The sequence below is a fragment of the Elaeis guineensis genome, chromosome 5, assembly GCF_000442705.2.
Source record: "Elaeis guineensis isolate ETL-2024a chromosome 5, EG11, whole genome shotgun sequence".
Lineage (NCBI taxonomy): Eukaryota > Viridiplantae > Streptophyta > Magnoliopsida > Arecales > Arecaceae > Elaeis > Elaeis guineensis.
In genome coordinates, this window is record NC_025997.2 from 15894263 (window position 1) to 16028150 (window position 133888).

Consider the following 133888-nt stretch of genomic DNA (forward strand, 5'->3'; position numbering starts at 1 on the left):
GTAAGATTTAAAAATCTCTCTTAACTTTATTAACTATGGCCACGATCAGTCCCGTGACAAGATCCAGGAGAAACTAGCCCTCCGATCTATCGATGAGTATCAGTGATCAGTCCCACTGGTTAGGCCCAAGAAAAAACTAGCTCTTATTCACACGACTATGATTTACCTCGTGACAAGACAAAGAGATTAGTCCTAAAGTAAAAAACATACGATGCATCAACATATGCCAGCTATCAATCTCGATTGGCTAGATCTAAGAAGACTAACACTGCAGCGATCAGCTCCGACTGGCTAGGCCCAAGATAAATGCGTTTCTGACGTGTGGCCAACGATCAGTCCCGTTGGCTAGACTCAGATCATAGTCTAACTAGAGAGTTTTTTCTCATAATTTTACCACAACCAATTTTTTATAAATAATCATACTTATTTTTGTAATAGTATCAACTCAAATTTTCATATCTTCTAAAAGAGCAATAAAATAATTTTTATTCAAAATTTCATGCATGGATATTAACATATATAATTTTCTTTCCAGAAATCATATAATATTAATACAAGAATATCATTTTTTTCAAAAATTTGTACCATACAAGGTGACATCATGCTTGTTCCAACTTTTTAAATTATTTTTCATACATAAATACATACTTTTAAACTTTAATAATTTTTAATATTTTTTGCATAAAATCTATTTTTAAAGATATGAATATGTACAAAAATAAATCTAGAGATAAGAGGAAACTTACAGTTGATCAGATCCAAAACTCTGTAATTTTCTTAGTCCGATCCATAGATCTAGTGTTCTTCTGGTGAAGAAGGCTCTATTATAAACAGATTGCAAGTTTAATTAGCCCTTAATTTGAGAAAAATTAAGACAAATAGGAAGAGACTCTTAATTTGGCCTGAGTTTGGATCGACATTTGGGTTAATTGCCAAGTCAGATCTATATGATTTGGATTGATCTAAACTCAATCAAATTGGGTCTAATCAATGGGTTAGATTTAAAATAAAAGAATTAGATCAAATTACTAGGCTAGGTTCACCAAAAATTGAGTCCCTCCCTCTCTCTCTCTCTTATCTTCTTTCCCGATCGAACCCATGGCTAGTTGGGGGTTCTTTAAGGACAATCAGAGATGGAGGGTTCGGTTGAATTGGCCAAAGCGACCTGCAGTGGTGGCATGACAATGGCTAGAGGTTGTCTGGCAAATGACGATAGAGAAATCGAAAGAAAGAAAAAAGAGATCTACCCCTATTCGTGGCAGTGACACCTAGGGTCAGAAAAAAAGGATAGAAAAGAAAAAAATTTACCGGAGATGGCAGCAGTAGCGATGGCAACAGTCGATGATGGAAATCGATTGTATCTCACTCAAAGATCCCCCGGAACATGTATATTGGATTTTAGGGATGAGGGTTAGGATTTTTAGAGGGTTGACGGTGTTTGGCATGGTGCACAATGACCGTTGGAGATAGGGAAGGAGGAGGAGGATGAAAAATTTGGTGAGGATTTCGACCGAGAGGTGAGGCATTTAAATAGAAGAGGAATGGGGTGAGATAGTTCCGATCCTCCTTGGATAAAACTAGACCTTGCCGGCGTGTCCCATCTAAACTCCTCCCCCACTGGCCATGGATCAACTCGGAATAGGGTTCTCCGATTTCATTCAAATTCATTTTCTCTCCCCCCCTCCCGATGAGTCTCTCTTCTCTTTTTTTGTTTTTTCTTTTTTATCTTGGTGAAGTCGGCAAGGGATGCTGGCTTCAAGGTGAACCGAGTCTAAAAGGACCGGTTCTCACGTAATGGAGAGAGTTGCATGATATAAATGGATATCTTTCGTGCATAATTAAACTTGCTGTATATTTGGGCAATAGAATAGTAAGTTGAGAATGGCCTGCTATGAAATAGATTTGATTTAGATGCTTTAGACAAGATTTCCATCCCTTGAACCGTTTTCTTCATTGATCATAACTTTATTTTCAATTCATGACCATTTTTATTCCTTCAAAAAAAAAAAAAGTCCATTTATGATTAACAAGTTCACCATAGTGCAAATATTCTTGTTTACTACCCTGAATTGTATGGGAACCTTGTCGATCAAAATGGACCCTTCTTTATCTTGTGATGGTGATCATTCCTTTAGCACCATGGTTGATGCAAATTAAGATGCTACCCACAGATCGAATTACCAGTCTCATTGGCAACAGCATACGATTGTTCCGCGCTCAAGCCTGCAATAGAGGTTCGATGTAAGCATGGGATCATTATCGTAATGTACTGCCAAATTCATGGCTTTATGTCCATTGGGGACCTTAATTAGTTACTTCAATTTATTTTGATGATACTCTTTTTTTCTGGCTGACGGACTCCATTTTTGATAATAACCACACTTCATTCACCTAGATGGTGACATTAATACAATGCATCTAGGATGCCAATGGACCCACCGAGCTCCCAAAGCAAACCAAGCTCAATTCTCGTCATCTAGTAATTAATTAAAACAGTTTCAACCAGTCGATAATAAAATATGGTTCCCCTCCAGCTAATTGCATGTCAAAATATGAGTCCGGAGGGTTATTCAGCAGATCGAACGAGTATTGCTCGAAAGAGTGAGTGATGATGAAAAATTCGTGGGTGAGAAGCCCCTCCTCTTTAATTAACGATGCAACCTTCCAGCATCCTAAAATCCGGATGCAAACAACATAGTTATATAGTTTTTGACAGTTATTCGGAGAATTAATACATTTTTTTTTATTTATTCAGCAAATGCATGGCAATACAAAAAAAAAAATCTTTCACCAAAGCAGTAGAAAACGTTCACTTCTTCATTGAAAAAGGAAAAAGAATTGTCTAAAAAGCTATAATTTGAAGAAAAACAGATTGATATTGACGGAAAATAAATAAATAAGCATGCAGATTATGAATATAAGATTTTTTCTTTGGATGCAACTGTAAACTAATATGAGAATTTGATCAACGCAAAAATCATCTCCCAGAATATTATGATAAAATACTATGGGTTGAGCAAAATGATAGAAGATATGTGCCAGCACAAAATTCACGATACATGCGATGAGGAACTACGTACCTTCGGTTACGATGATACGTGTACTTTAAAGTGCGTGACACGAATGACCACTCGATGATAAGGATATAGAAAGCTTGTGTACAGGGGGACATCACATTAATCGCATCACATGCTATGTGCCAATTGATGGTGACCGGCAGACAGGTACTTTGGCATGTATCCATTCTCTGACCCTAATCATCTTTTGCAAACAAAAGAAAAGCCCAGGAATCCTTGCCCAAGAACGGCTAAGGATGGTCATCCACATCTAATGTAGCTATGATAGGTCAAGGCTTGCTTTAGTTCCACCCCCAACCTCTGATTGTCGGTACGATGCACCACATGAGAAACTACAACCAGAATCCTCTGCGGTGCAGTTGTGTACTGTAGAATACTGTACATCTTTGGATGGCCGCCATCAAAAGATGGATGACGGTCAAATAACATATCTTGTATGTGATATGGCAAGCACTCTACTATCTTGTTTGATGGCCATCTATGTTAATGATAGTCATGTACCACTATATAGCACACTGCAATGCTACACATATACCGTAGACGATCCATGCCCGAGAAACCATATTTCTTGTATGTTCAAGATGGTGATGTAGCTGATCAGCCTAGCTCAAGCTTAAGCCGTGACAATGATCGATCTCTATATCTTGATTTGTTAAGGGGACAAGATTCGTGCACTTCTACTGCCACCTGTGGAATGGATGCAAGATAGTGTGCATATTCTACTTCTTATTGTCATGCCATGTCTCATTGCCAGTATTAATGGATATCTTTCAGTTCTAAGGATGAAAGAAAAGTAGAACTGATGTTATTCAACAAAAGGAAAAATGTGGATCTAATGTTATTCAACAAAAAGAAAAATGTGGATCTGATGTTGACTGGACCATTTCATGGGCCCATGCATAGTGCCTTAACATGTTTGCCCATGTGATGCATGAGCATTGGATTTAACTCTTGGAATCAACCCCTTTCCCATTAACACAATTCATCAAATGGAGAAGTTGGAGACACTCACGAGGAGGTTCTCCCACATAAGAAGGGGTTATAATTTTCCTTCTTTACCTCCATCAGGACAGGTAGCTTTTTGATCCCATTGTAACCATCCGCATAACTTAATTTACACATTACTTACAAAATATGATCACCATCTAATTTTACTCCAATGTTGCACCATAACAGCTAAGCCATGAACACTTGTTTATTTGTTCAAAATAGAAGGACGAGGAGAAAAAGGCAAGAACGTGAGAAGTAAAATAGCAAAATTTTAATGCAAGTGATAGAATTAGAATGTCAAATTAGATTATGTGTCCGTGAACTATATAAACAGTGTTGGTATTTGTATTTATTAAAGTGGTTGGGACTATATGCCGGTGTTGACTTTTGATGTTTGAAGAAATTGCGAAAGTGAAATGTACAAGCATAGGTTATCTTGAGTCATAGCATTAATATTTGCCAAATTATTGAAAAAAATTATATAAACATCCTTGCAATATAGCTTATTATATATTCTTCTTTTGAAAATTATTATTTACATATATACCCTCTGATCAAATCATCATATTTTTGCATGCATACTCCTTCTATTATATGTTGGCCGATGATGTTGATAAATAAGTATTTAACGATCAAATGACTTTATTATCTTCTTTTTATGTTATAGCTTTGACAAATCTAAATAAAAATATAGAAATTTCCAACACAATTGGGAATCAAATTTAGATATTTTAATATAAAAAGCTAAATGAATGTTTGGAGGTGCATTTGTAATCGTCAAAAGTAATTTTAGATATAAAAATAGAATTTTAAGTATTTAACTATAACTTAAAAATAATTTTGGATCATTTTTAAGATCCCTTAAAAAATAGTTTACATAAAGTTAACCTCCCCCTACTTTTTCTAAATACAGAACTGCAAGCTAAATATCGAGTTTGTAGGAAATTAATTTTTTTCAGAAAAATTATATACTACTATCTCAATACCCCTCCTACATCTTTTTTTCTATTTTCTTGTCTATCATGATTTTTTTTTTTAGATTAATCTCATCTCATCTCTATCCATATCTCCGATTAATTTTCTCTCATTTTTATTTATATTTTTTTTATTTTTAAAATTATTAATCTTCTCTCATCTCTATCTGCATCTCTTCAGAATTATGAATCTCCTCTCATCTCTATCTATGTCCTTTTTGTAGGACTTTCTTGTAATTCTTTCTTTCTTCAACATTAATCTTCTCTTATCTTCATTCACGTCCCTATTAATCTCCTCTCATCTATGTCTACATCTCTTTTCCTAACTTTTAGGATTATTAATCTCCTTTCATCTCTTTCTTTTTTTTTTTTTTTTTTGTCAAACTTCTTTATCTATTAAGATTTTTTCTTTCATCACATTAATTTCCTATAAAATAGTAAAATCTTATATCCAAAAAATTTAAGAATCATTTTAGACATTTATCTTTTTTTGACTATTTTATTATTCAAAAATAACTTTTGGGTATGTTCACCAAATATACAGTAAATTTTTTCCATAGCTTCAAAACAGTTTTAGGATATTGACAGCCAAACAAAAAATTATTTTATCCTAAAATATCTTTTGACATCAAAGTGCAGTTTTTACTTAAAAATTATTTTTTAGCTAAAAGTTACAATATCCCCAAACCATCCCTAATAGTGTTATATAATACTCAAAAAAGTTATTTGTTAAGTATCAACCAAGATTATGACAAAAGGGGTATTCATGCAAATGATGATTTGAGAGGGCTTTGGGTGGGTGGGAGAGGGTGTGTTTTTGTTCATCGCAATTTTCAGAAGCTAAATATATAATAAGTCATATTTTCAAGGCTATACAAATAGAAAACCACTGAAAAATTTTCTAACAAATGTCAATGATCCTTTTTGTCAAATAATTTTTCAATTTTTAATATATAAATAGATTAAGAATCCTTAATATATAGGTGGAATATATAATTTCACAAATTATTTTAACTATAAATAATAAATTATTGTTGTTGGTGTCGTTGTTGATCAGATCGTGAGAAATCGGACAACAGTATAAGGATGTATCTAGATGGTGCCCGATCCATTGAACCATGGTCATAAGAGTCACCATGGTCATAAGAGTCACCCTCAAGCCAGCATTACGTGTTGCCGTTGGCGGCATGGTTTTTTAGCAATTCTTTTGTTGTTGATATTACTCACATGCCTTTTTTGTGGTACAAAATATCAAGTAGATAATGCTCAATCCAATATTACATGTTGCTGTTGATATCATCATTTTGACTATTTTTCTTGTTCTTATCATTCACAAGCTTTTTTTTTTTTTTTTTTAACACTGTGAAATATATAAACTTGTTGATAATCTTACATTTTTTTTGTTGTTTCAATTTTCTACTATGCAGACTCATTTGAAAACTTTCACAAGACAATCTTATTTTCTCAATTCTAGTTGAACTCGGTTGGGTCCAATTAGATATTTAGTTATCCTGGAGATATCTTGGTGATGGGCTTATGAAAATTGAACCTTCATGAAGAGAAGAAAAAGACGGAGAGAGAGAGATGGTGAAAGGAGACAAAGGGTTTGTTGGACTCGGACTAACAACAGCAGAGCAAAGTCGTCGACAAGCTCACCGACCGCATCGAAGGCCACCAGCTCCGGGCCACCCACGTCCAAATGGTTCGCGTTGCTCCCATAAAAGTAATCTATTTTCAATTATTGTTAATTTTAGATCTTTTTCATCTAAGTCAACAAAGAGAAAGGTTAATGACTGAATGTTTGTTTTTTTTTTTTTTTTTTTGTCACACTCCGAGCCCAACATCCGAATCGGATACGTGATGGCCGCACACTCCTTAGAGCAAACCCTAAAGAATATCAAGGCCAAATTAAATCATTACAATCTTATCAACTATAATATTTAATTTCAATAATAATTCATAAAATTTGTATAATTACAATTAACATTCTTTCAATCCTCTGATCAGGTATCAACGGTACTCTATCTATGCATCCGCTCACTCACAAATCCATACCATAGCCAACCATGGACATCTTGTAACTCTAAGAAGAAAAGAAAGATGAAAGGTGTGAGCTTTACAGCCCAGTAAGAATTTTCATATCACATCAATATAATAATATAATCTGAAAATAAAGATAAGCAATAATACATAAAAGCCAATGTTCACTATCCAAAATACTGCAAACATTTATAGATTATCTGTTTTATCAAAAGAGATGCATTATCATATGTTAATAAGTGAAACAATTTTATTCAACGATTATTTCATGTCTTATCTTTCTATTTTCTTCTATTATCATATCATCTTTAATCTTTTTCTTTTTGACTTTGGCTTTGGACTACCAGGATCATGCGACGATCTTTTATTCGGATCGATTTCTGTGATCTTCCTCGATCGAAATATTCATGATCTTTCTCGGATCAAAGTGGCCATGATCTTTCTCGAATCAAATCATTTATGATCTTTCTCGGATCAGATTCTTCCACACATAAGCTTGAGGGGGCTGTCCCAGGCATAAGCTCCTGGCAGGCTATTCCACATGACAAGACCAGTCCAAACCATTTTTTTTTTTTTTTTCATAAATTATAATATTTGACTTCATTAATCAATTTAAATTTTGCAGTGTAATAAATGTGTCATACCCATATAATCATGCTATCAATCACTGATACATATGTATTGATATAACATACTCATGCTTAAAATCACATAAATAGATAATAATGTCTCAGGTATAACAAATTCATCGATCTCAAATCCAACGATGCAAAATCAATGAGATAAAATCAACAGTAAAATAATATATATAATGATGATCATGTACAGAGATTTTACCTTTACCGGTAATGATCCAAGCACAGAAATCAATGTTCTTCTTTGATTTATGAATTTTTTAACAAAATATTCCACTCGATATCATATGTAGACAATCATCTCTTTATAACCTGATCAAATATAAAAATCATAGATGAAGAAAATTATGATAATTGATCTAATAACACAAATCGAGGACCTCTCTTAGGATTAATCAAAATTAGGATTTATCTAAGTATCTGGATCCTCCACTGATCCATAAGACTTCTAGAGAGAGAAAATTCATGAAAGAGAGAAAATTCTAGAGAGAGAAAGTAGAGAGAGAAAGTGGAGAGAGAATCTTCGTATCCTTTAGATGAGGCAATCATGGTCGAGATCATCAAGGTCCTATCAGGATGACTTAATATGAATCAAATGTTATAAATTTCGAATAGGATCAGATTGGATCAGATTTACTGCACGAATTTTGGAGCAATCTCAAATCATCATATTTTTATTTTAAATTTATTCTAGGGTCTGTGATGCAATCAGAGAGAGAGTAGAAAGACCTTAGAGAGATAAAATTCATAAAGAGAGAGAAAAAAGTTTAGAGAGAGAATTTAGAAGAGAAACTGGAGAGAGAAGGTAGAGAGAGGAGAGAGGAAAGAAGGTAAATTCTCTCTTTTTTTTTTTTTCTTTTTCTCTTTCTCTTTTTCTTTTTCTTTTTCTTTTCTTTTTCTTTTTTTTTTCCTTCTTTTTTTTTTCTTTTCCTTCTCCCACAGCTTCCTTTGGGCCAAACAGGGGACCTCACGATCCCCTCGATTTAGTCGGCCAGCCGGCAGTCGATCGGCATGAGACTGGCCGGCGACAAAAGGGTGACGACGGGCGGCTCGGAGGGATCCAAACCGGTGGTCGGCGGTGACCACCGGCGTCGGAAAATCGAAGAAAAATGGGTAAAATAGATGTTTCTTCCGCAACAAAAATCTGATGACTCCGGTCGCCGGCGAGCATGCACATCGGCACAGGAAAGAAAGGGAGAAGAGAGGAAGGAGGAGGAGGCTCACCTTCGACGTCGGTGAGGCTTTCCAATGAAAAATTGGACGGCACAGGTCGGGTCTTCGCGGTGGTTTTCCGGCGATTGCCGCCGACTGGGCTTAGATCTTCGGTGAGAGGGAGAGAGGAGGGTTCTCCTCCTTAAATAGAGCCGGAGGGGGCTCTTTTCGACTCCGATTGGAGCCGGTAATGGAGAAAGAAGATTCCCGTCGGGAGTCTTCTCTCCTTTTTTTTTTTTGTGTTTGGGCTGTGGCTGATTCTGGGCCCAATTGGGCCGGGATATTACATTTTTTAAATCTTTTATTCTCTTATTATTGATATTCCCACTATTTTATTTGATGAACTCTTTGGATACTTGGTGGAGTGCCAAAGTTCTCCTTTATATATATATTATATATATATATATATTATATATATATATATAAAAAAAAAAAAATATATAAGAAAATAGTTGTTGTTGAATTGAACTCAACTGATGTTTATTATTGATACATCCGGGCGCTGGCAACCCAACAATAGCCCCGCATGTGTCACGATGAAAAGTGCCAGCACAGTCACTAAATGGCTACCACTTTTACGACTGTACTGAAGGAGTTTCAAAATTTTCTACTCACTAGATGATGAAAGACTGGCAGCTCCTCCACTCATTGAGATCTATAATCTCAACAAACTCTAGGACGTACAAATCGTTATCCCCTAACAACTTGAGCGCACCTCCATAGCCCTCAAGGGGAAAAATTGGCATGTGTTCTCCTAGGCTACAGGTATCTATCCTCGCCTATAAAATCCAAACTACCCAAGACTCTCCAGGTAAGTGGAGACTTGCTCTTGCATGCCCTTTTCTGGAGACTTGCTCCACATGAATTGGATCCATCTCTTTCACAGAACTCCGAACACTTTCGATTCCATCAGAACATTCTCCTCCCCCATATGGCATCTGCTAGACTTTCACACTCCATCTCAAACTTCACCACACCTCATACGTCACTCCAAATCATCATTAATTTCTTCTTAAGAGTTCAGATCTTTTCTATTTGCTTCCACGGAGAATTGACTTACGCATCAAAAGGTCCACTATCAAAAACCCTTTAATGTGAGGATTTCTTTGTTTTTGATAGTGTTGTAGGACCTAGCTTGCAGGATCGGTCATGAATCGGGCCCCGACATACGTGCCTCTCGAAGGTTTCATCCGGCCATCCGGAGACCACCACATCATCTTTTTGCGACTCCAACTCAACGCCTAGGCCAGATCATCCTCCCGGCAGCAACAATTATATATCTTGGTGTATTTTGTGGCATGGTGTTGTTTGTGTGTTGCAGGTCATGGCATCTCTATCTTCATCTGCTCAAGCTGATTGGAATGCAACGAGATATGAGGTACATTGTCTAACCCACTCAGTTTGTTCTGTTTTAGATTAAGAATAAGATGGATGTATATTAAATTGATCCTTTTTTTCCCACAAATGAAAGGTTTATGACTTAATCCCATCTTCAACAATATTTCTTTTAATTTGATGAACAATTTTTGAAATACAAGGTTTTGAGGGCTTCATGTCAGATGATCCATTTTCTCTTTCTATTTCCATTGAGTGCACAAGAGTTAGCCTGTTACGATTTTTAAGCGTCACTATTACTTTTTATTCCTTTTTCGATGTGGAAATGATGCTGTTTTTTGATATTTTGTTGCTATTTTTGTAAGTTTTTTTAAGATTTAGGAGAAGCTTAAGCTGCTAAGATGCAACAGATGTTTAAAGATATTCTGCTATTTTTCTGAAAGAATAATACCCTACAACCAATCGAATATGCGATACGATCAGATATTTTATGTAATTTATCTTTCAAACTCATGTAATTAACATTGTTATTTAATAAAATAGATATTTGATTCATTATATGCTGCATCTTATTATTATTTTTAAGATTATAATGAACCCCATAGGTTTGGACAATGATTTTAGAGCTGTGATGAGATCATGCCAGTGAGATCTAAATTTTTGATAGCCATGTTCTAAAATATTTTCAGTCATTAGTTCATTGAGTCGGAGAATAATGATACCGGTAAGACTAGCATGTCCTATGTATGCTCAGAGATGAGGATGATTGATCTCACAACCACTTGTGTGGTGACACTAATACAAGAATGTGGGTGCTCATTAGAGAATGAGTTCACTAAATAGACCTATGAGAGAAATCTGATGAAATCTTATTTACATGTCAGCTGATTGTCTGATGAGAGTTGTGTAAGTGATCATGTGATCTAGATCACCGTGGTACCTTGTATACGTGAATCCATGTTTTGGTTTACTTCCTAACTTAGATCTCTGTTCTTGTATGGAGTATTTTTGGATGTGGTGAAGTGTGTATGGAGGTTGTGAGTGATTAATAAGGGATCAGTCACTCCTAACAAGGAGAGCGAACATCCTATGTGATCTCAAAGGTCAATAATTCTGAAAGTCTTTGGCCGAAGCAGAATGATAATTAAAAAGAAATTTCTAATATATCATCAACTGAATCATCATCTTCTGATTGAGATATATATAGATAAGCAATTGGGTTTGACATGATTCCATGTCCACAGCTCATCTGGGATATTATTTGACTGAAAGATTGAATTACATGGTAACTTACCACTGAAGGATATTTTGATAATTTTTATCAAAATTTTAAATCTTTCGGGTAGTCATGACACGTTACTAGATGCCAATCTCACTTATGGGCTCATCAGAATTAAAAGAGTTTAATTCAAAAATTAATTAGAAAGAGTCCTAGTTGATTGGACTCTTGAGCTGACCTAATTTGATCGGATTAGGGTTACGTCAAGAGTCTGCCCACTGCTGACTAGATTTGGAACCCAATGAATCACACACTTTGAAATTTAATCTTGATCTAATTTAATTAGGATTTAATGTAAATATTAGGGGTTAATTTGATTTGCTAGCACATTGTGTTAACCTAAATTCTTAATTAGGTTCAGTTCAAAGTATTTGAGCTAAACTAGACCAGTTGCCTTGACCTAATGGGATTGGGTCTATTTTAATTTGATTCTTAACCAACTTGAAAGTGTTTCAAGTGTGGAAGGAGTCCTCTGCGCCTACCAGGTCTCACACCCAAAAATAATTGCCGCCCCCTCCTTTATCATGTTGAGAAATGGAAGAGTCCTTCTTAATGAAGGATCTTATCCAACTCATCGGTTTCCTTCAGATTTCTATTTATTTCATGCTGATTTTTTAAGATGGATTTATAGGGCGTAGAAGAGAAGGAGTCTTTCTGTGTGAAGGATCTTCTGCACCAAATTAAAGACACGGAAAATTTATTCTCTGCATGATAAGTTGGAGCGCTAAGAGTTGGCGCCCCTTGATCCATCTTCACGTCCCCTCTTAGCCTATTTATATGGGGCATCCTATATAGGCTAAGTACTAAATTTTGGATGAAAACTAGAGCTAATTGGCGTGTGATAAGGAAGAAAAATTTTGAAAAAAAATCTGAGAAAAAGGCAAAGAAAAAATTCATAGGAAAAGTGATAAGAAGGGTGGTGAGAAAATTAGCAAGTGTTGCTAATTTATTCTAGGGTTTGATTTTTCCATATAGTGGAGCCCAAAATCAAATCCTAAGTTATGAGACTTCTGAAGAGAGTTTCTTGGCGTGATTTTGGTGGCAAAATTAAAGGCAACTGAGCATTGGTGCGATCATTCTTCAAGTTCGAAGCTGACAGTGTTCTTATGAAGAAAAGACTGCAGGAGCGCACCGATTAGAAAGGACCTTGGCCAACTTTCGTATGGATCATCGTTGGAGGGCTTCTACTTTAAAGTCTCGTGGAGATCACCATCTTACCATACTGTCCGTTTGAGGAAGTATAAAATTCTAACTCTTTGCATGCTTGTTTTTGTTTTGTTCGACATCTACAAGATGATTCTAGAGTTGGAGATTCGGTTCGATGGTTTTAATTGTTAAAGCTCTCAATATGTATATTTAAAAAATTTTAAAATTCATTTTTTGCTGCGTGATCAGAACCCAACATTTCCACCATTGATTCAAATTGGGAACAATTCTGAGCTTGAACTGAGTGAAGAATTGTCAGAGCTGCCAAAACTAAAATTCTCGGTTGAACTCCAAACTTATGGATCAAATTGTAGGCTGATTTTAGCTAGAATTGAGCTTATATCTCTAGATCGGACCTACCAGAGCTCAGGATTTGAGTTACACTCTTGACTAGTTATTGAAGTTCCATAATCTTGTATTTTAGCAAGTGATAGCACTCACTGAAGTTCTACTACTAAATCCTGTACTTATGTTGTCATTTAACTCCTGGAAGTGTAAAAGGACATCTGCTTGGATGCTGAAGAAGCACTTTGTGCAATGACTACCATTATAATTGAGGTTTGCTTGATTTTGATGACTTCAGAATTCAAATCTCAATAAATTTATTTTCTCTCCACATCTACTCTGATTGCCAACAACTTTCTCTTTTATCTCCAACTAATTGTCAATCGACGTCAAAACCTTGCCACCTTACTTTCCCAAGCTCAAAGTATTCTTAAGTACTCCATCACATCTCTTTTACAAAGTTCTACAGTGGTCTAATCCACATATGCCAGTTACTAATTGGACCATTTTGTTACCACTTCACTCTTATTGTCATTTTAAAGGGGCTTGGGTGGTTGTTTCTGTAGTTTAAGTGTGCTATCCAGTTCTCCAACACTTGGCTATCTGAGGCAACAATTGCTTATGTGTATTCTACTTGTATATAAATCAAGGGTTAATAATGTGGATTGTGATTCATGATGCTTGGTAAGACCTATATTTGCATACTTATCTTGGTAGTTGAAGTATGCTTTTGAATGTACTGCTATCTCAAACTTTTCCTGTACATTTTCTTGGATTGTTGTTTTTGTAATTTAAGTGTAATATCCAGTTTTCTTGGCTGTCTGAAGCAACAATGTTTTATGTATATTCTGCTAGTGTATAAATGAAGGTTAATAATATCAATTGTGATTCAAGTATGCTTGGCAAGACCTATATTTGCATACTTATCTTTGTATTGGAATTATACTTTTGAGATTACTGCTATCCCGAACTTTTCCTGTACATTTTCTGAAGTTAGCTTGTTGGCTTAGGGGCGAAATCTTGTGCTTGTGTTGAGGAGGGTGCTTAAACCTAGGAAATATATAAATTGCTAATGTTTAGCACGGTATGAATTGGTCAGAGATTTGTTAGTTCTGATCTGGGTTATCATATTCCAGTGAGTGTTACATGCACACTCCACCATGTTTCGAAGCTGAGGTGAAGTAGTCCAATTTCTTATGGAGCCTATTGACAATTTTAGGCTGATCTAGCAGAGTGTCTCTCCGGAGACATCTGATAAAATTGGAACGATACAGAGAGATTAGCATGCCCTCTGTGCAAGGATGACATGCACAAATAGAGGATGATCTAGCAGAGGAATACTAAAAGTTTGAGATATTTATTACAACTTGGTTTAGGTAGGGCATAATTGAGAACAGTTGATACAAGAAACATTACCACTTGTGTGAACTTGATTTTTTGGTTGGAATAGAAGATTTGTTTACTAATATAGGTAGACATCACTACATGATCATAAGTTAATCCTAATCTATAGTGTGATCTTGCATCACCAGTCAACATTTTGAGGTCATGCTTGGAAACCATCATGCAAACTGTGATCCCCTGCTGAATTTGTATTTGAGAGTTAAAAATCATGTTCATCCGCAACAACCGAAATTTTTTGAGATGAAGTAGCACCTTTAACATACATCTGACTAGTGGGTCTTAAACAACGATTTCTAGGTTGAGAATGTACATCAAATTGAGATAGATATAAAAGAAAGGCGCTGCTGTGGTGCATTTGAGCCCATTTTTTGAAAATTTTGAAATTTTCATTGGAGGTGGTGGTCTTATGTTTATGCGCAAAATTTTCCAAGATCCTTAAGATGTACATGTATTGGATCTATTTCATGAAGAGTGTATTTTCTTTCATATACTTGATGTTCTCAAACTGATAGTTTGACCTGCTATCTGGGAGAGAGAATGGCCACTATTAAGGATCAATTCTACCATTTGGGAGAAAGAATGAGCATAACGTCAGGACCCCTTTGCTTTCCTATTCTTCTGAGTGGAACTTATAACCTCACTACAGTTCTTCCTGTTATATCCAGTTGGCAAGAAGGTGGCTGAAAGAATTCTGCATGAACACAAAGGCGATGCTGTTGCTGCTATGCGCTATTTAATTCGTCAGATAGCTCAAATCTATCTGTTCCTATCATTAAATTAATGCTGGGAAATTTGTGAAGTTTGGTATTTATTGCTGAAACAACTTGCAAATAACCTGCAAAGATTGCAATTTCACTTTGGTGGTTCACTTATGCCAAACTTTTGCAAGGAAAGCATAATTTTTATACTTCAATGAAAGAGTATATACCATTTAACATCTTAATGGGAGCTTACCAAGAACAGTTACATCATAGATATCTCTTAGCTCTATGGCAACAGGCTGTCTACTTCTTTATACAACTTGTAAGTGCTCCACAGTGCATCCCAATTATGTGCATAGTATGAAATGGAAAGTGATTGTTCTACTATGGACTTGTATTCCTGTAGAATCTACCATGGGATATTTGAAAAGACAGTTGGATCGTGATGGCAAGACTATTCACAAGAAGAATTAAATTGATTAATGATTACAATTGGTTGCGAAGTGCAACTGGTGAGAAACAATGTCTTATGAGCTTCAAGGGTTGCTATGAGGAGCAAGATTGTGTGTTGCAGAATACAAACCTGGGTTGATCATTTGGAGACTCCCAGAGGTGTTTTGATCTTACTAAGGTGGTAATTTGCAGGCACGTTTATTTTTCAGGTACAGGATGCCAAATTTCTCAATTCTTTGACAATCCATGCAGAAAATGAATTATGAGGAATAATTTAAAACATCTATTTTCAAATGGGTTCAGAGAAAAATTATTTTCATATGGTTATCTTGTTCCTTTTCCTTTAGAAATTTTAGTTCAAATTGTCAATGGTACCATCAGGGTTCATCTCTCTGGCTTCTGGCTTCGTGGTTTCTGTGATTTGAATACTTCAATCATGGCCATCTCTATGATCAAGTCTACATGAAGAACTAGGTAACTTGTATGTTATGGTTTTGAAAAATCTGTCTATTGTTGTACTTTCTTCCTTTTTGTTTCTATAACTGCTCTGCAGAAGTTTCCAATTCATTTAAAGGGATTAATGATGTTTTGCCTTCATTTTATTTAATGCTTTTCATCATTTTGTCATCCTTGTGTTTAACTGTTGATGGCCTTCTTTACTCAAAAAAAAAAACTGTTGATGGGCTTTTTGGACTGGTAGTAGGTGGTCCAGAAGAATACTCCTTTTCCATTTACGTTCTTTATGCTTTCAGCCGTCTCTTCAATGTTATCCATACATTGGCTCTGTAGTTGGATGCTGAAACAGAATCAGCTTGTTCGACTTCTACATGCTGTGTCCTCAAGATAATATTTGCTGCTGCTGGCAAGCTATTTAAGTTTCGTGTCTCCTGGATCATGCATTCAGGCATCTCCCTTTGCATTCCCATGCCACAAAAAGTTGAATTATTTGATGGGAACAGTGGGGTCAAAACATAGATCTTCATAGCAGATGTTCGTTATTTATCACTGATAGAGACAATCCATTGGGTGAAGGACACTGTTTTTCTTGTAACTAGATTCGGACATGCATGATGAGCGTCATTATGGACGGGGAAAACATAAAGATGGTAGGGGTTAGCTAGCTGGCGCATGGCATGCATATAGAGAGCAAGGGTAACAGTCCCTTTTTTTTTTAAATTCCAAGCAATAGTGAGATTCTAAAGATTTAATAAAAGGCAATTCAGCTCTACAGTCTACCTGCAGGTTAGCAATTTAGTTTTAAAAGCTGGGAAAAGAACAGTCCAGCAATAAAAGCTGAGCACCTTGTACTAAGCTGCAAGCATCTAACGGTATAATCCAGCTAAACTAAAGTGGAGAATGAATGCCAAATCCCTCTTGGAAGGACTTCAGGGTAACCATCTCATGAAATCTCGTTGCTTTGACAATAAGGTAATAATTGATTGCAAAATATCCAACTTATATCTGGAAGTGCACTTGCTTTTGTCCCATAATAATCCCCACAGAAGGCAACATAATTCGCCACAAAAAGCAGCAGAAGACACCATCATTTTTCTCTTTCATTTTTTTCTTACACATCCAGGCCTTTTTGCCGGAGCAACAGCAAATTGCAGCCTTGTATCTCCTGAATCCAAGATCTGCACCGTTTAAACAATGATAATTTATGCCATCAAAAAATGCTTTCAAATGGTTAATCAATATCTGGATACCATTCAAAAGATGGAGCACTTTCAAGAAATTATTTTATAGATCCATCAGTAATCAGTAATAATGATTATTTCATTTACTAATAATTCTTGCCATCTCGTTGACTCATAAGCAACATCAAAAGCTTTCTGTGGATCAAAATTTGACACCAATGTATATTCACCAACACCAGTTCTACGAGGTTCCCAAGTTCAAGCCACAATGACAGGCATGCTTCCTAGCTGAAAGCATCCTTATCAGGGAAAATTCTCTATTAAGACTATAAAGATAGAACCTTAAAAGCAATTGAAACTTTCCATAGCAATTCATTCATTTAGAGCGTCAGACTTACATACAATAGATGAAGCCATCGGAAGCTCCAATAGCATCAAGCAAACAACAACAGGGGACACATTTTCACGTTGCCATGGCCCCTATGTGCTTTATGAGGCTAACAAACAAGATCACGGGCATGCTCCTAATAAACTGGGGAAAAGCATGCACAAGATTAGGAAAATAATTTCTCATGCAACATCACTGACCATAAGTGTCCCAGTTGTCTAATGAAGTTCTCGATGTGACTTGAGAGTTTCCGAGCAGTAATTCAGATGTCCCTCAGTTTTGGGATAGCTAATCAAGTATAGAACCAGGGCACCAAGCACCATTTACTACAGCTGCAGCTTAGCATAATATCAGTTCGGTGAGAATTACATGTCTCTGACTGGATTAGTTCCCTCTGCTTTCACCTTTATGACAAATGGGAAGCTCCATGAAGATGAGGAAGTAACATCTCTCTGACTCCCTGATATACTGGACTTCCCCTTTCATCAGTTTTAGGATCTTCCGGCATATGCTCAGACCAAGGCCTTCCTGGGTCACCCACCTGGAGTTATGGAACATATCTTGCACAAGTTCTGGTGGAAGGCCATCACCAGGGCAAACAATCCTACATCATAAAAAACCAATGCTTGATCAGCAAATAGAAGAAAAAAAAAGCAAACAGCAGAAGACAAAATTATTGAAGTGAAAACAGGCTTAAATTTTAAGATATATAGGATATTACAGGACACGCAAAATAACTTATACTGGTATAGCTTCCTTCTGATGGGTGATAGGAAAGGACATAAAAGAACAGCTAGGGCAATACACATAATGATGTCTGACCGGAAATATGCAAAATTGCAGTGGAAATAATAGGATGGTTTCTACCCCAATTTCAGTTTATGTGAAAACATGTATAATATTAGAAAATGCAGAGATTATTTTTGAAAATTAGCTGTGTGTGTTAATTGTTTTGAGTTTTTTATAAGCTTTTAGTCTACAAGGTTTTCAAATTTTGATTGAACAGGTTATGCTTTATGTTCACTACTTAAAAAATATCAACATCATTAGAATAAGTTTGAAAATAAGTTTCGGTGCCATAAATCATTCTCCACAACAAGTAGAAATCCAGAGGAAATTTTCTGGAATACCTATCAATTTCTTAGTGACACATCACAAAATGTTCTCTATTTTCCAGCACAACTTTCTTTCAGTATTTTCTTTAAATCACTTTTATGTGACTAGAAGATGTATTGCTATTACATGCTCAATACACCAAGGACAGTTTGATCATGGAACCTCACAACAAACAAATAGGACTCAGAGATTTCATAATTGAGATGTTCTAGTGTATCGAATGAAAGTACAACAAAAATCAATAGCATGCATGGAAACCATGGATCATGGTCAGCTAAATTCAGCAATGGCTATTCAGATAAGTTGCTTAAATTCCAGCATTAGATCACAAAAAATAATAATAATAAGGATTGGAAGCACCTGTATGCACACACAAACTTGCCAGCATTTATAAAAAATATAAACAAATGTCATATCTATCATGATATCAATCCACCTAAAAGATAGGAAACAGAGAATTCAGGTTAACAAGAATTCAATTTTTTTTTAAAAAAAATCATGAGTACATAGAATAAGCAGAGAGCAAACAATTCCTTGATTCACCACACTTTTCTAACCTTTTTTGTCTGAAGGATCATTTGATCCATAGCTTCTGATACAATATATAATTAAAAAAACCTGGTTAAGAAAGCAATAGATGAAGTAGGACCTACATATGCTTGCTCTTAGAGTTTTAGTTCTAAAAGAGGAAAAGGAAAAGAAGTTTCATTGCTATGAGATTTATATTAGCTATCATTCTTGCTATAGGATAGGGGGAAGTTTGAAGATCATGTTCTTGGGATATGTATCAATGCATGAAATGATCACAGTAAAAGATTGTGAGTCTCACAACTATCAGATAAGCCATATGTGTCAATAAGCACGAAAGTATTCAGGATATCCCAATGCAAGCCTTATTGTCATATGCATGCTATTATACTGATTTTATGTTATACAAACAATTAAACATTTGGTCTTCTAAAGGTAACAAATAGCAATTCTACTTCTACAGTTCTACAAACTAAATAGCTAGCAGACCTGAATTGGAAAAGCACCACTTCTGTTCCATCAGAATTCTGCTTCAAACTTGGCTTCACTTGGATCTCCACCCACCCATCTGGAGATGGTGCATGCCGTACCATGTTCAGCAAAAAGTCGGCCAAGACTTGCTGAATTCTAACTTGGTCTCCACATACAGAAATTATTTTTACTTCTTCAGGAATATCCCGAATTAATTGTAAACCTCTTTCTCTCAGCAAAATCATCACTTGACTAACAACAGCATTTATAATGCTTCCAAGCAGAAATTCACCTTCATCGAGGATCAACAAGCTAGTATCATAAAGACAACATTAGTCCATGTATGCAAAATAGGAAGCTAGTAACAGTACAAAGCATGGATAAGGTGACGTAAAATCATGGCCATAACATAATCTATGCAAACATGAGATGTGGAAATAGAATTAAATATTAAAAATACCTATATAAGGAGAAAGAAATAACCAAAGATATATGATATAAAAGCTTATCATGATATGACCTATTATAATGTAATCTACATACACACTGAGTTATAATTTAAGTGTGGTGGAGCTTTCATCTCAGGACTTTCATGACATGCCTGCAATTCCAGGTATTTACATACATTTACATATAGACACTTGCATTCATAATTTCATATACATATATGAAACTGCAGATACTGTTTAGACACATGAATATGGTTACATAATGTGATGATGCTTAAATTGGTTGTAGAAATTGGTGCTTCACAAGGATAATTAATTATTGAGTAATAGATGTATGTAGTTGTCTAGGGGAAGCTTGGAGTGCAAACTCCCTAATTGCATTGGCTCAAAATACATAGCCCATAAAGTTGGCTCTTCTCTTGCCTGACAGTTGCCTCAGCTGGGAATCTTGCATTAATTCAGAGGGCTGATGTCAGGTTGAGAGTGAACTTAAACATCCTCTTGCATAAAGGTTGTGTTCACCAGGAAGTGGGCTCTAATTAAAGGTTGGCACCAAGTCAAGAAACAATTAAAATTTGCAAAACATCTAAAACTTACATGATACTCGGTTCAAGCATGCATCCTCTGTTTTTTGGCCCCCCAATTGGTTGGGGGAGGGGGCAAAGAAGAAGATCAAAGTTAAAAATGACATATTCTCTGCCTGATCTAATCACAATAGATTAGTCTATTAGATAAGAACACATGTAGTTTGCCTAAGTATTGAACTCCCACAAACTCTTGTCACAGACTTGATAACTCTTCCACCAACACTACACTGTATCCAAAAATTTAGAAAATGTTTTAGCCAAACCACATGCTGGGATGGTTCAGTAGTTTTGACTGGTTTCCACCAGAGATTTGGTACCAGGAGTGATGCCTTTGTATCGGCCACAAACCGCTATGTTGGGGTTTGGGTGGGGGAGGAGGGGTTTTGGGTTGAACACGAAGGCTTCTCCAAAATAGCTTCCAAAACACACCACTGTTGTTCAAAAAATGTTATACGCATTCTTTATTCACTTGTTAATTCAGTTATACAAGTAGGCTTTCTAATCTTGACAACCTTAAATATTATTATAAGTTCACAGATTTAAAAAAAGTTATATATTTGAATCAATAATGCACTGGTATAATTTTCCAATGTATTTTTATGATGCACTATGTGAAATTATGTATTACACGATAAATTTCATGTGAAATAGCAATGAACAAGCTTTGAATAGACATGGAAATGCAATCTTAATAATATCAAATTCATGTTGGTACAACTCATTACTTATTTTACTAAACTTCATTACTTATTTTAGTAACTTTGGACTTTCAATCCAAAGACAAATACTTAAATTTGGGGTAAGATCACCTTGTGAAAGTGAGACCAAGGCATATCAACAACTTTAGTGGTACTGCAAAAGATGCTTCAAGCATTCAAATCAACAAACTTACCAACTTTCACATAAAATCGACCTTAAATAATTTTTTATAAAAAAGGAAAAAATTTAAAAATGGAGCCCAAAATAGGCCATATTGGCCGTCACTACTTGTGCTGATCGATATATAGTGTTGGTAGGATACGTACCCTATCGGCAAGGGGACACTATGCCCCATATCACAATATTTTAATCCTTGATTTCAACTTAAACAAGTTGGATGCGGAGAGAAAATTGACTTGTCTATAACATATAAAAATAACATACACAATAGTATACAATATGGATAAGAATTTTAAAAAAATAATCTAGCACAACAAAGAAAACTTCAAAATTACATGAAGCATGTGGATTATGAAATTTGTTTACACTCTGAATTTTGACACAAATGGCTAGTTAATTGATTGTCTGATGATATGGACTTAGGGAGTTACCTTACCTATCAAATAATTATTAATAGGCAGTATTGATAGAATATCAATTTCATTTATAACCATGTTTAGTGAACAAAATCATACTGGTTAAGTTTACCAAGATATGATGTGAAACACAATTAGACAGGTAAATACCTGTTAAAAGCAATTGACATCCACAAAACTTCTCATCTTTAGCCACTACTTTACACTAACTCCTGAAAGCCAAGTTAAACATTAACCTTCCAAAGATCAAAGTGCAATGATCCTCTAGAAATGTCATTTCACTAAGCATACCGAAACTTTTCAGCATTGTACATGAACCTAATTTTCACTTGATCCTGCATCTGTAGGCCTTTAGCATCAATTTGATTGGCATGTACTTGGGCAACCCCTTAAGCCCCATATCTTAAGTTTTGACCAAGCTAATGTGATAGTATGCCATAGACCCATGGCAACTAATGCAAGTTTGAGATACTTAAAGAATAATGTAACTATAAGATAAAAAGGCATATACATTGTACTCTGTGCATATTTAAGAACACACAAATATTAATTACATGTTACATGACCATGAACACTAATTGTAATTACGTAAAGACCTGTGCATCCTTACAAACAACAAAACATTTTATGAAAAAATATTAAATTTAACAGCTAAGGAGACAGTGGCCACAACATTTGTTCTGCCTTGTAACTGTTCGAGGACCGTTTCTCATCAAGTGAATTTCCAAAATTGATGCTGGATTCAATAGTCAATGCGAGAAATGATTCCAACTAGCTTTTTTTAGTCTTTTTTTTTTTTTTGACAGTAGGTACAAGTGACCTTTTCCAAAGTCAATCACCTCCAAGTGATCATATGCAATGTCTTTGAGCTGTTTGTCAAAAGCAAATTAAATATTAAGCAGGCCATTGTTATTTGTCATTTTCCAACCTATTCGTTCTGTACCTAAGTTTTGCTGTGTATTTCCACTGCAAAATCTTGATGGTTTGCATGTTATCATTTCAGTTTTGATCAGCCTAGAGAGAATAATTCCACTTAGTTTTGATTATGTTTTCTCTTTATTAGATTTTTTTTTTTTTTTTTTTTTTTTTTTTTTTTTTTTTTTTTTTTTTTATGTATTTATTTTGATTATGTTTTGCCTCTCTTGACTTTCTTCCCAATGTTTTTCAGTCGGACTCTCTTTCCAATGTTCAGAGTTAACAACTGAGTTCTACTGGTTACTTTCAGACATAAAACTGAGCGCTGGGATAATGTGTGATGCTCATGGCTTTGAAGTAAGAAACATTTTTGAGCATTTCTATGAAGAATGGTATGAAACAAAATCAAGAAACATATCTGGTTTGCCTATCATAACTAACATCCCAACATCAATTGTTTAAACAAAATGAGTTTGCCATACTGTTTTCCAGATGGTCTTATTGAACTAATATGGAGGAAAATCAGCATGCCCAGGCTGTACTGAGAACAAAACAAATCAGTGCCCTCTTCAAGTTCTCTCGATGTCATTATATCAATATAGTTCTGTAATTTATCCATATCCGGTAGAATAAAAACATGGAAATAAAAAATTGTAAAATGGACAGAGTACAGCATACTTTCCAAATTGAAGTGGAAAAAAATACTTACCCATCTCAATACTTTGTAGGTTCACATCCTTTATGATCTTCATCATCTGTCTCTCACATGAAGCACTAGTTTCAAGGAACTGCTTCTGATCATCAGTTAAGTCGTCATCTCCAACAGTGAGTTTGTGAATTGAATACCACTAAGTGGATTTTTCATCTCTTGGCAAATGTAAACCAGTTCTTTCATTCTTGCATAGCATTTCTTTTCCTGCTGCCTCTGGATTTCAAGAGCTTGCTGCAGTTCAGGGCTAGCTATCTGCAAGAAGCAAAAGGCTCCAATTATCTGGCCGTCCATATTACTTCTTGTGTGTGCTGTCAGAAGCGCCTGTACAAATTTGCCATTCTTGTCAAAGAATGCAAAGGGAATTTGTCTGATTCATGTCCTCCAATGGCATTGTGAAGGACAATCATGAATTTTGTAAGAGCATTCGGACCCTTGAGTCGACAGCAGCTGCCAAAAGCTTCACCAACCACAAGCTTTCCAATCATTTCCCCTCTTGACCAACCAGTAAGCTTTTCCATTGCTGTGTTCCACTCTGAGCAACACGTGTTCTCGTCCGAAGCAAATATGGGGGGAATTAGAGGGTTAGGACTATGTATGATAGCCTTATAATCACCTTGTATGTGAATGAATTTATCCATGACCACTTTCTCTCCAGTAACATCCTGGCCAACAAAACACACACCTACAATATTATTTGTGTAGTCTCTACTAGAACAAGCATTTACTATGACATAAATAGCATTCTTTGATTGTTGCAAGCCAAAAGTCTTCAGCTTTAGCTCCACATTCTTATCTTCTTCACCTGCATGATTTGAATTTAGTGAATGATTATTCTCCAAATCAAATACATTTCCATCTTGGACCTGTCAAATCATGGTGTTGCATTCCATAATAGACTATATTATGGAATTACACCTAAATTCAGACTTATAGACTGTAGTTCCAGGCAAGCTTCCATTTACTTATTTTATCAGAGAGCACATATCTCCAACAAGAAGACAACAAACATCGCTGCTACAGCCCCCAACTATTAGTATAAATAATAAATAAATATGCATAAGGAGGAAAAAAAGGAACTGTACCTCTCAAGGCCCGGCAGAGAAGCTCATCGACAACATCCGCTGACTCCTTGAAGACAAGATCCTTAACCAGTGATTTACCCATAGCTTCCTCCACTGGGAGCCCTGTCAATTCAGCAATCTTCGCATTCCAACCATTGATACGTCCATCTGCGTCAACTGCAAAGATGGGAGCAGTTGCCGTCTCTATCAACCTTACCATCTCCCGTGCAACCGAGCTGAGCTCATCTATCCCTTGCAACTCCAGGTCCCCAAATTGACCATTGATGATTGCCTTTGAATTGCTGGTCCCCTCCGCTGCTTCCCGAAAAGAATCCCTCAGGATGAGCTGCAACGAATGTATGGCATCCATCTCCGCATTCTCCCATGGCAAGCTCCTGCTCTTAACCACTTCCAAGAATGCCTTAAACGATGACCGAGGGTGCATCCTCTGCCCATCATCCTTGTCCTCCGGGTGATGCTTCGCACCACCCCACTTGATCTCCTTCGCTGTATGTGACCTGAACCAAAACAAAAAGTCTCTTGGAGTGATATAGGCAACAGCCATCCCACAGACCGCGTCCCCGAGCGCCGCCGCGCCTGGATAGCCAGCATCCGCCAAACTGTCGGTGCTCAGCCCCGTCGAGTCCCCATGACAAGCCAACAGCCATTCCACTATATCCTTTATCTGAGCTTCCGTCGGAGTGACACCGACCGGCCAGTACTTCCCCCGGTAGTAGAGGGCAGCTCCGTCGCACTTCACCAAGTCCATTATGCTGGGGCTCTGGGTGACGATTCCGGTCGGCGATTCGCGGAGGAGCATATCGCAGAGCAGGGTCTGGGTCCTGAGGATGTGCTTCTCGGATAATTGCGCTGCCAATTGGAGCTCCATGTTCAGCTGGAGGCCGAAGGCCTGCATGAGGAACTCGCAGGCATAGCGGAGTGGAAAGGGGATGGAGCGAGGGGAGGTGTGGTGGCAGACGACGAGGCCCCAGAGCTTCATGGCGTTGCGGTTGATGCCGTCGTCGTCGCCGCTGCTGTTGATGACGACGGCCAAGGCAAGGGAGGCGACGGAGCCCATGTTGGCCATGTACTGAGAGTGGCAGCCGTGCGGCGCCCGGAGGGTGGAGCCCACGAGGCAGAGCGGCTGCATCAAGCTCTCGTCTTGAATCACCCGGACGGGGGTGGCGTTGCAGTCGACGATCATCCGGACGCGGTTCTGCTTGAAGAGGAAGCGGGAGGCCTGGGGGATGTCGGTGGCCGGGTAGTGGAGGCCGAGGTAGGGCTCGAGGTCGTCGCGGCGGCTCTCGGAGACGACCTCCCCGTGCTCGTCCTCGTGGAACTTGTACACCATGACGCGGTCGTATCCGGTGAGCTCGCGGACGTGGTCGACGACGGTGTCGCAGAGAAGTTTGATGTCGCCGCCGGGGAGCGACTGGAGGCGGGAAATTGCCCGGACGGCGAGCTTCTGGGACTGGACGGCGCCGGCGATGGAGAGAGCAGGGTCCTCGGTGCGCGCAGGTTCGAGATCGATGACGATTCCGACATCGATTCTGTGAAGGATGGCGTAGAAGGCTTGCCGGAGGCGCGGGAGTGGATCCATAGGGGGTTGAGGAGGGTGATCTCGCGTGCAGCGGCGGCGCGGTCGAGGAGAAGGGCGGAGGAGGGGGTGAAGAGGGAGCGGACGTCGGAGCCGAGGGCGAGGCGGCGGTGAGGGGAGGAGGTGTCGAGGGAGGGGACGGACTGGGGGAGGTCGAGGAGGTCGGGGGCGTTCTCGGAGAAAGCAAGGAGGCGGAAGGAGGGCTCGTCGACGGCAAGGGTAGCGCCGAAGGGCTGGATATTTCCGCCCGCTGGATCTTGGAGAGGTACGCCGTGATCTGCTGCTCCGGGACCGACTGCGACGGCGTCGCCGTGCGCACCGACTGGGAGTAATTGAAGGACTTGCCGGACTCCCCGGACTGCTCGAAGACCGCGTGGAGTCGGGCGTCCATGGTGTACTGGGCGATCGCCTTACTCACCGACTCCGACGGATGCGAAGAGCCGCCGCCGCCGGCCCGGATGTTGCTCGCGCCGGAAGACTGCGTCGGCCGGCTACCGGACGCCATCTTCTACTTGACTTTAGAATTATTTATTACTGATGGGGTTATTTTTTTTGTGGCCTTTAAGTTTCGATTGGAACAAAGAAAAAAGGGTTGGAGATACTTGAGATGCTACTGGGGCAGGTGGAGACTGGGAATTGGAGAAAATTGGGTATCAGCTTCTTTGACTTGGGCAGGCATAGAACAAGAGGGAGGGAGAAGAGAGGAACAGTGGCTTCGTCCGCCTTATATTACTTTCGTGCGAGGGGTTCTGCTGTGCTCTGCTACCGCCTTCTGCAGCAGCGGAATAGAAGGAAGAGAAGAAGGGACGAGAAGATCGGGAGGATGACCGCTGGCTATTGGCTTCATTTTGAGAAACTTTGAGTTGAGGAAGGAGGGCTTGGAGAGGGTTTGGGACGCGGGGATATGAGGCCTCAAAAATAAAGAAAAACAAACAAAACGGTACTTGTTGACAAATTATAGGTGGCGGTGGATGTGGCATGCGGGGGAATCTGGAACCTCCATCATCGCCACCATCCTTTACATCAACTCCTATGAATTAGAAGCATCGTCGTAAGTACTGTTTTTTTTTTTTCCCTTTTTTTTATGGAAAAATAAGAACCTTTTTAAACTTGAATTAGAAGTAGGTTAGTAATTTAATCAACAGATAGGTTTGCCAATAATGAGAACAAAATCTAGCAAGAGATGCCATGCTTCTGGATGCTGATATCGCCAAATTGCATAACTTTGCCTGTGTGGCACCAGGTCCTAAGACAGAATGATCTAAGCAGCTGGAACTAAATATGGTTTGACTGAATCCGGTTGACTTATAAGATTGACTATTTTATAGTTCTACTCGTCCACAAAGCATGAACGGGTTCCTTTTTTCAAAAAAGAAAAGAACAAACTTAATTCTTCTGTGCTCCCGAGGTTCGTAGGACGTTCCAAGCTAGCATAGTCGCATACCAACACTATTCTTTCTTGTGCACCACAGCTATTTTCTTTAAGGCCGTGTCGTAAGTAACGTATCGGTTAGCATTCCGGAATCCCTGGAACATTAAAATATGGATAAAATAGTGCATATTTTGTCCTTTCTTCCATTATATTATACTTTCTTTGAGGCTGTGTCTTAAGTAACGTATCGGATAGCATTCCGAAATCCCTGGAACATTAAAAAAATGGATAAAAGTAGTGTATGGTCAACATGAAAAGCAATCAGCATATATAAATTGCCAAGGATTCTGAGATATTTTAAATCAGTCAAAGCAAGAGACCATCTTGTGCGTGACAAACTTCGAAAACGTTATTCCTTGTATTATTAAAAACTACTCGAGTAAAATCCTTCTTGTTTGTTTATAATTTACCTACCTTGCAATCTTAACAATCTTTAGCCAGTGGAATGCAAGGAAAATATTTGAAACCTCCAAGTTTCTTAAAGAAATTTGGAGTGTTGGATATGTCACGTCCTCTCACCCGACTCACCATCGATCCGTCTGACCGCACTCGACCTACCGACGCACCGACGACTGCCGACGCTTCCACCTATCGTCGAGCAAACCCTCTTCTTCCCGACTGCCGACTGTGGAACCGATATCCGACTCCCGCAACGCCCCGACTATCCGTCGGAGGTCCCTGAGTTTCACCCGACATTCCACAACCAGACGCCGACGTACAGTCGGTCGCTTCTCCAAACGCGTACGACTCTGAAGCCGTCCGTCTGACAGGCGGCGGCATAGCCGCCTGGAACGTCTCCTATCCTAGACAGGGTAACCTAGTGATTTGACAGTCCACGGCGATTTGACGGCCCACGGTGCTCTGACAGTCTTCGTGATTGATAACTTCCATTGTCTGCGCATTATGACGTGCATACCGCGCTTACTATAAACGGGGAAGCAACAGTGCTGGGAGGCCTTTCGAACTTTGAGCTTATCTCCTTCTCTCTGCTCTTGATTTTTTTCTTTTCTAGTTCTTCTGACTTGACCGTCGGAGGTCCCCGGAGACACTCCGTCATGCGACTTCTTTGCAGCGTCGTCCGGATCAGACGACGAGGGATGACCTCAACAGGAGGCAATTATGTAACATATTTGAGATAGAATTGACCTTCAAATAACTACCAAGCTAGGCAGTAAATAAAAATCGTTAGGTATAGAACTATGGTTTGCCACACCCTTATCTTCACGATTTCAATAATTTGATAGCTACCATCGCAACTGGCTTATAAGAGGTTCACAAATATACGTCCATTGCACACTTAAATTTCTGCACCTGCCAGCACAGTGAAAGAGCAAGCTGGTCCCAAGCTTTTTCCCATTTCTTCTTCACTCTATTCTTTTCCGCTTCATCCATAATGCCGATAACCTTAAATGTTCCAGCAGTTCTAAGTAATGCTCAAATGGTCGAAAGAGATGGATGAATAGGTGATTGGCAATTTCAAGTATTGCATCACATATACTGCATGTTCTGATCTAGAGCAAATTCTTTGCTGAACAATAGATCTTTCATGTGAATTCTCTTATGGAGGGCAAGCCACATTAAAATTTTTGCCTTCAAGAGCTGCTTTCTTTCGAAGTTCCTCCTGATAAGACCGAAGTTGTTTGAGCCTTCTTCTCTATACAGGATGGAGAGAAGCATTCAAGGTCGGATGACTATGAGAGGTGAAAGCTCATGGATCCTACCACTTTGACTTTCAAGGATTTTCACTATTAAGACACCGGTAATAAGTGGTGGCTCTATATAAACTATAATCTAGGACTAAAGATAATTTTTTTAAAAAAAAGTAAAATAAATGAAAATAACTGGAGGACCAAATAAAGGAATTGATAATTTTTTAATTGGTGAAAGGTCTCTACTCTCCCTTACATTCTAATACATATCAAATTCCTTATTAATTAACTACCAAATAGCCGCATGCTTTCCATGTTGACATGCACCTATGCTGCATTCTCTTCTGCTTCCTTCTAGAGTTTTGTTGCGATCATTCATTCCACTTTTGATATCCTAATTCCTTGGTAATTGCCCATGTTTTGTATCCATGTTGTAGTCCTTTTACTAGGTCGATGATTTAAGCTATATCTGATCGGCCTCAAATTCTGGATTTAGCATCTCAAATAGGCCACATTCACTCAACCTATACTTTTCATCTTCTAAAACTTAATATGCTTTTCGAGCAATATCTCGGTCTTATTTAGCTGATGCTCTTCCAGATGTCACTCGGCGTATTCGACATGACACAAGAGTCCTATCATTTTCTTCAGTCGTTGAGCCTATACAAGCAGTATAGTTTGAACAAAACTCTGAACATAATGTTATTCTTATATTCCATTATCAGCCTTTGTGCTCACCTTGTTTATTGAATCTCAAATGCTCAATCCATCTTCTTCTATCATGATGAGAACTTTTAATCATTACTTCGCTGTAGTACCACCATATGGCTGTAAATATATTGGTATGTGGTTTTCATTATTGGTCAGAATGCCATATAATAATCCTCCATCTTTTAAAAATTTGTAATGAGAGGCTATAGAGAAGCAACTATTTTTGGTTGAGTTCCAAATTGGGTGATTTATTATCCTCACCGATTGAATCTCTAGTAGCACAGAATTATGTTCAAATATCTCCTTATCCTCTTGTTCAAATGCCTCGTGACCTTCAAATTTCACTTTAGTCCCCTCCAATTCTATTATGAAGCTACAAAATTATTTCTCTTATGAATTGACCCATACAAACCCAAAAATAAAGAGGGTAATGATATATTAGTCAACAATTTATCCTCCCATGAATGAATGGCATCACCGTTGATGATCTAAAAATGAAAAACCCGGTCAAAAAGCCTTGAGGCTTCGGTTGATATATCTTCAAGTGGGAGATAGTCCACTCAATCATCTAAATCTTTTGATGCCCCATGTTTTCATTCTATAATATGAGTATGCTAATTTCCTCCATGTTGCTTCTTCTATTGTTAAGAATTTCCAAGCCCATTTAGCAAGAAGAGGTACATTAAAATCCTCATGGTTCAGAATGCCAAGTTCCTCCTCTATATTTTGCATGCATTAAGTCAATCAACCAAATAGTTAAAATGACTCGATTTCCCTTTAAGTGTTCGGACTAAAGTTTTCTTCTTGCATCACTCTTGTTGATGTCCCATTTAGGGAGCTTGTAAATGGTCGTATAATATGAAGGTAGAGTTGTTGTCATTATGCTCAATGTTAGTCCACCTCCATAACAAAACATTTTGCCCTTCTAAGCTGCTAGTCCGAACTAGTAGTTCATTGACCTATCTAATTGGTTAGCTTCATCGTCATTGTATTGAGACAAATGATGTACATTTGTGTAGATCCTGCTTTAGCTTTGAACTTTCATTTGTGTAGGTTCTACTTTAGCTCCAAGACACTTTCAAATGAGATCAGTGACACCTTTAAAACTATTACATCCAAGGAATGCCATTGCAAAATAATATGGAATCGTCTGCAAATTGGAGGCTTTGAATGTTGACCATAGTTACATGGCTGTTAATGCTCTTAATTAATCCAACTTCCCTGGCTTGTTAAGGAGCTTGTATAGTATATCTACCATAAAAATAGGGAGGCATGGAGACAAGGGTTCTCCCTGCCTAACGTCTTGTTTATAGTGATCCAGTTATTTGGTATTCCACTCAAAGGCACTCCCACCAAAATGGTAGTTAACAAGTCTTTAATCCAACTAATCCATGCACTTGGAAAGCCTTTAACCTTGAGCATTTCAAAAAGAAGGACCACTGTATCCTGACAAAAGTTTCTTCAAAATCAAATTTATAATTATGACTTTATTCTTCGATCTCTTGCAATAAGCTATAATTTCTGAGTAACCAAAAAATTGTTAGGTATGGCCTTCTTTTTATAAAAGCTGTCTAAGGATTATCTATAAGCAAAGATAGAAATTTCATAGTTTAGAGGTTATTAGTTTAAAATTATCATATATAAATTGTTCAATTGGTAATTTGGTTGAAATCCTATCATCCCATTCTCCTTCGGAATAAGACTAATAAGAAATAAATTTTATTTTTTTAAATATTGAAATTATCTTTATGAATTTTTTAAAAAATTTAAAAAATTATGTTAAAGGAGACACCGATAGCACTATCAGAATAGTATCAAAAAGCCATCGGATCCTAATGCTTTTAATTTTCTTAAAGAAAAAATTTGCATCACTTGTTTCTTTCAAGCGAAAAAAATTATAAGATTACTTAATTATTTTTTAAAAATTCTACAATTTAACGAGATGCCAAGTATACAATTACCTATCCCTCAATTTCATTTCTCAAAAAAAAAAATTGTTAGAACAATTTAGTATTAATCAATAATTAAAAAAAAGCTAAAGTACTACTAAATAAGTTAATCCAAAAATTCGATCAATATTAAAAATTAATATTTTTTTTGCTATATTTTTTCTATATATTATCAGTGCAATGATCCGCGAAACAAAGTTGGTCCTTTCAATTTTTGATAATTTGTGTGGTTCTCTTTTTTTTTTTTTTTTTTTGGGCAAACCCAATGATAGTAATTGATTACACCATCTTAGGTCCTAAAATTGTTTCATTGTTTTTAAATAAAAAATGAAGGATATTTTTTGCCATCCATCTACTTCAAGAGCACGTGGGTGACAACCAACCGTACGTTGACAGTTCAGTGATCAAAGGACATCCTTTTTTGGACGACAATTTAGATAATGTAATCCGCACCCACAACGAACCCATTGGTTCGATGGTCTTATCAGCTTTCAGTCCCTCATTTTTCTTTTCACCTTTTTCTTAAGCTGCCATCTCTGGTGGGGCCTAGCCTGTCCCCCGATGAGGTCCAAGAGACATTGGATGAGCCCAGCCACGTCACCACCAATCGGCCAAGCTTTCTTTCTATCGAGAAATTATTAGATGGATAAGATCCGTGAATAAGTTTTTAAATTTTATCTCTTAATAAGCTGCAGCAATCATTTACAGGGGTCTACTAGCTTGCAAAAAACTTTCAATAGAAATTCATATCCCTCGATCCCTAATACAAATAGAATATCGGTGATAGACCTACAAAGATAAGAAATACATCAAACATACACAACCATAATATATCGAAAGGAATGATAATCAAAATAAACCACCAGTATAAGAATCTCCAGCTCCATCACCTACCTACTCTAGATGATAGAAAATCGAAACTATATGCCATTCCAACAGACTTTGAAATCAATAAAGAAGGATAAAAAAAAATTTCTATTCAGAATAAAATAAAAAAAAAGAAAAATAATTTTTCGAAACCTTGAAAAAACTATATGTAGACGCACACACCTACCATAGAATCAATTCAAATCATTGTTTTGATCCTGTGAATTGTTTAAATACAAGTGGATAATATGGCAAGTGGCCGTTGAACTGATCCATTAGGCCTGATCCGTATAATAATTTCTTTTATTGGTGTAATAATCCATGCAATCTATCATCCATATGGGTCTCATGTACCGCAGCAATCCCGAACTGCCACGTAAAGGTCATATTGTTAGTGAGAAATAGAGTGACGCAAAAACTTTTTTTTTTTTTTTTGTCGGATCTACTGGATTTTTATGCATTTCAAATCTTTAGCAGGTACTAAGAATGGCTCGTGGCATCACATGACCTCATGAATGCTGGTGGATAGATTGTGACGGTTATCACCATTGGAGTGGCATGCCACATGACCCAAAAAGTATGATGCTTTTTGTTCGAGCAGTACAATCAAAAACCATTTTTATTCTCAGGAAGGGGTTGGCCTTGGACATTTTGCCCTTCTGGCCTTCAGCTTGTCTTTGAAGGCTTTTTGGTTTGGTGGAACCGTTTATTGATAGGATTAACCGCATATAAGCAAACATGAGAAAAGATAAGTGGTGAGGAGGGTGGAAACTTCTGTTACTTGAAAAATTAAAGAATGGACAATGCTAGAGTACCATACTAGTGTAAATAATCTTTTGAAAGGTATCCGTAATTGCTTTTCTAAATTATATGATCAATAGCTTCTCTAGGCGTGGGAGTTACTTCTTTCCTAGCCACAACTCCTCTCTAAGTCTGTTGACAATAGGTTTGTCCACTGCAGAGCTAACACAGACGTACGAAGACCATTTCTAGCAGACTGGTTGGCTAAAGAGAAGTAGTTCATGCAATAAGACTAGAGCACAGTTGCTCACTGACGACAGTCCAAGGGCATGGATCCTGTTAATGGATAGCTGATAACAAATGAGAAGAAGGAGGAGAAGAAGAAGAAAGAAAAGAAAATGATGATATGCACTTGCATTGTATGTTCTGCGCAATTGAAGCAGGCACTATTCATTGGATCCATTTGAAGGATTGAGTACATAAATAGAATCTATATTTAGTTAGTTAGGATCTGACATTAATCAAGGGGGCCATATCGCAAGGTATTCCATTTATTGTTTACAAATAAAGAACAATTAAAAACCTAGTATTGATGTCACAGCTTAGTGCTTAAAATTAATGTTAGCCTCATGGGAGGTGATACCTGATGGTCCTGCTCTTGTTAACCGAATAAAAGAATAATGCAGTAACATCAAGCAACCACCTGAAAACCTAGCTCTCTAAATCTTCACATAGGAATGAACGTTGATGTTGTTTGGTGGGGGCCAATTTGCTGAACCGCTTCTTATGATGCTCAAAAATGAGAAGTCCAGCTGAGGGGACTAAACAGCCATGAACAGTGGCCTTCAACGATCAAGGACAGAAGGGATCATAGGCCCTGTTGAGGTCTACTGTCCAGTCGTACCGACCCCATCTCCTCCACCCAGCGTGAGATATTGTCCGCTCTGGAACGGGGCCCAGGCCTTTGACCCGGTTAACACCCCGCCCCGCATAGTTTTGCCCCGCAAAAGACGCCTCACGTGGAAGAGGAAGAGTGGTAGTACTTAAGCAGTAGAGTCCCTTGATTGTATCCGGTATGGGACTTTCGGGCTCGATGCCCCCGATGCCCATCCCACACAGAGCCCCCCAGCAAAGGAGTCTACTGCTGCAGGTAGGGGACGGATTTCCACAGACGGCGCCAATTGTTGAGGTCTACTGCACAGTCGTACCGACCCCATCTCCTCCACCCAGCATGAGGTATTGTCCGCTCTAGAATGGGGCCCAGGCCTTTGACCCGGTTAACACCCTGCCCCACACGGTTTTGCCCCGCAAAAGACGCCTCACGTGGGAGAGGGGAGTGGTAGTACTTAAGCAGTAGAGTCCCTTGATTGTATCTGGTATGGGACTTTCGGGCTCGATGCCCCCGATGCCCATCCCACAACAGGCCCAATCACCAAAACCTTAGATTTCCTTGGCATACATGATACCACAAAGAATAGAAAGGATCATAGGCTCAATGATCTCAAGATAACGAACAAATTGCTTGTCTTGAGCCTGTTTGATAGAAAACTAAGAATTAGCGGACAAAGTGCTCAACACACCAAATTAAGCAAATAAAATAAGACATCGCTTGGCTAACATTATGTTAATATAAAATGTTCATTAATTGAACCAAATTCAAGGACAAATATCAAGTGCTATAGTTATGATCCAAGCCTGAGTGTGGCTCCAGCAACAGCGGCAAATCCTGCTGTTGCGGCCAATCCCCTCATCGCCTGGTCGTCGGGAACGAACGCCTGCAAAAGAAGTCCACACTGATCGGAGGTGACTCCGGCGGAGACCCTCCGACGGTCAAGTCAGAGAGGAGACTAGGCAACAGTAGAAAAGAATCAAGGAGCTCAACGAGAGAGGGTGAAAGCGAGGGTTAGAGAGGAAGAGTTCAAGGGTTCCGAAAAGACCTCCTCAGCATTGTTGCCTTCCCCGATTTATAGTAGAGCGCGGCATGGCGCCGTCATTAATGGTGCAGACAATGGAAGAATTGTCAAATCACTGAGGACTGTCAGAGTCACCGTGAGGTTGTCAAATCGTCGTGGGACTGTCAAATCACTAGGGTTGACCCATGCCTTAGGTGGGATAATGCCCCAAGGCGGCTGTGCCGCATACCGTTGTCAGGATCGACAGTCTCCAACAGTCGTATGGCATTTGAAGGAGCCGACCGACTGTATGTCGGTGCCTGGTTGAGGAATGTCGGGCGAACCCCCAGGGATCCTCCGATGGTCAGTCGGACGGACACCTAGGGACCCTCCGACGGTCAGTCGGGCGCCTTACAAGAGTCGGATATTGGGCTCCCCAGTCCGACTAGTCGGGGGGAGAGAGAGTCGGCCCGGCCGACATAGATTCGGTCGGGCGGCGTCGGCAGTCGTCGGTCAGCAGAGTCGGGCGCTGGTCAGGCGGGTCCGACAGTGAGTCGGCGTGAGAGGACCGGTCGGTATATCCCAACACCTGCTATCAAAAGGTATAATTTATACTAATGTAGTTTGAGTGTCCAACGCTTAATTCACATACCACACTCGTATAGCATATCCGTATGGTACCCCAGATGGGGTGGGGAACAAGCCTGAATGGAGCCAAGTAATGAAGAACTGAGTTAGATAAGAGCAGGGGCATCGACCCTACAATCGTAGGTCTTCTGGGACACTGCGTTCCATCTAAAAGGTGATTCGCGTTATCCTAAATTCTGAAGGATTGCAGGGTCTACAGCCACCTCATCCCCTCTCTCTTTTCCAACTACCCTCTTCAGCAGGTTTCTGCACAATTCGGACAATTCATATTGACGTAGCGAGTGGACATTCACACGACGCAGTGCAGTGTTGTCTTTGAGATCCAAACCATCTCGGCTTCAGCTTCTCTCATGCAGTGTAAAAGATCGTGTTCGAGTAAACTACTCCGTAAAACATTGATCACAGCACAGTATGCGAAGGAATCGCCGTCCATGGAGATTCGTATGCTTGCAGAATTTAATAATTTTACTTTACATGCAGCGGAGTGAAAAATTTTAGATTTAAATTATTTAAATTTAATTAAATCTAATTTAACTAGCATATATAAATATCATATCTCATATCCAGGAATCATTATATATATAAGATTTAGATTTATTCTATTGAGATCTGAATTTTATCTTTACGCAGATAGATTTTTACTGCGATCCGAATTGAGATCTGAATTTTACCTTTGCGCAGATAGATTTTCACTGCGATCTGAAAATCGTAGATATCTTTTGAGATTTCTTAAAACCGCACACGCATCCAGTCTCACAGCTATCCACACAGGATTGATCTTGATCAGGAGAATCCAAAAATCACTAGGGTACTAACTCTCTTGCAGATTTTTCTTTCTTCAAATCAAATGCGATACCAAGAAGGAGAGGAGGAGGGTGGGCGGCAATAAAAGGAGAGGGGAAATAGATCTTATGATTAGTTAGAGCGTCCTCTCAACTTGGTCCTATTTATAGATCTCAATCCCTTATCCATCTATCCTATTTTAATTTGAATCAAGTTTAGATTTCAAAGATTTGAATCAAATTCAAACTTTGAGATAAATTAGGATAGAGAAATAAGAGAAAGAGAGGAGAGAGAACCTCAGAGGGGGCGCACCAACCCTTGGTCACGCCCTCTCTCTCTCTTTTTATTTTCACATATGCTAAATAAGAAAAGGGGCGTCGGCCCCTTGGTTCTCTTAGTCAGCGTTTTATTATATGGCATGTGAGAGGAGAGAGAGTCCCAACTGGAAACTCGTCTCCTAACCATATTCTATATTGGTTCTTAACCAAATTGAATTAGGATAGTCAAATCCTTATTCGACTAGGAATAGATCTAATTAGAACCAAATTAAATCTAATTTAATTTATATAAAGCCCAATCATTAATTAAATGATCAAGTCAAATAATTAATAATTAATTCAGCAACAATTACTTATTGTTCTTCCTCTAACTTACTAACCTTTAGTAAGTCCTCTCTTGTAACTTTTACAACTTAGTCCAATCATCAATCAAATTGATAATTGGGTTCATCTGTGAATCAAATTCACAATCTAATTTTTTGATCCAATCAAATCTTTTTTATGCGTGACTCCATAGATTTTATTCTGTCTGGTAGTAAGACATATCGTGATCTCCATTATGAATATCATTGAAACCCCTTTCAATGGATTGAAATATTTACAACTCACGCAATGAGAATTATTGACCGTCAATTAATTCTCGCAGGTCTCACAATCCATTAGTGACACCTAGCAGTATGTAGTAGCAATCCAGTAGAATGGAAGAGTCTGAATTTTTAGGTATAATTAACGTGTGATTCAGTTCTTCCATCGAAAGTCCCGACAAGATGGAGGTTATGAAAAACTCATCAAATCCCATCGTCCATCATATACAAGATTTAATTAGCTCGAGTTCAACTCGTGATTTCTCATAAAAAAAATTTTTTATTAATCACATTGCCGTGGCCACGATCTTAAAAACTGAACTTCATAAATCACAGAGGACTACTTCTCAACTACTAAGATCGATAGATCCTATTTAGATACTCATCTTACTTCTACAGCGAATCTACTATAGCCAACATACATCGCAAGAACCCACATGACTAGGAGACCAAGTAAATATGCAATCAAACTGCAACAACCTCACTATGAATAGTCGAGGCATCATAGGTGAAAGAACTATTCACACAACTACAGCCTCGAAAAAGTCACTGACGAGTGAATAAACATCTAAGTGACTTCTTGCTTTGGTCATGCTCAGTACCGTTGTTCTCTAACAATCACCTGTACTTCCATTCAGTATTCTCACACTATAGACTCAAGACTCATCTATCCTAAGGAAAGTGATCCATGCGCCCCAACCTCATCGGATGACTCACCACCTCTATGATGATCTATCGATTGAAAGTAATTTAGAAATTAACCATCAATGACACATGTCTTAACTCTTGAGAATATGTGTCATCATCTTATTAATTTTTTGCATGATTCAAGGACATATAACAAAAATGGTATAGAAAATTACTCAATTTTATAAATAAATAAATATATTAAGTATAAATTTATGTCCTAAAAAATATAATATATCAGTCAGATTGACTTTTAGGACATACATCTAACAGTATGAACATGTCATACAGACTGCAACCAGCAACCATTTTCCTATGAGTTATAGATACAAAGAACTACTGTGTATATAAACAAGATAGACAAGGGCCGTTGCGCGTCCAGTATTAGTACATAAAAATAGCTAAATGATATGCTTCTCCAGTATCTAATTTTGCCTCCTTTTTTTGTGTTTGATTTTCTCTAATTTCAAGCAAACAAAGAATGACAGAAACTCCATTTTTTTTATCTTCTTCAAGGCACTCTACTTTCTTCTATGGTTATAGCGTCACTGGTGATGGTAGCGGAGATGGAGGATAAGGGGATGTGGTAGTGATGGTGGGTGAGCGAGTTGAGATCTGGGATTTTCAAGATCACCTTTAGGAAAGGATGGCTGGATCAAGATCACTTTTAGGAAAGGATGGCTTAGTGTGGGTTCAAGGCAACCCAATGGGAGAGAGATGAAGAGAGGAAGGAAGGAGAAGGGGAGACTTGCCATCACCAACAGCATCCCTATCATTGTGGCGATGGAAGTTACCTCTGACACCGTCGCTTCTGAAAAATTTTGGATTTTTATTTCTAATGATCCAATTGGAGTGAGAATCTATACAATTACATTAAAGGAGAAGCCGAAGCTCTCCTACAGCGACAAGCATCACAGATCTGTAGTGCCATGTGTCTGGAATATGGAGTTTCATGTGTCCTACATCCAATAGCGTAGTTGATCTCCTTTGCAACTGGATCGCTCTCATATAAAAAATATATAAAAAATTATGATGGATTTTATCTTGGATTGGATTCATATTGCGGCTGCTCCAAGGACATCTAAAAAAAATAATTTAACAAAAAAGTGCGGGGGCCTTACCTCAGTTAACCTAGCATTAAACAATGAGAAAAGGAACACGTTCTTTGCATGTGCTTGCTAAGCTATAGCGCCTACCATCGGCATTAATTATATGAAGGGACTCGAAGGAATAGAGTAATCCCCAGATAACCTTTTGTCTATAGATTCAAAGGAAATGATGATTTGCAAATGTTAGATAAGATTTGGATAGAAGATCGATTAAGATGACTGCTCAATCGAATAGGCAGATCGATGGAAGGGACTGTTTGATCAGAGAGATAGAAGATAAGATACGATGGAGGATGGGGTTATAAATACCCCTCTCTAGGTATTGGGCAACATATGCGGGTGGAAGACAGGATATTCAAGTGAGGTCTTTCACTATAGGTAATTTTTTTTGTATTATTTTCTTTGTTTTGTTCTCATTAGACTGTATGGGGTGGTTGTTGCAGGTGTATTGCAGCCGTCTCTTCCCCGTACTACATCATCTGAGGAAGGATAAGCTTCGGTCCAAATTGTGGCATCATTCTTCAACCCTTTCTCCATCCGAGCTACAAAGGGTTACTGCATTCTTTGGCAACCTTCCTCCTCCCGTGCTGCATCACGTGTGAGATAAGGTTATTGTGATCAATGTGGTTGCAGGACCATCGCTGATCACGGTTTGGAAACTATTGCTGCATGCAACAGCCTCTGATTTTCTGAGATCACCATGCATGGTGGAAAGGTGGAATTGGGAAAAGGAGAAAAGAAAGTGAAGGATCGAAACAGTTGCTAAGCTCCAACACCCCCGAACTCTTTTTTCTTAATCTTTATTTTTTTGAGAAAAAAAAAGGTTCTTGGCTTTCGATCTGAAGAAATGAGCTTTGGATTTGGATCGGGACATACGGATTCCGGCTTTAATGAACGAACTAAAGGGTTGGATTCGAAAGATCTAGTCACTAAATTACAAACCAAACGGGTTAGGGCTATCGGGTGATAGGTTATTTGGGTTTTGAATTAGACTGAATCAAAATAGATTTTTTGTTCGATTTTTTTGAATTGGGTTAGCCTGGGTGGTTGGTTTCAGCCTAGGTTTCCCCATAGGGTTCATCCAGGGCTTAGGATCATTGTTAGATCCCAAAAGGGTTCGTCCAGGGCTTAGGATCGTAGTTGGGTCCTTGATCAGGGATAGCATCAGGCTTTCTAGGCTAAGCTTAATGGTCGGGCTTAGCCTGATTTTTCCAATAGGGTCCAGTCTGGACCTAGGGTCAGGGTAAGATCAGGGCATCTGGGTTGCATCAAGGAGTCTAGATTAGGGTTATGGCTGGGTTGAGTCAACTTTTTTCGATGAGACTCGGTCTGGGTTTAGGATCAGGGTTTGGTTTCTGATTGATGTCAGCATTAGGGAGTCTAGATTAGGTTTAAGGTTAGGGTTTAGCATACAGAGGTGGCATGATGGCGGAGGTAAGGGGCGGTGGGTGGTGAGGGCTGAGGTTAGGGGGATCGGAATGGTGGTTAGCAGCTTGGCCTCCAGTGTGGGTAGGGGTAAGGGTTTGTTCCATAAGAATGGGAGCGATAGTGGGTTAGGGCTAGGATTATATTTTGGTGCTAGGATTTCGATGATGGATGTCAAGTCACCGAAGGGTTAGGGTTGGCATTAGTAGGATCCAGATTAGGGTTAGGGTTCGGATGGCGATGGCATTTGGGAGGGGTAGGATTAGCATTGAGGTTTAGGTAGGGGCCAACATTGGGGTTATGGAGATGAAAATTGCGAAGGAGATGACCGGTAGAAAATGAAGGCAGGAGAGCCCAAAAAAAATAAAAATGAAAAAAAAAAAAGAGAGATGTGGTGTTGGATCCAGGACCCGCGAAAGGGGGAAGAGAAACAGGGTGATGGAAGATATCAGAGGTGGAGACCGCAGCAACAAGCCGGTACTTTGAGGCTCCTCAGTGTGCATCATCAGTCGATCGAATCGGAAGAAAAAGAACGGCATCTGACGAGGGCAAGCTCTTGGGTGCAGATCCAGTGGGTGGTCACAGGACGATGAAGGGCTTCGACGGTGGAGTGGTGATTAGGGGAAAGGGGTGAAGGAGGCAGCGAAGTAGATGGGTTGAGAGGCGGCAAAGTGAAAGGGTTAAGAGAGAAGACCGGCATCCGGTGGATGACGGTGCTGGTTGTGGTTCCGACAGGTGGTCATGGAGGGTAGGGGGCTGTGGTGGTGGGGGAAAGAGGGGAGGGGGGTAGCGCATTTAAGGGAGGTGGCGGGATGGGTTGTTTGGGAGATAAGGTAGGGTCTTTTAGAGCTCGCCCGTATAAAGTAATTTATGCATGTGCGACATATAAATGAATGCATAGCTTCTTTTCAGGCCTGAAGAATCTCATATCAAAAATATGCGGTTGCTAGCATAAAAAAGTTTTTGCAAAATGCTACATGCTTTTTTTTTTCTGGATTTTGTGCAGGCGTCCTCATATCTGTTTTATACGAAAATTATGATAGACACATATAGCTATGCTTTTTTCTGATAAATTTTTTTTGCAAGAAAAAGATAATATAATAAATGCTATGCCATGGTAAATTATTTTATTTTATTAAAAAATATTAACATGGAATACCAAAAAAAATTGGCAGTCAAAAAAATAAATGTGTTTATTACATTTTTTTTGGGTTGATGCTACCATGAATTCATTAATTCTTTTTTACAAATTGCTCATTAATATGAATTGAAAAGGGATGGAATTTTTTTTTTTAATTGTATGAAAATTGAGAAAAAAATGTTAAACAATTTTTTTCTGAATCTATATTATCGAGCATTAATTTTTTTATAAAAATAGATTGCTTATTAACACAAATTATCAATGAAAGTAATTTTTTAAAAAAAGAAATGAGAGATCGAATATGCTAATGAAACTTTTTTCCTTAAGATATAAGCATGAATTGATTAAATTTTTAAAACAAAATTTCGACCATGTCTGTTGGTTGAATCTATTTGCTCAAATAAATTAAAAAAAAGACCAGATAAATGCTGTACCATAGTAATTTATTTTTTACAAAAATTAACATAACATACAAAAAATAATTGTTAGAAAAAAAGCTTATTAAATATTTTTTTTCCTTTGATGCTAACATGAATTGATTAAATACTTCAAAAAAAATCACTTTCGTAGAATATATTAGGTGATTGAATTGGATAGTTGATTGGATTAGAAGGTTGACGTTACTGGGTGTTATCAGAAATAAAAAAAAAATATTATCTCTTTACCTCACTAGATAGTAAAATATATTTGCTTGGCTTTAAAATTTATTTGTTCTAATTTTTTTTATTTTTTAGAATTTCAAACACTGATATTCAACCTCTTATCACTGTAGATATGTTTAGAGTCAAAATTTTGTCGAAGGTCATCCTCAAGGAGATAACCGATAGATTAGGTATATACAAATCGATTTATAGATTAGAGATCCGGGATAATGGATTGTTCAAAATGTTCGTCGAAGTTGTGCTCAAATAAATGAATGATTTTCCTAAAATCCTTCAGACTTGGGGTCTTTGGGTGCATGATCCTGAAGAAGCAGAGGAATTTATTGCAGGGTTTGCCATCAATTGTTTGCAACAATGGTTCAAATTTAAAGCGAAAGATTTTAACTTTGAAGATAAGGAACATTATCGTTGCATGTACGGACAAATTAACGATGTGTATGACCAGCTTGGATACGAGCATAGGCAGCTGCATTCGGAGTACCTTACTTCATTTTTTAAAAAAATAGAAATAGCCTGCAAAAAAAAATAACATAGAATGTAGCGTTACGGTCCTCAAAACTAGAAATAACCAAAAAAAATTACGATCGTTTACATAGAATGTGTTGCTATATACATCGGACTTTGGACCGTTAAACAAATGCTTTCGTTTATGCAGAAAATTAATATTAGATTTTTTGAAATATTCTACCTCTCATCAACTTTTTTAGGTTTTTTTTTGGTCCTGTCATTCTCCGTAAGCCAATCTACACTCAAAGAACCGGTTCTGTGGCCCGCTTACTATATTAGGTACTTGCTAAGATGCTTTTATGTTTCTTTCACCTTAAGCATTTCTCTTGATTGCACTACTTACCATTTGCCTTGAAATTTAGGCTTCAAAATCTCTCTAAATTTTTTTGTTTATTATTCTGCATACATACTATATACCTTGATTATTTTTTTTATATTTTTTAACATTTTTTCATTCAGTAGAAAAAAAATTGATTACTTATTTTTATTTTTAATTTTTTTTATTATCATAAAAAAGAAAAATATTTGGTGCACAGTTCGGATTGGAAGTGTTTTTGCATCTAACTTATTTCTCTATACTATAGAATAAGTTCAAGAAAAATCTATAGGGAGAATCGGATGAGGAGGATGGATATCATTGCTCGATGGAGAGCTAGAAGATTATTTAAACCACTAAGGTGCAGGAGTAATGCTAGTGTCAATAAAAAATATCGATATATACATTGTCATTCTGTCGTTAACGATCAAAAAAATTTACATACCATTGCATATGAAAGCTTTGATAGGGTAGATCAAAATAAAATATCCGACTCAAGTTTGAACACATATACATCAATAGATGAACACGATATCTTGGAAGAGGATCTTACGGTAAACATGGAACAAGATATCGTCTATTATATGTCATCTAAGCTATATGTATTCTAATATTATAGTAATTTTTTCATCAATATCAAATTTGTTTAATGTTTGTTTTGATAACCCGTTAGGTGACTTAGAAGATTCCGGTCCAATTATTTCCTTCAGACAAAGTAAGCTATTTGGCAATAACATAATTTCCCTCTCATCCTTCTCAAATATCGAGAAAAACTAAAGTAGGTCTTTGTCTTCTGTTTCTTCATTGATGTTGTAGGTACCTTTGTCAAACCATTAAACATTGGGATTCCAGAGCATCAATGCTAATTTTATGGAGCTTTATTTTGGTATAAGAAGTGCTCGTGAAAATCAAGCGATGCATCCAAACCTATATTCAGCCTGTGCTGTCATGAAGGAAGAGTTGATTTACTGTTGCTACGAGAAACACCACCTTTCTTGGATGCTTTATTAGATTATAATGAAGGAGACCTTCAAAATTTTGTGAAAATATAGGGGTATATAACTCGATATTTGCTTTTACATCTATCGGAATTAGGATCGATAGTAAAATCAATAATAGATATGGACCGTATGTGTTTCAGATTAATAGATAGAACCATCATAGAATAGGCTCACTCCTTCCAACTAAGGGAGGATGATCTAAATTTGGACTCTTTCAAAGGACTCAAAAAAGGCAACTTCTACGGCCTGTCAACATCTGAGTTGAGCAGAATCGCTTTCTTCCAATTAACCATTGTACCGGTTATACATATACGATACTAGAAATAAAGTTGACAATAGATTGCATGCACTAAATTCGGATGTTGATTCATCTGATATAGATCAAGAAATTGTCGAAGGATTAGTGAAGATGTTCGATGAAGAAAATCAAATTGTTAAGGCCTTTAGGATGGCTAGAGATCATTTTGAGCAATCTCATTTTTCATCTGTGCATCTAAAATTATTGAAAAAGTGTGATGGAGATAGTTTGCAGTATAATGCACCCTCTGCTTCGGAGATAGTAGCATTGATTGTTGGCGATATAGGACAAGTTGATCGGCAACGCGACATTATTGTCCAACATAAAGTAGAAGGATTGAGATGGATCGGTGATTTACATCCTAGCTTTATAGCTATACAATATCTAATTTTGTTATCATTTGGCGAAGATGGTTTTAGAATTAATGTCAGCTACAGAAAATCATCGCACAGGCATTTCAATATTAGACAATACATTACTATGCAGGAATTCTATGCCTACAGAATACAGCAAAGAATCAATGAAGGAAGGATCTTGATAAAGGGAGGAAGGTTATTCCAGCAATATATAGTTGATGCTTTTTCATGTGTCGAGGAAGAAAGATTAGATTATATTAGAAAAAATCAAAAAGATCTCCAGTCAGAAATTTATCAGGATATAAGAGATGCTGTTGTTCGTGGTGATGTTGATGGCAATATAATAGGAAAGAAAATTATTTTACCATCAAGTTTTACTAGAAGTTAGAGATATATGATCCAGAATTATCAAGATACTATTGCTATTTGTAGATGGTATGGGCATCCTGATGTATTTATTACTTTTACATGTAATTCATAGTGACCCAAAATTCAGGCTGCTCTGGACCTAATTTCTGATAAAAAAGCAGAGGATAGATCCAATATTGTTAGTAGAGTCTTCAAAATAAAACTTGAGAAGTTAATATTGGATATTACGAAGAAGCATCATTATGGAAAGGCGATCGCAGGTAATAACTTGATTTTTTTTTCTTGAAAATTTATAGCTATAATTGTTATCATTTTTTTTTCTAATATATATTCTGAAATATTTTTTTTATAATTTTATATATAATAGAATTTCAAAAATGCGGTTTGCCACATGTACATATATTACTTTGGTTGGCCTCGAAGTGTAAACATCCGTCTGTAGCGAAGATAGATTCAATATTTTGTGCAAAATTATTCGACAAACTTGTCAATCCTATTAGGTATGAATGTGTTGTTAAGTTTATGATCCACGGTCAATGTGGATTTGACAATCCAAAATCGCCATGCATGATGGAAGGGTGTTGTTCAAAATATTTTCCAAAAAAATTTCAGGAGGAGACAGTAATAAATGAGAATGGATTCGCTACTTATAAAAGGAGAAACAATGGATGATGTGTCATTAAAAATGGAATCAAGCTTGACAACCAATCTGTTGTTCTATATAATTTGGATTTGGTACTGCAATAGCAAGTATATATAAATATTGAATGGTATAACAAATCAAAGATGATTAAATATTTATTCAAATATGTTAACAAAGATGTTGACAAAACTAGAGCCATGATCATAGAAAATATTTAGATCAATAATGATACTGGGTGTAACTTCCGTTTATGAATAGGGTCACCTACCATAGAACTCAAAGTTTGACATCCGTTCTTGCTGGGAGAGATACTAACAAAACAATGTTCATGGAGTGGATGCAGACTAACCAGCTTTTTGAGGATGAATGTGACTTAACATATGCAGAGTTCCCTATGAGATGGGTTTGGAATGCTAAAGATAAAATTTGGACCAGAAGAAAATGGGATAATAGAATTGGCCGGATTGTATATATTCTTCCCAGCTTCAGAGAATTATATCACTTATGAATGCTTCTAAATGTGGTTAAAGGAGTAAGGAATTATGGTGAAATCAAGATCGTAAATGGTATTGTGCATTCTACATTTCAATCCACCTGTAATGTACTAGGTTTGTTGGGAAATGATAAAGAATGGCATGATGCATTAGATGAGGCTTCTTTCTGGACAACATCGTTTGAATTAAGACAGCTCTTTGTTATATTGATTGTCTTTTGTGAGGTATCAGATCCTACTAGATTGTTTCAGATGCATTGGAAAAAATTAACAGATGGTATTATTTATAACTTGAGAAATATATTGAACCTTCCTAACTTACAAATTCTTGAATCGCAGCTAAAAAATCATGTTCTATTTGAGTTAGAGAAATTATTTAACAAAAATGCCTATTTCTTTTCAGACCATAATCTTTCAATGCCCAACAGAATCATAATGGAGGAAATAGATAACAAATTACTGAGAGAGGAACTTGACTATGATGTGCAGGTTCTACAGCAAGAACACTTAACGTTGATAGATAGATTGAATGAAGAGCAGAGAAAAATTTATGACATAGTCTCGGATGCTGTAAATGAAAAAAAAAGATGGATTATTTTTCATATATGGATATGGAGGAACAGGCAAAACTTATCTTTGAAAAACCATTATATCAAAAATCAGATCTAATGGTAAAATTATTTTAACAGTTGCTTCTTCAGGAATAGCATCACTTTTATTATCCAATGGTCGAACATCACATTCCAGATTTAAAATTCTGATCCAAGTTGATGCCTACTCAACATGTGAAATAAAAAAAGATACTTAGCTTGCAAGATTGATTGAATCGACCAGCTTGATAGCTTGGGATAAAGCCCCTATGAATCACAGAAATTATTTTGAAGCACTTGACAAGTCCTTGAAGGATATCTTACAAAATGAAGATTCAGTCGCATTGGAAAAACCATTCGAAGGAAAAGTTGTGCTGCTTGGGGGAGATTTCAGACAAATTTTATCGATTGTTGTTGGGAGAAATAGAACTGACACAGTCGTTATGGAATTAGTGTACTATTTTTTTACCTAATAAGGAATATGCGATTGCTGAACGATGTCATGGATGAAGAATCTAGAATATCATTGATGAATTTTGATAAATAGATTTTGGATATTGACGATGAAAAAATATCGACCATTAAATTACGTGATGATGAGGACGAAACAATCTGAATAAAAATACCCAATAACCTACTTATAAAAATAGATAGGGATCATGTTCAGCACATTGCTTTTGTAATTTATACTGATTTTGAGAAAAACTTTGCTATCCCTGCACATCTAAAAGAAAGGACTATCGTCACATCTAAGAATGAAATATCCGATAAAATAAAAATGTACTTGCTTTCTCTGCTTGTAGATGAAAAGAAATGGTACTTAAGTTTCGATATGATATACTGAATATCGACGGATGCTGCATGTGAGGATATTCTTTATCCAATCGAATTTTTAAATTCTTTAAAATTTACCGGTATTTCGCATCATGAATTAAGGTTAAAAGAAGGGAGTATCAATAATATTATTATGAAATATAAATCAAAGCGCCAGTCTCTATAATGGCACCAGATTAATAATAACTAATCTTAGTGAGAAGGCCATTGAAGCTGAAGTTATTACAGACGATAATGTCGGTGTCAAATTTATATTCTTCGTATTACAATACAAGTAAAGAAAACAAAATGGCCATTTATTTTAAAAGAAGAAAATTTCTAATTAAGCTTCACTATGCCATGACGATCAACAAAAGCCAAGGCCAGACATTAAATAAAGTTGGTTTATATTTACCAACTCCAGTATTTAGCCACAGCTAGCTCCATGTTGCAATCTCGCGTGTCACTTCGCATCGGGGACTCAAGATTCTTATTAAAAATCATCATGCAGGATATGAAGACTATACAAAAAATATTGTTTACGGAGAAAATTTTTCGAATCTTCCTACAAGTATCTTTGTAGCATCTAGTGATAAACTATATGCTTACATAATTATATGATCATCTATATTATAACAACATATACTTATTATTATAAAAAGATACGTAACTTTTTTTTGACCTTTTTTCTTACAGCATAATCAAAAAAGATGGAGTACAATCTACCGTTGGATTTATCTTTGAAAAAACGTAATTGGAGACTGAAGGTTAGGATTACAAGAAATTTGGAATTCGATAAATTTCAATGCTAATAACCAATTATTGAACATTGATTGTATCTTCATCGATGAACAGATTTTAATGAATATCTATTTTTTTATTAAATCATGGTACATGTACATGTTTTCTAAACTTTTTTTCGATGAATTTATTGTATACAGCAATATACTATTCAGGCATCAATCCATAGGGAGGATTCAGCACATTTCAAGATGGTCCTCGTTGAAGAAAACATCTATTTTGTGCTATATCTTTCCACATATTTAATCTTATTGATTTTGATGAACTACTAGCCCGAAATCATAATGATCTTCATCTAACCCGTATGTATAACTTTATTTCTAATGACTTTTCATTATTCTAAAGAAAATTTTCAATATGCTGCATGAGCTATTTATAGATGTTATTGGTCATATAGTAGCTGTAGGTCCTCTTGAGCAGATATATGTCAGACAAAAATTGGTTCATAGGAGACATCTAGAAATAGAAAATTTGAGGTAAAATATAAGAGCTCAGTTCGTCTTATAACGATCGTACGAAAACTCTTTATTTAAATATCTTAAAATATTTTACAGTATGTAAAGATTATCCATTATCTTTTGGGCTAAATTTGCTAAAAAGATCGATCAAGACAGTATTCGATAAAGAGAAGAAGAAGGCCCGATCATCGCTATTTTCATCGGAATGACAGTGAGAACTTATAAAGCTTATTTCTAAACCACTCATAAATTAAACTGACACAATTAAACTATTAATAGAGGTACTTTAAGCATCTTTTGCCTATAGACAAAATATGCCTATCATCATGCTCAACCTCAAAAATTCTTATGGCTTTGGAGATACGGGAGATAGAAGAGTATCAGAACATGTTAGAACATTATTTTAGCTTAATAATATATACAATAAAATAATTAAATATTTATCATGATTAAAATATTATTATAAATCTATGTAAAGGATCAAAATGTCTGCTCCACCAATTTAATTCTCAGAGCAGGAACACTGTGCTATTATTCATCCACCTGATGAGAGCACAATGAATAGGAAGACAATTGATGAATTATTAAAGTTGGACCACCATAACTTCCAAGTATGGTATGAATTAATGGAATGAACCAAATATATATATATATGTATAATACTTTAATTTTTTTATATTTCTTAGGGCATGAAGTTGACATGTAGAGCAACCATAAAGGAAATCGATACGTCTTATGCTTGGTGGTATAAAGTATGTCATGGCTGTAGGACTGTGGTAAAAATTTACGGTGACAATTTCTAGTGTAACCAATGCGAGAGAAATGATCAGCCTCTGGTACCAATGCGAGAGAAATGATCAGCCTCTGGTACCTTGGTATCCTCATCATATCTTCAAACACATGCTCATTTTATAAGTATATCAAAATCATGTTGATAAAGTGACGATCCATAAAATTCAAAATATTATAGATATAAGTTGAATATCGTTGTCGAAGATGGTACCGGTGCAACAAAATTCATTATTTTTAAAAAATTAGCTCAACAGCTGATCGGAGTTCCAGCAGTTAATCTTGCGACGGTCGCAAGATTCGATCGATTCACTCTTCCTGCCGTGATAAAGAAGATTCTTAACGGCACCTATATTTTGCAAGTCATGTTCAGTGTCTAGAATTCTAACAAAGGAGACCATAGTTTTAAAGTAACCAGTTTTTTCGGAGCAAAAGAACCTCGACGGGAAGATATACATAAAGGTTCTGCATCTTCGTTTGCTGCCCAGATTTCTAAGAATACTCTTCTTACAATACCTCAAAAAGAAATCCATGATGAACTTCTCTCTGACAACACTCCATCGAAATGGCTATCAAGCACAGTCCGATAATATACTGTTTTTTACGCATTGAATTTTTTTTTTATACATAAATTTATATTGATTGCATTATAATATATCTACAGAAAGATGTTGATGATCTCACCTTAAAAAAATTTAAGATCTAGATACTCTAATTTTAATAATTTCATATATATATATATATATATATATATATATATATATATATCAAAAGAATCTCGACGGGAAGATATATATAAAGGTTCTGCATCTTCGTCTGCTGCCCAGATTTCTGAGGATACTCTTCTTACAATACCTCAAAAAGAAATCCATGATGAACTTCCCTCTGACAACACTCCATCGAAATGGCTATCAAGCACAGTCCGGTAATATACTGATTTTTTACGCATTGAATCTTTTTTTTTATACATAAATTTATATTGATTGCATTACAATATATCTACAGAAAGATGTTGATGATCTCACCTTAAAAAATTTAAGATCTAGATACTCTAATTTTGATAATTATATATATATATATTGGAGGTAATTTTTTACTTTACTATGAATTATTGCATTCCAAAAAATCTTTGACAACATTTATATATATATATATATATATATATATATATATTGGAAGTAATTTTTTACTTTACTACGAATTATTGCATTCCAAAAAATCTTTGACAATATTTCTATATTTTTTTTTTGTAGCTCAACCGAAGAAGCATCAAGAAGGTTGTTGATGTTACTTTTAATAATTATTCTATATCAATCAAATCTGATCGTTACCATTAATATTAAACGAGTTACAAATAATTTGATGAACTATTTATCATAATATTATATTATATCAATCATTTGATATTATGTTACAATATATAATTAAAAATCTATATAAAGATTTCAAAAAAAATAGAGATAATATAATTTCAAATTCAATCCATCACCTAATTAAAATTATTATTTTATTTTATTAAATATTTTTTCATCGATTATTTTCGACCTGTCACGTAATGCGGGTACCTTACTAGTACCCTAATATCGGATATATACCAAAGTATTTTTATACTCCAAATCTCCCTTTAACCACCATTATTATCAGGGAATATTTCATACTCCAAATCTCCCTTTAACCACCACTATTATCAGGGAATACTCCGAAAGTTTCAAGTTGCAAACGGGAGACAAACGGGAGAAATAATATATATGGCGCATACCATATGATAGTGCATGCAGTCAACCATAGCCGCTCATTTCCATAACAATATACCAAGATTAGTATTTGATATATAGAGCCTATAGAAACGAACAGCTATTATTAGCCGTACAGTGCATGCCATGTAGGATATAACTCCAAAAGTAGGATCTACCTCTTTAACCATGGGCTATCAAACCCAAGTCACCGTATTACAGTCAGATTCTGCAACAGGTTACTTTAAATGCTTGCACCAACTCCGCAAGCAAGAAACCATTCAGCACAACCCGGGTGGCAGATGAATTTTCGAATCATGTTCCAATAAAGGGCATGCCCGCAAATCTCTTATAACTCCCAACCCAGCAAAAACATATCAAAGATTACATACCAAATAAATTTAGCGCGCGCACATGAAATTTACTGGGTCCTGATTTATCTTGCAAGATGCAGAAGCAAAAGGTGAACAATCTTCCAATAATTAATGCATTTATTCATGTCAAAATGTCATGAGGATACAAATTCATCAGGATGCAACCGTATCTCTTCAGCCTTTTATTGCTCTAATGAGGCCAAAAGGAACTCAATCTGCTACAACAATACATCCAGATTCAAGTACCAGGCCCAAATATGTTTGCAAATTTTTTGGAAATATATGTAGAACATGTGATACGGACCACATGTAAAATAAACTATGTAAATCAGGGGTAACAAGCACTTTGGACTTGCCAGTTCTTGAAATTCAAAAAGACAGTGTACGTACCAGAAAGGCCGCAATAAGAATGACAACATGCTAGGAGAAATTGAAAATTAACAACCATACAGTGTATCCAAAATTGATTATTTTGTGTATAGAACGTCTTCCCATGGATGACGGTAGAGCGGCTGTTTTAATCTCTTCTGGTCGAAAGTATGCCTGTTGGTTCCAAATGAAATAAGATCAATGAGGCGATAAACACAGAATCTACAAAAACTTGGTATACAATAAAAAACCACAAACCAACATATATGCTTTTCGTGACGAGCAACAAACACAGGACAATAGTGGATGTTACTTCATTGAAACCCATTCTATCTTTTAGCATTCTGTTGTGACATGTAACATTGAATTTTTTATGCAAAAGATCAATTGCTTACTATGCGTACATACAAAAAAGAACCATAATTTTGTTTCACCTTTTTCGGCATGAATGTTGTGTGATGCATGAAGGACTACATATAAATTTAATGCATATTGAAGAAAAAGTGGAGATGGAGAAAATCAGGATTCTGCATTAATTTAAAATGAAACAGAATAAATACAACTTAATAAATGAAAACATGTGTTGATAACTGAAGATCAAACTTACCCGATCAAACCAATTGACCGTGCCAGTACGAAGAGTCCATTCAAATATCCAATCTCAATTATCTCATCAATCTCTTGTTTGTTGAACATTCCACTCCCAGAAAGAAGATCCAAGAAAAGAGATCCAATTGCACCATCGACATTCAGAACCAAGTTATTGGCCTTTGAGAGAGTGTATGTTTCAACTTGAACAGCATACTCCATGTACTTTACAGAAGGGAAATGAGTGTGAGCATATTGTTGCAAAAGTTGCACTCTCTTATCCCTGTTGTCTCTACTCTTGATCCTACCAGCATAAAGCAAAGTTAACCATTAGTTCCAGTTTTAGGTATGAGATTTATAAGAACGGGACAAAAAAAAAAAAAAAATTCAAGTTACAATGGAATGGAGTGCATGTAAACATCAATTTTCTTGATATACAACCGACCAGCCCACACAAGTGCAGCATGATCAAAGCATATGAAAGTATCTGGCTGTATGTCAAATATACCAATTCACATAAGCATGAACAAAAACACAAGCGTACAGCTTCAAATGCATATAGCCATATCTAATGCTACAGAGTATCTAAGATTTGCAATACTTGCAGAAGGTTCTGCAATACTTTCAGAAGGTTCTGTTCATGAGAAAGTTTTGCTTCAGTCACAGCACAGACTAGGAGAGAAACAGAAATTCTTCCTCAGCATTCATGCTCATTGCTTTTCTCATGTATGTGCACATGTCAGTGATGTCACATTGCGTGATGATGGGATCAAAATTGGCAAATTCATTAGAAATTGTTAATTCTGATCCGTATTGGATTTGAGCTGCCCGAGTCAAAGAGAAGGAGAAAGGAAGTAGATATTTTAAGAACACTTGATATAAGGAAATGCTCCAGAAGCTGCGGTTTTAAGTTTCTGGAGAGTTTGTGAAACAAGTTTGTTCCCCTAGGTAAAAGGTTTTTGCTGCTAAGAATTTGAGAGTCAAAAGTATTTTTTGTTGTCCATACTTACAGATCATTACATCATTAGATATTTAAATGCTGCTTTTCTCCAAATGTTTTCAGTGTTTCAGCATTTTTGCCACTATAGTCTAATCTAAGGCACTAATTTTGAATACAGCAAATAGCCAACATATAGATAACCATGACAAATTTTATTTTCAATTTTACAATATGCACTAACGAACATCTTGCAATTTTTAAGCCTTTCCATAGAATTTTTAAGTGTGCCTTGAATTCCTTGATCCACCCCACTCCATGCTTTGGTTTGACAAATTTGGAGAGGGAAAAAAAACAGATTGGGAACTTTCAAAATATACATCCTCCTTTGCCTTGTTTTGGGTAGGTAGGCAAGACCAGGTGTATTGGGCGTTAGTGTTTGTTGAGAGGCAGCTCTACTTTTGTAATCTATCCTTCTTAAGTATAGTGGAATCTCTGCTCCATCCTCGCCCTTGGACACAGATTGGTGGCCAAATCATGTAAATCTTTGTGTACTGTGTTTTTCTTCTCTATCATCTCAAATCTCTTTGTTCTTCGTTTGAGCCCTAAAAACCTGTTTCATCTAGATCCATTCCAACAAGAATCATTTAGCTAAGTTTATGTGCCAAACAATCAATTCTGACACAGTTGTGATATTTTGTTTTTCTCTGTACAACCTCTCATGTAAATTTTCAGAATATTTTTCTAGTATTGTCCTTTGACTCAACTCAAAGTTACATTTATTCTTTGTTATTTATTTTACATTTGGACCTATATTAATACCAATTCTATGAACCAAATAAAATGATGAAAAAGTGCAGCCTGAGGGTGCACCCACAAACCAAATTTTCTATCCTATAGTAGGGGTGCAAATGAGGCGAACCAACCAGAGTACTGCTACTCAGGATCAGTTCAGCATCTCAACAAGCTGCTTGACCTTGTCTTGAACTTCACCCAAGCTCAACATGACTTGCTCGAACTCCACTCCGCTAAGCTTTGGGGTGAGCTTTATTTGAGCAAAGCCAAGCTGAGCTTCCTCATTATATTCAAACAGCACAAGTCTTCAGGCATGGCTTGTTTACGAGCCAAGATCTGAAATATATTTGAGCTTGTCTCATTTCCTAGCTCAGCTAAGCCTGAAATGCTCATAAACAAATCGGTTTGTTCACACCCCTATTCTACAGTACACAATGAAAGATTCAAATAGGCATTCAATGTGAATATTATAAGGAATCATAAGTAAGATCTACAGTAATTGCCATACTCTCATTCAGCATATCTGTATGCAATAAGAGCAAAGATGGCCGTGTACCATCTCAGGGCAGAATGGTTGCTAAAACAAAGAGACAGATGAATCATTTACTTTTTACCTATCATTTTGGAATTAAATAAAATAATTGCTATTAGACAATCAGGCTGATGGCTTAACAAATACCTACAAACTTATCTTCAGAAGATTAATGATAAGCCTAAACTTTGGAATAAATCTTAGCATGTCCATGAATGGATGCATTTGATTGTATCATTATAGTATCGGAAAATTGATATCACATGACAAGTGCATATCCATGCCAATAAGACAGATGGCACATTAACCATTACAAGTACACTCATCATGTCATATACAGTAGTAAAGCACATGTACCTGTGCCCTATCCCTGGTACACGGATGCCCTTCTTTTTCATGCCTTCAACAAATTCGTAAGGAGTAAGACCCTGAAAGAAATGCATGGCGGATGTATTTTAGCATGCTTATAGTTAGCCAAAATGAGCCAATGCTGCTACCAGCAAGTGCAGATGCTAACTACATTAGCCAAGTTACCCTATCATATGCATCCTTGAAGTATCGAGCAGCATCATCAATTGCACCACCAAATCGAGGACCAATTGTCAGCAACCCTGTTTCACAAACTCAGTCACTTAAACATTTTAAACATTTTTGTATCCACTCGTGTACTTCCTAGGTTCTGTTATTCAAGAACCGGAGAAAAAGAATAAAGTTACAGCTTCAACATGCCGTTAACTTGTAGAAATTACCTGAGACCAGACTGGAGACTAAATCCTTTCCAGCTCTTGCTGTTACTATAGAGTTATGAGCACCAGAGACACAAGGACCATGATCGGCGCACAACATGATGCAAATCTGACAATTACAGCAAGTGCTGCTGAGCTAGGAACATGAAAACTACAGATATGGAAAACAGCAAATTTGGCTCTACAATCCATTTGATGTTGGTTATAATTTGACCTTACGGACAGATATAACTGTGCCACTGCTGAGCTAGGAACATGAAAACAACAGATACAGAATAGTATATTTGTCTACAATCCATTTGATGTTACAGAATAGTATATTTGTGTCTACAATCCATTTGATGTTGGTTATAATTTGAGCTTATGAATATATATAACTGTGCCAAGGAAAAACACAACAGCAGAAAATTATAGATGATTTTGAAAAGATAGCAGGAGAATCCCACTTTTACCAACCTCAATGAATTTTGTGCAATAGCGGGGAAGACTACGCTTGAACCACAAAAGAGAGATAACATCACCCACACCATAACCCTGTTCAACAATGGTAGACATGGGCACACCACCATAACATGGCTCGTCACCTATAGATGGACATAGACACACTTGACCATTGATGAACAGAAGAAACTCCATAGTGCATAAAAAAGGAAAGAAAAGCTGCCAAGCAAACCTCTGTCATCTGAGATAGTTGAGATAATATGTGTTGGAGCTCGGACCTTTCCACTTTTAATTGCAATGTTAAGGTCCTCAGGTATTTGAGGAGGTTTAACTTCAGATACAGGGGCAATCTTTCCTTCTTCAACCTAACATAGAAATAGTTAGTCACTGAGGATTCATTTTAGATGAACTGTTCTTTTTAAAGGATTAACTCTTATCACTATGGATCACATATGCTTGTCCAAACAAAAGAGGTCATTTATCTGCCACCCTGATGCATTTGAGGAAAATATGAACATACTAGTTTCTGAAATGTTTCTTTGATTGCACCCTCTAGTGCTTCATATGAAGTGGGAACAACTGCTCCAGCTTCCCTTAGTGCCTCATTTTTTGCCTGCGCTGATTCTAATTCACCACCACTTTTAGCACCCTGTTTTAGTAACACAGCACAAGATTGGAAATAAGCATCTAAAAAATGTGATGATTATGATCACTGGTATAACAGCTAGTGAAACATATTAGAATCAAGATGCTCAATTATAACTCACAGCATGACCAAACTGCACTTCTGACTTGAAGAGCCGTGCACAGGTTCCACTAACCCAAGCAACAACTGGTTTATGAACCCTTCCTTCTTTTAATGCCTCAACTAGGGAGTACTCATCTCGCCCACCCAGTTCCCCCAGCACAACCATCATTTTTACCTACATTAGGTTCAGCCGCAATTTTTACACAAAAGAAAAGAAAAGCTGTCAGAGGAAAAGTACACTTAAAATTTGTATTGAATATTCATCTTCCATAAAGTACATTGTAATGGCTGAATATCCCTTTTCTTTCATTATAGTACTTGATATTGTTCTTAAAATTGTGCTGATTCAGCAGACTTTTTTCTCAAACACAGAGAATCAAAGAGATCTGGCACATCTAAGCAAGCAACTTAATTGACTCTCAAGTCTTAGACATATATTTGCAGTCAGTTTTCACATTCAGGCTGCAAAGCACGAGTGCCACCTTCGGTTTCACATTTCTTCTTTTTCAAGGGTGGTGAGAAGCCATACAAACAATCGGGAGCTTTCATATGATGTTAGAAAAGAAAGGAAAATTGTATGCTGCGAACTCCAACCAGTTAATGATTCATAGCACCGAGCCACTGATCATAGACAAATTTGTTATTTTTCAAGCATACTTGGAGATGGTTGTTCAGTTGTTAACCAACTAGGCTACACTTTAGCATGGCATTGCTGGTATGAATACAACCAGCAAAGAGCAAACATTAATTTTCCTTCGCAATGGATACAGACAAGAAACTGACTAAACCTCCATAAGGAACTCATTAAACAATTAAATTCACATGAATAATGAATCACCTGTGGGATGTTGTTAAACCGCAGGACATGATCAGAAAGTGTTGAACCTGGAAAAACATCTCCTCCAATTGCAATGCCTGGGAAAGTTCAACAGGTTTCGAGAGTTCAAACCCACTCAGAGAATAAGGAACATTAACCCTAGTCATGATCTACTCTACCTTCATAAATTCCATCAGTCACACGTGCAATTGTGTTGTAAAGCTCATTTGACATGCCCCCCTGTGACCACAAAATCATGTTCTGAATAGTAAGTGCATTATCATAAAACTAAAAACAATATCTTGCTTCTTGCAATTATTTGTTTCAAATGGCAAAAAAATCAGATTGACAAACAATAGTGTGGAACGGGAAAGATTTGTTCTCAAAACAAATCACAAGCAGAAGTAGGGTGTTAGTAATATAAGATCTTTGGTTGTTTTCCAAGTTTTCTTGTAACTAGTGTAAATCTAAGAACAACGGACAGCATCCATGTTTGTAAACAAGGATTCAAATCCCGGCGGGACATCTCGCAGGACATCAGAATGCGGTACTATCCCATGTATCAGGACAAGGCTGTCCCACCAACATCCCAGTGTTCCGATAGGGACATCTTGGGATATCCCTTATCCCAAGTATTGGGATAGAGCAAGACGGTGACGCACCTCATTCCATGGAAAAATCGGGACAGCTCCGTCCCACGGAATTTAAAACCTTTACTTGTAAACATGATGTACTTACTTATAGTACAGTTCAGTTAATGAGACGTCATTACTTATAGTACAGTTTAGTTGAGATGAGCATCAAAGAAAGAATATTTTATAGATCAACCACCATAGCATGCTTCAGTTTTGACTCATTAGGAAGCCAACAAAATTATTATATATCTATGATTATTCCAGTATATATGAAGCAAACTGCTAAACCCAACCATCAATGCACAAATTCTAAGCAAGCATGTAACAGTAAGATGAGCAATTTAGCACACTGTCGTAAATTGCTCTTTCTTGCATAAATCAATTGGCAAGTGTGTTTATGATAACACTACGATCATCTCAAGGCACATGAACAGGCAAGAACCACAAGCAATACAGGGTTTTTTTTTTTTTTTTTTTGGAGCATGCATTGCATGTGAATACATGCATGACCATAGGTTCCATTGCAATAGATGTTGGTTTTAAAATATGAATAGTCATTAGATGTCACATACAATAAACAAAATTAGGTTAGAGGATTTTGCAGTTATGTTTATTTTTTCAGGCTGAGAGCTTACAAAAACATTAGCATGTAATATCACACCATCATATGCGAATGCACATGCAAGTACATACTCAACTATGTGACCTTTTATGTTCTTAGTGAAAATTGTGTTTGTACACATGCATGCATACATGTCTAGGGACACTTCCATCAATAACACAATTACTGATACTTTCACAATTGTTCTAGGTTCAGCTTTACAAATCTTATTATAGCACTTTCTAGTTGACGAGTGTATCTTTCCCGTCATGTTTTCTTTTCTTTCTCTTCTTCTCAATCTTTTGACTTAAATGATGAAAGGGACCCATTCCTGACTAGATGCCACCTTTTGTTGAAGAAGAAAACAACAGTTACACCATAAAATATGCATCCCCAGTACGATACATATTTCCTGACACAACTAACTGATTACTTGAAGCTAATGCCCACAAAACCGTACCAGTAACACATCAACATATTGCCAATTCAATACAGTATAGTAACGCACCCTATATCAACACAGGCTCCCAAAAATTATTTTCTCACTCCCAGCCATGGTACTGCTGAACTGGATGGTACAGGGTGGTTCTGCCTGGTTTAGACTGGAATGGACCAATTCAGTTCATCTGTCAATCCAAACTTAGGAAGTGTCCTAGTTCCACATCAGTACGATACAGTACACTTTGGTACGGATGGTTCAAGATGGTTTGGCAGACCATGGTTGGGGCAAAAGGACAAACAGAAAGAATCATTAGCTAGACAGTTAAATAATTATGATTAACAAGGATCCAGTATGTGGATACTTAATACCATTTAAACATATTCTACAACTTCCTAAAGTGCAGTTAGATTTAAAATTTTACGAAGTCCATTTACCATTATCAAAATCATAAGCAACAAGGTAAAAATACAGTATATGAAATAGAATTTTTTAGAGAATGCTTTCATCAGTGAGAACATACTGATTTAGATACAAATCCAACAGATCCAGGTCTGTAAAGCTTGCAATGAATTATATTGTCGATTGTTCCAGCAGTGTCACCAATCTTAAAAGCTCCAGCTTGAATTCCTCCAACAGTGGCAGGACCAATAACAACCTGCAATTAATATTGGTACAGAGACTTGTAATCCAGTGCAACCAGCAGAGAGTACAGAATTCTGATAAAGGATCTGCACGGTAACAATTCTGAAACTGATCCATATCATCTTCCATATAATGTTTTTAACATAGTATTGGTGTAAAATTTTTCTATAACATAAGTTCTTACTAGTAAATAAATGAGCTAAATCTTTTTCAAATCCGGTTCTATTTATGTTCACCATTAAATCTCACAAATTTGTCCCAAGCACTCTTTTCACCTTGTTATTAGCCCGTGCATAAGCGATCAACTGCTTTGTGTCTGATTCTGGAACACCTTCAGCTATAATAGCTACCACTTTGATTGTTGGTTGTCTCAAAGCAGACATGGTAGAGGCAGCTGCACTGCAGATTTTAAAAACAGAACAAGATGCAGGTGAAAATGCAGAGTACTACCTTTGAAGGATGCAAAAGAACAAACAAGATTACTGACCTTCTAAATGATGCAAAGTTGATAAAAACATCAGCTGTTGGATGAGCATTACAAGCTGCTTCAATGCTACAGTACAAACAGAAAAGCTAACATTATGCCAAAATTTATTTGAAAACATAAGCAAATAATTTAAGTGGCTGGGCAATGGTACAGATCATGTGGTAACTTCACTCGTATGATGAATATTGTAAATTACAGACATTTAACATATGCACACCTGTCTTATTGGGTAGATCTCCAAACAAACTTTACAGCTAAAACATTTACAATTGAGTATTATGATTAGCTGTTATCATATGGATATTCATAGTATCTGTTCAAGTGCATTTGTTTATGTCAAATCATTATCCTTAAAGGAAATTGTTACTGTGGTTGGAGACGTGGTTGTGAGACAGGCATGCTCTTGGCATGGCTCCTAGAGCAGGATGGAATCCTTCTTATTAAATAAACCAAAGAATAATGCATTTCAGCATAACAATGTGAACCATCCTAACTTGGTGATGATAGACCTTAATCTGAATCGAAGCTTATGATAAAGATGCAAAGTATGTCATCAAGGTGGAAAAATGCACATAAATTAGAATAAGGTAATATACAAATTGGGATTTGTAGGAATTAGATCAATTTTTTCCCAGCCAAAATCATGACATCAAGCCTAAGGGGCTTGACTTCTAAGCTACTTGTGGCAATAGATATTAACTTCAGTTTAGGATGATTAATGTAAAAAGTTATTTTCACCTTGAATGAACTGGAATGGCAATTTCCTCCTGACCAAAAAATAGTTTCTGAAACCCTTCAGAACCAGGATTAATAACTCCAGCAACAGAAGGTGTCTCCCTCCCTACATAGATGAAAAACGCAGCCAATTTTAGTCTAATGAATCATACACCCATCTATATAGTGATTATATCCTGCATTTACTCCATATAAGTTTTGTTTAAAAAAAAGAACGGTACAAACCACAAAGGAAGTCAAAATCAAGCATCCTTTGGATGGGAAGTTGCTTATAATTGTAGAATAATGCTTGGGTTTGCCGCGAGAAAAGTTGTCCTGTGGCCATGATGTAACAAGGCAATCAAGGCAACCTGCATTTAAATCTGATTAGTCACCATTAATGGAAGATATAAACCTTGATTTCATAGTGTCAGACAAAATTAGAAAAAAGTAAAAGAATTAAGAGTGCAGAGTGGAAACTGTCATCCAACTACAAAATATTACATTAAAAGTTTTAGCGAAAAGATTGTTGCTTTGCTTTTAAAGGTAGAAACAAAATGAAGAAGATGGGAGTGATGATATATGACATCATATCAAAGGAAATGAACTTCTTCTGTAACTTTAGTTCTTTTCTTCAATACCATAAGGTTGATGTCTTGATGATACTAATAAATTGAAATGGTTTTATTGTCTGGTATGACTCTATCTAAGAAAACAAGAATGATGAGACAAGTGCATGTAAACATATGTGGCACTTGCTTTCTCAAAAACTATTTAAGATGCAGAGAGAAAGTGTTTGCTGTTTTCAAATGACTCCAGAATTTGGGGAAATGTCACAAGCTGACATTATCAACAAAAGTTGCTTGATGTTAGGAAAAAACCTACTAATAAAAGCTTTTAGTCACTGCCATACATATAAGTAGTCATAGCTATCAAGAATCAGTTACATCGATACTCCCTAAGATATTGACATGCATCTCCTTTCGAAGAAGTTCTATTGAGTCACAAGACAGAATGAGATATAATGTTAAACTACTATTTTGAGCATGATTTCGGTGCCATTACAACATGTAATGAACTCCAGAATTCAGATATTATTAGTGAAATTATTGTGGTATCAGTATCAAGTGGCTCATTGAACCATTATAAGGCAAATCTTTTTCTTCCAGGAGAAAAAACACCATTTGCACTACTCATACAATGGAGACAAGACTAATTAATTATGGTAGTGGAATAAAACTTCTCTTAGTAGCAAGAAGGATAAGTAAGCATTCATACTGCCAACCCCAAATGGAAGGGGCTATGTTTTATCGTAATACCAATAGAATAGGTTTCACATGAAAGAATATTCTTTGGTATTTTGAAGGTAATCGGTTACCAGATTTACAATACAATAATGCCATTGAGAAGCCACCTAAAAGGATTATGACATTATCACTGTAAGTGAGACCAACGGGATCTGTAACTTATCATGATCACCCTTGTAACTTAATATTCAGATAGGAATATATGCAATCAGAACATTGACGGGATCCTAAAAACGTAGACCGGAAGCAATGGTGCACGCTTGCAACATTAACAAGCTACGCTCAATTATTAAAACAGAATAAAAATAGCTCACAGAAGATTCTTGGCGTTTAAAAATTCCAACAACCTGAGACAACAGAACATTCAGCTACTGCATGACAACTTAGTCACCGAAAAAATCGATTTTTGCCACAGAAAAAAGGTTAAAAATGACAATCCAAGAAAAATTTAGGGAAAATGCGTCAGATCTATCGTGTGTCACCAGAAAAGAGAATAAATTCTCAGACTTGTAAACCGAAAAACCCTCCCACTGCCAAAAATGCGACTGGATCATAGACCCCATGAAGCACTGGAAATGGGGAGAAACCACTATCAAGCACGAGACATCCAATGAGATCCACGCAATCCACGGAGCACACATCGATCAAGACCCCGCGGTTTCCACTAGAAACGCCTCGATCCACCAAAAAGAATCATAGATCTCACTCCCAGATCAAAACACAATCGAAAAATCCAAACTCCAACGAAATCCGACAACCATTCGACAAAATTCCAGCAAGAAAAGCACGAACCGAGAGCGAAGCAGAGCGAGACGTACCTCAAAAAGGATCAAGAACTTCTCCCCCTTGTGGAGCTAGAAAGAACAGATCGATAGAACCGGCGAGGATGGGGGAGATACGGGGATCTCGGGGAAAGCGGCGTCGGGGTTTATATAGCGGAAGCACTCCATCTACCCGGACGAGATAGAGGTGGGGGCTGTGGGTTGGAATGGCAAGCACGTGTGGGGTTAGTTAGCTCACGACTGCGCCATTTATTTCGTTGCCATGGGTGCACAGCGTCACACCGTCGGCTCATTGACCCGGTCCGAGGCGCCTAGCGGGATTCGGGGGGTTATCTTAACGGAGAGTGATCAGATGTCAAACGGGAGGTTCGGTCTTGGTGGTGAGTAGGTGGGGAGTGGCTGATAGCCATAATGGAAGACCGCCTAAATGCGGAAGAACGTACAAAAGCGTATCTTACTTTTGGGTGCACCACTGTACCCCACTCCGCCTATTTTCTCTGTATTTTTTGCTACACATATGGATGCGATCTCATGGATCAATCCATGAAGCAACATATACAAATATATATATATATATATATATATATATATATATATATATATATATATATATATATATATATATTTTTTTTTTTTCCATATATCATCATATATATATTATTTTATAATTTGACTAACTCATTAAGTGGGTAATGAATTTGATCCAATCAATAACCACTCAACACATAGATTGATGATGACAGTCAAGATCTCATGTATTGTATAATCAATCATCAGCTTCGGCAAGTAATTGATACACCAAGAAGTAAATATTTGTGGTGGTGTGATAAAACTTGCTCTTTCTTAAGAAGGTGAAAGTTGTGATACCTTTTGTCTAGAATTTTGCTTTTCAAAGGGTTAGTATAACGTTATCAACTAGCCAAATGACTCTATATTCAATTATTCATTAATAATTCTCTGGGCATTACCATTCCACTTTGTATTCCTGCTCTGAAGTGCCTCCACTTTATAGATTAAAGCCACAAGGTGGACCTTGAAGCACTTCTAACTTTGGTTGGTAGGCTTGGATAGAGTTGGACGTGACACGTGAAGGTACACCAACATTTCTTCGTACTTGCAGTAATAAAGCCACAGACAGTCAGACGAGCGATCAGCTGTATGAACTGGAACATGAGACATCCAGATGAGCGATTCATCAACTGCCACGAATGAATTTGTCATACGTCCATTGGTTTATAACATTTCGTGGACCGGAGAATCTAGCAGCAGGGATTCCACGTTGCACGACCGCTGCTGATGTCTTCAAATCGGACAAAAAAATACGGCAATACCTACGAGACTTGCATTATGGATTCTTTGGGTATCCGAGGCGCTGGCACCAACGTCGCGTTTCATGCAGGGAAGAGAAAAGATAAAAAGGAATACGGAGACACAAATCTTGATGCACTTCAGGAAAGATACGTTCGCTGTTCATGATTAATTTGGTTTTCTAATGGTTTGACGAGAAGATCAGTGAGCCCATCGACGAGCTCGTCAACTTAAGGTGATGGCATTCTCGTTATTTAGTGGGAAGGCGGTGGCATTTGAAACCCTCTCTGGCTTCTCCTTTGAGGTCCAACAACCCATCTTCCTGCCAGGCCGGCTCGCCACCTAACATTGTCGCTATGGAGGCAGTGGCAGGTTCGGTCCAAAGAATTATGATCTTATTTCCATTATTACCCCTACTATTTCGTGTTATTAACGGGTATCCCTCCTTTCAGCGGGCATCTGGTAGAGAGTGGGAAAAGTACGATAAGTTGGACCGCCGTGATTTGCTGCTGGTTAGGGGTGGGACCTACAGTAGTTGGGCTGGTGGCCATGGGGTGGTGCCTTCTGTAACAAACTACACTCATTCATTGTTCGGTGAATGCTTTTGCTAGAAGCAAGCTTTGATTATGATTTAAGCCATGTAAAGCCACATGATGGGTCCATCTAATCTATTGGTAATAAAAGAAGGAACCTTTTTGTTGGTTCAAGCTTTGCCAAAATGAAATAAAGGCACAATTGGACACGCAAGTTGCCTTGTTAGTGGGCATCTCCAGCTCCTGGACATATGGGAGGCTAGCTAAGAGGTATACCTTTTTGTACGCATCCAATGTCTATAGGGAAATGAACGAAGTTGCAGACCGGATAGCCTCATTCATTTTAGATTATTTTGATGGTACTGCCTCATATTAGTATTCCTCTCCAATTTAGAAAAAATTATTTAGCGGACTCATTCTTACCGCATGGGATATGGACAAAGTCAATAAAAATCCCATACATTGGCTGGTTTTTCATTAATGACTAACCACAATTAATCGTGATTTAGCAAAACTACTAATGGTTTGAAAGTTTTTATTGACTGTGAGGTAAAGAGCTGAACTTTCTTTTGAATAAAAAAAAAAAAATGGGACACATCCCATGTTTTAGTAGGACTATTAATGGCTTGAAAATTTTATTAGCTATGAGGTGAAGAGCTGAACCACGTTTTAAATAAAAATTAAAAATTTTGTTAGCTATGAGGTGAAAAGCTGAACTATGTTTTGGATAAAAAAAGAGATGGGGTTACTGTAGAAAAAACAAACTTTCTCATCTATTTGTGAGTTTTTTCCTACAGTGAGTCGCACTAGCACGGTAGACCTTACATTTTCATCTCTTGAAGGTTTTATTCAAAACATGATGGGCCGCATCTCTTTTTTTAATCAAAACATGGTTCAACTCTTTACCTCTTGACCAATGAAAACTTTTAAGTCATTAATAGTTTTACTAAATCATGATTAGATATTAATGAAAAATTAGCTAATGTATGAAATTTTTATTGGCTTTGCCTATATCCTACATAGTAGAATGAGTCTACGTAATAATTTTGCTTAATTTAGAGTCAATTTGGATGTCCAGGCCTAAAATCGTATGACATTCATAGATTTGGGCTGGTGCAACTAGAAAAAAAAAAAAAAAAGTATAAACTAGGCTTATATTCCTAATACCCAAAGATCTTTGAAGTGGATAGACCCGAATCCTATAAGAAGAAAAAAGATCTTTTGAGATCTTTTTCTTCTTCCTATAAGATTCGGGCCAGCCGACTCCAAAAACCCTAGGAAATATAAGTTTAGTCCAAGCTTCTTTTTTCTAGTTGCACTAGTCCAAATCCATCGATCTCATAAAATTTTGGGCTGGAACATCCAAATAAACTCTTAAAGATATTTTATTTTTTTTTATTTTATTGCATATATCCATACCAGACATATATGATCCATTTATTAAAAGGAAGCATACAAGTTGCTTTTTGCCCATGTCATTAAAGTTAAGTGTTGCTTCTGAAGTGAATTGTATCTGTATGAATTTGAGGAGGATGAAAGCACTTGTTATATTGTTTAGGTTTTTCTTAAGAAGTTTAATAGTTCGAAGACTTTGGTAGAAATATTAAATTGTTACTTTGATACTATGCCTACATAATGTGCATGCAACAAGCATCGGCCTACTTGACTTGCCTGATTTAAGAAATTTTAGGAGCTTTTCGATACGATCACGTTTCTTCTGAGTTCTAACATAACCCGCCATGCCCAACTTGCCCTCCCACTTGATATTTAAGCCTGGAAAACTTTGCAAGAATGTTCGCTTTTATGCTTTGTTGCAATTGACTGACATAGCCAACGAGTTAGGATAGTAGCAGGGCCACTAGCTTTGTCACAAGCCAAAAGTCGCACCATTAAATTCTTCCTATTCTAATGTTATAATGTCATAAGGTGAACTTTTCCTTTTTTTTTTTTTTCTTTTTTTTTTTCTTTTTTTTTTTCTTTTGGTAGAAAGATGAATTTTACTTTTGCATGCTTCATCTTTCAAAAGTGAGCCCACGCATGTTAAGGTGAAATCCGCACCTAACAAGATGGAGTCATATTCTTAGGAGCCATTTTCCATTAGTACAACATTGCCAAGAAATACTTTAAAATTGCTTCAAGCTTGTCCAAAATAATTTTATAATAAAAATTTATAAAACTAAAATAGAGGAGATTAGCCCCTATATCAAGGCCTCATATCTATTTCTTGTTCCTTTTCTTAATAGCTATTGGCATTCCTTTAGGTCGGACAAAAGGGCATGCACATTTTTGGTTGAATTGTGTAAGTGCACAAGCATGTCATCGATGTCAAAAATCTGAAAGCGGTAAAAAATGATTGCAGGAGTTATAATACTTTGAACTTTAAAAATTTTCGCCCTCAAGACGCTATCTACCTGGAAGAGGAGAAGAAGGTTGGTAACAGCCCACGGCTATAAATCTATATTAACAATTACGAACTAAATATAATTAAGATAAAGCACATTAAATGTAAGATACAAATAAAAATAAATAAAATGATAAGTATTTCATTGGTCAAAAGGTCCTTTCGTTCTTCTTATATTATGATAATTATATATTACATTGTAAATAGTCAGACAACCATCCACATTTGATACTAGCATCTGTCCATGCCTGACCTCTATCTTCCCTGATAATTTTATTGGCTAGATCCAACTACGTACCACCTCAACATTCTGATAGCTACGATGCCACGTTCCATTCACAATCTCTTTACCAAAAAAAGATGTTTCAAGCTTTTGAGATTTATTGGTAAGCCAATATCTTACTTATATTATTTGCGGTCTTTTTTCAAAAACAAAGTATAATTTTCTAAGGTTCCGTTTGGTCAGGATATGTTAAGTTACGAAATAATACGTTGATTTCTGAAAATAATTATTATAAAAAAAAATAATTTTTATTATATTTAATTAATGAAAAAATTATAATAAAAAATAACATAGAAAAAAAATCACTACATTTAATTTAAGATAATCCTATATAAAAATATACTAAATTTATAAATTACCAATTAATATAAAATATATTTTTTTAATATCACAATAGTATTATCATCTGCAACCGGTTTTTATATAATGACCTTAATCGGCATCGCCTATTGAGAATATTTTTGTCAAATATGAATTATTATCATTCGAAAATTTATCAAAGACTAACACCCTATAGTATTTGTTTTATCTTTTCTTTTTGAAAAATAAATATGAAACTTATTAATTTTTTTATTATCTATCTTTTTTATTTTTTACAACAGATATTGTAATCTGATATGAAATTTATTTTTTTATATCAAATTAACCTCAACTAAATGGACCTTAAGAATAACTTTGTTTTAAGGTTGCACTCCATATGCAAAAGAGGTACGACAGAAAGGGTGCCCAATAGCCTAGATCCATCTCTTAATATTTAGAACACAAGTGTTCTGCTCGATCATCAGAGACATGCAACTTTATGCAAGAGTGGAGTAAATGGATAAATCACTCCAACGTGACCAAAAAATTTAGGATGCATTTGGTTACACTTTTTTATTTTTGATTTTTATTTTCTAAAAAATAATTTTTATTTTTTTGATTTTTGCTATAAAATAAAAATAAAAAAAAGTAAAGCATACGTTTGGTAACTAGTTGTTTTGATTGATTATATAATTTTTAAAAAATTATTTAATTTAAAAAAAATGATTGATTAATTATATACCTCTTTGCTGAATATTGCTTTAGCTATTATCATACTCTGCATTCCCAACGATTTTCTGAACCACCACTCAAACATTATCAGCAGCTGAACTAGACTTCTCTTCCTCCTCTAGCACTGGTTCCACTCCCAACTGCCCTCCCTTCAATCTCCACCGATGCATGAGCTGCATCTCAAGAGGAAACCAGTGCTTGAATCCAAACCTGAGCTCTATTTCATCCACTTTGGATCCCTCCCTAGTCATCTCTCGACGCCACCACTCCTCCACCACCGGTGTGAAATTAGAACTGGAGTTCCCCACGACGAGCGTCAATAGATAGGTGTTAGGCTCCCGTGGGTTGTCCCGAAGCAAGAAGATAATAGGATTCCAGACGATGATCGAACCCTTGAAGTCGCCGAGAAGATCGAGTTCCTTCCACATTCTAAAGATGGCGTGGAGGGGAAGGAATCGGGAGGGGAACATGGAGAGGAGGTGGGAGAGGTGATCCACGATGGCGGGGGATGGTGGCAGAGACGGCGGAAGATTTCTGGAGGGCGATCTAAGTGGTGGAGAGGGCGAAGCGGACGAGCGCCTAGAAGGAGAGGCCGTAGTGGAAGAAAAAAATACAAATTTTTTCACTCATTTTTTTAAAATAAAAGTAAATTTTAAAAAATAAAAAAATTTACTTTCCATAAAAAGTAATTTTTTTTAATTTTTATTTTTTACTTTTTGTGATGTTATCAAATATTATTTTTTGATTTTTTTTCAAAAATTAAAAAAAAAAAATTGTGGTTAACCAAATGCACCCTTAATAAAAATAACATAGAAGACGTTTCTACCAGACCAATACTACCTAAGTGTCCCTGCCAAATTGTGATCGGGCAAAATTAATCATCTTAGCTAAATTCGGAAGATCAGAATTTTTCTTAACTAAATGGGAAGGTTGACAGGGAAAGGACAGTATGTGATTTCTTCTATTCCCATAGCCAGTCACCGTGCAAATTTTGGTTGGTTTAACTGGGAGAAGGATTGGAGAAGAGACGAGCTAAGAGAAGATCAATGACCCAAATATACACTAATCTCATATCCATTTCCCGAAGCTAGCTATTCCTCCAAATCAAAGAGGCTCTTTTAAGCGACCTTTGTCTACTAAGATTGTAGCAGGATTTTAATTCCTCAACAAGTGTGTGTTAATCAGCATGGGAGAGTAAATGTCATTCCATCTAGCTAGCAGGACTCTATTAAGTCCGAAAGATTAACACTAAAGGCTACCACTTTTATTTGCCGCATAGATTGCCTTACAATTAACTAATGCTGAGAAAGGAGGTGCAGTAGTAGGCTTGGCAATAGGTTGGATCAAGTGTGGGTTTAGATTGGCCGGACCCAATCCGATATATCACAATATTTTGATCCGAATCTGAGTCGTGTCCCGACGGATCAACACTTTCTTTACCCATATCCGACCCGATTGGATATTGGGTCACCTGATCGGATATCCGTCCCACTTAAATCATATTTTCTAGATGAAAATAGAAGCACTGAACAATGGCCTACTACCATTCTTCAGTCTTTGAGGTCTTAATCAAGTCTAAAGGCCATAAGACCCATATTTCATACAATCAGCCCATATTATTACAATATATATACATAAGATCAAATCGAATTTGGATCGGATAATGGGTCAAAGTGGACACTATCCGATCTAAGATATAAATTTATCGAGTTCAGATCGGATCGAATTAAAACTCGATCAACACGTTGATCAATCCGGCTCATTAAAGTCGGTTCGGGCCGGGACCTATTAAGGTCGAGTCAAATGTAATTGCCAAGTCTAGGCAATAGGAATGTTTTTGTAAAGAAAATTCATTTTGATCTTATCACTACTAGCAGTCAATCAAGATAGAGAGAGAAAGGTGAACATGAAGATAAAGCGGCAAAGAAGAGGGCATTATTAAGGAGGATAAGTATGGCCTATCTTATCTATGAGTTTCTTGTTGGGTTTATTTATGAGTTTGAGAGTTGACCGTTTAGTTTGATCTCATCACTACTAGCAGTCAATCAAGACGGAGGAGCAAGGTAGACACGAAGATAAAGCAGCAAAGAAGGGGACATTATTAAGGAGGATAAGTATGGCCTATCTTACCTATGAGTTTCTTGTTGGGTTTATTTATGAGTTTGAGAGTTGACCGTTTAGTTTGAGAATTAATTCCAACAAGTTTGCTTCCTTTATTGCTATCAAGCGGTAGTTGTGTTCTTGAAAAAATAAACTTTAGCATGGAGTTAAAGAGAAATTATGGATCAGAATAGTTCTATCATATATATATATATATATATATCTTGTACCATCCAATAGAAAACTAGTATACCATCTAAGAAAGTGAAAATTTTTTTCATTTAAAATTTACAATCAAGATTGAATAATAGTGCACTTTTTTCTAATGATAGATGACATGCTGATTTGTTATTGGATGGTACAAATTATATATGATAGAACAATTCTAATCAATAATTTTTCAGAGTTGAAAGCTGAAGAGGATGATGCATTCAAGATTAGATAAATAGACAGGAGTCTTGACAGAATTGGATTTTCATTATGTGGATATTACAAAATTCCACCTAGTCCCAAAGACCCTTCACCATTGCAACGTATCAAAAGCTTTTTCAAAACCTAAGATGCAAACAACACCCTTTTTGTTATTCCAGTAATGAAAGGAAATGACTTTATGAACACTAAGATAGCAATGTAGGATGTCATGACTCAAGACTGCTTTTGCAGTTTGTGCTTGTTCAACTAATCTAGGCAAAAAAAAAAAAAGCATTACCCAATTAGTGAGAACTTTGGTGAACTATTAAATGGACTTGCAGCCTGAAAGCTACTCTATTTAATCTACTAAAGAATACCCTCTTGGTAGATGTTTGCCAGTAGTTAGGTTCATTAGTAGATGTAGATGCGCATGGTTATCTATCAAAATCGAATTAAAAAACGAAGTGACTACACGTAACCACATGTAGCATATCACCAGGAAAGCGTAACTCAAAATCGTGCTACCGTAGTTTGACAAATCCTCTACAAATGGTCGTTGTCCATGCCTGGCCCAAGAAAGAAAGCCCCCTTGAAAGTTTGCAGGCGCTTACAGGTACAGAACTACATTCTGTCGCTATAATTAAGAAGAAAAAACATTTCTATCTGCCGCTTAAATTTAAGAAAACATTTTCTCACGGTTTGAAGCCAAAATATGCAATTGTTTGAATCTCAACAGGATGGCAGGCTCTGTTGCGGTATGGACAAAAATTCAGAATATGATAAAGAAAATTGATGGGCAAGGCATTTCTAGGTAATTATCCTTAACTTATTAGAGTATGGACAAGAATCCAGAATGTGGTCAAAAATATTGTTAAGCAACGCTTTTTCAGGATGCTCTCTCAACAATAGTTATGTTATAGCCCAAGCTCAATTGAGAAGATCTAAGCTCATTTAAAAAAAAAGAAAAATAAGAACGGAGGAACCGGGAAGAAGACTCCCAGTAGGAGTCTTTTTCTCCGGTTAAACCACCATGATCAGGAGTCCCAGGACGATCAGGAGTCCTAGGGCTCTCTATAAAGAGACCTCCCCCTTCATAAGAGACCCCCCATCGGTCTTTTTCCCCTTTTTTCCTCCCTAATTCCTCCGATTGAAGCCACGGCCCTTGATTCGTGCTCACCGCGATTTCTTGCCAGCGGGATCACCGAAGGCTGAGGTAAGCTTTCCTCCTCTTCCTCTCTTCTTTCTCCTTCTTTCCGTGCCACTGTACACGACTGCCGGCGACGGGTGTCACCGGATTTTGTCGGAGAAAGGACTCCTGTTTGGTCTCTTCTTCCCTTTGATTTTCCGACGCCGACGATCACTGCCGACCGCCGACCTTGCCTCTCCGAACTCGAGAGAGTTGCCCCCCTCTGCCGTCGGTTTTCGTCGTGTCGGCCGTGACCTGAACGGTCGGTCAAGGGAGGAGACCTGCCGGTCCCCTGTTTCGGCCAGGAAGGAGCTCGAGAGAAAAGAAAAGAAAAGAAAAGAAAAGAAAAAAAAAAGAAAAGAAAAAGAAGAAAAAGAAGAAAAAGAAAAAGAAAAAGAAAAAAAAAGAGAGGAGAAAGAGAAAGAGAGAGAGACTTTCTCTCTCTGCTCTCTCTCTTGGATTTTTAGGATTTATGAAATTAAAATATATATATATAATAATAATAAATAATAATAATAAATAATAATAATAATAATAATAAAAGAAATACAAGAAGACTTTCTATGGATCAATTCAAAAATCCTGGATATTGTCATCTAGTCGATCCATGTGAGAACATTGGATTTTAGAAAATTTTATATTTTTTAATTCGATAAAATTTTGATCAAAAATATGATTATTGACATACTAGGTCTAGAGAAGGATTTTCAAGATTTCTAGGATCTCTAATTTAGATTTTTTTTTAGGTAAGTAGTGTTTATTTTTATTGAATTTATCTGATAAATTATAAATTTTGAATTATATAAATTCATGGCATGCTTGTGATTGAAAATATTTATTGAAATTAATTATGATTGAAAATAATTATTGAAATTATTTATGATTGAAGTTATTTGTTGAAATTATTTATGATTGAAGTTATTTGTTGAAAATTATTATGATGATGTATGATCATAAAGAATGATATGATTTAATTTGGCTCGAATATCATCTTTTTATATTATTTTTAAAATAATACATGAATTGGAAGATGATATGAATTGACAATCTGACTATGTAAAGGACCTCGCCAATGGGGGCATATACATTGGCAATTGATTTGTCCTGAGGGTTTATGTCGCCAGCGAGATCAGCGACATGTCGTCAGAGAGACCAGCGACAAACCACCAGCGAGACCAGCGGTTCCGAAGGACTTGCTGTCAGATGATTCGCGACCTACCGTAAGAAGATACGCGGTATTATGACCCTGTCACAAGAAAAATATGGTCATAGTCATGGTTGGTAAAAAGAACTTAAGAAATTTGATGAATTTAAGATGATAAGCATAAGTTGAAATTATGATGAATTGAAATTTTATATATGATTGATAGTGTGATGAATTAAATTATGAATTCATGAATTTACATATTGATTTTGTTATTATCAGTAAATCGATATGTACAGTATTATTACCTGATTTATTCAGTTAAAGGTATACACTGCTTACAGGGCTATCTAGCTCATGATGAGTTATATATTTTTCTTTACAGATCCAGAAAATTAGCATGATGCGGGATTTCGGTTGGGAGAGCGATTAGAGATGGAGTTAGCTCATTTGATTTAGGATTTTCTTAGAATTGATGCAGGACTTTTATTTTAAGTGATTGACTTTGTCAGATGATTATTTTTCTTTTGGACACTGAGTTTTGATTTATTATTTGAACTAAAATTTGATTGTTAAAAATTAAAAAATTATTTAACTTTATGTGTAAAATATCATGATGAGATGCCTTGCATGCTTATGGAAAAAAAAATTTATGAGTATGTGACGGTTGCCATGACCTTCGACTCACAATCTCGGATCGGGAGCGTGACAATTAATATGGTATCAGAGCATAAGTAGATAGATAAAGATATGTAGAATAGAATGAGCGAGTGATGGGTAGATATTAGGAAATTTGAGAGGTTAGTTATGATGATTATGATCTGACCTGTCTCAAGTAAGTTTATAACTTTATTAAGGATAAGTTATTATCTCAAATTTGTCATAGGTCAATATGCCTCCACGACGAACAAAGAATACTCAAGGAGCGGTAGGAGGGACATCAAATCCACTTGGTGATAACACTCTCCAATTGAATAGTGGCACATCTCAGCAGGAGGGAATCATTGATCCTACTGAAAATACTCCGACAGTACAGGAGGAGCCGAACATGACTCAACTAATGCAAACTCTGATCGGAGTAGTTCAAACACAGCAATAGTTACTTCAACAACAACATGCACAGCCACGTCAGCATCTTCCACCGACACCTGGACATGGAGAACATCCGATGCAGAGAAACAATATCGTCAAGTTTAAGAAGCTAGCCCCTCCAACCTTCAAAGAGACCATCGAGCCACTGGAAGCAGATAACTGGATTATGGAAATGGAGAAGGCATTCACCATGCAAGAATGCCACGATGAAGAGAAGATCCGCTACACAGCATATCTGTTACAAGACGAGGCATACAATTGGTGGCGTATACTTGAACAAAAATATGAACACGATAGGATATCACTCACTTGGGAGAGATTTCGAGATGAATTCTTTGACAAGTACTTCCCTCGAAGTGTCAGAATACAGAAAGAGTAGGAGTTCATTCATCTGAAACAGAGAAACAGATCCGTTGCAGAATATGAAGCTAAATTCACAGAGTTAGCCAAGTTCGTTCCAAGATTAGTTGAGATTGAGCAAGACAGAGTATATAAATTTGAAATGGGACTGAAGACGGAAATAAAAAAATAAGTTGTACCCTACGAGTTAAATACTTATGCCTCAGTTGTGAATAAAGCTCTAATAATTGAGAGGAAAGTAAATGAAGCACATGCAGAGAGAGAACGGAATCAGAAGAAGAGAAATAGGTTTGGTGGAACTCAAAGACGAAATCAGAACAATAAGGGTCCAGCAAAAAAGCCAGCAAATGATAAGAATCGTGAGAATGAGACAGCTAGATGTTCGAGATGTGGTCGAAGAGAGTATGAGTCTTCTAATTGCCCATGGAATACTGGTTCTTGTTTTAGCTATGGACAGAAGGGACACAAAATTGCAGATTGCCCCCAGAGGAATGAGAATAGACCCACACAAACAAAGGATGGAGGTCAAAGGCCGAAAACTCAAGGAATGATCTATGCACTCACACAACATGATGCTCAGGCCTCTAATGCTGTGGTGACAGGTATCATTCCTGTATCTGGTATTTATGCTTCAGTTTTGTTTGATTCTAGTGCTACACACTCTTTTATATCCACTACTTTTATTAGACAACATGATATAGTATGTGAACCTATGAAAATCAAATTATATGTTGAGACACCAGTAGGTGGTATATTGAGTACCGAAAGTGTGTGCAAGTCATGTAGTATCAGAATAGGAGAAGAGAATTACTGACAGATTTGGTGGTCCTAGATATGCATAATTTCGATATCATTCTAGGAATGGATTGGCTTGCTACTTATCATGCCTCTGTGGATTGTCATGGAAAGAGAGTGAACTTTTAAATACCGAAAGAATTAACATTCAGTTTTGATGGAAGTACAGGAACCACCCCTCCACGTATTATTTCATTTGTGCAAGCTAGATAGATGCTATGAAAGGGATGTAGAGGTTACCTAGTATCAATAAAGAATAAAGAACATGATGAATTGAAGTTACAGGATATTTCTATCGTAAATAAATTTTCAGATGTATTCATTGATGATTTAACCGGACTACCACCAGACGAGAAATTGAATTTACCATTGAGTTGGCACCCAATACCGGTCCGATTTTTAAAGCTCCTTACCGAATGGCTCCTATGGAGTTGGAGTTAAAAGATCAATTACAGGATTTGTTGGATAATGGTTTTATAAGGTCTAGTGTATCTCCTTGGAGAGTTCCAGTCTTATTTGTGAAGAAGAAAGATGGTAGTATGAGGCTTTGTATCGACTATAGAGAGTTGAATAAGAACACTATCAGAAATAAGTATCCTCTACCTCGAATCGATGATTTGTTTGATCAGCTGCAAGGTGCATAAGTCTTTTCTAAAATTGATCTTCGTTCAGGATATTATCAGTTAAAAATCAAAACAGAGGACATACCAAAGGCTGTATTTAGAACTCGTTATGGATATTATGAATTTTTAGTGATGCCATTTGGATTAACCAATGCTCCAGCGGCCTTTATGGATTTAATGAACAGAATATTCAAATCTTATCTTGATAAGTTTGTTATTTTATTTATTGACGATATCTTGATATATTCAAAAAGCAAATTGAAGCATGAAGAATATTTACGATGTGTACTACAAATATTGAGAAAAAAAAGCTTTATGCCAAATTAAAGAAGTATGAATTTTGGTTGGACAAAATAATCTTTTTAGGATACATCATGTCTAAAGATGAAATTTCTGTGGATCCAACAAAAGTGGAAGCTGTGATGCAGTGAAACAGACCTACAAATATTTTCAAAATTCAAAGCTTTCTGAGAATGACAGGTTATTACAGACGATTTGTAGAAAGATTCTCCCGCATAGCTGCACCTTTGACTCGTCTTACTCAAAAAGGGGTTAAATTCGAATGGACCGAAGATTGTGAATAGAGTTTTCAAGAGTTAAAATAACGATTAGTTTCAGCCCCTATCCTTACTATACCAACAGGAGATGAAGGATTCATAATATATAGTGATGCATCTAAAAAGGGATTCGGCTGTGTATTAATGCAACATGGTAAGGTAGTAGCCTACGCCTCAAGACAATTGAAACCATATGAACAGAATTATCTGACACATGATTTGGAATTAGCTGCAGTGATTTTTGCCCTAAAAATTTGGAGACATCACTTATACGGTGCGCAGTGTGAAGTATTTACTAATCATAAGAGTTTGAAGTATATTTTTACGCAGAAGGAATTAAACATGAGACAGAGAAGGTCGTTGAACTGTTGAAAGATTATGATTTAACAATTCATTATCATCCCGGAAAAGCTAATGTCGTTGCTGATGCCCTTAGTAGAAAATCCGTGAGAAATTTGGCGGTTTTAATCACACATCAAAGCCAATTGTTGGAGGTTATAAGAAAACTGAAATTAGACATCCGAATATATGACTCAACAGTACGATTAGCCAATATGAGGGTTCAGCCAACACTCATTGAAAGAATTATAATTGCCCAGAATGATGATCCACAACTAATAAAAATAAGAGATTCAGTGGAAGCTGGTGTTCAATCTGAATTCAAAATACATGATGATGGTTCATTGAGGTTAGAAAACAGAATTTGCATACCCAATGATTCAGTACTCAAGCATGAAATACTTTAGGAAGCACCTCAGACCAGTTATACAGTTCATCCGGAAGGTATTAAAATGTATAGAGATTTAAAGAAAATGTACTGGTGGAATAATATGAAGAGAGAGATCGCTCAATTTGTGGCTCAATGTTTGGTGTGTCAACAAGTTAAAGCTGAACATCAGAGACCTGCGGGACTACTTCAACCTCTTGATATTCCAGTATGGAAGTGGGAACATATCACTATGGATTTTGTAACTGGACTACCTAAGACTCCAAGTAAAAATAATGCAGTCTGGGTGATTGTGGACCGATTGACAAAGTCTGTACACTTTCTATCAATTAGAGTTGGATTTACTTTGAAAAGACTAGCAAAATTATATATGAAAGAAATTATAAGGCTACATGGAATTCCAGTGACCATTGTATCGAACCGAGACACCAGATTTGTATCACAGTTTTGGAAAAGTTTACACAAGATATTAGGAACAAAATTGAACATCAGTACAGCTTTTCATCCACAGACTGATGGTCAATTAGAGAGAACTATTCAGATCTTAGAAGATATGTTGAGAACTTGTATTTTGGATATGAAAAGTTCATGGGATGAGCATCTACTTTTGATTGAGTTCGCTTACAATAACAGTTATCAGGCTAGCATTGGTATGGCACCTTCTGAAGCATTATATGGTAGAAGATGTCGATCATCGATTCACTGGGATGATATTGGTGAGCGGAGAATATTGGGTCCCGAACTTATTCAACAAGCCATCGAGAAGATCTAATTAATTAAAGAATGACTTCGGGCAGCACAAAACAGACAAAAAAGTTATGCAAATAACAGGAGACAAAAATTAGAATTTCAAATTGGTGACCAAGTATTTCTCAAAATATCTCCTTCAAAAGGAATTTCAAGATTTGGCATTCGTGGTAAATTGAATCCTAGATATGTGGGTCCGTTTGAGATTTTGAAAAGAATTGGTGAGGTGGCGTATAGACTTGCCTTACCACCTTCACTTGCAGGAGTACATAATATTTTTCATGTTTCTATGTTAAAAAAATATTTACCAGACGCAAGTCACATCGTGGAACTTGAATCATTGCAAGCTAGAAAGGAGTTATCATATGAAGAATATCCTGTACGAATTGTGGACTGTAAAGAACAAGTGCTGAGACGTCGCAACATTTCTCATGTCAAGGTACAGTGGAGTCGACATTCGGAAAGAGAAGCTACTTGAAAACTAGAGGAAGAAATGAAGCAAGAATATCCCCAGCTCTTCGAGACCACAGGTATAAAAAATTTTGAGGACAAAATTTTTTTTAGGGGTGAAGAATGTTATAGCCCAAGCCCAAGCCCAATTGAGAAGACCCAAGCCCATTTAAAAAAAAAAAACAAGAACAGGGGAACCGGGAAGAAGACTCCCGGTAGGAGTCTTCTTCTCCGATTAAACCACCGTGATCAGGAGTCATAGGGCTCTCTATAAAGAGACCTCCCCCTTCCTAAGAGACCCCCCAACGGTCTTTTTCCCCTCTTTTCCTCCCTAATTCCTCCGATTGAAGCTGCGGCCCTTGATTCGTGCTCACTGCGATTTCTCACCGGTGGGATCACCGGAGGCCGAGGTAAGCTTTCCTCCTCTTCCTCTCTTCTTTCTCCTTCTTTCCATGCCTTTTTGCATGACTGCCGGCGACAGACATCGCCAGATTTTGTCGGAGAAGGGACCCTTATTTGGTCTCTTCTTCCCTTTGGTTTTCCGGCGCCGGCGATCACTGCCGACTGCCGGCCTTGCCTCTCTGAACTCGAGAGAGTTGCCTCCCTCTGCCGTCGGTTTTCGCCGTGTCGGTCGTGGCCTGAACGGTCAGTCAAGGGAGGGGACCTGTCGGTCCCCTGTTTCGGCCAGGAAGAAGCCCGAGAGAAAAGAAAAGAAAAAAAAGAAAAGAAAAAGAAGAAAAAGAAAAAAAGAAAAAAAAAGAGAGAGAGAGACTTTCTCTCTCTGCTCTCTCTCTTGGATTTTTAGGATTTATGAAATTAAAAATATATATATATAATAATAATAAATAATAATAATAAATAAATAATAATAACAATAATAATAATAATAATAAAAGAAATACAAGAAGACTTTTTATGGATCAATCCAAAAATCCTGGATATTGTCATCTAGTCGATCCATGTGAGGACATTGGATTTTAAAAAATTTTATATTTTTTAATTCGATAAAATTTTGATCAAAAATATGATTATTGACGTACTAGGTTCGGAGAAGGATTTTCAAGATTTCTAGGATCTCAAATTTGGATTTTCTTTTGAGGTAAGTAGTGTTTACTTTTATTGAATTTATCTGGTAAATTATAAATTCTGAATTATATAAATTCATGGCATGCTTGTGATTGAAAATATTTATTGAAATTAATTATGATTGAAAATAATTATTGAAATTATTTATGATTGAAGTTATTTGTTGAAATTATTTATGATTGAAGTTATTTGTTGAAAATTATTATGATGATGTATGATCATAAAGAATGATATGATTTAATTTGGCTCGAATATCATCTTTTTATATTATTTTTGAAATAATACATGAATTGAAAGATGATATAAATTGACAACCTGACTATGTAAAGGACCCCGCCAATGGGAGCATATACGTTGGCAATTGATTTGTCCTGAGGGTTTATGTCGCCAACGAGACCAGCAACATGTCGCCAGAGAGACCAGCGACAAACCGCCAGCGAGACCAGCGGTTTCGAAGGACTTGCTGCCAGATGATTCACAGCCTATCGCAAGAAGATACGCGGTATTATGACCCTGCCACAGGAAAAATATGGTCATAGTCATGGTTGGTAAAAAGAACTTAAGAAATTTGATGAATTTAAGATGATAAGCATAAGTTGAAATTATGATGAATTGAAATTTTATATATGATTGATAGTGTGATAAATTAAATTATGAATTCATGAATTTACATATTAATTTTGTTATTATCAGTAAATCGACATGTACAGTATTATTGCCTGATTTATTCAGTTAAAGGTATACACTGCTTACTGGGCTATCTAGCTCATGATGAGTTTTATATTTTTCTTTACGGATCCAGAAAATTAGCATGATGCGGGATTTCGGTTAGGAGAGCGATTAGAAATAGAGTTAGCTCATTTGATTTAGGATTTTCTCAGAATTGATGCAAGACTTTTATTTTAAGTGATTGACTTTGTCAGACAATTATTTTTCTTTTGGACACTGAGTTTTGATTTGTTATTTGAACTAAGGTTTGATTGTTAAAAATTAAAAAATTATTTAACTTTATGTGTAAGATATCATGATGAGATGCCTTGCATGCTTATGGAAAAAGTTTCTTATGAGTATGTGGTGGTTGCCATGACCTTCGACTCACAATCTCGGATCGGGAGCGTGACAAGTTATTTCTCCACTATTGATGTCTATGACAACTTAGAAATAGTAATACAACATCTGACCAAAAAAGTTTAAACACCGCATATATTTTTTTTTAGAAATGAAATGGAGCAATGCTCCAGAGTGCATACATATCTCTTGAGAAATAATACAACTCTCCATAAATTTAATATTATGGAAGTTTCCATCGAAGCTTTCCGAGAAATTAAAAATCTTTGAAGCTTCAGATTTTTAAAACTTCTTGTAACATATAACTTTCTATAGGGTTTTACCTATTTAAAACTATTTTTTTTTATTATTATTAGGAAATACACATACGCTCTCTCTCTCTCTCTCTCTCTCTCTCTCTCTCTCTCTCTCTCTCTCTCTCTCTTTGTGGGAGGAAGAAGGATAGCAGGCTCTGTCATAGAGGTGGAAATATTAAAAAAATGTTCTGAACCACACCTCAGAACTGTGAAATATTTGCGCGAGGACCACCCCCAATGGGGTATCCTTGTGCTCTCTGGCTTCTTTCTACCAGAAACTTACAAACACGGAACAGTCATTAGAAGGCTGTACAAACTTTTCATTTGCTTAATAAGTATATAAATCCAAAAATTAAACTACGAGCTTCTTTAGGAAAACCGACGTATCATACGTTCCCTTGCCATCTCCCGGACTAAAATGAGAAAAGTAGTAGTCGTAGCAGGCACTGGAACATATTGTTCTTCCAGCCTCACAAACACTAGTCATTTCTGACGGTTATGTTGAGTTTGATTATGGCTCTCAAGTTAGCCACGTCCATGTGCTGTGTCTCCATGATACCATATCCCTTAGCAAACCGAAAGAACCCAGTCCCAGATACAACTCCAAACTCACGCTCTCTGAGCTTAAACGGATCGGCTCCTTGGATCTCCAGTGTGCTTCCCTTGAACCGCCCCTCGGTGAACGTCACCGAGAAGACCATGTATAACGCCGTCCCATCCAACGCCGAGTTTACATACAAGCCCTGAGCTCGGCCGATTACCTTGGAGTCCACTTCAGGCCCTTCAGTGACCACATCGTCGACCACCGCAATGGTGCCGAACTGCAGAATGTTGGAGGCTGCACCGAGTTTGCCTGCGACCGTGGTGGCGGACTTGGCGTCGCCGCTGAAGTAGTCGTGGACGTAGAGGACGAGGTTGGTTTGCTTGGGCATTCGCCTGTGAAGGGCATAAGCCACAAAGAGGAGGGTGGCAGTGGATAGGAGGAAGAGGTTGGGCGTGTTTGAGGAGTTGGGCATGGCTTTGGCTAGTGGTTGGGGAAGAGAGGAAGATGGAGATGCTTTGTCTGTTTGCTTGCTGGGTTGTCGATAGCTGGGGACTGTAGTTTTATATTATGAACGGAGACTTCTATCGCGGACTCTACCGTGAAAGAATCGTGTTGGCCACTTGAGAATAGGTGGTTTATTGGGATGCCTTTTTGTCGTTTTCTTTCGCTCCTCAGATGAGCCGTTTCTTTTATTTTTGGCGGCGAGAGAGCCGTTTCCATGAAAGAAAGCGGGGTAGCGAGCACATTGATTAGGTGGCTTATTGAGATGCCTTTTTGTCGTTTTCTTTCGATTCCCAGATGAGCCATTTCTTTCATTTTTCGTGGCGAGAGAGCCGTTTCCATGAAAGAAAGCCGGGTAGCGAGCACAGTGACTCTACGATCTTTCATCATCCAACGCTAACCACAAAATGAATTCCTTAACGAAGACGGATTGAAGAGATGTGGCAAACGACCAATAAAGAGCTTTTGGATATCCCGCCAGAAGCGCACTAAAGGGATGAGTGGGAGAAATACATGATTTCGAGCTAGGTTGTGTTCCTTTGTTTGACGAGCAACGTAAAAAATATTTCTGAGGAAGATGAAAAGTAATTTTCCTTCTTGAGAAACATGAAAAGTAAAATCTTGTGCATTGTTAATCATACATGCCAACGGTAAACTATTTTTCTTTAAGATGGGACAAAATGGTCTAAATTAGCGGACTTCAATCCATTCCATTGGTACTAAACTCCCATAACTTCATTAATTATACTAATTGACATCCTCTACTCAAGTGAGAATTAAAGTTAATACCAGCTTATTTTAAACAAGTCAAATTAAAGGATTTATACTAATGGAAAATACCGCTATCCATGAATAATTTACAATGGCAAAGATAAGCAAGCAGATTGCAATGACGCCTGTTAAATGGAACCGTGTAAGTTGTGTCTGACGAGTCAATCAAAGGTTCCAAACTAAGAAATTAGAAATTTTAAAATTTAAAAAAAAAAAAAGAAAAGGAAAGGAGAAAAAACTCCGAACAGATCAAATCTGCACGTTGAGTTCCCCGGAAAGGACCCAGCTACACCCATCTGGAAGTGGTCCAAATTGCAAGCCTAATCCACCAATTGCGGATAGACCAGGTTCTGTATCATGTAACTGAGGCCAAATTCATGTAAAGATTTGGCCAGGACCAAGCCACGCGTACCTGGACCCACCCACAGGCAAACAGAATCAGATGGTTAGAGCATCTTAAACCTCTGATGATTCTTTAACTGCAAATATGGTTGTGAAGATGATGGGTTGCATGGAAATTTTCTAAAACATTGCCTTCATCAAAAAACAGACCGATAAATGCTTGACTGAACTATATCACTAGATTGTATATTTTCTTGACTTTTTAAAAGAAAAATTTACAAGTTGAATTCAGACCAACCTTGATCAAAACGTTGAAATAATTAATGATCAACTAAGTCACCTGTAACTCAAAATTATCATGCCATTACTTTCCACTAATACACTCTCTTTCTCAAAAGTGGCTTTCGGGCTTCCTTCTTACTGGATACCATGCCATTACCCTCTCTTTCAAATAAGTCACCTGTAACTCAAAATTATCATGCCATTACTTTCCACTAATACACTCTCTTTCTCAAAAGTGGCTTTCGGGCTTCCTTCTTACTGGATACCGTACTAGATCCTGTTGGAGTCATTCCTACAGCCATCTGGTATAAATCCTTCAACCTGTGGAAAAATGATAAGGATTACATCTTAATTTTGTAATTTTATATAAAAAATAAACATTAAGTTCAAAATTCAATCACCTTGGCATACTGATAAAGAGGGCAATGACAGATAATCCAACTACAAGTGGAAAGACTGGAGCTGGAGTTAGTTCCTGTACAATATACAAATAATTCAGTTTCTCTAAGATTAAAAAAAATTTTAAAAAATCATCCCTTTTTTTGGTTCCTTCCCGATAGACACAATACATGCTATGGAAACATCAGCATGCTTGCATTTGTGCTTGCAGAGCATCTAATTTTCTTATTTTTATTTGTTAGTTTTGAACCATGACACGTGCATTATTGGGTGGAAACAACAAAAGACCTGTCTTTTTCCTTGAAGTGAGAAGGTAAAAATCAAGTAGGCTGATGATCTAGTGTACAACTCTGTAGACGACAGCTGCTACAATTGAATAATCAATATACAACTAAGCTCAAAGTAAATCCACACATAGGCACATGCATGCAGGCACGCACCCATGGAAGAGATCGATCAAGGAAAAAGGAAGGAAACAAGAAATTAATAATTTACTGTCCATCAAGACTTTAAAAACTGCTGGAATGGGATGGCACAGGCAGTACCGCACCATTCCAGTATAAAACAGGCACCGGGTAGACAATGTCAGCACGTTATGCAGTCTTGTACTGTGCCACTACCCAACAGTTTTTACAGAATTACCGGTTTTAAAACCTTGAAACTAAAATATTTCAGCAACCTACTTTCACAGGGATATCATATATATATCAGATGGGTTTTACCTGTTTGTGATAATATTCCTCAACTTTAAATCTGAGAGGACCCACATGAATTTGAGGTTGTTTTTCCAAATCAACTTCTAATATATCAGATTCAAACTTGTGAGTGCTTGATGGTAGCCCTGACCGAAGCTGCACAAGGTGCTTGCCCTTGGGCAAATCATGTATTTGGAAGAAGTACGAGAGTGGCAGAGGAAAGACTGTCTCAATTTTAGATGGAACAGCAACCAATCTGACTTCCACAGAGAGATGTGGCTGTAATACTTCGAGATCACTTCCTTCCACATGACCACTTAAAATGGTTCTCTCTGGTTGTTCAAACACTACAAAATCCAAGCCTCTGATATCCTCAGATCCCACCTGTCCATGAGAACAGCATCATAGCACAAAATTGTTATTTTCAAAAGCATAAAGCACATATATTAGTAGGTTCAATGAACCCACAGATGAATAAAATATAAATTACAATAATGCAAATAACTGTCTGTACAAAGCAGTAACTGACTTTTAGAGGCACAAAGCTTTACGATATATGATAATTCAGCACATGTCTACAAAAGATAAAAAGAATCCATGAATTGCCCCAAACACCTAATTGACAGATACTTTTGTTCTATATGAATAAACAAGGCTAACACGCAAATGAAGGTTAAAGAATCGGCAGTTATACCTATGACCTGGGATCCAAACTCACCTTCACCAGGATTGGGAGTTAAAGATATTAGGGGGAGGGCTACAGCCTGTCATGTAGCTCATCACCTACCGGCCCTTTCTATAATTAAAAAAAAAGAAACGAAAAAGAAAAGAAATGACTAGAATATCTTATCTTAATGTCTTGTAAAGTGATAAAGCATCCGGTGACATAAGCCAGGAAGCAAATGTAAATATGCAGAGCATTACTTAATCATGGCGCAAGCTCATAATAAAATAATAATAATAAGTGGACATTTACACTAAAGATGCAATCATCATGGTATAAATAACATCTGAGATCTATAAATCTTTCATCCGGATTTCTTATTTTCAAATTGACTTCAACTTTGAACTCGCATTTATTTTTTAACCAACAAATAGAATATTCATTGTAAGTATTTTCTTTCTTTCATCTACGTCACTATGAGTATTCATTGAGGCAGCATTTGGTATGAGGTGATCATCTTAAAATTAAAGGTACTGTAGGTGGAGGCAATGAGATCACCATATATGGTTGTGTAATGGTGATTCTATATGACAGTGATCTCAAATTACCTCCGCTCCTCGAATCACCATCTAACCCAATGATAGGACACCCATCCTTGAGATGGAGTATCCAATATCACCCCATGGTACTGATCTTAGGCTAAAATTTGAGAAAGAAAATGCCCCTTAGTCCAACAGAAAAAATTTATATATCAATATACCACTAATATATTACATCAATATTATATATATTATTATATTATTATTAATTACATTATTCTCATATGATTATTTGATGATAATTTTACACTATAGTTGAAATAAATTATTGTACTTTATATTTATTTAATAAAAGTATTTAATATATTACTTCTATTTGTCTTATTTTCCTAATCAAAATAAATATTAGTATAAAAATAATAATATTTAAGAATAAATAAGAATATTAATTTTATAGTAACAATTAATATATACTTATAGGATTAATAATTTATAAGACTAATAAATATATTTTTATCGAATATATTATTCATTAACATATTAATAAATATATTAATATTTTATTATAATATATTTTATATGTTTAATACAAATATTTTATGAAATATATTTGGGATAGTTTTGGTATTATATGTTCAGTGATCTTGGATACAATGGATTACCAAATAAGTTACTCATGGATACTTGAGAAGATTTAATTGATGAAATATAGCATAATACCAAACACGATGATCTTAGATCACCGGGGATTAGATTAACCTAGCATAAGGATCACCAATGATCTTAGATTACTGTAGTGATCCCATTTGGGTCACCAAACACCCTCTAATAGTCTTCTACTTTCCTCCAAACTATTACCAAAAATTAAGTATAACACTTACTGATCAATTACTCCCATCCTGGATGGATCACTAGGACTAGTTCCACTTGTGTACTCATCACCCACCGTGCATTCTCAAGTCACATATTTTCAATGAAACTGTTGTTTGACCTTGACAATCAAGAAATTTAAGAGCTCTTTTGAGCCTATCATTGGATGCAAATTGCAAACAGCAAAAATGGTGATCAATCACCTCTGAAAAGCTTACCTCTATAACAACAGAATCAGGAGAAGCTCGTTCAACCGCCGTGACTCCAAGGTAGTCCTTCGCCACTACTTTTACTAAATAAGTTGTATCTGGGAGGAGTCCCCTAAGACGAAAATTTCCAAGACTATCAGTTGTTGCTTCCTCATAGTAGCCTTTGGATTCCGATCGTGCTTCAACATTAACACCTTCCTTTGGCTGACCAGCAAGTAACGAAACACTGCCCATAGCACTATAATGAAAAGCTGGTTTAGATTAGAGATTGCACATTTGCAACAAACTTTAGACATTGCCTAAGAAAATGATAAAGATATGGATTATTTCATGGCATACTAAAAGAACAATCTAAAAAATTTTTAAGATATCGTTGAACTAGTTCTAATATCATATTGAAGAACAATCACAAAGAAGCACAACATACACAAGATTTGAAACAACATTAAAGTGACAAATCAAGGTAGTTATTAATTAAACTGAATATTCCAATCAACACATGATTACAAAAACTGGACTCAGTAAAATCAAAAAGTTGACCAAACTAGGAATCAGACCTGCAACCTTAGCATTGGAAACTGGAATATAGTTGAAAAGCATCCGCTTAAATTCTATCTGCAAATTTGCTATTGCCTAAAATAGAAGGTATCCCAGTAAAAATACTGATCTTTCAATAGTATCACTACTTGTACACAGGAAGTGTTTGATCAAATAAATTTTCAGGTATTCCTAGTCTCACTACTGACTCTCAACATATCATTCATATGAGTAATCGAAAACATATGCAAGTTTCCATCCTTCCCAATATAATAATTTTTCCTTCCAATTCATTTATTCCTTTAAAAAATCTGCTTGTCATCCACAAAACAAAATGAACATATTTGAAAATCAGGAAGTCTTGAATTTTCGAGGACTACTTTGCACCAACAGATGCTTACTAGGAAACAATCTATTCATTTCTTTACACACTATAACTCATTTCAGCAGCTGTTGCTATACTTGTTGACTGATATGTATCATACAGATTTCTATGAAAATCTACAGGCTAGAATACAGGACAATATTATTAGGGTTGCAATTGTATATTAGTTTCACTGTTTTAAGTGCATATAATATATACTAAGAAATTTTTTGTGCACTGCCGGCGATGTAGAAAATCCGACATGAAGCGCATCACTTTATGTGATTGGTCTACGTAGCCACCACTTTCTAACACATATTTAATGTCTGCAGTTCCGCTTTTTCATTTGAAAATTTTGAATAAGGAAAATATCCCTGCTCTTTGAAAAAAATTATGGCATCTTATGTCCATATTATGACATCCTGCTTGCAAAAAGTCATAATTTTGATGCAGAATGTCATAAATTTTTTTAAAGAACAGGAGCATTTTCGTCATTCAAAATTTTCAAACGAAAAGACAGAACTGCAGGCATTAAATGCACGTTGAAAAGTGATTGGACAAAAATGCCTCTTCTATATTATGACATCCTATGACATTATGACATCCTGGACCATATTATGACACCCTGCATGCAGAAAGTCATAATTGGACGTAGGATGTCATAATATACCACAAGATGTCATAATTTTCTGGATCATATTATGACATCCTACGTGCAGGAAGCCATAATATGCCACAGAATGTCATAATTTTTTTCAAAGAGCGGAGATATTTTCGTCATTCAAAATTTTTAAACGAAAAAACAGAACTACTGATATTAAATGTGCGTTGGGACGTGGTGGCTAAGTGGACCAATCACATAAAGTGGTGCGCTCCATGTCGGATTTTCTACACCGCCCGCGGTGCGCAAAGAATTTAACATATATATATATATATATAATATTTGCAACATATAAGACTTAAAAGAAGTGGATGTATAAATATCCAAGAAACCCCACATGGAGAGATTCATTCTAGTTCTGTAACATAGGAAAGAATTTATGCATATCATTTTGGAAATAGCTAGAGTGGCCACTCAACATGCCTAAACCACCACATCAATGGTGATTGGTGATTGGTGATTGGCTTGTTTATGGGAAATCATCATATCTACCTACTAAAGATCCATTTTATCTCATCTTCAACTAGAGAGCTCCTGCAGGCATAAATCTACACCAGAAGCCAATGAAAGAGTAGAGGAATCCTAGACCACAGAAGAAATGAAAGAGGCTAGGGATGTGCCAAACCGGAAAGGCTGGAGGAACTTGTCAAAGCTTCTTACCAAGAAATCTTGATCATGTTCTAGAATAGCTAACAACACAGGAAAGAGCTAAAACTTTGCAAATCAAAAACTGGGATGGAAAAGCAGGAATCTTGTGAAAATACCACAAGCTTTAGAGGATGCACTAGGGAAGCGACCTGCAACAAAGTTGTCACCATTAAGATGGACTTACCCTATAACATGTTACTGTAAGCAATCAATCTAGTTAAATCTTGCATGCACATCATTTAGCATGACCTCCTAACATTTAGTAAGAATATCAAGAGAAAATTCTTGGTTGAAGCCAACAAAAGAAGAACAATAAGCTCTCTGCATGACGTGGCTCATAATCAACGACCCATTCACAGCAAATTGAGAGACACAGGTCAACCAGATTGCCTATGTGAACCGGAATACTCAGATTTAAGAATTAATTGAGAGACAAGCTTGCTTTCCCTTGAATTTTGAGCTACCAAAAGCTGCTCAGTTCAACTAGGATTCTCTCCTTGTCCAAGCAAAAGAGCAAAAGACTTCAGTAGTAAAGCTCCTTAACTCATCCTAGATAATTTTTAACATGAAATCAGTCGACTATCTCGGAACAGATTTTTATTGAGATTTTCCATACCTTTCTTTCAACATGTCTAACAAGAATCGATGTTTTTACAACTCATCCTCCAATATCTTACATCATAATATTAATTAATTTACCGGAATTAATATCTCATTAAATAAAAGCTGAGGCATATGTTCTTACAAGTAGCCGTTAGTGATCAACAATGAAAATAATATAGGTTGAAGGTTTGTTCAAGGACAGACTGGTCTGGACATACTTCTCGTCAGACTAGCTATAAGTTTTGTCACACACTTTCTTAATATTGTTACATCTAAAGACAAACTATTTTAAAATTTGGTATTCCAAAATATATTGTAACTGAAACAACATCATGAACAACATAGCTTTTAAGAATCTGAGAATGCAACTATAATACAAGATCCCACAAACCTGTAAGCAACACGTGTTGCATAAAAATCAATCACTTTAGACTCTCCAGAATCCAATTCTATTGCCACTGCAGACGGAGAAAATGCATACTCCTACAAAAGCAGGGAAGGGAAATGGACACAACTGAGCAATCAAGAATTTTAGGTATACTCTAAACAACAATACTATTCAAAGTAGTGAACTTTTAGTCAAATCAAAATTTGGCATTTAAAGAACTACAGATCATAATTTGTGCTTGGCAAACATGTAATGTTAATAAATCATTCAGAACTTATACATGATTATGTATGATATATACTGTAGTAACCATGGAGGTAGGTTTCAACTAGCAAACTTATGATGACCGTCATTATTGAGGTTGTAATCATGCCTAGGCAGTTAAAAATTTTCACCAACAATAAAGACTTTTTTACATTTAGGTGGCATATAAATACTGAGCATTACACAAAACTGAATCCTTATTAAATGAACTGCCACAAATCTAACTACAAAGCAAGGGCGCCACATAGAAAAATGAATGAATTAATCAGCGACAAAACCTAAAAAAGCTGCTCAGTCATATGGGCTAAAAAATTTAATGCCAAAGCATCAGCTTTTTTTTTTCAGTGATTCTGAATCTTGTCCCTCCAAATTGTTCACAAAGGCTGAATAAGTGCCTATATCACACCATTTACAAAATATTTTAAAGACAAGAAACCAAGGAGTCATTTTAGTTGACTATAGAAATTTGGTAGCTCAACCAAGTCCTTCAAAGAATATGTTTAAAGACTTTGAACCATGCGAGGATGCTTTGCAAATTAAATTATGGAAAGAATATCAAAAGAAAGTACCTTTTGTATGGTTGAAGGAACCAATTTAAATAATCGGTTTCAACAAACAGACTCATTTACTTGGGAGTATTAAATATGACAAAAAAATCCTTCTTGCCAAGAAATTCACATGGTGCAAGTATGTTTCCCTGCTAGTCAAGCACATCAAGGGAGATTTCTTTTGTTTGTGAATTTTTATAGTAAATGGGGTCCAGTTAGGCAGCTTCTTTTGGGCTCCCAAATGCTTCCTTTAATGGTCTGATGGTCTTATGACTCTCATCACCCAAAGTGATAGGGGTCCCACTGGAGTCCTTTTTAATCAGTTTCTTCATGTTATTTCAGATAATTTATTCTTATGTTTTAATTGGCAGAAAATTAAATTTAAATGTTCCACAAGCTTCCTTTTAGTATTTGTGTGCAACAAAGAAATAATAAGCTGGCAACCAAACAAAGCACATCTTCACCTGGGCATCCAATATGAGATGGCAAATTTATGGGTAAAAAATCTCAACGAGACCTTCATTGAATGGTAGAGCTTCTAGGTGTGCCAATTCACAGGTTGAGGGGTCCATGGCTAATGAAAAGGGGATGGACCTCAAGCAGTGCCCTAATAAAAGTAGCAGCCATGAAAGAAAGCAAGAATAAGATCCTGAAAAGGAGAAATCTCCAGAAGCACCTGAGGATGTCTCATCTTTGTACAACAAAATTGTGGACATTTATCATGGATAGCAGAAGCTTGACAAATCTCAAACTTTTTTGAATCAAGATTTTTATACAGAACACTACTGACAATCCCAATTTATGATGTTGCAAAGAAGATGTAAATTTAGGAAAATATTATATCGAATCGTCTAATGTCTCGATTTAAGTTCAACACATAAAAGGACCCTTGTGCAAGTATGTGAAAGGAAAAAATGATACCCAGACAAAAGATATATAATATAGAAAACCAACATGCCACAAAGAATCTGCAAAATACAGAGGTCCCAAGCAATTGGAAAAATCCTAAAATATAAGCAGACATATGATGAATGGTTGATGAATAAGAATTTGCTAAAGCACCTTCAGCAGTGGACGCAAATAGAAACTTCCAGGGAATAAGTTATCAAAGACAAAAGTTCCACCAGCACTGCTAACTGAGTTGTTCCTGTAACCATCCTCGCCACTTAATGATAACAGAACTGAAGGAAGCAACTCTCCAGCTTCTGCTCCATCATAAATATTAACAACAATCTGACCGAGTTTTTGACAGGTAAAAGAATTGCTTCCCACTTTTCTAACATGATAACCAGGCTGTATCAAGGTCGAAGGAAACACATATCAGAAAGCAGACACATAGACTGTTTGAGATATGAACACATCTTATGAAAACATATTTCAAATTTTTCTGCCACATCAGATTAATGAATTTTTAAAGAAGTTAATCTATCACCTAAAGAGAAATACAGAGATAAGGCAATTAGCAATTAGCAGTTATTCACAACTGAGTCCAATATTTAACCAATTGTTGTCAAGAGTTATAAGCAACAGTTCTGAAAAAGGTTATGAGCTGCCTTATATGGCTATACCTGAATCTAGAATATGTAAGGATACTGCTATAAAAATATTACTTTCTACAAATTCTAATGCACAAGGAGGCCTACGACTGAGTCAAGTTCAGGTCAGCTCAGGTTAGGGCTCTCCCATCCCACAAATATTTAAATAGTAGACTAGAACCAATCCAAGTAACCACCAACTCAGCAAAACCATGCCCTGAAACCAAATTGGACAACATCTGGGTGCCTGATCTGACCCAAGCTTAGTGTTAGGTTAAGCATTTATTTTTCCTTTCTGGAGAAAGATATTCAGGTTTGTTTCAGGGTTTGGTCAGTGGACAATGGCACATAGGATGGAGTGTTAGAGGGTGAACCACTGAAAGAGTGCAGTGGAAGCAGATGGGTTACAAAACTACAAGGAGGTGGTATGACAAGGATAAGGGTCGGTTGAAGGTGGGGAGGCAGCTTGGGAATAGTGGGTGTGAAGTGCGGTGGAGGTATGGAGCGACTTAAGTGTGGTGGTTCCAAGGGCATATGTGTAGCAACGGCGACAACAGCAGGGTTACATAGGGATACAGATGTGGAGAGTGATATAAGGGGAGTTAGCTAAAGAAAAGAAAAGGGAGAAGGAAAAGCCTTTTTTTTTGGGTGGGGGGGGTGGGGTGTGTGCGTGTGTGTGGGGCAGTGGGGGAGGAGAGACATATATATAAGAGGGGGCAAGGAGGGTTCAGCTGGGTTGGTGGTTGCCAACATCAACTGCTTCCAGAGAAGATGGGGAAAGGGATGGGACCAACTGACGAGAGTGGGAAAAAAAACGGAATTTGGAGATAACTCATTTTAAAACTAATTCGTACAATGCATACCATATTTCAATAATATATGTTTATCGTATTCACAAACCAAGTTAGGTTAGCCTATAATTGGATAAGGTTGACCTAAAACTGGCTTAACCCAAATACTTGGCCATATATTCAGGTCAAAAGTTCAATAAAAAACTGGGTTAACTAGGACTCAAGAACCCAACCAATCATACAAACATTCATAGCTGATCTATCGACAGCAGGTTAGATATTAAATGGATTTTTCACTAACCTTCGAGGCTTCAATGTTGTAAGTTGTATCACCATATAACGGACCAGCAGTAAAAGAACCATCTGGTCCTGTCTCTGTTTCAAAAGCCAAATCCCCTTTCTGTAAAGGAGCATAGCTGCTCTCCCCTACTGCTAGAATTCGTATATTAACACCAGATAGAGCGGGGGACACTGATCCTTCAAGGTATAGCCCAACCTGACCCACAACTGGGGGAATAGGAGCTTGGCATCCATCAATGGTAGCTGACACCTGTTAATTTTAACTGGTAAATATGACTAATATGCAAAAATTAATACCAGAATGTAGGGATAGAACTGAGATATAGAAAACCACTTACCAGACGCTGTCTTGGGTAGAAAAGGATCTTCTTTACCGTGCTAGTTCTGCATACAGTAGAGAAGATGCAGGTCAGAGCAACCAAAGGTCACGACAACTGAACCTTGCAACTGTCAAGTGAAGTAGAAGGTTTTCAATGTTAAGGTTTCATGTACCAGTTTTGGTACCCATACTGGTAACCAACCAACACAGTGAGAGTACAGTACATTGTTTTGGTACCAATGCTTAATGGGGGGTATACTGGGTGTTGGATCCCTACTGTTACAGTACCAAATCTGGTAGGGACCTGGGCAGTCTAATACTCAAAACTAAGCTGAGTACAGCTGATCAGGACAAAGATCCAAAATAAAGAAACTTCACATGTACTGTGCTAATTAATCCCAATCCAGGAATGTTATTTTCAATATTGGTTTCAAGGTCTGTCATCCAAATGTCGTCTCGTCAAACTTGAAGATTCATTTTAATGCCAAGAGTAACCCAAATTTCAATCTGCATCTGTGCTCATGATTTTCAAAAAATGACAGGTTGCATCATTGTTGAAATATTCTTCGCATTTCCTTCACATGTCTAGCGATCATGAGTTGCATAGAAGAATCAACAAACATTAAAGCAGGATAGCATAGAAAGTTTAAAAGAACAAGGGGGAAAATGTAAAGGCAAAGAAATGGCTTAAAGAATCTGTGAAAGAAAAAAAAGCTTGCAAAGCCAAGTTCATTGCTAATGGGAAAGTATATAGAAATTAGGGCTCAAAAGGAGAAGAGGAAATCATGTATCAGCTTGAAACATTGATGAAAATAAAGTAGTGATATAATCATAAATTAATGCATTAAAAGATCACAGTCAGTTGCCAGTCAACATATCATCATGCTGAGTAACTACTGTTATGATACAATGGGTGTCAGCCATGTACAACCATATTGGCAAGAATTAGCCTTAATTGGCCTTATATCACATCACATCCACAAAAACAGGTCGGCAAGTCCACTCTTAGATCTACATTAATATTGAAAAATCTCATTGACATAGGCAGATTCCCATCTTTTCTCCCATAAACCTGTCTCTCTCAATTCTGAAAGCCATCATACATGGTGGGAAACGTCACTTATTAAAGGCTATGAAAACAGCATGGCCAGTAGTTAATCCATAGATTATCTACAACTAAGAAGGTGATGACCCAAAGAAGCCCTTTATTGGAATTTGTTATGGGATATTGAGATTCTTTTAAAGCAAAACTTTTATGAAGGAGGTCAAATGTATACTACATGAAACAAGATGACACATCATATGACAGCTTTTATTGGAAAGGTGGCAATTACATGCATGGAATTTAAAAGCAACATGGCAACTTTAAAGGACACATCGTGGTGGAATGTTAAGGAAGTATAGGTAACAATGGAAAATGAACATTCTTCAAGTCCTAGCAAGCCAAATCTAGGAGATAAATTGTTAAAACTGCTTTAAGATACACAAGAAATGAAAGGCTAAATTAGCAGTGAATCACAATTTATAAAGTTGAATATGAGTGTGCTAAAGGAAAAAACCAAGAAAGCGTGTTGAGAGTAACACAAACTTGATCTGGTTAATTAAAATCACATAAAAAAAGGCATAAAAAAAATTATCTTAAATTTCTAAATGAGATAATGAGTGGAGGAGGTTTTGAGAAACATAGGCAGATAAGTATTAGCAAAGTGAAAGGTGCAGAAATGATGCGAAGTGTAAAGCAATAGGATTTTATAGCATTCAGGTACAAATGTGAAATAATTTAGAGAAGAAATAGCACTAGATCCTAACATTTTTTTTCCAGAAAGGTAATGGAAACAAAGAATGTTCCTAGTAAAGGTAGAGCTGTAATAGTTCGATTGTGAGGATAAGGGTAATGAACCAGTTGCACAAAAATATCAGGAAACAAATTTCGGAGGCCATACGATGAGATTACTATAGGTGATAGGAGAGCAATAAGTAAAATGGGTAACAAGCATATCAATGAACCAACATGGTTTCATGCCAGGCGGATTCAGCCGCAGACAGTGTGTTATATCTTGTGCTGGAGAAATGGCTAACAAAAAGCCCTAAGCCATCATATCTGACTGCGGTATATAACTATATACTATGCATGGCACCAGTTTCATAATACCTAAGGATCATGACATCATCTTGCTGTTTGTTCTTATCAGGCCCACTCAAGCTCACTAAAATCAATTGCACAAAGAGACTGGGCACTTCTTCCAAATACTTTAAGGTGTTTGATAAAAGATGGAATTTTTCTATTAATTCAAATTGTCCCATATACCAGGGTCGAGAATATTTTTAAAAAAATAGACTTGTGTGGCAAGAAAAGATGTACTTGCAAAAATATTACAGTATAATCATACCATATACCTTGAGTCCCGAGGAACGAAGATGAATTCCTCTCCAAGATCTGACCAGATTGAGTATTCATATACAGCAACAGCCCTTTGGTCATTTATATCAGGAGCAAATTTAGTAGAGATGGTATCAAGAAAAACTCCATCTCTATTAAACATGTCAACAACTATGTGCTCAGATAAGTCAACTGCATCTTGATTTAAGGCCAGGTCCATGTGAACTTCTCCTTTAAGGAGGTACTTCTTTCCAGTAAGATATATAGGCTGAGACAGGGACAGTTTTAGGCAGTAAATAAGTGAGTAAATAACTCAGACCCTAATAAAATGGCATCTCAACACAAGTTGATTAAAAAAAAAAAAGATTCGAAGCACTAAAAAGAGGAAATCACCACTGGATTCAAGGTATTAAATGTCAATGATGAGCTTCCAAAGAATATGCATGGGTTCACGAAATGAAGTTCATGCTGCCCAGGAGACTCCACGCATATTTTTTGTGACCCTCTCTGCATATCAAGAATGAAGATATTAAGCTGCCTAAATCAGTTCTATATATATGAAAACTCACAATAAAGTAATATATTTCCATTATGGAATTTTTATAGCAAATAAGCTACCCTTATCGACAAATCAACACGAGAAGAATCAGATTGCTGAATGTAGGCATCTGTATCATGAGTTGAAACTATGCTGATCCAGTAGCCTTTCTGGACAAAGACAATTCCAGTTACATCCTCAGCACCCACATCCAAGTCAATAGCACTTCGATCCCAGCACCAATTATCCTCCTCCGGCATTGCTGATGATGAAATATGTTTCACCTAAACAAAGATTAGGTAACATGATCAACCATCAACATCAGCAAAGCAAGCATTATAAAAAGCAGCCGAAGATGAATATATGAGCATAAGCACATGAGTCAATATTTACACCAATGAAAAATAATAGATAATTCATCAAGAAATTAATACATAAGCTGCATGATTTTATTATTACAGATTTTTGGAGTGTTAGCTCATGATTGCCTGGCATTGAAAGATTTAAAAAAAAAATGAATTTAGATGATAAAAGTGCTACCTCAAGTCGATATCTTCCAGGAAGGACTTTTCGAAACATAAAATCACCACTCTCATGAGTCAAGGCAATTATCCTTCTTTCCTGCATGCCTGCATCCACTAATCTTACAAGAGAAACAGAAACATTCTGGTTGCAGTTCTCCTTGCAGAGTACAGTACCATGAATATCAACTAGTGCCTGTGTATTCAAAAACATAATAGTTTCAGAAAGGTGACTTATTTTATGAACTCCTACACTGCAAAGAGATCCATGTGGCCACAGGAGCAAAGGAAGCTAGATTGCTATATGAGTAAAGGAAGCTAAATCATCATAAGTTCTAGCCTGGAGGCAAGGCTAAAACGTTATATCTTCTAAGTTAATTACCTGAAAAAACTCTACATTAAGCACTGGGCGGTTAACCTTGACATCAACATATGGTGGTGAAAACATTAGGCCAGAAGTACTAGCAGAATCTACTCCAAGAGCAGATAACCGGTAATCACCAGCTGGAACCTGTAAACAACATAATTAATAAAGATTTCTAAACAGAAAGAAAAGCGGAACGAATATAATATTGATATAAATGTTAATAATAATGAAAATAGCACCAATGAATTGATCAATAGAGTGAACGCAAATAGTAAAACGAAATAACACTAATAATCAAGAAAGTTTGAACAGAGAGGACAGGAGCTCAACTAAAAGAGAGGTCCTACCCAACATTATACAGATCTCAGAATAATGTACAAATAATAATACATCAACATAAAAAAAATAATGACAAATACAAAGAAAGCATGTGATAATTAATCCCGCATAGTTCATAACTAATAGCATATAGGAAGAAGATTCAAACAGCTATACATAATTTCCTTTGCTTCATTTTACCATAAGCTCCCTTAATAATCGCTTTATCGACAAACAACATATGTGCATATGATTTCATTTTTTACGTCAGCATATATAAGCAAAACTTTCTACAGTAAAATTAAATTTTCAAAGAAAATGAGACCTTCCCAGTGAGCTAGCTAATTTTCTAATTTACTGAAATCAGGAATGGTTAGAAAGGATCAGCAATCATGCAAGACATTAGGTTGCAAGCAAGGGACAAGGCAATACAGGTTTCATTGGGACCTATAGATGGTAAAGCCAGGAGGATGAAAAGCAATAAGTTGAGAAAAGGAGCAGTGGAGAAGAAAAATAGAGGATTTAAAATATGGGGAAGTTTTGTTTTTCTTTGCAGGGGAAGTTCGTACAGCCTAGAAATTCGAATCACGTTTGACTTGATGCTGAAAATTCAAGCTTATGAGATAAAAGAAGCAAGCATTATGCTGACTCATCGTCTAGGATCCAAATCTATAACCGTATCATGAACATGGATTGCCGAACCGATCCAAACCAGAGGGTTCGGCCCGTACTAAACCATCTCGAAGCTGGCCCAGAAATATTCAGCCTCTCGGGTCAGTTCAAGCGTAGTGTAATCAAAAACCCTCCCTCAACCCTCTATTCATCTTTGAAAACACTCCCGACTCCTTTGCTCTTCGCTCATCTCGCCCTCGCCGACCTCCCCATCGCTTCCAGGAGGTAAGTCCCACCCCATCTCCTCCCCTCCCTCTCTCTCTCTCCCCCTCCATCTCCCCCTCCTCCTTCCCTCCCTTCCTCTCGAACGATTCAACCATTCCAATTAGGGTTTCCCTCTCTCTCTCACCACGCATCCATGGTGGCCCTCCTTCCTGAATTCTAGCAGTCCCTCTCTCTTTCTCCCAATTCCTTCCTCTCCATTCCTCTCTCTTCATCTCCGTATCCCTCCCCCCCCCTCTCTCTCTATTCCTCTCTTTCCTCCCTCTTCCTTTTTTTGGTTCACCCCAAAATGGTACAATGGACTTATACCATACAAAACCAGTCGCCAGCCAATACGGCCTTCCATAGCAGTTTAACAAACCTTGATCATAACAAATAATCAAGTAATAAATAATCCAGCTTCTGAGACCAATAAAAAATACCAAATATAGATGGGCCTAAGCTACACCTTATATATATTGCGTCTAAAACGCCCCTATATTTATAACAATGTTCTTAAAAAAGGATTTAGCATCCAAATAAGATGAATTGTTTCAGATTTTACAAAAAAAACTAATGATACTCCTCAGACAACATAACAATACACATGGCCGTGTACAAGCATGGATGTTTAAATTTGATCAATAGATAATAAATAATGGAAGCTAGACACGTCATGTTCATATTTAAGTATAGACACATCATGTTCATATAAGTATACGTGCATCATGTTCTTATTACGTATGTAGCAACAAGGAGAATCATGAAACAAAGTTATTTGAAAAACAGAGAAGTACCAAGACAAGAAAAGGTAAGCTAGCACCACCAAAAGTCAAACATACCTCAAAACAGAAATTTCCATTCTCGTCTACTAGTTTCTTTTGAGGCTTGACATTATCAGGCCCATGTGTCAGCATCACCTAGTCATAGCAATTAATCATGTAGTGGTTAAAGAAACTAAAAATTGTACAGTAATGTACATGACCCAAAAATTTATCCAATAATATAATACCATAGCCTTTGAAGTTGCAGCGATCATGTGAACAACACCACAGATATCATAGTAGACAGCTTCTATGTTATCAATGGAAACCATGTTTGGCATGACCTGAAATCAATATTAACAATGCCAATTGCTTATTGTTATTAATAAAACAATAGACAAGTAGAGGTACACAAAGAAAGGATTTAAGTTGTTTCTTATGGAATATATACCAGAATACTAACTTACCAAGAAATTCTCCAGTGTGTTAAACTTGTAGTGGGCCTTCTCTGCCCCTATGGAGTAATGCTTTGATGTAACCTAGAAAAAGGGCTCTTGCTTCAACAAAACATTAAATTAAACAAATAAAACTATACTTGAGTTCTGTGTCAACATCAATGTTCCATTTAGATTTAAATTAAAAAGAAAAAAAAGAAATGGGAACAAAATGTCCCTCCTATCATTTCACTAAGAATCAACACATTTCTTACTGAAAACTAAAATGTGATAAGTTAGAAGTCAACTAAAAAGAAAATCAGAAGGGGGTTCTTTTGGTGGGCAAAACACACAAAGGCTAAAGTAAGAAGAACTGTTCCATCCTGGATGAATATGATAAATCAATCAAATAAATCATAATATTATATTCTATATTCTATACCAACAGAAATGGGCCATTTAGGGCTTAAAAAGATTCTACCAATTTAGTGAACTACCAATACCTCTGTAAGAAAAGCTAATAGGAATAGACAACTAGATATACTAATGATAAGACAAATAAAATATCACTAATAGCAACAACTAAGGTTGGTTAAGGCAATCTGACCAGAAGTTGTTCCTAGCCAGAACCATTAAACTAAAGCATTTCTTTAAAGAAAACTACACATGGCGTCCATCTAAGCTTCATATCTCATCCCTCTTTTCTCCCAACCCTTCAATGCTCATTTTTAGATACTCTTCATCAGGGTTGTTGATGCTTTTAAATTTTACTTCATTTCTTTCTACTAGTACTGCTCCTTACTTTCCTATGATTTGAACTCATTTCCAACTCTACAATTCCAATATTACAATATATTTTTTCCTTAGCATGAGCACTTTTGCTACACACTATCCTTTAGCAATGGTGCATCCTCAACACCCAACATTCTAGTCTACATTATAGTATTGCGATCAGAGCATCATCGCATAACAATTTGTCAAATATATCCATATGTCCAAATAGCGCCGTTTGCTGCATTACACTCAAGATGCTTCAACTAGCCTGCTTTTGAACTTATTGTACAACCATTTCAAGGTAAAAAGTCCTTCAAAAAAACTTCACTCATAAGACATTCACAACACCGCCCAAACTCCCACTAAAGCTGAAATGCACAATGGTTTTAAAAAGTTTAAATATTTTGTACTTTAACATTGTCTTATCAAACAACACTGTATATTTGTATAAATAATGTGAGGCAAGGAGCCTTTTCCCAGACAATATGAGTCAAGCATATGAATGGGGAGAAAATTGTAGTCACCCAAAGCTAGTTTAGAAGAACAAAAACTATCAGAATCACCAGGTCTCACAAAAAATAATTCATACAATTCAAAACATAAACTTTTTTGGGGCCTCTTCCTTATTTCTTTGGGCCTTTTCCATCAGTTGCTTGACAAATTTACCACAATGGGTGATCTTCTTGGCATAATAGAGATGTAATATATAACAAACTGTTATGCCATCGATAAGGCATAAGCCTATAAGGCTGGCATAATAGAGATAAAACTATCCCGGCAGGTGGATGGTAGAACTAAAAAGGACAAGAAGGTTATCAGGTACAATAAATCAATTCTCGAGGCTGCAGGAAAATTGACAGAATCAAAGAGAACTTGTAAGGACAACATAAATATGTACATTGGATGAGAAAAAAGGCCTTGGCACATAAGTACGTCAAATATAGGACTCTAGAACAGAAGTAAGAAATCTCGAAGATCCTATATCAAGTGGGAAGAAAGAATTTAAAGGAATGAATTGATGAAGACTGCAGCCTCAAGGCAGAAACAACCAGCAAAAAATGGTTCTAAAAATTACAAGAATGAATAGAAGAAGATTTGCTAAAAGGTGAATTCTTATTTATTTGCTATATGTTTAAGCAGCAGGTTGAAAAGTGCTTGGTTTAACAAGATACTTTTATATGCATTCAAGCAATTCAGAAAAAGGTCTGTCGTACCAAATCATACTGACCATACCAAGATTCAATTAAGTATGTAAGCCGAACCAGTCCGCACCAATATGAACCAAGGTGAACCATACGGTGCATACCGCCCAATACTAAGAGCACCATACCAATACTAAACCGAGACTTGGTACACGGGGCATACCAAGTTTCATACACCAAACCCACCTCATACCAAGTGTACAGACACTGTGCCGACATGATATGGTATGGTGTCTGGTATTGAGATGGTGAACCTTGATTGGTACCAACCTCTATCACTCGATTTTAGGTGATACAACGGCCGAGTGAGAAAGAAAGTGTCGGAAACCTGTACCTATACAGGATGCATACCAAACCATACCATATCGACCATATCATACCGAATTGGTAACATACTGGTATGGTTCCTAGTACCTTAATTCAAAGTAAAGAAAAAATAATACAGAATAATCAACATACAATTGAAGAGCAAAAATGGATTGCAGTAATTTGATTAGAAGCATACTTGATCAAGCATGTAGTACCCTTGACCATCTGTAATAGCCCTCAACTGCCCATCCACTATAACTGTTGCATTATCCACTCCAGCACCATAACCATCAACAACACGGCCTCCAACAGAAAATCCAGTGACCTTATCAAAATCAGGTGAAGCAATGTTAACTGCTGTAAGGGAAACATAAAACAGTAGTGTATTTGTCAAGTCAGTCAAAAGAAAACAGAAATTTAAACATTGTCAAAGATTTTACCAGGTACAAACTATTCAATACTCTAAAAGTAACTGTATAGTCCATATTGTGATAATTTAACTCGCATTGGTAGCTCCAAGTTAAACAACGTATGCACAACCATATCCACAAATGTATTTCAATAGCAGATGCATTTACTGTTTAACAAAACTGAAGCAAATGAAGGGTAGTGTATGTATCTGGATAAACTCAATTCCACAAAGCTCTTGATGCACATCCTTTCTATGTTTTAGATATTCCCGGGAATTTTAGAGCATGAATCATAGCCATCAGAAGAAATAACTCAATTTGCACATTTCTAACCACTTCAACAACAATGCTAGACTTAAACCAACAAATGAATTCTCGTTATCCAAGTTCACAACTCCTGAAGCTCAAAACCAGAAGGACAATTTAACAAACCAGGACACCATATTTATGTTATTTTTTGGTTCTTTCGCAAAATTATACAGAAAAATAAATAAACCTTCAGAGTGAATGTACAAAAGAATGAGTTTATCCATTTCAGGAACATGCCAAGCATCATCAAAATAATAAATCAAAATCAAGAACCTTTACTTTTACCAACATATTCATAAAACAGCACCTGCCATTTTCAAACTAACTCAGTAAGGATATCTCCAGCATCCATCAGAATTTTTAAGTTCAGACTGATGGACTGTAAATCACACAATAAGATCCTGAAGCAGAAAACTAAACTTATTATCTCATAGAGTTTTCTCATGTTCTAATTTTCATTAGAATGGTGGTAATGTCTGGGTGGCGAGTTGTAACTGCATATCAACCACAGTAGCAAGAGTATTTGGGCCTTTATAAACTCTTGTCACTCTTTTAAGTCACTACTAATTAGGAGAAGCAGTTGAGAGGTCAGACAAAAGAGGAAGTTTTTCTTAAAGTAGGAGGACACAACCAACAGATGGATCCAGGACCTATAATTGTCTCAAGGGATCCAATGTACATATAATATCGGACCTTTTGAGTAACAGTCAAGAAGATCTTATGAGCCTCAAATTTTTTCAAATGGAAGAGAGGAATTTAAAATTATAAAATCACAATGATTAGTATATTTATGAGTTTTTAAATACCAACAGATGTATCATGAGATTGGACCATTGTAGACTTGTAGTTATCATATTGCAAGTTGCGACCCACATGATTAGAACAGAAAAAAGTTTGCATTCGTTATTTAACATATGCGTTCAAGTAATAGTCACTTATAACATAAAGCACTCAGGACCGTGCAATGGTTAATTGCAAGGAATTAATCTGATTTTTAGAGAGTGGTTGACACCTTCCTCCTCTTGGTCATGAAACCAAATCCTACCTAAGTGTTCGATGGCACCATAGCAAAGTGGAAAAATCAAGCAATTGATCACTAGTTCTTGAAAAAATCACAAGATATCATGAAATACACCAGAACTTCTAGACTCCTACTACCAATCTTGGAAAATATCCATATAATGTGGGCGCATGATGAAACCAAAGGATCCTTTCTAGTATGTTTAGCTCAAAAGTGATCAGCAAGCCCTTAAGAAAATGGCAGATTGTTGAGGTTTGCCAAGATACTGCACTTTGACCAAGGATTTCTAGCCAGTTGACTTCTAAAAGAGTTCTATACAGTACGGGGACTCCCTATTGCACAGCAAGCAGACCTTGTCACTGCTCAAGGATACCTAGTAGCTTGAAGATGGTCTGCATACATTTGTTTCTTCAAATTCTGGCGGAACATTGTTTCTATGGTTCCACCCCTTCCTGTTTACCCGTCAAAGGCTGGATGCAATTATACAGGCTTTTTCCCAGGCTGTCTCACATTTGACTTTTATTTGAATAAAACCAGGTGAAACCAACCACTTAAGAATATAAAAATGTATACAGTTCATTTCTTGCAACACTAAAAGTATCTCAAGAAATTACATTTATCTAACAAACATAATAACCTATTATGACCAACTTCAATGCCGTCTTCTTGTTCAAATTAGTTACTTCTATGTGGTTAATAAAAAGCATTAGATCGAATAAACGCTCATGTTTATGGCCTTTTTTATGAGATAAGTCTTCACGCATCATCAATTCTGCATTGTATATGATAACCCCAGATCAGTTGATGAATTCATTCTTTAAGATAAATTTGATCTTGCATTATCAGAGGATGCAAACTGAATCTGCATCATGGCTTTGTTCATGATATAATCAACCTAACAACCAGCAATGTTCTGGCAACAACTTCTGCCACTTGAAGATTACATTAGCATTCTTCTCCAAAAACAAGAGGTTCTGACCATCTGGCTCTAGCAATTATCAAGATGAACATGGAGTAAGCAACATGAAGAGCAAGTGGATTGTGATGGTCACTGGTGAAAGTATAATAGAGATACCACCTTCACATCCAACTCCACTTTAATCTATATGCAGATTTATGTGCTATGTGATCACAATAATATTGAGCCAACAATTTGCACTTAGACCATATTTTTTTACGCACTTACGGATGAACATGCCACTAATATTTCGGAAGATACACCTTGATGTCTGCTATTGGCTAATAGTATGGTGTTGATTAATGAGGAGAAACAAAACAACATTAAATGCTAATTGGATTTATGGAAGTTCTAGAGGATAAGGGCCTGCATATTAGCAGACAAGAGAGTATAAGAAATGAAATTTAGTGCAAATAGAAACAAAGACGAGATTCCAATTAAGATTGATGGCCCAAAGATTTCACAGAGTGATCACCTTTGTTAACCAGGATCTATTATACAAAATGATGGAGAGATAATGAAGATATATGTAATAGAATTAGTTGGATGAAGTGGAGAGGTGTTTCTGGGATATGCAATTGATGCATGTCATGGCATCGTAAAGGAAAAATTTATAGAACAGCAATAAGGCATGCAATATTGTATAGCTTAAAATGTTGGGCAATAAGTAGTCCAAGAAAACAAGTTGAGTGTAAGTACATGTGTAATTTTCTAGTATTTGGTACGATGAAGGATGGTAATGGTTACAATTATGCAAAAGGTCTATGGGGAATTTGTCAATATGTTCAAGTATGTGCATCACTGATTGTAGCAACTCAAAAAGAAATGTTTGTCATAACTTTTTTAGGAAAAAAAAAAAACAAATCTAACTTCATCAGAACTGAATCCCATAAAGATTCTCTCCTACAAAATGACAAATATGATAAACACAAAACTTCCACTTGTTATCTCTTGGACATGCATTCCTTCCAGTTCTTGTTATTTAATAAAAGCTACGGGTAGACCAGAGGAAAATAACAAATGGCTCAAAGCACCGAGTATTAAAATTTTCAAAACCTAAACATAGATGGCAGAAGGCCTTTCTTATCCTCACAACTATGTACTAGGAAGAATGAGTCTTAGCATTGAATACAACATTTACCCAAAAGTTGTAAATAAATCTCACCTACACCAAGAACTAGCCATACCTGAAACTTTTGGGGGATTGTTACATGATGATGCTCAATAGATACACTCATTGAAGATGGTGAAACATCGAAAATCGTGTTCTCCCCCTTGTAGTAAGGTAGAAGCTCATATACCCCTATATGAAATCAAAGAGAAAATAGAAAATGACAACCCGAGCAAATAAGCTTTCTCTGACATAACAGAAAAGACACCACTAAAAAAAAAACAATTACAACCTCTTAATCATGATCAAGTGTAGAAACAAATGAATTCAGGAAGGCTGATTATTAAAAATAAATATAAAATTTAGTTTAAAATAAAATATCAGTCAAAAAAAAAAAAAGATTCACCAACTAGCAGATCATTAGACTCAACATCACAATGACAAATGTTATATGGTCTATAACTATTATTGAAGCATGGTAAGATTATCTTGCCAATTAAAAGCTACAACCACTTTTCCCCATAAAGACTGCACAATCAGTAGCAGTTTCAGGATAAGTTCATATATAGCATGCTTTGTGTTTAATATGCTACTGTAGAAGGCCTTTCTGTAAAGCTGTCGCTCTTCACAAAGAAGAGGAGGAAAAGAGGAGCAACTTTTGACTTGATCTGCATTTAGTAAAGCCACAAGACACATGGCAATAATAGCACAAGTGGATGCAGTAAGTTTAGGTCAAGCTTGAGCTGGACCTTGCCTCTGCTGAATTAGGCAAACACCGTCAGCTTCAAAATTTCGGCCTAAACGCTATCTTGATTTGAATCAGATCATGTCAGCTTAAATTTATTTGATTTATGAGTCAAACCGAAACAACTAAGCAACTTCATGTTGGTTGTAGTTGGATCAGATGGCTTTTGGTGCTAGGCTTGATATCGTGCTTTCAAGGGGGCACCCAACTTGCTGGTTTAGGTAAAACATGTTTCTCTCATTCTAAATTGGATGGGCCTGGTTGAAATCTAGATCTACCTAAGGGATGCAATTGGGCAAGCAAACTGAACCAGTGTTAGATCTTAAGAGAGACAAATGAATTGAATAAGTTAGCTCTTAAACAGGCAAACAAGCCACTTTCAATGAACAAAAGTAGCAGCTTTATAGTAGCTAAAGCTAAATTCTAGTTTTCCAAGCTTCTCCTGCTGACCAATTTCGGAGTTTTCATTTGCAAAAAAGCACTTTTTGGTCGAGTATGATTATATTGATAACATATTAGAAATATATTGGAATCGTCGAAATAGATCAGATTGTGCAGTTATTCAAGGAACACAAGTTCAGCATGTGCAATTAAGCTACAGCACTCTTGCAATGGCCTATACTTGGCAAAATTAACGATTGAGTACATATAAAACAGCACAGCATTATACCTACAGTAACATCCTTAGTCTCCACCTTCAAATTCTAAAAATGAAAAACTTTTAAAAAAAAAAAATTTAAAAAAAAAACCACTAATAGTGTGCACAATAACTAGTTAAAGCACACATCAATTTTAAGATGCCACGGAGTGAAGACTTGACAGAATAACTGGATGGATATCTCAAACAAACTCCAATCTTAAAATGCCCTTTCCTCGAGCAGAATATGAAATTTTCATGTTTATCTATGACTGGGACTATACCATTACAAGGAAGTTAAAAAGAGAGTGGCACTTATGTTAAAACCAAACAGCTTTTCATGCCATACATGTCAGGACAAGCGACCATGATGCTGCAGTAGGAAACAATACCTCACTAAAAACATCTTCTGCCAATTAGGAATCCTCCATGGGACATACAAAAGTTAGAGGTAGAACATCAATCAAAGGCTCAGTGGATTACCTACAATTGGATAGAGTAGAGCAACAACCTCCGATAGAAATAAAGGGGGCTGAGGAGGAGGACAAAAGGGAAGGGAGGGGGAGAGCAACAGCCTCACAAAAGCATCAAGATTACGTAGATCGTACTCAGAGTAGAATGAGAAGAATCAGCAGACTTATCAGAATGGGTCTCAATGCAGTTTGCATCAGCAACTGCAAACTTTAAAAAACAATAAGAAAGAAAATCAACATGACCTTTTTTTAACCGAAAAGTACATCAGATTTTAAAGAATGCAAACAACAGCTCCATCAAACCTAGCATTTAGACATGCCAAATACAAAAATCATGAGTGGAATGCACATTGGAATCTAAAAGGGGATGTAACTGGTAAATCAATCGAGCAAATCAACTAGATGACTTATCAATAGGGCATGGAGATGACCTAGAAAGAATATAAGAATCAAAGATATGGAAATTGGAAAGTGGCCATTGAGTCTGACCAAGTCCTCAAAGCTAGGGCTACAGATAATGTAGATATGAGCACAAACAAAATTCAGATCTGATTAGATCTAAATATTTATCCTTCCACAGCTAAAACAGCTAGAAAGTAGAAGGAAAGAGAAGAAGGGGTCGAATAGAGGAGGAGAAGAATAAAGAGAAATGACACTTTGATGAAGGTAAAACACAATAAAGGAGTTACTCAATTCATAATGATCCATATATCATACATAATTTGTCACTTCCCATGAAACCAAATCTATACACAACAACAAACCTAAAATCACGTTTATAATTCATAAACAGACTCACAACTCACTCTTAATGGACCCAAGACTCTTACATTCCATCTCAAGATAGGATTCTTAGTCAAACAAAAGCTCCATTGCATCAAATCTACTCACTTACCTAACAAAAGATAACCAAAGACTGTATAGTAAATTATTATATCCACTGGATATCTATAAAAAACAGTGAAATCTTTCCAAATCACAATCCTAATAAGTTTAAAGCTTTCCAAATGCAACCTGGACCAAAGTAGGACCTTTAGATGATATTTCTACTCATAATAGGACTCAAATTCCACTTAAAAATAGCTTTATGAATTAGTGCAAAAATTGCAAGAAAATAAGAGATTCTTAACCAACTCCTCTAGACTCAATTAAGCTAGCAAATTAACTAAGCATAGACCTAAACTACCATATTTATAAAATAAGCTCAACAGACACAATCAATGGAAAATCACTAGAACCATGGAAACCAACTTAAGATTGGTTCCACTCTGGGTTGTTCACTAACTTGAACCACATGTGCCCTTAGTCTCAGGTGCCAAAAGAGACATGGGAACACATTTATAATGGCTGGTGTCTGGTGATGTTCATTATGGATGAAGTTTGATGCATGATAAAATAGCTGTCAGCTAGCATATATTTCAGATCTAGATACATCTTAATTTTCTTGCTTTTTGGTAGTTAAAACAAGAAGAAAACCAATAAAGAAGGACAAAAGAGAAGAGCGGAGTCCTCGTAATATATAAAGAAGACAGACAGCAATGAGTAACTTCATTCAATAACTTCATAAACCATATTTAATTTGTCACTCGCCATGGATTGGTCATTCATTTTAACAGACAAACAACCCAAGAACAGTGTTACCTAATCATAAGAGAACTTCCATCTTGCCTATAATGAAGGTAGAATTCTAAGTTACAGAACCAGACTCAAAAGAGGACTCCCAATCAACACAATATTCCATAATACTTAAGGTACAACCAGTCCAAATAGAGTCACCAGGTCAATGCAAGAATTGGATGCCAAAGTAATTGCCAATGATGCCATGTGCAAACTAGTTTGTCTTGTGCATAAAATTTGTTGTTGGTCATCAGAGATACTACTTACAAACATGGTCGTCAAAAATGCTAATTGAGCCAAATTTGTTGAAATGTCAGTCACAGACAAAATCACCAAAAAAAGTCAATCTCAGGGAAGATATTGGTCGTGGATGAACACATCAAAGATATTGATCACACGCAATGTCATCAAAGAAGCTGGTTGCAGATGAAGTCTTTTAAAATGTCTGTATACAAAGTCATCAAAGATGTTGGTAGATTGAGGTTGTTGAAGGCGCTCCTCAGAAACATCGTTGTCAAAGATGATAGTTGCAAATGAGTTGGTTGAAGATGTTGATCATGGATGAAGTCATTGAAAATGTTGGTTGGAAACAATGACATCAAAGATGTCAATTGTAGAGTAATCAAAAACATCATGCACAAACAAAGACATTGGTCAAGAACAATCACCAAGTGTGTCACTTGTGGCCAAAGCCCTCGAAGACTTTACAATGAAAGTGGTCAAAATAATTAACCAAAGGACTTGTGAGAGACAAAAACATTAAATAAACTAGTTGCAAATAAATTTGGGAAAGACAAAGTTGTCACAAGCAAGGATCCTTCTGGCAGTGCAAGTGAGGTTCAAAGATGTTCATCAACAATTTTCTATTTCAAGGAGTTCCAGAAAATAAGTCGCCTTTTAGCCCCTCCAAAGGCATGGAGCTGGATCGAAACTCACTAGATGGTCTGAAGGCTCAAGCTCCTGCCCTTATGTGCACTTCCATGGCCTTGACTCATGCGGACAAGGCTTCGGTGGTAGAGTTAGACAATTGCGCCGGTATTGCATATGGCTTCACATTCTAGTGTGCATAACTGCCCAATCTATATACAAAATTACAAGAGCCTTCTTAATTGAACAATGCTTCAATAGTAGAGTTGACATTTGTGCTAGTATTGCAAACAGTTCACATGCTAGTGTATGTAAACCACTAATCTTTGTAGAAACTTACAAGAGCTTCTTAATTGAGTGAAATTGATGATTTCATGATGGCATGCTTTCAATCACCTTAAGTGGCTTAGATGATATTACATTTCACTATTATGGCCAAACAAAGGCAAGTTGATCAAGGGTCGTGAAGAGCAATTTCAACCCCTTTTCCATTCTTAGAATGTTCAGAGTAGACCTTTAATATGAATATTTAAGAATCGTTGAAGGTCTTAGTCTCTGTTTTGGTTGTTTCATTATTAAAGCTCATTATGTCAGAATATCATTAATGATACCTAGCCCCAAATCTGTACCGGTGAATACCCAACAATTAGCAATGGACCAACGAACCATACCTTTTCTATCACTGTATCACATGTCTCTACGTTAAAAAAGGGACCATTCAACCATCCAGTGACTATATATTTAGTTCTTATTAAACAAATAATTGAGCGTACTAATTAATTCTTTAAAAAGCTTGGCATCTATCTATCTATATATTGGGAAAGCCCTGAGTCCAGTATGTGTGCTGGAGTCGAGGCCTTCCCATGTCAAGGCAGCAATTTGGCATTCATCCGACCTGGAGAAACGAAAAAAAATCCAATTGTATTGTATCCCATATAGTCTCTCTACCAGATAGAACCCACCAGCTGATTCAAATCCTTGATCAAAGCACGTGCATAGCACATGCAAGCCTCCAGTTCTAAGTAATTCCCTTAGGTAATATTTAGTTGCCCTTATTCTAGGTGGAATAAGGGCTTATTCCACCTTATTCCCCCAAACACCTTCTAAAGTGGTGGTGGGCCCCATGGGAATACCAATTTCGGTCAACCTGCATTAATTGCACCTTATTCCCATCTACCTTGAATAAGGTATTCCACGTTGGACCATGGAATAGCCTATTCTAGGTCTTTAATGAGAATTAATTGCACCTTATTCTAGGTTAGGGAATAACACTGTATTAATTGCACCTTATTCCCGATGGAATAGCAGATTTCCAACCAAACAGAAATCTGGAGTAGGCGTGGTGAATAGCTATTCTCTGGGAATTTGTATTCCTATTCCAGGAATACCAAAAGGGCTACCAAACACTACCTCAAAGTCTTGCTAATGCTAAACATACATCACAATATTAAAGCATGTCATGATCAAACATGTTCCTCATGACCATTTTACCATAATCTCATTTATCTAGCACATGTTTATTAGAGATTGGGACGAGGTCAAACGGAATATTTTAGGCAAACGATGTCTAAGAATTAGTGAGACTCAATTAAAATAAGGAAATACAACTTGATCAAGAACATGTGTGAAGTTGTGGATGTAACTAATATTAAGGGAAAAAGTTGTTTATCTGAAACCTTGGTTTTATTAAGGATATACAAGCATGTCAATTGGTATTAACAGAAGTAAATGCATGGAGATGAACTTATAAGCTATAATACTCTACTTGCCACATACCATAAAAAAGAGATTTCAATCACACAAAGTAATATGCTAAGAAATTCATATGATGAGCTTAGTATAGTTGAAGAAGTTAGAAGTAAGCATGTGGTAATACTAGGAAGAATCAATTTAAAAATAAGTATTTAAAAGCAAGCTAAAGATAAGAAGGGGAGGCAGCAGGTGGGAGAATGTTCAAGATGCTTTTGACTACTGCCATGTAGAGTAGAGATGACCATGTTATCGAAAGAATCACATACCATGGATGGAAGCAATGACAGGAAAAAGATTGCCACTATCCATTTTATAGAATGGAGCATTACATGAAGTCGATCTCCAAATGAACATCTTTTATCATTAATCAATTCTATGATGAAGGTCTAAAAAAAGCCTGTTTCCATGTATTTTGGTTGGGGACTTCAAAGCCTTACATCCAACCTAAGATAGATTGCAGACCAACTTCCTTAGTCCCATGAACCACGCAACAAATGCTAACTAAAAGAATGTAAAGGGACCCAAAGAAATCTGCATAAATGAAATAAAACAAATACCAAATAGGATCTCATAAGATGACTTGCAATTGTAGCCTGATTTAGGAAGGGAAAAGGAAGAATCCAAATAATGACCTTAGTCAACATATGCAAGTTTTTGCAATTTATCCAAAAATGAATATTTTCACATCATCATAATCATATCTCTTACATCATCATAATTATCACCAATACCCATTTATGTTTCCGGTAATCTGACATCCTTCGAGGGGCCAACTGGGGATAGACCAAACCCTTGGCATTTTTTGCACAAAGTAGCTGCCCTAGGACTCAAACCCATGCTACTGTATGCATCATGATCTTCTAAAACATTTTAATCTTTATCATATTTTGTTTATACACAATTAATTTAACGGATGATGCCTCATCATCATTACCCACTAAAATAATTGGATATAAACAGAATTTGATAAAAAGTAAAATGTTTTAGAAGATCATGATGCACAAACTTTAATCATATAAATCTTAATAAGACATTTGGTCAAACAATATTAAATTTTATGTTATCCCTATTTCTTGACTTAACAATATATTATGAAAAGTTAGCAGATATTGAATTCCCCAAGTGCCTTAATCAAAACTTATTAAACAATAACAGTTAAGTGAAGCAGGTGTCAGCAAACAAAAGCCTCAAAGATGATATTTACATAGATGTAATTATGTACTGTATGAATTCCTTAAATACATCGATTAAACACGTATCCAATCTAATGTATGATAAGACACCATCATGCATTATATGGAACGCAAGTTAGTGACGAGCAAAACAAGACTAAGAAAAATGAAAATAAGATAACTTCTAATCTTACAACATGAAGCTTTAAAAAAATATTCAAAAAAAAAAAGGAACCCCGAAAGCTAGCACAGAAGGCTAAACCAAAATGCACCTAAATTGGGTTCATCAATAATTTTCACATAGACGCAGATCAGTCACACCGGATAACTGAGTTGTGAAGCATGACAAGGAATTTGAAGCATCAGAAAGGATACAATATTGAACATAGCATGCCGCTGACCATAGGCATATAACAGTACTCAACTGATAAATAAAACGAGCTCATGGTGAAAATTTAGAACAGGCATTCACAATGTAGAAATAGATAAGAGTATATATTAGGGGAAACCCTACAAACAAGAACAACAATAAAATGAAACAAAATTATGACCACTTCAAAATGCAAAAAATAAAAAGTTACCACAAGGTATCGATCTAAATGTAAACTTCCCATCCGCATCAGAAATGGCATGGCAAAGTGCAATTTTTTCCCTTGGGGCAGTACCAACTCCTTGGGGACAATGCACCGTTAACACGTCATCTGAATATAAATATACATGAACTCCTAAAATTGGATTTCCCTGCCACAACAATGAAGTGAGATTATACCATTTACAGATCCAGATGAATCCATCAAGTATATAAACAAGCATCATATTGACTTGTTCTAAGAATAAGCAAAATTAATATTTAAGTTATGATCACTATTCCTGACATCAAGATGCTGTAAATTGTATTTAAATATTAATGAAAAAGAAAAGATTGCAACACTCCAGAAATACAATTGCTGTACCAAATTGGCTTATGTGTTCATAATCTTAATAACCATGCATTAGCATCAACTAAAAGTCTAATTACCAAAATCATCATATCAATCTCTATGAGAAGAAATTGTCAATGCAACTTCATAAATGTGCAGTAGCCACAATACCTGTGCAACTACAAATCCATGAAGATCGTACCCCGATACAAAGAAGATATCATCCACCATAATATTTCCGAAGCCCAGATTGACCTACAACAATAAATAACAGGAGCTAAAGTAACACTTCATGTTTTTCCAAGACTAAAAAGGCATAATAGATTTCAAACCTCTGGTGAACCTCTAACTTCAATTTCTAAATTTGGGTGTGAAGCATGTAACTTGTATTTTCCTGTATCAAAAGAAGGAACAAAAAACTTGTAAGTCTTGTACACCATTCATTATAGCATAGGGGAAAAACAATCTTTACAAGATTGACATAAGAAGTTGGAGTAGGATATAAGACAACACACCACTAACATTAGCTTTAATCCTCTAATTTACAAGTAAATAAAATATCACTAGTGCATTTGACATATTAAAATATTTCTTGAAATATCAAGTCTCGAAGCAAATAACTTCACACAGTCAGTATCAGAATCATCATCCAAGCTTTTTTCCATAAACATGGTCAGTCAAGGAGAAATCTAAATGAAAACTCCATGAACAGATTGCACAAGTTCTTATAACCACAGGCACACTGACAGCAAGTTATCAACCCTCTAAGTATGGTGCTAAATTCTTGGCCCCGGCAAGTTTGGTGCCCGCCATGGAATTGGGACAGAACGTATATAGTATGTTTCCACAATTTAAGAAAGATTGGAACCGCACTTGATATTCAAAGGTTCAAGCTAAAGATCCAGCAAAATTTTAGGTCTCTGCAAATCACTGGAAGTCTTAAAAATAAACTACCATATTCCGATGAGAAACTAGCTATCCTCTTATTATCAAAATTTCAGAATAGTTTCGATGGTGAGGGTAGAATAGAAATTTAGCAATTTTTTTTAAGAAACAACAAAATGACTTTTCAAAATATCTAAAATGATAATAAAGGAAGGCAAACTCACGTCTCAATCTAGCCCTGCTGGGATGCATGGGGTATTACTTTAAGGTGAAAAATGGGGAAAGAAAAGAAAGCATGTCAAACCTGGAATGATGTTTGTCAAAGAATAATCCCCTGTTGCTGATGTCAGAACAGATGCAATGACATCATCTGATGGTGACAATAGCTCAACTGCTACACCAGAAGGTCCTCCATCCTTTAAGGAACAACTCTCACCACCAACAGCACCCTTAACCCTTCCTGATATCATGAATCTACAGATACATAAAATCCCCAGTAAATAAGATATGTCCAGAACATAGAACTCCAACAAATATCATCTGTTTAAACAAATAATAGATAACGAAAAAAATGTCCAAAGGTCACAGACCCTGTAAACCGAAAATTGATATCTGCATTTGCGTTACAGCCGTTTTGGTCAATAATAACAGGAACCTGAAAAGTTTACCAAACCGCATATAATTTTCAAAAAGAAATCACAAGGCAATGTCTTGTATATGTTGATGAAAAGTGCTTGCGATACTGGTCCAGCCATCAACTCACAGTATCAGGTTCAAATGACCACCCATCAGGCCCCTTCACTCTGACAATAAATGAACCCTGTGAAATCAGATAGCAATAGCCAATATCAGAATCAGAAGCTCGATCATAATCATGACACACAAGTGAAAATACTTATTTATCTAAGCAGCAAGTACACATATGGATGAGTGAGTGAAGAAACAGCAGATGACTAGATCTGCCAACCATGCTGTCCCTAATAGTATCTCATTCACTCCCCATCCAACACATAAGGTTTGAGTTTATTTTGAAAACTCAAGGAGCAAAGTCCTTTTCTATTTCTCCATTACAATCAATTCTGTGTTCAAAAATATCGCATTTAAATATTCTTTCAGGATGACAGGCAACTATGTCATCCATTGCCTATCCTACAACACTTGAAATCAGTTTATTGGATAAGCAGCTTATAGAGTTAGTTGGAGTCTGCAATCACACTTCCATGTAAGGCATCCAATCCATTAAGAAGATGAAGGACAAAAATAGATTACTTGAAAGTATGAGGTGTAAATCAAAGTCTATTAAATTTGCAAGTTCAAAATACAAAAGATGGAGACACCGTCTCAATCACTTATGTCAGAATTAATAAATGTATTGCTTTAATGTATAAATCACCATTTCTCCATCAGTCAACAGAAAGTATACACACTAGTCAGATATGATAATCTTTTTTGGAAAAAAAAAAAAAGGATGAATATAAGGAAAATATTTGACCATCCAACCACAGATTTTGCTTGAAAAGTGGGTAATACACTTTGCATCACCACAATCAATACTTCAATAGTCATGTTACTTATGTTCTGAAAATATCTAAATGTCTATTGATGCTATAAAGCATTCCAACTCAATCATTACATATACTGATTAAACTTGGCCTTACTACTATGTCCTACCAAGTCCATGAAAAGTCCTAAGCAATATGAAAACCGGTCCAGATATCCTCCGTATATAACTTGGCTATGCTTGACCTTACATGCTGGAATCAGATTTAATGGTACAATACTTAGTCGGCATATCTTGTCATGGTTGAAATGCCGTACACATTCCATCTCTTAAAAACCCCAACTTCCATTTTCCACTATTCCATGCATATAACAGAATCAGCATGTATGTTGATATATGTTCCTTCTCTTCATTGTTACCAGAAACCAACAGTGACCCACTAAGATGAAGCCTTCCCTTTATTTCCATTTTCCTAACAACCATGGGTCCTTATGTTCTTCTTCATACAAATTGTGACATGACATGATGAAATTTTTCCTCAAGTCATCCCATTTCACACATCCTATGATTACAAAGAATCTTCTTTTTCTGTCACCTCTATGGTTCTACATATGCTAGTTGGATGATAGTTCCAAAAAACCTGGTAATTTTTTCCCTTTCAGTGGGACCAACATAATCTTGTACATCTCCACGTTGTGTTCTTCTTCCTCACATTCCAAAATGACAGAAGCATGCAATTGGACATCAAAATATCATTGACATATAGGTGGGCAGCAGTGCCAAATCTATATTAAATGCTTACAAATACATTTACAAATTAATCAACCATATCTTTTGAAAACATAAACATGTATCAGTAAAAGGAGAGATTATTTTATCTTAGAAGAAGACAGTACCTTATCATAAACTGGGATAAAGTAGTAACCATTTGGAGCACATTGAGTCCTGTCCTTGACCAACCCATCAACTGTGCAAAGCTCAACCTAAAAAAATATGTGCCACATCATTAGAAACAAAAAGGAAGTAGGAAACTCATAAAATGATTTAAGAAAGAATTACATGTACTTCTAGTAAGAATTTTCTTAACAATAAGTCAGCTATAACAATGAGTTATACTAACACAAGCAGTAGATAGACAGGATAATTGCTACAATAGTAGGGTGACAAGATTCTAATATTGATACCAGGTTTAGCTTTTGTACTTTAAGGCTCTTAGGCCCATCACATGACAAGTACATGTGTGCATGCTGCTTCGAAGTTGAAAATTTTCACATGGTCACAGAATGAAATGTGTATCACATGCTTGACTCTGTTGCAATTGGCAAAGTACCACTCAGGCCATCATGTCTCACTTCCTATCCTACCGAAACAATTTGTATGTAGATCCAAAATGTCTGTGCACAGAAGCTTTCCAGCAGTCTCAAATAAACTAAGCACATGGCCCTTTTGCAAACAGACCCATATTCAAACTAAAGAGACAAGAAAGATATTGATATCCATGACAATGAGCAAATGAGTGTTTCAACCACTTAGGAAGATAAGGGAAGGAAACCTGAGGTAGCACGGATTGAAGCTGTAAGAAAGTAAGTGACACATCAGAAGAAAAAAAAAAAAAGAAGAAGAAAAGAAAGAAAGAAAACTCAACATGATGTTCAAGATAGCCCTATATAGGAATGTTTTGTGAATGAGGACAAAAGGGCTGGTCCCCGCTAGCTGGAACAAGGCCTGATGATCATGGTTAATGATAACAGTACCACCATGCTCCACTTGTTGCACTACCACAACATTTGGCACCTTACATGTCAAGCACCCAAAATTTTAGAGATATGAGTTTTGACGACTAGTGAGTGACCATCAAACTAGCAAGTCTAATACATAAAGCTGCATCATGTCTATATGTATTCTGTGTGAGACTATCATATGAGAGCTGTTACCTATAGCTACTTTATGCCATGCTAAACTTGACAAAGCATGGAGTTCTAAGTCGGCGGTATCAATTCTAACCAATATTGTGTGTGACCCAACCATCCAATACCAGTTATGGCTAATGGATACATCACTGGAATTCCTATCTGCCTCTTCTCCTCAAAGCATTTACCTCCCTGACCTTGAAAAGAATTTCAAAATCAGTGGTAAGCTAATCAGTGAAAAGTCATCACAACCATCCAAGTAATCTTAAATCCCTAAATTTTGTTAATTTCTATCTAACTTTATGATACCAGAAATCTCTCCAAACTTTTAACAAATTCTCAACCTCTTTCTTATCCCCAATTTCTAACCTTAACCAGAATTTTCCAAAATGACAACTTGTGATCTGGTGTACAAGCCTTATCAAACTCTAACCCCTTGATTTAAAAAGGGAACATTAGGGCAATTTTCTACTTAAAGTGACAATTCAATCGATAAATTGCTTCTTGGTTTCTGAATTCACGATCTTCCAGTGGAGAAAAGTTTCTACTAAGTTGATCATTCTTTTCAATTAAATAACATTATACAGCCACGAGGCCAATCAAAATTTTCGTAGATCTGCTGTTCATCTACTCGACGGTCAGTTAGTCAAACAAAACCTACACAACTGGAGGGGGGAACTTACCGTGATGTCTGAGTAATCCAACTTCGTATCAGAAGCCTTTCTTGATTTGATCAAAGACGAGCTCGCCTGACAAAACCACTCAGATTTCAGAAAAAGCAAAAAGAAACAACAGCATGCAGCGAAACAAGAAAGCAATTCAACCGCTCAAGAACACGGAACCAGGTAAAAAAATAGCGCTAACAGATCTAATTCACCAAAACTAAGGTTCTTGAGCGATATAAGTGAGAAATTTCACCTCGACGAACCCGCCACAGCCATGGATCGCATCGGCAGCTGTTGAGGAGGCGAAGAGCGCGATCAGAAGGAAGAAAAACAGATTCGAGATCGCCATTGCTATCTATTGGTGATCAGATCTCCATGAGATGGAGAAGTCGAGGAAGTTAGGAAGGATCTGTTCTTCTCCCTGTAACGTCAACGAATTCTGCCCCTCGTAAAACCCTAACCCTCTCGCCGGCGTTAGGACCCAGGCTTTCGGGCGGCGGGTCCCCCGTGCACTTATATAGACCCCGAGATCCCGGCAAAGGCCCAAAGGCCAGGCGGGGAGCTATGGGTACTCGAGTCACCGGACAAGGGCGCATAAAACGTTATATGAGAGCGCATCATCTGCCGTCCATGTTTGATGACTGAGACCATCCTGTCCGCTTGTTACCTTGCACCAAGCCCCTCGCGCGAGCAACGCAAAGGATACGAGCCACGCGGATGAAATGGCCGGGCAGGGGAAAGACTGAAGACTCTCGTGGCTTATGTTGCTTAACTATCGTGGCAATCCTGAAATGATAGATTGTTTAATCATAATAGTATTTCTGTACCAAATCTGATAAGGAAGGTTCAGTCTATGACTTCTGCTGCTTTTTACCAATTGCAGAAAACTCATTCTCCATCCAGATACTGTGGTGCTATTTCTTTATCTCAACTTCATCATTCTTCTCATAATATTATATGGGCTCCTCCCCCCTATGGAGAAATCAAAATAAACTTTGATGCTTCAGTTACTAGTCATCTGGCCGTAGCAACCTATGTTATTCGTGATGCTTCAGGGGCACCCTTGCTTGTTGGTGGAAGCATTTAGACTGTTCCTCAGTGCCTTGTGCTGCGTTTACTGCAGCTTGGCTTAGTATAAAGGCTACAATACTTTAATTGCATACTTCAAAGGTGCTAATTGAAAGTGATTCTACAACTATAATCTCTTGGTTGCATAATGCTCTATTACACCGATCCCTGAATGACCTTTTACTGCTTGATTTGAGGTATTGGTTTTGTTGCGGCCAATCGCCTCGTCGCCCGATCGCCGGGAAGCGTGCACCTGCAAAAGGAAGTCCGCACTGACCGGAGGCGGCTCCGGCGGGACCCTCCGACGGTCAAGTCAGAGAGGTGACTGGGCAACAGTGAAATGCAGACAGAGAGCTCTGAGAGGGAGAGAGAGAGAGGAGCGAGCCTGCGTATGTGGGAGAGACGGGCGGATCGATCCTTTGCACTGTTGCCTTCCCCGGTATATATAGTGGAGCACGGTATGGCGCCGTCATTAATGGCGCGGACAAGTGAGGAACTGTCAACTCACTGTAGGCTGTCAGAGCCGCCGTGAAAACATCATGTCGCCGTGTAGCCGTCTAATCACCAGGGTTGACCCGGCTCTCGGCGGGACAATGCCCCTAGGTAACTGTGCCGCATGTCCGTGTCAGAGCTGACAACGTCTGGCGGCCGTACGGCGGTTGGTGGAGTCGGCCGACCCAAGGTCGGTGGCCAACAGAGTGGCGTCGGACTCCTCCGTCGGTCGGCGAGCTTCAAGTGGGTCGGCTACCGGACCTCTGGGTTCAGTCGGTCGGGAATAGACCGTGGAATGGACGTGGTTAGCCGCTGATGGCGTCCGTTGGCCTGCCGCCCGACTTACGATCGGCCGGTCAGAGTCGTTCGTCGGGCCGTCGGTTAGTCGGTCGGGCCGCCAGCCGGTCGGGCCCTTCGATAGTCGGTCGGTCGGTCGGGGCCCCGAGGTCGGGCCCTCCGATAGTCGTCGGTCGGTCGGAGCCCCGAGGTCGGGCCCTCCGATAGTCGGTCGGTCGGTCGGGGCCCCGAGGTCGGGCCCTCCGATAGTCGGTCGGTCGGTCGGTGGGTATCCCCCAACAGTTGCCCCCCTCCACTCCTAAGTCGGGTGGAGAGCTGGCCGATGCCTTCATTCGGGTAGCAAGGCCGGGCGACTGGGAGTGGATTTGTCGCATGTGCAGATCCGACCGTACCGCCGGCTGATCCGTTGTCTGACACCTCACGAACCCCGAGAGATCCGAACGTCTAGTCGATGCCAGAAGTCGCGCCGGCGTACGGTGCCGGACGCCGCGTCTTGTCGTCGTCAGCCGTCACGTCGGTGTCAGAAGATCGGGTGCCGGACGATACGGCGTCAGTCGATCGGATATTCGGCGCCGATCGTGGGTGAGGCGTCCCATCGGGAACGCGAACCGGCGCGGGCGGCCGACTGCGGAGCCAACCCCCGCGCGCCGCGTGTCAAGGTAGTTGGCCGGCGCCCGCTCCGGCATTTAATGCGGGCGTCCCGGGGCGAAGCGCGCCGAATCCTTAGCCAACCGGCGGGCGCCACGCGTCGCGCATCTGGAGGACCTTGGTCGGCGCGGGAGCATCTCGGCCGTCGGTCGGTCCTATATATATAGGACCTCCCGGACCCTGACCCACATTTGCCATTTGCTGGGGGAAACTCTGTCCGGGCGATTTCTCGGTCGTCTCGGGCAGGGCTCTTCTCTACCTCCGGAGGGTCCATCGGGTTCGTGGTCCTCCTTCCCTTTTTTGCCTTCTTCTCTTCTTTCTCTTCTTTCGGTCCCTGCACAATGACCAGGAAACCGACTCAGGGAGCTCGGTCGGGGAACCCGACCGACGACACCCGATCGGCTCCGGAAGATGAGGCCTCCTCGCTTTCGGGGCCGAACGTCGATCAGCTTCGGGAGCACTATCGCATCCCGGAGCAGTTTCGGCTCTCCGCCCCAGGGGCCGGCGGTCGGGTCAACAACCCTCCGCCTAGCGACCTGGCGCTGTACGTTGAGGACCTTCGTGCGGGTCTTCGACTTTCGATTCCGGAGTTCGTCCGGAATCTGCTGGATTACTACGGACTCTGTCCGGCGCAACTGGCGCCGAACTCTGTCCGGCTAATCATTTCTTTCGCGCTGTTGTGTCAGCTCTTGCCGACCAACCCTCGCATTTCCCTCTTCCGGGCCTTCTTTGTGCTCCGACCCCACCCTAAAGCCCGAGGGTGGTGGCTCTTCAATCCCCGGAAGGGTCTTGCTTTCATAACCGGTCTTCCATCGTCCATTCATGGATGGAAGAATCAGTTTTTCTTTGTTTCCTCTTCCTCCTCTTGGGGCTTTCCTTCTCGCTGGGGTGTACCCCGAACTGAGGCCAACGACAACAGTCGGGTCGACGTGGACGATCGGGAGGACTTCCACCGACTCAAAGATATGTCGGTCCCGAAGCAGAGGGAGCTTGTTACCAAGCAAGCTCTCTATGATGCCGGCCTGAGTCTGGTCCCCCGAATAGGTATCGCCCGATCCCCTAGCTTTTCTTTTTGTTCGGCTTTAGGGTAGTTCCGGTCCGGCCTTTGACACTGGTCGGTTTTGCAGGGACACCGCCGAGGATGAAGCCGACCGACGCCGAAATTCGTCAGTTTGCCGCCGCGAGGAAGAGGCCAGCGTCGGGGGCAGGCCCTTCGCGCCCTTCCAAGAGACCAGCCCCAGTCCAGCCGACCGTGGAAGCGTCGGCGACCGAGGGGTCGGAGCCAATCATAGCCCTCGCGGCTCCGACCGTCCGAGTCGAGGAGAGGTCGACCGAGGAAGTGGCCGAAGGGGTGTCGGCGGTTTCGCCGCCGCGGGTGGAGCCGGATGTCGTTCGGGAAGCCGAACATCGTCCGGAGGCGTCCGCTGGCGCAACGGGGGGCGCCGGGTCGAACTCCAGCGTCCCATCGCTGCCAGCCCCGTCGGTCGGGGCAGCTGATCGGGGGAAAGCCCCGATGGAGCCCTCGGAGGAGGAGAGATCAATGCCCCCCAGCGCATACTACCCCGAGGGTGCGTCGGCCTTGGCCGACCACAACCTTGCGAGGAGGTTGTGCCAGGGGATCCTCCTCCCTACCGACGTTCAGTCGTTGCGGTCTCGGCAAGTGACCGAAATGCTGTCGCGGTTCTACCCGTCGATGGTGGAGGTAAGCTTCGCGTCACCTTTTACCTTAGAAGAATTTTCGTTTGCCACATAATTCTGACAAAGCTTCTTTCTGTCGGCAGTTGATCTTCACCATGTCCGAGCTGGAGGCCGGATACCGAAGGTTCGGCGACGTTCGGGCAGCCTTCAAGGAAAGGTCGGCAGCGGCCGAGGCCGAGAGAGGGAGGCTGGTCGACCAACTGCAGGAGTCGGTCGACCGGGAGGCCAAGTTGACGGACGAGGTCTCCCGGCTCATGGCCGAACTAAAGTCGGCCAAGAAGGAGGCCAAGCACAAAGGTCGGGTCGTGCGCTGTCTTCGACGCGAACGGGACGGTGCCACCTCCGAACTCCAAGGGGAACGCGAGCAACTTCGGGCCAGCCTGGGGAAGCTCGCGGAAACCGAAGAGGACTTGTCCATCGCCCAAATCGACGCCGAAATTGCCAGGGCCGAGGCGGAGTTGGCAAAGGAGGAGCTGGCCCACACTGAGGACGAGGCACGGTCGGCGAGGGAGTCGGCCGATCGTGCGGTTGAGGACTTCCGGGCCTCCAACCGGTACAAGGAGGAGATGCTCGAGTCGGGCTTTGCCTCCTACCGGGTCGGGTTCGAGGATGGTCGGGATGCCGTCCATGCCCTGTACCCGGAGGTGGACGTCAGCCGAGTCGTCCCGCTGTTCGCCGAGGAAGGAGCCGAAGAAGAAGGAACGGAAGAGGCCGACCAGCCGTCGGGAGGCGTCATCGTGGTGGAGGAAGCCGTCCCGGAGCAGGTGCCGACCGGAGTTCCTTTATCGACCGAAGCCCATCTCTCGGCAGCCGATCAATCGTTGCTTATGGCCGAGACGCCGATCATCCCTGATCCTCCGTCGGTCGAAGAGATCGATCAGGACGGGTGATCGGCGCTGCCGACTATCTTTATTTTGTCTTTTTTGAAAATACATGTAATCGGGCTTCGGCCCGACTTTGTAATGTTTTTTGATCAATGAGTGAAGTTGTCTTCTCTTTTGCTTCTTGTTTGCAATGTTTCTTATCGCTGTAATGTCGAACCCTAGTCACCAACTTAGAGAAGTCGTCAACCCGGGTAGGTCGGTAAGACCTAACCGGCTTGCACAGTTCCGAAGTAGCTCGTATCCCGACTTTAGGTCGGTTTCCAGTAATTGTAGTCGCCATTCGGGCGCGTCTTGTTAAGTCGGGAGCCGACCGAACCTGGTAAAGGTTCGGTAGTCGGACTTCCGTAGATGCGTTTAGTCGAACATCGACCGGCGCAGTGTCGGGGGAGCGATAGTAAGTCGGATCCCCAAGCTCTTGCGTCGGGTTCTCATGTCCTTCGACAGACGGTGGCAAACCGAGTGTCGTTCAGCCGGCCGCAGGTCGATCGGCGAGTAGTGGGTGCGACTGAGGTCGCATCATGTGATAGACGGTGGTAAGCCGAATATCCCTCGACCGGCCGTAGCCTGGTCAGAAGTCGCGGCAATAGCCGCGCGGGCTTTCAGCCTTTCTTCGATCGGGGCCCGATCGGCCAGTCGGCCGATGGATTCTGCCCGAAAATTCGACCGCAGAAGGAGTATAAACTCCCGTCATCGCAGATGCATCGGTCCGTGTAAGCGGCCGATGTGTCGTCGGTGCCAGATCCGCGTCGATGCGTCGGGGCTGAGCGTCGATCAGTACTCAAAGAGTTAGAACTCCGATTTTTCAAACTGAACTTGTATTCCAACGATTGAATTACAGAATTCACTGGTAATACAGCTTCAAGTTGTCGGCGTTCCAAGTCCGGGGAATGGGCTTCCCCTCAAGGGTTTCCAGCCGGTAAGCCCTCGGCCCGAAGGTGTCAGCAACCTTGTAGGGCCCTTCCCAGTTGGGAGCCAACTTCCCTTGGTCCAAGGGCTTCGACACCTCCGCCTTCCTCAAGACTAGGTCGCCAGGTTTAAAGAGCTTTGGTCTGACCTTGGCGTTGTAGTACCGGGCAACCCTCTGTCGGTAGGAGGCCATTCGAATTTGAGCCTCATTTCGCAGTTCGGGGAGAAGATCTAGGTCGGCTCTCCGGCTTTCGGAGTTGTCCGGCTCGCGGTACTGCTCGACCCTTGAAGATGGCAAGCCAATCTCGAGCGGGATCATGGCTTCTGTCCCGTAGGCCAAACTGAACGGCGACTCTCCGGTTGGGACGCGGGAGGTCGTTCGGTAAGCCCACAGGACGGAGCCCAGCTCGTCGACCCAGAGGCCTTTGGCTTCGTTCAGTCGGGTCTTGAGTCCATGGAGCAGGGTTCGGTTCGTCACCTCAACCTCGCCGTTGGATTGTGGGTGCCCGACTGAAGTTAGTCGATGACGGATGTGGAACCTGGCGCAGAAGTCCTTGAAGTCTTGGTTGTCGAATTGCCGTCCGTTGTCGGTGATGATGGTGTGCGGCAATCCGAACCTGAAGATGATGGACTTTTGGACGAAGTCCTCCATCTTCCGCTCGGTGATCTGCGCCAAGGGCTCGGCCTCGACCCACTTCGTGAAGTAGTCGATGGCGACAACGATGAACTTCCTTTGGCCCGACGCCGGTGGGAAGGGGCCGAGAATATCGACTCCCCACTGAGCGAAGGGCCATGGAGCGACAATGGGAGCGATTTGGCTGGCCGGTTGGCGCTGAATATTGGCATACTTCTGGCATGGCTCGCACCTTCGGACCAACTCTGCCGCATCCTTCCTCATGGTCGGCCAGTAGTAGCCCTGTCGCAAGACCTTGAAGGCTAAGGACTTGCCCCCCAAGTGATTCCCACAAATTCCTTCGTGAACCTCTCGGAGAGCGTAGTCGGCGTCGGTCGGTCCCAAGCACCTGAGCAGAGGGAGGGAGAACGACCTCTTGTAGAGTCGGCCGTCTATGATCACATATTGTGACGCCGACCATCGGAGTCGCTTGGCCTCCGCGGGATCTTCGGGACTGGTCCCGTCGGACAGGTACCGGACGATCGGGTCCATCCAACTTGGTTCGGACGTTAGCTGCTGCATTTCTTCGACCCGATCAATGCTCGGCTGTTGGAGGTTTTCGACAAACGTCCGACCCAAAGAATCATAGGCCGACGTTGCCAATCTGGAGAGAGCATCGGCACGGGCGTTCTCCGTCCTGGGGATGTGGGAGATCTCGAAATACTCGAGGCGGGCCACGAGATCCTTTACCTTCTGAAGATACTTGATCATGGTCGGATCTCGCGCCTCGAAGTCGCCCTTGACCTGCCCCACGATCAGCTGAGAGTCGGAGAATGCCCGGAGGCTGTCGACGCCCAATTCCTTCGCCATCCTCAAGCCCGCGAGGAGTGCCTCGTATTCGGCTTGATTGTTGGAGGCCTTGAAGTCAAACCGGAGGGCGTATTCGGTGACTACCCCATCCGAGTTCGTGAGCAGGAGCCCGGCCCCGCTTCCCTGAGCGTTGGAGGCTCCGTCGATGTGAAGTACCCAGGTGGAGATCGGGTCCCGCTCAGAGACCGAATCTCGTCCCAGGCCTTCAGCTCCCGACCTTTGGTCGGTCGTCGGGCATTCGGCGATGAAGTCGGCCAAGACCTGAGCCTTCAAGGCAGGCCTTGGTCGGTACTGAATGTCGAACTCGCTAAGCTTCATTGCCCACTTAGCGAGTCGTCCGGATGTGTCGGGTCGGCGCAGTACGGCCCTCAGGGGCTGGTTGGTGAGTACCACGATGGCGTGGGCCTGGAAGTATGGTCGGAGCCGTTGCGCGGATACGATCAGGGCGAAGACCATCTTTTCCGTCTCCGAGTATCTGGCTTCGGCGCCGTGGAGCACTTTGCTGATGTAGTAGATGGGCTGATGGGTTCGGCACTCGTTTTCCCGAACGAGCACCGAACTGATCGCCTCAGAAGATGTGGCCAAGTAGAGATACAAGGTCTCCCCGATCTGCGGCTTTACGAGCAGCGGCGGGGAAGCCAAGTACCTCTTCAGGTCTTCAAAGGCCTGTTCGCATTCATCCGACCAAGAGAAACCGTTCGCCTGGCGCAGGGTTTTGAAGAACGGGAGGCACCTTTCAGCTGAACGGGAAATGAATCGGCTAAGAGCGACGATTCTCCCGTTCAGTTGTTGGACCTCCTTCTTGGTGTTCGGATGACGCATGTCGAGGATCGCCTTTATCTTCTCAGGGTTGGCCTCGATCCCTCTCTGAGAAACGAGGATTCCGAGGACTTCCCCGAGGTCACCCCGAAGGCGCATTTGGTCGGATTGAGCTTCATTCGGTGTCGTCGAAGGGTGCGGAAGGTCTCCTCGAGATCCCGAACATGGTCCGGGATCTGCGTGCTCTTTACCAGCATGTCGTCCACGTACACCTCCATGTTACGCCCGATCTGGTCTTTGAAGACCTTGTTGACGAGTCGCTGGTAGGTGGCGCCGGCATTCTTCAATCCAAAGGGCATCACCCGATAACAGTAGAGGCCCTTGGGGGTCACGAACGCGGTGTGCTCCTCGTCTTCAGGCGCCATCCGGATCTGATTGTACCCGGCGAAGGCGTCCATGAAGCTGAGCAGTCGAAATCCGGACGTCGCATCCACCAGCTGGTCGATCTTCGGGAGTGGAAAGCTATCCTTCGGGCATGCTCGGTTGAGGTCGGTATAGTCGATGCAGATCCTCCATTTCCCGTTGGCTTTCTTGACCATGACGACATTGGCGAGCCAATCGGGATACTGGATTCCCGAATGAAGCCCGCCTCGAGCAGCTTGTCCACTTCTTCGTCAATGGCCTTCTGCCTCTCTGGGGCGAAGGACCTTTTCTTCTGCCTCACCGGCTTCATTGTCGGTCGATGTTGAGTCGGTGAGTCATTATTTCCGGAGGGATGCCCGACATATCTGCTGCCGACCATGCGAATACGTCGGCGTTGGTCGTCAGCAGCTCCGCCAGTCGGTGGCGTTCGGCGTCGGGCAATTGAGACCCGATCCAAACTTTTCTGTCGGGATTTTCTCCTACCGGATCGCCTCGAGCCGCTCGGCCGGCGAACCCCGCTCTTCCTCCTCCCGTTGATCCAGTTTGTCAATTGTCAGGGGATCCTTTGTCTCGTCACTTTGGGCGGAGATTTGAAAGCATCGTCGGGCGAGCTGTTGATCTCCGCACATCTCCCCGACTTCATTTTTAGTCGGGAATCGAACAAGGAGATGGTACGTCGAGACGATCGCCCTGAGGGCGTTCAGTCCGGGTCGCCCGAGTATGGCGTTGTAGGCCGAAAAAACTTGGACGACCGCGAAAATGAGGGAGACCGTGCTTTGCCGTGGTTCGGTACCGGACTGTCACGGCAGGGTGATTTCTCCTTCTGTCGTGACGGTGTCTCCGGCAAAGCCGATCAAGGGCGTGGAGACCCCACTAAGTCGATCCGTAGTAGTCGCATTCGGGAGAAGGTCGAGTAAAACAAAACATTTGTCGAACTTCCATTATCAACAAAAATTCGTTTTACATCATAATTGGCTATTGTCGCCGACACAACAACAGCGTCGTCGTGGGGAGTCTGGATGCCCCGAACGTCGTCTTCCGAGAAGGTAATCACGTCGTCCGGGCGCGGCTTTTTCGTCGGCTCTCCTCCCGCAGACGTCCCCGGCCCAGCCGCTTGGAGATCATGTTGATGACTCCAGCCGTCGGCTGGTTAGTCGGTGCCTCTTCAGTCGGCTGGGGGCGTCGATCGGCAGTCGGTCGGGTCGGCGGACCCTTTCGAAACTTGCCGAGATACCCTCGGCGGATGAGATTTTCGATCTCATCCTTCAACTGGATGCATCGCTCGGTGTCGTGGCCGTGGCTCCGATGGAACCGGCAGTACTTCCGATGGTCGAGGCCCTTTGCCTTCAGAGGCGGAGGCCGTCGCAGGTATTCTTCCCCTTCGATCTCCATCAAGATCTGCGCACGGGGAGCGGAGAGAGGAGTGTAGGAGTCATACCTGGGACGCACCGACCTCGGAGTCTGTCGGCGGGGGATTTTTGGATCTGTCGGGGTGGAGAAAGCCGACTATTGGCCGGGGGCCTGCTTGGTTCGGCGGGCTCCCGACCTTTTCTTCGCTTCTCCTTCGGACCCCTGGGCTCGACCAAGCGTCGGTCGGACGCTCCTTCGTCCGCGCGCATATACTTGTATGCGCGCTCCAGTAGCTCGGCGTATGTTCGGGGGAGGGTCTTGTCCAGAGAATAAGTAAATCGGGACGACCTCAGGCCCCGCTTCATGGCTGAAACCGCCATGTCTTCGTTGAGGTCCCGGACCTCGAGCGTGGCCGCGTTGAATCGCGCCACGAAGTGTCGGAGCGTCTCGTTTTCCCCCTGCTTGAGGGAGAAAAGGCTATCCGACGTTCGCGGCGGCTTTCGGCTGGTGCTGAAATGGGCCACGAACGAGTGCTCGAGCTGCGCGAAGGAATGGATACTGCCCGATCGAAGACCGGAGTACCAAGCCCTGGCAGCCTTGCGAAGTGTGGCGGGGAAGCCGATGCAAAAAAGAGCGTCGGTTGCCCCTTGAATCGTCATGAGAGCTTTATAGCTCTCGAGGTGGTCGACTGGGTCGGTGGAGCCGTCGTATGGCTCCACGTTCGGCATTTTGAACCGACTGGGAATCGGCTCATCGAGGACCAGTCGAGAGAGAGGCTGGGCGGTCTGGAAGTCGACGTCGTTCGAAGACTTCTGGCCGTCCATCTGCAGTTGGGCGAGTCGGCGGTCGATCTCCTCGAACCGTCGCTCGTAGTCGTCCGCTCGTCGATGCTGGGAGACCCCAGGGTGGAGCCTCCGGAGGATTCTGAAAGAGAGGCCGACGGTGTGCGCGGCCGCTTTTCCTTCCTCGCCCGTTCCAACGGGGAAGGAGAGGGCCGCTGGGACCGTCGGTCGTCGCGCCGTGGTCGCCCTCTCCTCCTCTCCGTGGGAGCGCTGTTGGAGCGCTCGCATGGAGGCGACAGGGGTCGGCGCGGCCGTCGGCGGCTGCTCCTGGAAGGCATAGGTCGGGCCGCCGGTTGTTGCTGGAGGCTTTTGACTGCGTCGGTCAGTACGGTCATCTGCCGTACGATGGCCGCAATCTGGGCCTCCGTGGTCACTGCAGGGCGCGGAGAGCTAGGCTCCGCCGCCGGTGGGGGGGGGAGGCTCTTCCCGGCGGGAAGAGCGCCTTGCCGACCCAGTGATCTCGATCGTTGAGCTCTTGTCTTTGTCATGCTGTCCCCTACCTGGCGCGCCAATCTGTTGCGGCCAATCGCCTCGTCGCCCGATCGCCGGGAAGCGTGCACCTGCAAAAGGAAGTCCGCACTGACCGGAGGCGGCTCCGGCGGGGACCCTCCGACGGTCAAGTCAGAGAGGTGACTGGGCAACAGTGAAATGCAGACAGAGAGCTCTGAGAAGAGAGGGAGAGAGAGAGAGGAGCGAGCCTGCGTATGTGGGAAGACGGGCGGATCGATCCCTTGCACTGTTGCCTTCCCCGGTATATATAGTGGAGCACGGTATGGCGCCATCATTAATGGCGCGGACAAGTGAGGAACTGTCAACTCACTGTAGGCTGTCAGAGCCGCCGTGAAAATGTCATGTCGCCGTGTAGCCGTCTAATCACCAGGGTTGACCCGGCTCTCGGCGGGACAATGCCCCTAGGTAACTGTGCCGCATGTCCGTGTCAGAGCTGACAACGTCTGGCGGCCGTACGGCGGTTGGTGGAGTCGGCCGACCCAAGGTCGGTGGCCAGCAGAGTGGCGTCGGACTCCTCCGTCGGTCGGCGAGCTTCATGTGGGTCGGCTACCGGACCTCTGGGTTTAGTCGGTCGGGAATGGACCGTGGAATGGCCGCAGTTAGCCGCTGATGGCGTCCGTCGGCCTGTCGCCCGACGATGCCGCAGATCGTCCGTCGGCCTTCGGATACGATCGGCCAGTCAGAGTCGTCCGTCGGGCCGTTGGTAGTCGGTCGGGCTGCCAGCCGGTCGGGCCTCCGATAGTCGGTCGGTCGGTCGGGCCGCCAGCCGGTCGGGCCCTCCGATAGTCCGGTCGGGCCGCCAGCCAGTCGGGCCTCCGATAGTCGGTCGGTCGGTCGGTGAGTATCCCCAACAGGTACTTAATTGAGGCTAATCTTATGCAATAAATGCATATTCGTGTGATTGATCAATTAAAAATTAGAAAGATTATGATTCGATTTAACCTAATCATTTGCAATTCAAAAGAAGTTTACCCTCATAACTTGAGTCATATCAAATCTTTGATCATTTAGGTTAACAATATCCACGAAGGGTTTGGTAGCGAGGGATTAGCTAGTTCTCCACGTTATTTAGATTAATAATCCTCGTATGGTATTCATGCCAGTTTTGCACACGTTTCCACCACCATGTGACAATAGAAAATAACTTGTGCGATACAGTGAAGTTGAATAAAAGAAAAAAAAAAAGTAATTATACCTAGATCTGGATGGTATCTAGATACAAAAGTGAGTTTTTTCTTATGGTGCGAGATGAAGGCAAGGCCAAACAATAAAGCAAGTAGGATTATATATACATGAACTGATGTTTGTTTTCTAATCCATTGAACGAATGGTCCTTCATTTCTGATGGCTTTTGCATTCTTTGTTGCAAAAAATATTTTATCTTTTTTTTTTGACAAGGATATTCTGTCTCATTTTCTTTTGCTTAGTTACTTCTATTGAATCATCTTAGTTTTAGATAGAATAATAAGAACTTATTCAAGCGTTGTTCTATCCTCATTTAATTACATAAAACTTAAAAAATCAATTATAAATTATTAAATATCAATATCATAAAAATAGACAATAAGTGATATCAAAGATTAGAAAATAAGTAGCTTATATAATAATATTTGATATTACAATCAAACATTGTAAGCGAAGTTGTGAATAAAGTAGCATAATATCTATATTTTTTTTTTTCACAATAAAACACTAAGAATCTATACAACTGATATTAAAATTTTTTCCACACAATTTTTTCAATAGAATTCTCTCACAATTCAGTCTCTCCCACATTATTCCTCTTTACAAAAAACTGCATTCGAATAGATCACGTACCTTCTTATCTCTGTTAACTTTTCGTGCTATCGTCCATATTAAAATCTTATATCTTTTTTCTATTGTGTTAAAATTCCTATCCAATTATCTATAATCCATCCACATATCCTCCTGAGCTGTATAAACTGTTTGGTATCAATACTTATTTTTTTCTTCAAAGTTGACATTCTTCGCATCAAAAACGAACTTATCTTTTAATTGCTTAATCCCATTGCAGCAGTCTTTTTCTACAATTCCATTTATTTCTTACTTTGACTTCTCTGGAGCCGACAAGT

General features: G+C 38.6%; 5 protein-coding genes and 1 pseudogene across 5 annotated transcripts; 1 reads left to right on the top strand and 5 right to left on the bottom strand.

Moving 5' to 3' along the window:
- The first annotated feature begins 14268 nt into the window (after positions 1-14268).
- LOC114914249 (U6 spliceosomal RNA) lies at positions 14269-14383 on the top strand (annotated as a pseudogene).
- A 3187-nt stretch (positions 14384-17570) lies between these two features.
- Positions 17571-22978, bottom strand: LOC140858096 (phytochrome B-like). Its single transcript, XM_073257621.1, has 3 exons — positions 22213-22978; positions 19750-20043; positions 17571-18220 (listed from the first exon to the last, which is right to left on the bottom strand). Exons 1-3 carry the CDS (start codon positions 22230-22232, stop codon positions 18001-18003), a joined length of 534 nt encoding a protein of 177 aa, XP_073113722.1. The 5' UTR covers positions 22233-22978; the 3' UTR covers positions 17571-18000.
- Positions 22979-23188: 210 nt separating this feature from the next.
- On the bottom strand, positions 23189-27274 carry LOC105045005 (phytochrome B). Its single transcript, XM_073257620.1, is given in 6 exon segments — positions 23189-23794; positions 23797-24042; positions 24045-24491; positions 24772-26319; positions 26322-26597; positions 26600-27274. Coding segments are annotated over 6 exon segments (2976 nt in total). The 5' UTR covers positions 26853-27274; the 3' UTR covers positions 23189-23588.
- Positions 27275-52545: 25271 nt separating this feature from the next.
- Positions 52546-64226, bottom strand: LOC105045006 (ATP-citrate synthase beta chain protein 1). Its single transcript, XM_010923151.4, has 17 exons — positions 64066-64226; positions 62187-62311; positions 61965-62067; positions 61227-61292; positions 61015-61138; positions 60618-60752; positions 58599-58659; positions 58441-58517; positions 57622-57777; positions 57375-57503; positions 57087-57219; positions 56870-56997; positions 56417-56522; positions 56202-56278; positions 56025-56095; positions 53423-53707; positions 52546-52989 (listed from the first exon to the last, which is right to left on the bottom strand). Exons 2-17 carry the CDS (start codon positions 62284-62286, stop codon positions 52914-52916), a joined length of 1827 nt encoding a protein of 608 aa, XP_010921453.2. The 5' UTR covers positions 62287-62311; positions 64066-64226; the 3' UTR covers positions 52546-52913.
- An 18193-nt stretch (positions 64227-82419) lies between these two features.
- On the bottom strand, positions 82420-83342 carry LOC105045007 (dirigent protein 11-like). The gene has a single exon (XM_010923152.3). The coding sequence runs from the start codon at positions 83242-83244 to the stop codon at positions 82708-82710; it is 537 nt and encodes a 178-aa protein (XP_010921454.1). The 5' UTR covers positions 83245-83342; the 3' UTR covers positions 82420-82707.
- A 1259-nt stretch (positions 83343-84601) lies between these two features.
- LOC105045008 (uncharacterized) lies at positions 84602-120919 on the bottom strand. The gene is made up of 27 exons (XM_073257622.1): positions 120689-120919; positions 120454-120519; positions 118757-118843; positions 117123-117179; positions 116950-117014; positions 116664-116833; positions 115807-115868; positions 115646-115729; positions 115136-115295; positions 107368-107483; positions 103679-103807; positions 101231-101302; positions 101012-101107; positions 100842-100919; positions 98824-98952; positions 98461-98637; positions 98001-98204; positions 97776-97889; positions 97400-97650; positions 95022-95067; positions 94685-94933; positions 93120-93350; positions 91249-91340; positions 88054-88282; positions 85790-86146; positions 85070-85143; positions 84602-84989 (listed from the first exon to the last, which is right to left on the bottom strand). Exons 1-27 carry the CDS (start codon positions 120782-120784, stop codon positions 84881-84883), a joined length of 3600 nt encoding a protein of 1199 aa, XP_073113723.1. The 5' UTR covers positions 120785-120919; the 3' UTR covers positions 84602-84880.
- Positions 120920-133888: the final 12969 nt, after the last annotated feature.

Excerpts from the sequence above, each read along its gene's own strand:
- LOC105045008 (XM_073257622.1), bottom strand. The coding sequence starts at position 120,784 with ATGGCGATCTCGAATCTGTTTTTCTTCCTTCTGATCGCGCTCTTCGCC. Across the intron at positions 107,484-115,135 it reads ATTTAGATCGATACCTTGTG|GGGTATATGAGCTTCTACCT; the intron begins GTAACTTTTTAT and ends GATTTCATATAG. Across the intron at positions 84,990-85,069 it reads CTCTTTATCAGTATGCCAAG|GTTGAAGGATTTATACCAGA; the intron begins GTGATTGAATTT and ends ATTTTTCCACAG.
- LOC105045007 (XM_010923152.3), bottom strand. The coding sequence starts at position 83,244 with ATGCCCAACTCCTCAAACACGCCCAACCTCTTCCTCCTATCCACTGCC.
- LOC105045006 (XM_010923151.4), bottom strand. The coding sequence starts at position 62,286 with ATGGCCACAGGACAACTTTTCTCGCGGCAAACCCAAGCATTATTCTAC. Across the intron at positions 61,293-61,964 it reads GCCATTCCAGTTCATTCAAG|CATTGAAGCAGCTTGTAATG; the intron begins GTGAAAATAACT and ends TTTGTACTGTAG. Across the intron at positions 58,518-58,598 it reads GACTGATGGAATTTATGAAG|GCATTGCAATTGGAGGAGAT; the intron begins GTAGAGTAGATC and ends GAACTTTCCCAG.
- LOC140858096 (XM_073257621.1), bottom strand. The coding sequence starts at position 22,232 with ATGTCAATTGCTTTTAACAG. Across the intron at positions 20,044-22,212 it reads ATGTCAATTGCTTTTAACAG|CTTGTTGATCCTCGATGAAG; the intron begins GTATTTACCTGT and ends TTATGATACTAG. Across the intron at positions 18,221-19,749 it reads GTGGTGCTTTTCCAATTCAG|GATTGTTTGCCCTGGTGATG; the intron begins GTCTGCTAGCTA and ends TTTATGATGTAG.